Below are 144,179 nucleotides of genomic sequence, written 5' to 3'. Positions count from 1 at the left end.
GTGATACTAATCTTCCTAAGGAGAATTAGATGACAAAGAAGGAAGCTAGAAAATTTTGTAAGCCTGGATGGAAAAATATTTTACATGGCTAAAATATGGCTCTTTTGACTTCAAGATCTTAAAAGATTTGAAGTTAGCCATTAAACATAAAGATTCCAAAGATTATAAATACTGGCTTTTGTAGGCATATCATGTTGATAAATCAACCATTCCCTCCAGTAAGGAAACCATTTTTTTTTCATTAGAACCAGATCATTCTGGCTTAATTCCTTCAGTTCCTCCTCCTGAACCCTTGATTAGATCTAGCAAGAAACACACTCTATCATCCCACCTGGCCTATGAGTTTTCTCAAACTGACCCAAACCAGGACTTGAAACCTTTAGCTCCTCTTCCTGTCATACTTCGCTCAACCCCCACTCCTCCCAACCCCCTTCCTCCCAATATATCTCTCTATCCTCCCTTAACCATCTCACTACTCATACCCTCAAGAGTTTTCTCCTCACTACCTGGTACCCACCCATTTCCCCTATAGCTACCTGAACCATTTCTATCCTTATTCTCTTGGCCATCCTTTTCCCTACCATCCTCCCCTTGACCAATCCCACCCACCTTACTATGACTCCTCCTCTAGACCTCACCCATCCTACTCTTCTCCCCATCCCTACCCCCATTCCTCTACACCAGACCCCCATCCTTACCCCTGTTCCTCTCCACCAGCCCTACTGCTGAATCATTTTGTCCTGCCTCCCCATCCCCTGACCAGTCCCTCCCACTCCATTCACCCACTCCCCCCTTCCCTACTAGCCTCACTACAACCCCCTCCATTGAAATCCAGAAAACAGACAAAGCAGCAGTTACCACAGATGATTTGAATAAAAGTCTATTTCTTTTAAGAGATGTCCATACTTATAATAGACAGGGAGATTTAGTAAACATTAGACATCATACACCTTTCTCACCACAGGACATTGAAAGATTCAAAGAAAAATTACCTTCCTTTGAATCTGAGCCTATACTGATCATAAATAAGATTGAAAGCACTTTCCACACATATAATCCCACATGGATTGATGTGGAATATTTGCTCCAGACATTGCTAACAGAAAGGGAAAGAAAAAGATTCTTTCTCTTGATAATCAGGCCCAGACAGAGGGAACACCTAGTTGGCCAACTAAAGATCCTTAATGGAACCCAAATTCAGAGCAAGATTACTTACAACTATGCCAGACTATAAATGCATTACTAAAAACTATGAGAGCTTGTTCTGATAGGCCTGGTACATGAACTAAATTCGAGAATCTGAAACAGGAAGACAATGACAACCCCTCTCAGTTTATGGATAGGCTTATTGATCTGGGAGGAAGATACATAGAATTGGATCTTGCTAGGGAAAGAGATTTTAAACAAATCAGAATACAATTTGTGAAAAACAGTCATAAGGTAGTTAAGAATTATTTTATGATGAGCGGTCCAAACTGACCTACTATGGACCTTGAAGACTTAAAAGGAATGGCAGTTTATGCTTTTGAGGGACATAAGGAAAAGGAGGAGAACACTGATTTTAATGAAAACATTAAGGAAGAAAGTAAAGAAACTATCTACTATACAGAGAAGGATAAAGAGAATGCTACTTTAATAGAGACATTGAGGAAGGAAATAAAAGAATTAACCGAAACAGTTGGAAGGGCAAAGCAGGGAGAGGTCATAGCTCCCTTACAAGAATCCACAAAACAACTACTAATGTTATTTTTGTGGAAAGTGGGTCATGTAATTATGAATTATAAGAAGAAAAATCAGGAAAATAGGAAGAGAAGTTTCAGAAATAATGATATTGATAAGAGGAATAGTTATTCGAATGAGGCAAATCAAAACTCACACCCAAACATCTGCACTCAGTGTGGGAACCCCCCTCAATATGGGGGGCCACAAAGGTGTGGAAAAAGGGATTTAGATGAATGATGGTTTTGGGGAGGGGAAGGAACCTCAAAGAGTCTGAAGGTGAATTTTAAGCCTTTTCAGACCTCATTCTCTTATTGATGTTAACTGTTCCAGTTTGTTCCCCTCCCCAGAATGAATGTCTCTGTAACACAATTCTAAATACAAAATATATGCAATTTACTGTTAACCACTTCATAAGTTGTCAAAATTGAAATATTCTGTTACATTGTCTTTATTTGTACTGTTAAATTTAATTGTGGCTGGACCTGAATATATTAAAATTGGTGGTCACCAGGGATTTAATTATGAAATTCCCAAAATGAATTACTAAAGTAAATGGAATTTATGATAGTTTATTTATAATAGAGGGGAGGTATTAAGGAATGAGAGAGAGAGAAAAAAAAACTCTGGCTTCCCCTGAGCCAGATAGAAATTCTAAGGCCCTAATCAGGGAAAAGAGTCTCAAGACAATGGGCCTTTCTTGGAGGTTCATACCTCCAGAAAGGTGTGGTCACTAAGTCAGCCTTTCACTCACCAACTGTGATAGTCTAAAAAGAAAGCAGTCTGAGATCTCCTGCATGAGTTCATCCAGGGTTTGGGTTCCATAGCCAAGTTCAAGTGTCTGTCTTCCAGTCTCTACTCAATTGTCTGTCTTCCTTCCAGCTCAGAGTGACTGATCCTTCTCTCCAAACCTAGGTGACTCACTATCCTCTTCAGTCTTTTGTTTCCTCTATTTAAAGATCTTTTTTCTCTTGTGTCACCTCCCCTAAATTTCACATCTACCAATCACAGCAGACACTCCTCTCCAGGCCTGCCCACTCATTCACATGTGGGTCACAGACCTCCCACTCAGTGCATGAAATGGGTGTTTACACCTTTTTGTGGTTAGTTATACCTTTTGTGGTTAGTTAACACCTTTTTTGGTTAGTTCACCTTTTGTAGTTAGTTAACACCTTTTTATAGTTAAAATGGATAGAGATCTACTTCAAATACTGAGTTAATACTTTTGCAGATTAAAATGGATAGATCTACTTCAAATACTAGCCAACTTTGGGGGGATTAAAATCTAAAAATAGATTGTGGGTTACAATTCAATCTTCCCAATAAAGGAAGAGCTAAGTACCTTCATTGTTACAATCAGTAGATAGATAAATTCAATCTTCACAGTGCCTCCCTAATGAAGAACATTTCATTGTAAAAAGCCCATGAACAGCCTTTTGTTCTTTTTTTGCCTTTGTTAAATTGTCACATATATGATGATGGATGGGCTTCATCAAACTGGTTTCAACCTATATACAAGTTTTGGAGAATTTATTTATCTAATAATCTCAATTGATAATAATGGGTCTTCAAAAGTGATTTTCAGCTGTCTGATCATTTGCCTGTCTCTGAGTTGTTTGTAACAAGAGGTAAGGGTCCATTTATAGTTGAAATGGAGTGCAATGGCACTATTGTATTTTCCCATCTCTGCATTTATTGAAAATGTAATGGATTACACTTCTGAAGTGATTTTCATTTTTTAGCCCTCAGCTCCACATGAAAATGGATGAGACCTATTGGAAACATTTCTGCTACTGTTACAGTCTCATACCAAGAGGGAGGGAGGTGTCCAAGTGGCTTAGTTACCATGTGATGTGTTATAAGCTCATCTGGGAGGTGGGAGTGATTTTTCCTGTGAAGCCTAGTAGCTTTGAAATGGATTTATTATACTTGTAACTCTTCATCTTATTATACCCTTCCACCAGAATAATCTAGATTCTTGATGACATTTTTGGATCCAAGAGGTTTTCATCAACAGTACAGAGGTTTTCTGGTTTTTCTCCTGCCACATTTTGGAATGATGGCAGTAATAGACTCTGTTAGGAATATCTCAGCTGAGGTTGAAAGATTGGCTCAAGACACAGCTCAAGCCATCTCCCAAACCACTAAAGTCATCTCTTATCTACAGGAGGAGATTGACTCTTTAGCAAAAACAGTCTTACAAAATCAACTGGCCCTCAACATGTTCATAGCCTCATCAGGAACTGCTTGTGCATTTATTAGTCAGTCTTGTTTGTGTAAATAGGTCTAGAGAACTTGTGACAAATATCCATAAACTCCAAAAACTTTTTAATGAACACAGCAAGTAGCAATAGTGACTCATGTGAATCCTAATGGTAGCTGGTGGAAACTCTCATGGTTGCAAGGAATGGGTTTGTTTGCAGTTGTCCTAAAATGGGCTCTTATAATTTTGGAAATTTTGGTACTTCTTAGAATCTGTATTAGTTGTTGTACTACTGTTTTTAAAAGGCTTTTACTTGGTGAAAAAATTATGTACACTCACATTGTGGAGCCTCACCAAGTTAAGAGGGATATAAATCTTATTTTTGAGTGAGCACCTTTTGTGTTATGCCTCTGATTGGCTAATACATTGTCACATGGACTGTGAATTATGAAATTATGATTTTTTAATAATTTTTTCTTTATATTTACAATAGGATATTTGATTTTTTCCTTTCTTTGTTCCTATCTTTGTTGATATTTGAAGTACATGAGATCAGTATTAACAGTTTTTTTTTTACTTGAAGGATAAGTTTACAGTATCTATTAGCCCTAATAACTAGGCATACTCAAAAGCTTTAAACTATGGAAACATGCCATTTATTGATAAATGTTATGGAACTTGGTTTAATGATTGTGTTTGATTCCAGGAGAAGGAGCAAAGAGCCACTATACAGTGCTAAGGAGCATAAGGTCAAAAAGGACCAAACCAATTCAAAGAGGATTGTTGAACTTCTATGCCGATATGAAAGAACTTAAACCTAGTATGAGAATCAAGGTTGTGGCACTTGTTAAGATGCATGACTCCTTGTACCACACTCCTTGTGCAGTATTCTGAGTCAAGTACTTCAGTTTGGCTATCATCCTGGCTCCCTGTATCTCTGACAGTGAAAGTACAGTCAGACCAGGGAATGATTTTTCCCATTTGCTGCTAAAACCTAGTCCCTTCTCTCTTATAGTTTGGCAATTTTCTGTAGTCCTGGTTGCAAATGGGTAAAGTGCTGTGTTGCTGCTATTGTCCTACAGGCTTAGAGGACATAAGTCACTTTAATTGGGCCTTGCTACTGATTCAAGAACCTGTTACAGGTTTATTTTTTACTCTGAATTTTATATATGTAATATTTTTATTTTTATCATTTCTGTACTTATTATTTTTATACAGAACTTAATTTTTGCTCTTTTATTTGGGATTTGTGAAGAGTTTTTTTTTCTTTTGAATATTGTTTCATACACCTCATAACTCAGCAATGTATCCCAGGGTGATTCTGGTGTTGGTCAACATTCTCCCCCTGGGGGATTGTGTAAATATTCTAAAATCCAAGATTTTAAATTTTTTTGGAGAAATTTCAGGAAAAGAAATTTGCCAACATCTTGAATCAAAAAAATGGATCCTTTTGGAGAAGTCACACACTGCATCAAAAAAATCCAGAATGAACTTTGGGATATAAAGAACTGAACTGAAGGGGGTTGAACATATTTATTTTAAATGTAAACTCTTATGCCAAAGGGGACTGCCCCCTAATTGGCATTTTGTCAATGCATCTATTGATCAGTTTTTATATTTTTCTTCTCATATCTCTTGTCTCTAACTATTGTAATTTCCTCTTAGAAAGTGCAATATTGTATGTGTCTTTAGCTAGAAGATATATAGAGATATAAAATTGTTATGTTTAAATGATCCATTGGGGAGACTGGTATCCCAAAGGATCAGAGGGGATGGGGGGGGTCTTATCCCCTCCCCCTCCTAGAGGGACAACTTCTACATTAACATTTTTCAAATACCAAGTTACACCAGGGTTTATATCTGTGGACATCCTGAACGTCAATAAAAGAAAGGGGCAGAGATCACCTGAGGGTTTTTTGAGTGAACGGCTGGCTGGGAGACAGGTGAGGCTAATAGAGAAATATGCCTATAGAATAGAACATGTGGTCTGAGAACTTAGAGTAAGAATGATATTTAACTCTGTGCTTATCTACCTTTTCTATTAATAAACTTTATGAAAAATAATATCTAGTAGAGATATATTAAATTTTAATTATAACAATATAATCAGAAGGAGGTATAACTCAGTTGTCTGAGACAAAGCCGAATATGATGCTGTGTGCCTAAATGAGGGAATATGCTAGAAAGACACAGGGCCCAGAGAAGAAACAGAAGACTCTCCTTAAGCTGGGGACTTAAAAGTTGGGTGGAGGTAGTTTGAAGAGTGCTAGGGTCCTATCTATCAGTTTCCCTTATTCCCTTTATTAAAATAAAATTTGTTTCCATAAGCCAAGGAATTTTGTGCTTAACTGGCCCTGGGAAGTTCCTAAGTGGGTTGTAACATCTAATATCCCTCTAGGACAGTTCCCCATTACATGGTGTTGGTATGATATATATAAATATAAATATAAATATAAATATAAATAAATACATATATGGAAATGAAGAAGTTAAGGAATGTCTTTAATATCACAATGTTAATCAAAACTAATTTTTTTGTGTGTATGCCAGGAGAATTAATATATTCCTTTCAAATTAAACAATACTAGAACTTCCCTAAATTCTCTCTCCCCACCAGAAAGGATTAGCATCTGAAAACACATGCCAAGATATAATGTGAAATGACAAAAAGTCACCATATAGGTTACAAAAAAAAAAATGAACTTTTCAAGTTTTCGTGTAGCTAAATCACTCCATCTCCCTGAAGATGACCATTGGGCTCTTTCCCTTCTCATGGGAGTTTCCAGCACTTTCTTAAGAAGCCTTCAGTAATCTACATGGTCTTGCCCAATCCCCTACAGAGAAATATGGGAAATAGGAAGGCAGAGGGAAAGAGAGTGGAAAGACCATTCTATCTCACCTAACAGGAAATACAAAGCTCAGGAACAATCAGTTAGTCCATAAGCAGTTGTTAAATACCTACCACATTCCAGGCTCTGTAGTAAGGACACAAAAAGGCAAAGACAGTCCCTGTCATTAAGGAACTTAAAATCAAATGGGAGAGCACACATGCAAATGGATATGTATCATCAAGCTATCTACAGAATAAATAGGAAATAATTAACAGAAGGAAGGCAACAGAATCAAGAGGGGTTAGGGAAGGCTTCCTACAGAAAAGGGGATTTTAGTTGAACTTGAAGGCAGCCAAGGGGCAGCAAAGAGGAGAAAAAGGAGACAAGAAGGATGACCAGAGAAAATGCTCAGATCTGTGAAGCCGAATGTCTTCTTCATTAAACAACAACAAGGAGGCTGGTGTCACTGGATTGAAAAATATAATTAAAGGGTAAGAAGACTAGAAAGATGGGAGGATGGGGTGGCCTAGGTTATAAAGGGTTTTGAACACTAAATAGAGGATTTTGCATTTAATCTTGGGAGTTATTGGAGTTCACTGAGAGTAGAAGTTTCATAGCCATACCTGCCCTTTGGGAAAATCACTTTGGTAGCTGAGTGGAGAATAGACTAGAGTGGGGAGAAACTATTGAGCAGGCTACAGTCCAGGCACAAGATGATGAGGATGTACACCTGGGTAGTGGCAGTGTCAAAGAAAAGAAGGGAGAATTATTGGAGAGAAGAAAAAATGAGATCCATAGGTTTGGGCAAAAAGTAGATAAGGGGATGAGATAGAAGAAGGATGTGAGGATGCCAACTAGGTTGTGTATCATTAATGGAGCCCTTGACAATAACAAAAGAGTATAGAAAGGGGTTGGGGAGAGCTTTAAGGGGAAAAGATAATGAGTTCAGTTTGGGACATTTTTAGTTTAAGATGTCTATTGGACATATTGTTTACAAGAAACACATTTGAAATATAAAGACAAAATTAAAATGAGGAGCTAGAACAAAATATATTTTGCTACAGATAATTTTTTAAAAGCAGGAGTAGCAATCATAATGTCAGACAAGGCAATAGCAGAATAATAACTAAAAATAATCACCAGTATTTATATAGCAATCTAAGGTTAGCAAAATGCTCTATGAACATCAACTCATTTTATCCTGGCAATAACCATGAGAGATAAGTGGTCTTACTATTTCCATTTTAAAGATGAGACAACAGAGGAAGACAGAGGTTAAGTAATTTGCCCAAGATCACTTCTAGTAAGAAGATTTGACACTGGTCAGAGAGAGTACAAGGAAAATTACATTATGATACTAGGAACCATTGATAATGAAACAATATAAATTACTTTGAATATATCCATTGGAAAAAAATAAAAAAAATAACAGAAATAAGCAGATAATTCCTTAGTATGGTAAGTATCTAAAACTATGAGTTAATATTATTTCTAATAGAAGACAGTAAAGGATAGTGTTTTTAAACCCTTAGCTGAATTGAAATTATCATATATATTTTTAATCCAAGCTATAAGGGGGCAGCTCAGTGGCTTAGAGGATTGAGAGCCAGACCTAGGAACTAGATATCCTAAATTCAAATTTGGCCTCAGATACTTCTTAGCTGTGTGCCCCTGGGCAAGTCACTTAACCCCCATTGCCTAGCCCTTACCTCTCTTTGGCCTTGGAACCAATACACAGTATTGATTCTAAAACTCAGGGTAAGAGTTTTTTAAAAAATTAAAATAAATACAAGCTACAATAAAGACTCATGGTTTCACATGTAATTCTAATCTTCCTCTTCTTTTTATGTGAAAATGTTCATGTTTAATGGTATTTGTCAAGTTCAGAATTTAAAAATTAAAATAAGCAGACAAAAGTGACTAAAAATATATATCCAAAAAGTAACCTATTACGGTAATGTTATAACTGGAAGTGAAGGATGTGAGAGGAAAAAGACTTATTAAAAGCAAAAAAAATTATTAGTACTTGTTACCAGGGAACACATGGAGTTCAAATGCTTCAAGAAACATTACAATAGAGATAACTGTCATTCTTCCCATTTACTGATCCCTTTTCTTTTGCCTTTTCTTTCCATTTTTTTTCATCTCAATAAAGATGTCAGAAACTGTCAAATATCTCAAATGAAGAGATAATTCTTGCAAATTATACAGAAATTTTGATTGATAAGCGGAACATTTGTTACAAATTCAGTTTCTACCCTTGAACTTGGTCTTGAATAACTCAATATAGAATATATAAATATAATCTTGCCAATGTAATTCCTTTGTTAGCATAAGTTGCCATCAAAATATTTTAAGTACATATAGCAGAAGGTTGACAAGGGAATCTCTTGATCAATTTAATCCCCTAATATATTTGATGAAATTACTGGTCATAGATATTTGTCAGAAAGGGGTATTTCTTGAGGTACTGGGCATACATCCTGGTTTGGTTCTTTAGGAAGACAAAGCTACTAATTAGGTTTGCATGGAAATGGCTGCTGCCTGAGGCAAAAAGGGCTACCCTTAGCCTGTTGTCTTTTTTTTTTTTAAGTAGAAATTATTCCACATTTTCTCACTCTTTTTGAATTCTTTGCTTTTAAGAACATATCCAGGAGCAGTGAGGCAGCTCATGGATACTGTTGGATAGAGTAAGGCCTAGAGATGAAAGGTCACAGGTTCAAATTTGACTTTAGACACTTCCTAGCTGTGTGACCCTGGGCAAGTCACTTAACCCCAATTACCTAGCCCTTTCCACTTGTAACTCATACTTGGTATCAATTTTAAACAGAAGGTAAGAATTAGGAAAAACAATAAAAGAACATATCCAAACTCTGCTCTTCCTCAGAATTCTCTCCTCTTCTCTACCTTGTGACAGTACAAGCACCTATCAGGAAAAACATTGCTTCCTAAGGGTAACCTGAGTCACAGTTTGTGATTGTATTCTGTATTCCTCCCCAGGCATTGGACAATAAGTGGTGAAACTAACAAGTAGAGTAATTCTAGTGAACTGAAGAATTCAGAATTCTGGGGGAAAAAACTCCATTCCTGAAGGGAAAAAATACCATCACCAGTAAGATTTTATGGTGGAAGGACTAAAGAAATCCCAAGCACATAAAATGGATTAGAATGCTGAGCTTGGAGTCAGGTGGAGCTGTAGTCAAATCTTCCACAGATACTTTCTACCTTTGTGACCCTGGGCAAATCAAAGGCTAGTTGACTGACAGACACTCTTGCCCCCAGTTTCCTCATCTCTAAAATGAGAGGATTGAATTCTATGGCCTCTTGGGTTCTTTCCAAATCTAAATCTATGCCCTATGATCTTCTGAACAACAAGCAGAACCTCAGTGGGAAAATGGCTTTGACACAATGACTACAAAAGCAATTAGAAGAAATGACAAATGAGTTTTAAAAAAAAACCACTATAAATGAAATTAGAGTTCAGGAGGAAATTTTCAGGGGGAAAAAGTATAAATAGATTAAAGAAGAAAGTGGCAAATCTTATCCAAGTAACAGATTCCCTAGAAATTATTCAAACCCTCCAAAGGAAAAAGAAAAAATTCTTTTTGATAGAATAAAGAACTTTCAAACATTCTTTCTGAAGGCCAGAGATGAGTAAATGCAAATACAGGAGGCAAGAGAAACCTAGAAAAGTAAATGCACTTGAGCAATAGGCAAAGGTCTAAACAATGATGAAGCATATGTATTCTAATAAAGGGAGAAATTTAAGGGTCCCTTCAAGATTCCAATGTTTTCAAGAGTCACAAAAGGACTTAAACAAACATAGGGAACAAGTGTGATTTTGCTCTTTTTGCTGCTTTTAAGATGGAGGGGGGGAGCAAGGGGAAAAGAAACACTTTAGAGAAGAATTGAGTAAGAAACAAGAGGAATTTACTTTTTTTCATAACTGGAATTCAGGGAAAGATAATAAAAATATGTAGGACAAGCTGAAGAGAGTGGCATTCTGATAACCTTGTTCTTGTCTGAACTAGATAAACTGGGGACACACAAAAATATACAATTTGATGTAGAAATACATAAATCCAACAGGAAAACAAGGAAAAAGTAGAAAAGAGACAGTATATTAAAAGCAGGGTCACTTCAAAATCAAACTCCAACTTCAGAGGGTTGATTGTAAAGGGGAACTAAAAAAGGAGAAAGAATGTGTAAGAACCAGAGATTGAGGTATGGATAAAGAAAAGAAGACAACAAAACAATAGATATAGAATTCTTGAATTAAAGATTACTAGTCTTGGTCAGATTTTTTCTCTTTCTCAACTTCCTACTTTGTAAAGATGAGGTAAGAAGGGGATAAAAAAGGAAATCTTAACTATAAAGTGAATCTAGATAAACTCATCCATAAAAAAAGAAAGAAAAGTGTGGCAGAATGCACAATAATTTTCCAAAAGGTCTTCCTTGAGCCTTGAATTGAGTAACAACCATCCCTTAAGGACCTTCACAGAAGAACAACCCTGATTGGTCTCTTTATGGTCTGATCTATGTAAATAAATACATAAATTTATGTAAATATAAATCTCAATAAATAGAGATTCTTGGTTTCTAGGTAAATTGCATATTAAAATCAGATCTGAGTTAGTGTTTTATCCCCAACTGAAGCACAAGCATCTTAAAGAGCAAGATTCAATGACTGTTTCACCTTCATCTATGCCCAATAGTTAGCTGGGGGCTCTGCTCACAGTGGACTCTTGAAATATGTTTCTTGTGTGTATGAATGCATAGAGGCAAAGGGAATTCATCATAAGCTTTTAACTTAGAAGGGTGCATAAATGTAATAATATTTCCAAACCTCTGAGTTAACAATCAATGGCTAAAGTGACAATGGTGTCTTTGGGGCACAGTGTCCTCGTCCTCCATTTAATAGTTCATCGCTGTTTCTACTCACTACACTATTAATCATTTCCATGCTGCAACAAGATCCTAGCTTTGGGGAAAATATTTTAGCATTTGGGTCAGGCAAGGCTCAAAGTTGTTACCCTTTTAATTGTTTTTTAGTTAATTAAAAAAATAAAAGATAGAGAATGAACCCAGGCAGGAACTCTCTGTGGCCAAGACAAATCTCAAACCAAAAACATAAGATAGGAGGGCCTCCGGGGATCCGCCACTCAGAGAGACTGTAGCTTCTCCACCTGACCAACCAGAATATGTGTCCAACGCCAGCAAGCCACTTCTACTTCACCAGGGAAAGCATCAGACAATTTCGAAGCACCATTCCTACACACACACACACACACACACACACACACACACACACACACACACACCAAAGAACTGAGCACCATCCCACACTCCAAAGCAACTGGGCCAGAACAGCCTCAGTGATACAGAGATGCAGTGCCAAACACTGGTTGCCAGGGAGGCGGCACATCTCTCGCTCGCTTCCCAGCTCCTAGAGGCAGAAAGACAGATGGGGAGCTGGAGGCAAATGGGGGAAGGGACCAATGGAGAGATTTGTCTTTAAGACTAAACTGGGGAGACCGGCCCCAAGGCATCTCAACCAATTTACTCCGATCACTCCCCAACCCCGACTCTGCGTTATCAGGGGACTTACTGTCAGTAGCCATGGCTTGCCCCGCAAGGGGCTTTATCGCAGCGCTGGCTTCTCACAGAGCTCCAGGGCCGGTCGAGTCCGTGCGCCACGCGCTCTCCTTCCCAGGTCTTTGGGCCACTGCCGAGCGCCAGGCAGCGCTCGGGTTTAGTCCCGCTCTGTCAAGAGGCGGCCGCTGCAGCCGTGGTTTCCCCCTGGTGTGGCAGGTGCTGGAGGAAGCGGCAGTGGTCAGAAGCGGAGCTGACCCCGAAGATGCCGCCAGACACCTCACCCGGTTAGCCCAGTGAGGGATCTGTCTCTCCAGTTTCGCAGCATCTCTCCTCCTTTCATCCTCTTCGTCCCCTCCCCCCGCCCCCAAACAATGCAACAACTGGGAGATTCTTCAGGGCTTTTTTGGCCCTAGAATTTCTGAGGATGCTTCCTCGGCTTTGTGCTTATTTCTAGCGTTCTAAATCCTTCGAAATCCTGCTCAGAAGAAGTTGCACGGCTTTTGCCTGAGTCGACCCAAAATACAAGAGCATGCATGTAGAATTGTGACTGGTCATTCCATGGATCAGAGCTCTTTAGTCATTCCAGGTTGTTTGTCTTTACAATGTTGTAGCTGTGTAATTGTTCCCCAGGTTCTGCTCATTGGACACTGCATCAGTTCATACAAATCTCCCCAGATCTCTCCTTCCCTTTCCTCATTTCTTATAGTACAATATTCTCTCATGACACTGAGATGGCATTTGTTCATCCATTTCCTTGATGGATGTCTGCCACCTGAATTTCCAAGGCTTTGCCGCTACAAAAACCCTACTGTGCCTATTTTGGGGGGTCAAGTGGATCTTTCTCTTCCTTATTTGATATTTTTGAGGTGGAAGCCTAGTAGAAGTATCACTGGGTCAACAGGTGGGCACAGTTTAGTGAGATTCTTTTTTTGTAGATCTATTTTATGAACCTTTAAACAGCTTTTGGGCTCTTAAGTTTCCTGGATGAGTTATCTACTTTCCTCTAAGTTGTGAAGCTCAGAAACCAAATTTAGTAATCTAATAAAGACTGGATCAGAGGTCATCTTGATGGTGTATTTTAATTTAAAATCTAAGAATTTTTTATTTTTTTGTTTGAGATTGTATTTTTATAAAAATCCAAGAATTTTGATTTTTTGTTTAAGATTGTACTTTTATAAAAATTCAAGATTTTGAATTTTGTTCGAGAAAAGATCTTCAAGAAAGAGGCTTGCTAACTCCTAAATCGAGAGAATGAACTGTTGCAGAAAGATGCCAGAAAACCTACACTTCATCAGGAAGATCAAGAACGAACTTTGGATATGATTGATTGAACTGAACTTTGATTGAACATTTATTGTAAATGTACACATTTATGCCAAAAGGGACTGCCCCTAATTTGGCTTTCTGTCAATGCACCTAGCAAAACATTGGTTTTGCTTTCTTTTCTTTTCTATTTCCTCCCTCACTATTCTAATTCCTCTTAGAAATTTGAATATCGTGTATATCTATAGTTAGAAGTGCATTTAGGATTACAAATTGATTATGTTAAATGATCAATGAGGAGACTAGTCTCCCAATGATCATCAGGGGGATTGTAAATCTTGAAATTTCTCAGACTTGTGAATGTTAAAAAATTTCCACATTGAGGAATCCTCCATTGGAACAAATTCCCTACTGGAAACATTCCCCATTTTGATGTGAGAACTCACCAGGATCAGAAATGGGAGGCCCTCTACTCCACCTGTACTTAAGACTGCTTTAGGGGAGAAAACTCCTTGCTAAACAATGAAAGTACTTGGACCCATGCTTATAATAAGGCAAGGAGTTCTTTGAGCCATGCCTGTTTTTTAGAATTGATACAATGGGATGCTAGGTACCTAAAAAGGTCAGGCAGGTTTTCTCTTAATGAGATTAGTCGCCTCAGCTGTGTTTTCTCTGGTTCAGACTTACTGAGGGGATTAGTCGACTTAGCTGGAATTCAGATGGGCTATCTTTTAGAAAACATCTATGGTGATTAGTAGATGGAAGAACTTAGGGGAGGTGACATAGGAAAAAAAAAACCCTATATAAGAAAAGGAATTTCTGGAGCAAGGGAGGCTTGGAGATCCTTAGATCCTTGGAGAGAGATTCCTTGGAGGTAGAGGCTTGGAGATCCTTGGAGATAGATCCTAGGAGATGGATCCTTTTGAAGGAGGCCCTTTGAAGAGCTCTTGAGAAGAAGTCCCTTGGGAGGCTGACTCTGGCTGGAAATCCCTCTGGGGAGACTCTGTTCCCCAGACATCCTTGCTTAAGACAAACCTTGTGGTGAGTGATAAAAGAAAAACTGACTGATCTTTCTCTCTTAAGACTCAGGTCTAGGCCATGTTGGCTTAAGGCCCTTCATACTTATTCCTTTCTTACTCTTTCTGTCTTTCTTTGATTACTCATTGTATTATTAATTAAAATCTCTATAAAACCCAGTTGACTTGGGTATTTGAATAATTGGGAATATTTCCCTGGTGACCACCTTATATTTGATTTAAAAACCAAGACACTGTAGTGAAACATATTTTCTGTGGTCAAATTTACTCACCCTCTCTTATATCTATCATAATTTATATCTTCCGCCATTTTAACTCACTACAGTTTACAACATCAACCATTTTAATTATAACAATTTATGGCTCAACCATTTTAACTATAACAGTTTAATTTATATCTACAAATATTTTAATCACTAAAGTTTATCCCTCACCAATTTTAATTATTACAGTTTAAGCCATATACTATTTTAATTATAACAATAGGAAACATATCTCATTACACTATATATAATATATGTATGTATATGTATATATTATGTGTATGTGTGTATATATATACACATTATTCTCCTAGTGATGTAGCCTAGCATCGTTCTTGCTGTTTTAACCAAATTAATAATGTTAACAATCAAGAAATTCTAGGCTAATGATATAATGATATATAAAAGCAAATAATCTAGGCATTGTGAATATCAGATAAGCAAGAGTCTCTACAAAGATCTGAATTTTTATTGTTCATATAAATGCTAAATATATCATAGCAATGAAAGTATTGATGAAAACATAAATATTAAAAATACACTTTTTATTGAATTGAACATTTATTAAAGCGCCAACAGGATCTGTTCTTCAGATCAGACTATAGTCTCAGTAAGAAATTATAGGGAATTGGGAAATTCATGGATAACTCATAAATAACTTGCACCTTTAAATCATCAAAGATAAAATATTGTTTTAGTGTATTTCTAGTGAAACCACATTTCAAAGTTCCATTTTCCAGAACACTCCACTCTCCCAGTACAGGCAAATAAAATGTCAAGTTGGAAAGAGATACTTAGAACACACATGGAAAGATTCTGAGGGATAAATTAATTCTTTAGCAGTGAGCTAAAGGTATAAGCCTTGAATTTTTAAAAATAGAGTTATAGTGATATACACATTGTGGATTCACATTAATAAAAAGAATTCCTTTAAACACTGCTATATGAATCAATAATCTTAGTTTCCTTGTCTTATAGATATTATAGGGTTTGTGCTTAACATAATAACAAAAGTTATTTTGAAATTCAATATTTTTGTCTTTGCATTTTTAAAGGACTTAATATATGGTCATAGAGACTGAGTTTGCTATCCAAGGCCAAACTAGCTCAGTTCAGAGAAGTCATTCAAAAGTAAGTTGGCCTCTGGATGCCTTGGCCCCAGCAACACATGAAACAAAGAAAGATGAACAATGGCCCTTGAGTGGCCTGCTTTCTAATTCCACAATGATAATGATTGAACAGTGGAAGAGGCCATTTTTAGACAATCTATAGGTATTATCTTCTTATGGATACTCTTAATATTTATTATGGATATTCTAAATATAGAGCATGGATAGAGTGCTAGACCTGGTGTCGGAAAGATCCATCTTCCTGATTTCAAATCTGGCCTCAGACTCTTACTAACTGTATGACTTTGGGTAAGTCATTTAACCCTGTTTGCCTCAGTTCCCTCACCTGCAAAATGAGCCGAAGAAGGAAATGGTAAACCATTCTAGCATCTTTTGCCAAGAAAAACCCCAAATGGGGTTACTGAGAGTAACTGAACAAGAACATGAATATTATTTCATTATGTATACTTTTAAGTATGAGATTTTTGTCCAATAAGAAACAAATAGCATATTATTGGATGAAGTGAATCATGTCAATATTGATATTTTATTATTTTGATGGTTCTATAAGCCATCGGTATAAGTACCTTCTTCAACAAAACAATTAATAAATACTCCATTCTCCCATCCTGGACATCTCTTATTAATGACCTTCCAGTAATCCTCCACATGGACTATCCCAAACATGATGGGGTCTTCTTCTAGAACTCTTGACAATGAATGGTTATCAGGAGGAGATTGTAGGCTATTCCTCATTCTTGCCACAGTTATTTATCTCTTAGACAACAATGTTTACAATGCTTTCTTTGTGTGTGCAATTTTCACTAGTAACAATTTGTAGCCTTTTCCCACTCACTATGTGCCTCTCGTCCTTTGGATAACATTCAATTTTAAGTCTTGGGAAATTATTGAAGTTCATGGCACACAAATAGCTAGCACCACTAGAAGAATATTATTGTTAAGAAGATGGGCTTTCAATGCAAATGTGTTTTGCTTAACTACACATTTCTAAGCAAGGTTTTCTTTTTCTTTTATTTTTATTCATATGGTGAGAAGGGAAATTGGGAGGGCAGAATTTTACTGACTGAGATAGATATATTATTTTTAAAAGATGGGCCTTTATTTCAAGGGAGAAACTTAAGATCATCAAAAAAAAAAGCAATGTGCAATTTCCCAAAAACTATCCTAGTCTATTCTTCTCCAACTATGGATCCATATGCATTGTATTGCAAGAAATTTGTCCAATTTGCAATAAAAGATGAGGCAGAGATCTCAGCCAATAACTAATCACATTTTTCTTTGAAGTGTAATGATGGGTGCATAAAGGATTTTTGGAACCCTGACATCAGGCTGAGGCAGAGTCAGCACTGATTGGAGAACAAAGGATTCTGGGAAAGGAAACTGACCTGGGGAAGTTCTAAGGAGCTTCTGGGGACTTCCGAGCTGAGTCTGTGACCTGCGAAGACCTATTTCTGAGGCTGGGGATTTCATTGAAATCCACCTGAGAGAATCCTGTTCCTATATTCAAGCTTCCTGGAGATCTTTCTTCAATCAGACATCTCCAACCACCTCTAAACTGAGAAGATCCCTCAAACCCCTAAGTAGGGCTGTGGATTCACAGTAAGGAGATCCCAGCTCCCTTGCCCTTTCCTGACTTCTTGCACCTATTCTTTTTGTAGTCTCTTAGGTCAAATAGATATATTAATTAATAGAGGGATTATTTAGCTAGAACAGGTCAGTGAAACTTGAATGGGCGAGGCTCACGCTATTTAGGCCAGAGAACACATATAGCACAACAGGGTAACCAATCCCCTCCTTTCTTTACCCAGTTTACCTAAGATCCTTCATGAAAACCTTTATAAAGCAGTCAGATTTTGGCTAAGCCTCTTGATATAGTTTTAAAGGGTATATGATACAAGAACAATAGAAAGTCATTTGAGCCAAGACCCTCTGAGGCAAAGCCCCTGCTGGGGTCTGCCTCTAGATCCTCTCTGTGGGAGAACTGAGGACATCCTTAGGTTTAGTTAGTAGGGGAAGCCTGTCTTCAATTCCCCTCCAGCAATTTCCTCAGGGAACCGAGTGCTGCAACTGACAGCTGCCTCCCTCAGGGAGGAGAGAGGATAACAGAAGTTAGCTCCAGTCAAGCTTTGGTTATCACTCTCATATACTGATCCTGCTCCAGTAACTCTCCCTGTACTCCATTGATACACCGTCACAATCAGTGGAGGGAATCTTTATTTTTACATCAAGGAACTATTATTTTTACAGAAGTTTTGCTTTTAGCTGTTTCAGCTTTGTTGTCTTGTGAGTTTTCATCTTGATCTTCTATGTCACCCTAGAAATTAAAATGGTCAAATTAACATTTTTGTAATTTATTAATTTTTCCAGCTTGTTTCTTGATTTTTAACTTAATGTTAAAGTTAGACTCTGCATCTGGTGCATAAACTGTCCCAGACTTCAAGTTTTTCATGCTGCTATTTTCAGAGATAGTTCTGTGGGTTTGTAAATTTTTAGTTCTTTCAAAGCAATATGATCTAGGGAAAGGTGTGATCATTGTTCTGACCTGAGTTACCACAAGCATTCTTCTCTACCCTGGAATTGTGACCAGGGCCTCTCCTTCTCTGAGACCCCAAATGCTCTTACTTCTTCTGCCTCTGGAAATATAACTCAGCTCTTTGCTCTCTTGCAGCTGTAAGCATTAGTGCTCCTTTCTTCCCTGAACCTGAGACCAAGGCTTCTGCTCCCTTATGAATGAATGCAAGCTTTCTTCCTTGTCATGAAACTGTGACCCAGAACTGTATATGGGCAATGCAATAAGGTCTTGCATCTACAGCCAGCAGAAGGTCCCCTGCAATCTCCTCTGACCAGTTGTTGGAGACCCACTATTGTCTATGGGGTGAGAGTTCCTGCAGCTGGAAATTTATTTCCCCCTGACCTTTTCTTGATTCTACTGCTTCAGAATTTGATTTGAGGTTGTTTTTTTTTTTTAAGTTGTTTGGAGGAAATTTGGGAGAGTTCAGTTGAGTCCCTCACTTTATTCCACCATCTTCTATTCTATCTCCCTTTGAGTTACACAATGACACCCTCATATAACATGTAGGAGCCTGCCCTAGCTATATGGCAACAAACAACTGTCTTAGTGACCACCTGGTTTTTAACATGAAACAAAGTACAAATATGAGGGATGATTTTTTTTTTTGCCAATGGTGTTCCCCAGTATCATGTAGTCAATCTAGCATGTCTAATAGGTCCTGAGGTCATATAGATGGTATGTGGATGATATTGTGTTGACTAGGATAGGCAGAGTATGGCAAAGTCTCCTAAGCGAGATCCCTAACTAATGAAAAAATTTGATTTAACTATTTTTTCACGAAAACCCAAGCAAATGAAGAAATTCTATTGTCCAGAAGACAATACAGAATTGGATAAGACAGCTTCTAGATTTGGTTTATCAGTATCCTATGAGAAATAATTTGACCCCCTACTCTATTTTAAGTAGACTCTTGCCCATCTTAAATGAATAATTTTATCCCTGTGATTAGTTCTAAACAGTACTCTCTAGTTTACTGTGATTCCAAAGGGATGATGATTAGTTACTTATTAATAACAAACAATAATCAGAAGCAGCTAATTATAGTTCATAGTTGAATAGTTTCTAAAAAATAAGTCTTTCCTCTCAGAAAACTCTATGTTAAACTCTTTGACAGCATAGCTTTGCAGAGGTCTTCACCCGGAAGCCACATGCCTCGGTGGAAAGCCCCATGATGCATCAAGAGCCCTCTCAGCCTGTATTGCTTCGCTCATGACCCACGTTAGGCAGACATGGATGCCTAGACGAGAGAATTGGTCTAATACCAAATATTATATATTGGACTAAGCATGGCTGTCCTGGACATGTCGTTAGAGAGGATTTCTTAAAGGTGGGATGTATGGGCTGGTTGCTATATGCCTACCTTATCGTTTAGTAGCAATGTGACCAAGGGATGTACCAAGAATTTGGAGTCCACCAATGAGACAAAGCACTGATGTCTGACACATAAGGATGCAGCTGGGCACTGAAGGGAATAAAAGCAGTGCTCTCAAGAAGGTAGGGGTCTCAGACTGTGAGGAAGTTCTGGGATTCTAGTTCTGGAGGAAGCTAGGTCCCTCTAATAAATAGTTATTGGCTGAGATAGAGAAAGAGAGAGAGAGAGAGAGACCCAAGATAAAGTTTCCTTAAGTCTCTAAAGTAGCAAGCTACAGAGATGAACAAGGAGACTGCCAGTTCTTCTTGTGACCATTTCTCCCCAGAGTCTTATCTTCTATCTTCTTTCTGGAAGATGGAAATCAAAGTACCTGAAGCAACTTGAAGATACTTGAAGACAAAAGAAATGAAAACCTCTGTTTTCTCCTATTCTTATCAATTCTATCTCATTCCATCTCACTCAGGGCAGAGCATTCCTCTCTAGTAAGAAGAGTCCCCTACTCATAGTTTTGGGGACTAGGATTATATCTTTCAATGAATCTTGTATAATAAAAAACTGCCATACCCATTTATCTCTTAGTAAAGAAAATCATTCTGGAATGCAGTCATAGGGTAAGCCTGAAACTACCTTATCATCAGTGGAAATATTCAAATATCTTCCTAACTACAGTTCTCATTTTCTTCTCATTGCTCTGGTATCATAGGGATTCAGTGCAACCTCTGGGTCAAGGCCCCACATTTCCAAGCTATAAACCACTGGTCTCCAATCCCTTTCACATATGCAGACCCCAATTCAATTAACTGACTGTTGGCCTTCCCTGCAGTTTGTTCACTGCACACATAATACACATAGCTGAACATTCTTGTTCTAGATACCTAATATATTGATCCAATTTACTTCCAGACTTCTTACACTAGTTCAGCTTCTACAGGATGACCAATAACCTGGGAATGCTGAACCTGATGCTCTCAATATTTCCTCTATTATCCACTGAGTTATTCATTGAAAGGACTCTCCAAAAGAAGCAAAAGAACCCTAGCAATCACAAATTATTGGGAGGCATTTAGCCATCCAATCATCCCACCCTTCAGATTTGCAATGCCCTTCCCTCGCCTTAGCCATAATGGGAGGCCCTAGGCAATCTTGTCCCACATATGAGCATAATGCTAACACACATTCAATTGGTTCAATTTGGGGATGAAATAAGTCATTGAACACTTAAAAGGAGACTTACTTTGCCCCAACACAGTAAAGATAGTCAATAAAGATACAGTGGTGCTTAGCTTCAGCTTTGATAGATGTGGCCTCCCTTGCCCCCTAATGGAAAATGACCTGGTCAGCAAGACAAAATGTAGTAACTTAAGTGGTCTCGGGTACCCATTAAGTCTTAAGAGGTCCAGATTCTACATGAATGGGACTTTTTAAGTTCTTCGGTGATCAGAAAGCTGTATCAAAGGAAATAAGGGCCAATCAGATCTCTGAGACAGCTTTGTCTTCCCTTAATTCACTGGGGGTGGGGGAAAGGTGGTAGTGGGGAAATGGACCTGACCAATGCTGTGGGAGAAATACTGGCAGATATTAGCCCCATTACATATAGTTTGGATTTCTTTCCTTGGAAACTGCTCATATCCTTCAATCATCTATCAATCAGGAACGGCTAATATATTCTCATAAATTTGAATCAATTCTTTGGAAATCTTAGAAATTAAATCTTTCTCAAATAAACCTGCTGCTAATATATATTTTCCAGTTTTCTATTTTCCTTCTATTTTTGGCTACATTGACCATGTTTGGGCAAAAATGTTCTAATTTTATATAATTAGAATTGCATAGGGTAATTAAACTTTTGTGATAACTATTTCGTGTCTGGCCATAAATTGTTCCCCTATCTATAGATCTGAAAAGTTAATTTCTTCCATGTTCTTCTGATTTGTTTGTGACTTTTTGTATTGTAGGTCATGTATCCATCTCAAAAATCGTGTTATGTGCTATCACTATCTTTAATGAAATTGTAATTTCATTTTTTTGTTCTTAGTATTATTTTATATTTAATGTCCTTCAAATTTTTGCCCAGGGAAATACAATCACTGCTTCCTATAACTAACTGAATAATCACATTCAGATGTATCTTTTTCTCTGTAGCCTCACTGAAAACATCTTTAGAACAATTCCAGGAGGAGACAGGACAATAATAGGTACTTTATCTTGTCCCCACATGACTCTTCATTTCTTCAGGTAGGTGTCTATATTTTGAAATTTAAAAAATTATTCAAAGATATTTTATTGTTTTCCAAATGACACATAAAAACAATTTTCAACATACATTTTCTGAAATTATATGATCCAAACTGTCCCCTTCCCTCCTTCCCTTCCCTGGAGCCCTCTCAGAAATTGGAAGCAGAAATTATCATTTCTATGATCCTTGACTTGATAATTCTATGATTAATTTATTTAGCCTCTAGTTTATTTTTAATCCTTTAATGACCCGATGTCAAACTTTTATTGCATTGTAGTGAGTAAATGGCATGTTAACTATCACAAATTTTCTGCATTCATGTAATCTTTTATCCACTATTTTTTTAAACTCTTACCTTCTGTCGTATTGGTTCCAAGGCAGAAGAGTGGTAAGGGCTAGGCAATGGGGGTTAAGTGACTTGCCCAAGGTCACACAGCTGGGAAGTGTCTGAGGCCAGATTTGAACCCAGGACCTCCCTTCTCTAGGCCTGGCTCTCAATCCACTGAGCTACCACCCAGCTGCCCCCTCTTTTATCCACTATTATGTGGATAATTTTTGTAAAAGTTATGTGCAACTGAGAAATAGGTTTACATCTCTCTGTTCTGAAGCAGCTAGGAAGCATAGTGATTAAGAACACTAAACTTGGAGTAAGAAAAAGTTCAAATTCCACCTCAGTTATTTAGTTTTGTGATCATGGGTAAGTCACTTAACCTCTCAGCCTCAGTTGCTTGATCTGTAAAACGGTGATAGCATCCAACTCACATGATTGGGTGTGAGGATTAAATAACACACAACAGCTTTGTAAATCTGTAATTTTGTTGCTCATGACACTCCAACCAACTCTGTGCATTTTCAGTTATTTTCAGTGCCTAGAAGTCTCTCTTACAGACTTCCTTCAACCCAAGTCCCTCCTTTCCAATCCTATCTTGATGCCATCCCTGGGAGATCATCCAATTTGTTTCTACATATATTTACATAATCATTTGCAAGTTGCATTCCTCAAGAGTTCCTCTGGATCAGGAACATTTTGTTTTGTTTTGCCTTACATTATATTCCTAGTGCCTGACACATAGTAGGCATTTAATGCTTATTGATTTGACTAATTCCCATTTGAGAACTAGAAGAGATCATATCTAACTTTCAAAAATTCCATTGTTTTACTTTCTTCCTCATTTCTATATTTTTCTAGGTGTGAAAGGGGTAGGCCGAGGTCCCGCAAGATTAGTTCTAATTCTCCCAGTAACTTATCATTTCCTGTACAGATTTAGGACATGGGCACTGTACTCCCAGAAACTCAGGCAAACTATTATCAGGGAAATTCCTTTGCTCCCTTACAGCCTTGTGACTCCTAACCCAAAACATCCAATAACCCCTATAAAACCTTGAGGATTGTCCTCCTTTGATCCTCCTTTAGATTTAGGATGGACAGAGATGCACCTCCAGGCTACACCTTGATACTATGGGGTTGTATCTCAGACATCTGTCTGTTCCCTAAAACTAAAGAATCTTTTATGAGGGTCATTCCCTCTGTCTCCAGGCAGACCCCGTCAGATGACCAAAACCCTGACCGAATGCCTGAGGGTTTACCACTCGAGTCACATCCTCACCATGATACAGCATCTGTTGTAAAGAGTATAAAATACCCATTATTGATATCGCCTCAGGGACAGCTTTTCCATCCACGCTGTCCTCTCAGGGAGACCTTTCCATCCATGCTGTCTTCCCAAGGAGCAGCCTTCCATCTTGCTGTTCCACCTGTACCATCCTCCTGGCCATTCTCAACATTATTTTCTGAATTAATAAATTTCTTTTTATTTTTAAGCTGTTTCAGTCTTGCATTCTTGCAGAAAGGTATCCTTCCCAAACCCAAGGGGTGCACCTCTTCATCCCCACATTTAGATGCCATGCCATTCACTGCATATGTATTGTGTTAAAATTAATTCACCAATGATACCTTCCAGCAAAATGTAGTTTCTCTATCTCGTTATTTTTGTTGTTCTCTTTTCTGAGATCATGTTTGTTTTTTTTTTGTTTCATGTGTGCTTCTTATAAAATGTTGCTGCCTTGTGCTCTGTTACTTGATGGGTGTTCTACCTTTTCATATTCAGTTATGATCATTATTTTCTTCTATTTTCTCCATCCCCTTTATTACAAGCTCTTACCCTTTTTTCCCTTTTAAATCACTCTTCATGGTCCTCTCCATCTCTACACTGTTTATGATCTCTTCCTGAATCTACCTTTCTTCTAATTCCCTTTTCTGTTTCCATCAAGTTGAATATATTTCAACACCAAACTCCAGTGATTGGTTTGAATAAAAGTGATGTTCAAGTGACACCTACTCTAACTCCTTCCACATTTGTGTAGACTTTTTTTTTGAAGCTTTACCTTCTTTCTTAAAATTGATAACGAGAAGGTAAGGATTAGGAAACTGAGGTTCAGTGACTTGGCCAGGGGTCACACAGCTAGGAAGTGTCTGAGGCCAGATTTGACCCTAAGACCTCCCGACTCCAGGCCTGGCTCTCTATCCACTGTGCTAGCCTCTCCACATCTGTATAATCTTCTACTCACTCCAATTCCTTCTACATGTGTATAGATATTCCAACTCTATACAGACTTCTACATGTAACTTTGCAAGAGATAAATCCCTTATCAGAACTCCCCCTACTGTATTATTGTTTTCTTCTTTTCTTCCTTTTTCTTCCTTCAAGATCATCAGACCCTCTCATTTAATTCTATGACTCCCCACCACAATAGAGTTGGTTCTAACAGAATCTTAGTCATCCCTCCCCATTGGTATGTAAACTTATCATTATCTTTACAGAATGCTTGTTTACATTTACCTTTTTATATTTCTCTCAATGCCAAGATTTGCATTGTAGTCCTGATCCATTCATCAAGAATGCTTAGGGATTCTCTATTTCTCTGAAGGTCTCTATTTTTCCATGATAAAATTATAGTTTTATTAAATATCATCCTTGGTTGTAGTCCTGTATCTTTCACCTTTTTGAGTTATCTCATTCAATGCTCAGCTCCTTCAGAGTAGTATTGTGAGTTCCTTAGTATTTTAATCCTTTCTTTCTGGCTACTTGTATTTTTCCTTTGACTTAGGAAACTGGATTTCAGCTAAGACATTCACAGGAGTTTTATTTGGGAGATTCTTTCAATAGGTGACTAATTTAGTAAATTGTTTTATTTCTTCTAAGAATCCTAAATGATCCTTTGGCCAATATTCTTTTAAAATTTTGCTTATAGGTGTTTGAAGTCTTTTTCCTATTCTGGGTTTGATACTTTGAACACTATTGTAATAACTGTAGCTTTTTTGTTTACCCATCCTTTCATCCTTCCCAGACTGGGATTTTGTATTAGGGCTAGACTCTGAGCATTTCTGGTGGGACCATCATGACCCTGCATGATCCTGGCTTATATTGTTCGAGTGTCCTGACATTCACCCACTGTCTAGGTCCCAGTCCCTATTTCCTAGGTTAGAGACGATCAGCTCTCTTCTGCTCAAAGAGTCTGGATATAAGATCCTCCATAACAACATCAGCAGCACCGTAGCCCCAGTGTCTGTGAGATAAGTCTTAGAATCTCATACTACCAGGTCTCTTCTCCCAGGTTAGACAAAACTCTCTGCCCAGAGACCAAGTCTTAAATCTCAAATCCAGTCTCTGTTGACCAGACCTAGTTACAGCAGTACTGAGGTCCTGTTCTTTGCCCAGGAGCAAGGACAAAATACCTATTAACCTGGTCCTGTATCCAGGTCTGGTTTCATGATCCTGGCCTGCCCTTGTTTTATAAAATTTCCTGCCCACTTGCGTGTGGGTTGAACTTTTGACCTTGTGCTGATGACCTATTGTTGTTTTTCCTTTGATGTCAGGTTACTACTTCATCTTAGCAAGTCAATAAGCATTTACTAAGCTTACTATGTGCCAGCCACTGTGCTAAGTAAGCACCGGGAATACAAATACAAGCAAGGGGTTTACATTTTAATGGGGAAGACAATATATGAAAACAAGCTGAAAGGGAGAAAGTGGGGCAAGATAGAGCTGTCCATGGTGCAGTCTGGTGGGAGAAAATGAAGAGGATGTGCCATCTGGCCCTGTTATGAGAGTTGTGGGGAACCTAGGTTGCACTGCTTCCTCTTACCTTGCCCTCTTGGCTAGTTTCTCTACGAAGTACTTTTTTTGATATAGCACTTGACTTAAATTTGTTCAACTTTTTTAGAAAATGTCTTTTTTTAAAAGAATCTATTTCTCATTTTTAGGCATCAACAACTTAAACAGAATAGGCTGGCCCTGCCTCAATTTCATACCATTGCTTTTCATGTTTCTTTCTTCCTTTAAGTTTGGCATGGCCTTTTACCTTGCTCTAATAGGTCAGTAGTCTGAGTCTACAAAGACAGTTGATTCAAAAATAACTTCCCTTATTGGCAAGCAGTAACTTTCTATCTGTTTAAATACATTTAAATACAATACATTATATAAGGCTGCTGATTAATCTCAAATCATACTTTCCATTATAATTTTTGCCACTCTCCTTATGCTCACCACCTTTCACTGAAGTCACCAAGTATATATTGATTTCATTTTATGGATATCAGGAATTTTTAAATGAAATTTTTCTAATTTCTGAACCTATGACAATTATTTTCAGGGTCTTATTAATGCTTATCTGTGCACAGCAAGATAACCGAATATTCCAAATAACAATTCTCTTGTTGGGTTAGGCCATGATAAAAAAAAAACAATTATGGCAATTCCTTTACTTGCTTAAAGAAGATCTTGAGTAAACTTTCATTTTACTGCAACTTCCTTTTGTCTTCTTGACTTTATTTATAGTAAGGATGTTAATACTGATTGCTACAATTCAGTTCTTCTAGTAGTCCGTTTAATAATTAATCTCATATCTAAGAAACCAATAGCTAAATTAACCTTCATTACAGATTATCTAAAAAATGTTGGGGTTCTTAGCACCTTCAGTCCCTTTGTCCAACATTATCATCATTAATGTAAATTTGGGAAAGGGCCCCAAAGTACTAAGAGCTATTTTTAATTTTTTATTCATTTCACAGATTGTCATGGCCAAGGAATCCATCACATCAAGTGAATGGACAATTGGTGAGAAGCCTCTCCATACTATTTCTTTGAAAACAGATACACTATTGTCAAGAACAGAAAATAAATCTTTTAGCATGATCATGTTTTGTTCAATAAAGAGCAGTACTTAAGCTATTATTTTAAAAGTTTTATTTGGAAGCTTTCAATAACTCCCTAAAAAGAAAAAATATCTATTAAAATCTAGATGTAATCTGTTTAAGATTAATCAACATATCAGCATATTTTTTCATTGGTCTAGATATTTAAAGTTCATTAAAACAAAGTTGGCTTTAAAGTAACTAATATGATATACAAAGAAAGACTGATTACAAAATAACAAGTGAGTTATGATTTTTACAACAGGAAGTATCAATAGAAGTTTGATATAAAAATAAAACAAAGCATTTTGATTCAACATTAAGAATCTGCTACACTCATATTTTCAACATTTTTTAAGTGCCGGCAATATGCAAAGCATTGTGATAACCACTGGCATTATTTCACTGAATTTATAGTCTAGTAGTAATGAAGAAAAATTTATTTATTGCACTTACCCATAAAGTACATGAGAATTTCATTCAAGTTATAAATTAATCCATGACTAAATATAATGTAATATACATCTCATTTAAACTAAAGGCTAATTTAAAATAAGAATATGTAATAATTAATATGGCCAAAACTATGTTAAGGCAATTTTGAGTGCATGTACAGCAGTGTAAACCAATTTCCACAAAAGATTGCTGTGGTAATCCAGAAAAAAACATGGAACAGCCTTCTTTCACATTTGCTGTCTTCATGCTCAGCACATAAAGGTTTTACCTGTCCAAAATTCAAATTTCACAAAACTCTGTAGTCCAGGCTCTTGTTCAACATGTTCTTTTCCTCTTAGGTGCTGAAAACAGGCATAAGAAAATTTAGAAGTTCATTAGGCCTAAATAGATGACATCAGAAATTAAACAATGCTTCCTAAATTATAGCAGTGGTGTATCATCTATAAATAGTTTCATTTATTTTTCAAGGAGCAAAAATGTAAAGATAAATATATTTATTCTGAGAGTTGACAGCTAACAACCTGGCGAGCTTTACTCTGTTATACTCTACATAAACTACATAGCTTAAATGAAAGTTTTTTTTTAATTTAATACTGAAAATATTAAACAATAGGACAGAAATAGATTTTCTAACCATAGCCAATTGGTTCAAAAATCCAAGAAAATGCAAGTCTAATCTGCACATGAGATTTTCCTTCAGAAAGACTTTATAGAAATTTAATACTTTCATTTAATATATGAAATGTAGTCATCCAAGAACATATTTAAGTGAAAGGGTACTTGACAGTACTTAGAGCAAAGTTTTTCCATTAAAATGGAAAATTCTGAAACATACGAAAAAAGAAATATATAAGCATTAGAGATCTTATATTATATGTCCTGCCTATCCAAATAGACAAGGAGCTATTGAAAAAGGAGGGTGGGGGAGAAAACATTAAGTACCAGCTAGCCTCTGAATCCAAATACCTCAAACACTTAGTAGCTATGTGACACAGTCCTATTGGCCTCTATTTTCTCTATAAAATAAGAAGGGGTTAGACTAAAGGTTCTAAAGGCCTCTATAAGCTCTAATCCATGATCCTATATTGATTCAATATTATAAAAACCATAAATAGAACAGACCATATTAATAACAAAAACAGTAAACAATAACACTACATCAATCAACTGATATAGAAAAAGCTTTTGGCAAAATACAATAAAAAATATTTTTAAAAATAAAGGAATGGAGTATTTCTTAATTATCTAAACCAAGCAAGTAGCATTATCTGTAACAGAGAAACACTAATGATCTTTCCAATAAATTTGTCCATTGTCATCACTACTATTTGTCATAGCTCAAGAAATACAAGCATTAGCAAAAAGACAAGAAAAACAAATTAATGGAGTAAGCATAGGAAAAAAAGAAACAAGATCAATATTCTTTTCAGACATGATGGTCTTACCCAGAAGAACCTAAAATTCAACTAAAAGGTACTTGAAAATTTTATAACTTTAGCAAAGCAAGAAAATAAATAAATAAAATAAAATAAACCTACAAAAATCAACAGTTTTTCTAAATTATCAACAAAATCCAGCAGGAGAATGGAGAGTACTAAAATACACAAAGAATTATAGCTCTAAAACTATAAAACACTGAAAGACTAATAAGAAAAAGACTAAATAATTAGAAAAATATTAGTCAAAAAAAAAAAAAAGAAAAATATTAGTCACTCATTGCTGGACCACACCAATAAAATAAGAATGGCAACAATACTAGGTCTAATTTACAAATTCAATGCTATCCCAATCAAATTACACAAAGGTTAGAAAAAAAATAATAGCAAAATATCATCTGGGAACACAAATATATCCCTAAAGAGGAAAAAAAAATCCCATAAAAATTTAAGAAAAAAGAAAAAAGAAAACGACCCATAGGCATAAAATATGTATAACAGCACTTTTTATTGTATTTATTTATTTTTATTGTCCTAGAAACCAAGTACCCATAACCTGGGAAATGCAAGTATGTGAAAGTAATGTAAAATTGCATCAAAAGAATAAAAGGAATAGCTTCAAAGAAACCCAAGCTTTGTACAAATTGATAGGGAGGTAAGAGAGCAGAATCAGGAACACCATTTATGCAATGACTACAATATGACAAAGGAAAACTACTATGAAAGACTTAAGAATGTTGATCAATGTAATGACCAATGATAACTGCAGTAACCTGATGATGAATTATATTTCCCATCTTTTGGCAGAGGTAACAGGCTAGAGGTTAGGCTGAAATATATATTCTCAGATCCAGTCAAAATGTGAATTTGTTTTGTATAGCAAAATTAAGGTATTAACAATGATACCAATAAAGAGAAACAAATATTTTAAAATTAAAGAGAGCAAAAGAGAATTCAGAAGGGGATATATCCAAGTAGGGTACTTTTGGTACTACATATTAAAATTAATAAATGCTTTAAAATTATCTTTGTATAATTGTGATTTAGTTTCACATATAATTTTTTTTTCTATACTTCTTGGTATATGGAAACGTTCATGTTTGTTGGTGTTTGTCAAGTTCATAATGCTAAGAAGTTTCTTTTGAACCCCTGGCATCTGTGTACTCTTACCCCACCACCACTGCCACAAAATTTCCAACCCCTTCTACGGCCCCTTCAGTCAGAAGTTGATTACCACCACCAGAACTGCTGCTGCCATTCTGAAATCTCCTGTCATCAAAGGCATCACTTCCTACTCCCAGGACAATAGGGAAAAAGTTCCAACCCCTATCTAAATCCCAAACTGCTGCTATCACTGCCACTGTAGGAGTCCCTACACTCCCTGTCATCAGGTTAGGTTAAGAAATTCTTATACTTGAAACCAGTCTCAATGATATCCCATCCCATGAATTTTTAAAGCTTTAGTCCCTTATAATGACATGTATCATGAACATGAGAGGCAAAAAAGTATTGCTAGATCAGGGAAAGAACATGGTAAAAAAGTTCTTCCTTCCACTCTCAGAGAAGAAAGCAATCTGTTCCTAGTATCATAGTTGTAACCCACAACCTGTCCAAAGAAACAATATTATAGAACATAAATGGATTTAAAGTTAAGCTATATCACAAATTACATTTTCATGAGTACTACAGAAATCTAACCAATAATAATAACACTTTCTACAAGGAAATAATACATAATTTCATGTGATCTCATAACAACCCTATGAAAAGGGTAGTGCAAATATTATCATCCATATTTTATAATGGAGAAAGTGAGGTATGAGAGGCTCAGTGACTTGCCCAAGGTCACCAGGCTCTCACTCATGTTTTCAAATGTCAGGTCTAGCTTTCTGCTTTTCTTTCCCTTTTATCTTTTCTATCTGCTGTCTCTGCAAAATAGCATTCCAAGTGACAAATAATGGGCTAAAAAACAGATCTCTGGGATACATGCAACATCTGGAAACTGCTGATACACATGACAGAAAAATAAGATTAATCATTACATTAGAAGCCATCCTTTAAATAAGCCATTTGAGTATCTCGAAATCAGAGAAACAGAACAAAGCAAAGGACAAATCTGGGCAAAGAAGGAGAAAGATTCTAGATTGGGGAGCAAATCCTAAAAGTTAAAAAAGAGAATAATTTCCTAGTCTAGAGGCTTGTGACCTGAAATTCTACAGGCAGCAGGGGACAATAGAAAGAATACCAACTTTGGAAACAGAGAATCTGGTCAAATGTCAATTTACTTATTTTCTGTGTGAGAAAATGAACAAGTTACAATCTCTCAGGGCCCTCAGTTTCCTCATCTGTAAAATAAATAAACCTGGATAGATGATTTCTCAGGTCCCTTCTAATTCTAACTCTACAAACCATGTGCTATGAGAGAATTGAAGAAGATGGTTCCTGAGACCCCTTTTAGCTTTAAATCTATATGACTCTATAACTTCCTTTATCAATGTAATATTTAAAAGTACACTTTCTTCTCAAATCCAAGAAATTGTGTAATACATCTTAGAGGGGGTAGGGGAAAGAAGAAGCAAATAAGTATAAGAAATAATTAAGCTAAAGATATATGTGTAAAGAGGTAATTTCAATTACCTGGAAACATCTGTGGTCCAAAATAACTTATTTCTCAACCGTGCTGGATAAAGGAGGTTTAATTATATGTGCAGTAATCACTAAAGACAATAATAAGTGTGAAGAGAAAAAGGCTTATAAAAATTGGGTGAATTTTTTTTCCTTTAATCCCACAGGCCAGATTTTGGCTATAATGGCACAAGCCTACGTATGTTTTCAACCAAAAGTCTTTGATGGATGGCTCGTTAATATATATTTTTTAAATCTCATTTCACATTGTGCTACAAAAATATTTGAAAAAGTAATCCCTTTTCTTTCCTTATAATTTTAGCATTCTCAAATAATGAAATGTCCCTTTAAATATGCTATCTTTTAATTCTTTGCTTCAAAAAAATTGTTTAAACAGTACAAATGAGAAGATGAAGAGACATTCAGGAACCACTTTATAATTCACCAAGTTATGAGTGCCTAGAGGAATACAAAAGTACACACACACATATATTGAGCACTCTATTGCCAACATAATAGCAATCAAGAAAAATAGCCGAGCTCTAAATCATTAGTATTCTGCTATGTCATCTTTTGTATAAGTGACATTTTAATGAAATGAAGTTATAAAAAAATCAATTTAACCTCACCTAGTTGAATTTTACACTGATATTTAGTTTTTTTTAAATGTTTAATGTGGCCATTACTTTTTCTATTCAAAGAACTTGAAAAAAATTATACCTAAAAATTCAATAAAATAATCCTTGATATCTGCAAAAGATGCCCCAAGAATTAGGGAAATCTATTAGTATTTTATTAGATCACATTAAAGACTTTGAGCATATTGACTTTATTATTATTCTTTATTCTTTTAAGTGGCATGATATTTGGAATGGATTAATACTGAAGTAGTACAAAATACTAAATGTAAAAGTATTACAGAAGGGAGATAAAATATCTGAATAGTGCTCAGGGAAAGAAGTACTTGAATCTCTAAAATTAAAATTTCTAGAATTCTTTGACACTTCAACTTTACCCATTTCACTAAAAACCTCACTTTCTTCTTCTTCTTTAGTAATAACTGGCATACTGAGACATGAAGCTTCTTTCTTTATACTCTGCTTGCTACCTAGAAGGAAATATTTGGAAAACAGTATTTACATATCTGTGTGCCCCTACATATCAATGATCTGACCAGGGAAGAATACAGACTCTACATCTATAGTTATAGACTCTAACCTCTCAAGTTCTGGATACAATGACTATCTTAAGGAAGTACGAGACTGTTGTAGCTTTTTAAAAGATATTAATGCTAATACACATTAAGCTTGAAATTCGCAAAAACTCTCCTGTCATTTTCAAACCAACTATCTCATCATATTTTTCCTGCCTTGTACTTATTTTAATTGTTTTAAAACTCAAGGGTAAAATTTTATATTTATCACCACTAAATTTAATCCTATTAGATTTAGTCTAATAATGTAGCCTGTGATCTTTTTGGATGCTTAGCATGTCATCCAACACAGTAGCTCTCTCTCCTAGATGTGTGTCACCTTCAAGTGTGGTAAGCATACCACACATGCCTTTATCCAAATCCCTCACAAAAATGTGAAATAGCACAATGATGGCATTTTCCTGAGGCTCCACTTTAGAGACTCCCTGCCAGGTGTCAAACCATTAGTGCAAACTCTGGCTGCTGACATTCAATCAGTTCTAAACTATGCCTCCTCATTCACCTGTTTAGTAACATTGTCAAAAACAGAAAATAAGCTGAAATCATTCTGGTTGTTTTGATTACCATTTCAGCATCTAAATTTTGCCAGGAACCAGTCAGATCCACTTGCTTACATTTTTCAAGTTCCACTTTTCCCTTATGTAAAAAGACATCTGTCATTCTCTAGCTCTGTAGAACCTCTCCCAATTTTCATAATCTTACAAAGACCATGCTAAACAATCGTGTCCACTAGTGTCTTCCAGGACCTTGGGCTATAGCTCTTCTGAAGTCCTACCCACAGAAGCTATTCCAAATCTTTCCTTCTTTATACCTCACCCTTCCCCTCTTTCTTTTAGCTAAGAACCCTGCCTCTTACTATATTGGAAAAATTGAGTTCACTGAGAGTGAAATTCCTTTTCTTTATTTCTCTTCATCTCAAAACCCCCTGAATCATGCTTCACTATTTCCTCCTCTCACACAGGACAAAAAGATGACTATTCTTAATGCCAAGGCCAGCCCCTCAACACATACACTTCATCCCACTTCCTCCTATCTTCTCCACTGGAATGAAATTTCTATCATCCTTTCCCTCTCTAAAATTTTCAGCATCTCCCTATCTACTCATTCTTTCTCTGTTACCTTCCAACATGCCTAAGTCTTTCATATTCTTTTTTTTTTTAACAAATTCATTTTTAATTATAGTGCTATTACCACTAAAAACTTATTTTAATACACAACATTTGGGTCATTCAAAATTTGAGAGACAAGAGTGTTTTTCATAGGCAATACAACAAATATCCTGCAATAAAAGAATAAGAACAAATCAGTAGTAATGATTGTAATGGGCAAGATGTACTTTGTACTCATAATGCTATTATTCTAAAATACACAAGCCATTTAGAGGTCCTTAGTGCTGGATGGAAAGAAGATGGGGAAAAACTAATAGCAGAAAAGGTAGGTGCTTGCTTTCATCATATAAATTTAGTGCTTCCTTAATTTTTCATTTACTAACTAATGGTGACTTTATTCAGTCCTAGGTGCTCTTCTACTCTTTCAAAAAAAGACATTTTCCTTTGAGGTTCCTATCCTTTTTCTGTAATTGCAAAGTCCAGATAGGGAGCTCCTAAGTCTTTCATATTCTTAAAAAAACTTTCACTAAATCATAGCATCCTCTGAAGCTATCATTCTATATCTTTCTTCCCTTTCACAGCCAGAATACTTGAAAAAGCTATCTATATTCACTGTCTCCATGTCTGTCTTCTTACTTCTTAACCATTTTTAAATGCAAATTTTCATGACACTATCCTGTCACCTGTGTGACATTCCTCTCTCTGTATGACCATCCCTCCAATTCCTTTGCACTGTAGTTCATTCCCTTAAATTGTGGGAAATACCCCCAAAGTTCTGTACTAAATCATCTTTCCATAACTCTCTTGGTAACATTCAGCCGGTCATTTCCCTTGGCTTCAGTCTATATCACTAATTGCCCACTAGATATTTCAAATGCAATGACTCTATATATCTCCAACTTACTGTATCTAAAATTTAACTCATAACTCTTTTCTCCAAACCCTTTTTTCTATAGAGAAGGCACCACTAGACTTCCAGTTTAAGAAGTTTATGGTCTAAGGATTCTCCTTCACTCCTCATATATATTCAACCAGTTATCAAATCTTGACATTTTTTTTCCTACATAAGATCATCTGACTGCTCTCTATCAATTGATTTCAGGCTCTCATTACCTCTCCTGTATATAACAGCAACCAACTCTGACTGATTTCCTGACTCAAGTTTCTTCCTACTCTACTCTACCCCACACATATACCTGCTGAAATGATTTTCCTTAAGTATACAATTGACCATAGCACTCTCCCACACTATCAGCTCTGGTGGTTTCTTTATTTAGCTTTTAAAGCCCTTCACAACCCGGCCCCAATCCATCATTCCAGTTTCATAGAAAATCACTCTCCCTAACCTCTAAACACACTCTCTCCTCCTCTCTCCCCTATTTCTCTTTCGCTTTCTCACCCCATCTCACCTCTGCCTCATAGATTCCAGTCCCTCTTTTACTTCAAGACACAGTTCAAACATTGCTTTCTACACAAAACCTTTCTTGTTCTTCCCAAATGCTAGCTTTCCTCTTTCCCAATCTATACTGTATATAAATATTTTGTACTTATTCTCTCCATATTTATTCTATATGTAATTTTAGTGTCTATCCAATTAGAACACAAACTCCTTGCCAAGTATGAATTATTTCATCATATTTCTATCCACAACACCGAACTCAGTGCTTAAATAGGTGCTTAAAAGCTTGTTGGTTGATTTGGCTTTCCTTTTCTTCACTAACAAAAACGCTAAGATGAAGCAGTCATTCATAGGATCACAAAGGATGGATGGCTCCCCATCTCTTTGATCAAAGGAAGTAATTAGGCCTTTTCAATAAAATATTTACTTTTGGGGCATCTAGGTGGCTCAGTGGATTGAGAGCCAGGCTTGGAGACAGGAGAGCTACTGGGTTCAAATTTGGCCTCAGTCACCATTTAACTGTGTGACCCTGGACAAGTCACTTAATCCCCATTGCCTAGTCTTTACCACTCTTCTGCCTTGGAACTAAATAGTATCAGTTCTAAAACAGAATATAAGGGTTTAAAAAAGAAAAGAAAAAATTTACTTTTGTTTTTGTCAGAGTGGGCTTGAAGCTAGTTATATTCAGTTCAGATAAATGCGGTTTCCCATGAATACTATATCATACCTCTATGCCAGGTAATAATCTATGTCCTTGAATTGAGCTCTCTATTGAGATGGTTTGTAATATACTCTGATGCCAGTATTTTTTCTCAATATCAAATGATGTTGACCCAAATATTTTTCATAACTTCCCTCTGGTTCCTAGATTTTCTTCATATTCCTTCTTAGTATAGTGTTATTCTGCTTCCATCTCATCTTCCCCAGCTCCTATTTAACTATTTTCTTCCTTTTAAAACAGATATACTTCCAGAATCATAATCCAATCACAGATTACATCAAAACAAGTCCCAAGGGGAAAAAAATCCTTTGCAAAAATAGTGTGTATGGTGGAAAGTGTCCTGGATACAAGATCAGAGAACCTGTTTCCATCCTAGCTCTTTATACTTACTGCCTGTCTGTTGTAAACCTTAAAATATCTTAGACTTATAAATGTTGGAAATTTCACCATTGGGAAATGTCATACTTGGAAAATTTCTTACTGATAGTCTATTGGAATGTGAACCCCATTCCTGGGAGGTTCATGGGAGGTTCCTCCTCCTCCCTTCTTAAGATTACTTTAGGACAGAAACCTTTTGCTGAACAATGAATAGGGCTTTGACCTATGCTTAAGCATAGAACAGGAATTTCTTTGAGTCATGATTGATTTTAGAATTGATACAATAGAGATATTTGGAATGACAGAACCAGGTCTTGGAAAATACAATTTCCACCCCACTCAGTCCTAACAGGATTTAGGAAGGGCTGCAGCATAGATCAAAATTTAATTATTCCAATCTCTACCCTACTCAGGGTAACAGGATTTGGGAAGGGCTGTAGCAAAGGATCAGGATTTAATTATTTGAGAATATGACCTTCAACAGACATGTGCAAAACCACAGACCTCTGGGCGTTCCTGGGTTAAGCTAGAGCCACCATTGGCACAGGGAAAATGATGGACAGTGATTGGTAGATGTGAGAACTGAGAGGAGGGAACTTGGATGGTTTGCTTAAAGGGAGAGGGGTCTGAGGACTGGAGGTGGTTGGTTGGAGAGTTTTGGCTCTGAGTGGTTGGAGTGTGCTCTGAGAAGCTTGCTCTGAAGGAAGCTGAAGGTGGGGGCCTCTGAGACTGTTTCTCCATTTTGGTCACGTGAGTAATAGGGACTGATCTCCTTTCTTTGCCCCAGCTATCTAAGGGCTTGGGCCTTTTGGCCCAGCCTAAACAGAAGGGGTATTTAAGCCCTATTCCCTTCTCTCCCCTTTCTCTCTCCCTCTCTCTCTCTATCTCTAATACCTTTCTTCATCCTGTTTGTAATTAAACTTTATAAAAGGTTGACTGCTGATGACTTGAGTTTTCATTTAGGAATTACATAGCTCAATTCCTTGGCGACCTTAAATTAATATATATCAGTCTTTTAAAGTGATTTCCATGTCACACTGTGGCACTGAGAAAATCACTTCTTATTTCTGGGGCTCAGTTTGCTTAACTGTAAAATGAAGGGGTTGTACTCAATGATCTCTAAGGACCCTGCCAGCTTTAGCTCTATGATCCTATAATATAACATACTATGTCAATATATGAAAGCTAAATGTTTAGAATAAAAAATGTAATTATAGTAATAGTAACTTCTCTGAATCCAATACATGTATTTTGAAGTACACATGTAAATAAGCCATGGGATTATCTTTGCACATGTTTCAAGAATCTCTAGTCCCAATTCAGCTTCTTTTAATTCTTACATCAAGGGAAAGAATTGTTTTGATAAAGATAATTGTCCTAAAGATATACTAATGAAACTGGAAAAAAAAACTTGGCAGTCATCAAGAAACAATTAAGTATTTATCAAATTCTATGAAAAGAACTAAGTATATGAAAATATGTAAATCACGATGACCTCATTTTCTTATATTTAACACATGAACTCTTCTTAATCATCACTTTCAAAAGTTATACAGCATAAATCCATACTGTAATTCCCACCAGAATGTTATACCAAATAATTTAGGCACAACACTTTTTTCAAGGTTCTAGATCAATAATTATTCAAGATTTGGCACTAAACTGTTATAATGTAACAATACATCTGAATGAAAATTTTTTTTTTTTAAAGAAAAAAGTGATATTAACATAGCATGACTATCAATTTCAGGTGACCAATTTCTAACAAAGTTTGGTTAAATTATGTTGAAAAGTAAGTGGACATTTCAGAACATTTTATTTTACAAATATGAAATAAGCAAATAAAAACAAGAAATAGTTTTATTTAATTATATTTAGGTTAACTAAATTATTAATATTAATTTAATTATTTCAAAAGGAAAAAAAAGAGAAACAAATTTTAAGAGGCTCTAAAATACAACACTTCAGCTAAACCAAGCATACCCAGAGTTAGGACATTAAACAGCAAAGTCCTTTGAAGAGCCAAAATAGAAGTCACAAAATCTAGGCACTAAAGGTAATTTTCTCCACTCACAAGAAAGTCACTCTGGCACATCCTGGGAATATCTTTCACATAATTCTCATGGGCTTGGTTATGAGGTTTAGAGTCATGACATAGTAAAATCACTTGGCTATTAGGGAAGGAAAATCACAGAATGAGAGCTAGAAGGGACCACCTCAGAGTATATCTATAACTGAGGAAGAATCATCTATACCACTCCTCCATAAAAAAAAAATCATTCAGCCTCCGCTTAAAGATGTTCAGGGATAGGAAACTCATCACTTCATGAGTCAGAGAACTGTACTTTTGGATCTCTGTTTTTAAGGAAATTACTTTTAAGGAAAGGTTTTACTTATATTGAACTAGTAATGTGCCTCTCTGAAACTTCCACACTTATTTGTAGTTCTAATTTCTAGGGTCAAGGTTACTCATCCCTCTTCAACCTAACAGTCCTCCAAATACTTGAGGATACTTTCTTCAGCTGATCATCATGGTTTCAAGTTCCCTTAACACCTTAGAAATACGAATGTAATAATAAAAATAAGAAGTTGGGGGGGTAAGGGGGAGGATCTGAAAAAAAAAAAGACACAAATTCAAAATAGCATTATAAAGCTATTTAATGTAAATGCAAATATACACACATAAGTCCCAAGAGAACACTGAATTATGTACGGTAAAATTTATATGTGATTATTATATACATATATAATTATCATTCATACAAAAACAAATGAAACTCAAAGCATGTAGTTTGCACATATGACTTCAATACTTTCATTTTATTTTCAGAGCCTGCTCCTTAAGAGTTTGCTTGTTTAAAATATTCTTTCCATAGGAGCCAAACACTCAATGCAGTAAAAGCATCATGCTGAATAGAAAATCAGGTAAAGAGAGAGTTATAGTTTGCATAGGTAAGCTTTGTTCTGGTACTTACTGGTAGCAGCTTAGGGGACAAAAAAACCAAAAGGCTAAAAAAATTCCAAGGGCATAGTTCTTGTCCTGATTCTGTCTGTAACTATATAGACATGAGCAAAGTAATTGCTTCATCTCAGTTTCTTTGTCTATAAAATGGACTAAATTATTTCATTCTAAAATTCTGTGGTTCAAAAAACTAATTTCCTAATGTTAAAATTCACAAGGTTCCAAAATAGACCAAAAGAGAGTCTTTTCTACAACAAAGATATAAATCACTGTCTCATTTCTGTGAGGAACTTATTATGTTACCTTTAATCTGAGATGATGTTTCCTCTCCTGATTCCAATTTTTCTGTGTTTCTTTTATTATAAGATGTCTTGACTAGTTTTTTAACAAATTCTGATTCAAGTGGCTCAAGTTTAACTTGACGATGTCTTCTTGACTTGGATGCCTAAAGAATTAAAGTTACAAGGTCACAATGAATCCTGGTTCTAACAAGTATACAGAATGGAAGCATATTCAATAGAGAGACCAAATCAAAAAATATGACCAAAGCACAAAGATATTTTATCAGGAAAATGTATATATTTTTTAAATTCCAGAATTTCATACTTCATGTCCTCTGTATGCTATTGCACATCTAGCAGACATCACACTATAACATCATCCTTATCTAAGAAGTTGTTTTTGTTTTTTTAACCAACACAACCCACTCCTACCCGCTACTCTAGTCAAGCTAATTTCTACTTTCTCCCACAAAGACTATACTCATTTCAGTTTCAATGCCTTTTACTCATGCTATTACTGTCAGTCAGAATGTCCTCCCCCTCCACTAATCCAAATCCTACCTAACTCCTCTATAAAACTTGCCCTGATTACTTCAAGCCACAAACATTTTTCCTTTCTCTGAATCCTGGAAGCATGAGCTTATACTAAACATGACAGACAGAGATCAATATTATCATAAATATAAAATCAATAGAATAGATATTAAGAGTAATCTCAGTTTCTTAAGAGGAAAGACTTTTTCTACTAGTTGCTCATACCCACAAACAATGTCTGACAGCATAAATATTTAATAAACTTTATCAGGCATAGTTAGAAAATTAGGTGTTAAAATTAAGAAAACATAGCATTTGAGAGTAACTCTTTTAAAGTCACATAGAGCCAGATGGACTTTGAAGCTAATCTAGTCCAAAACTGACCCAACATGTATATGAGGAAACAGGGCTACAGGGGATAATTAATTTGCCTAAAGTCATACAAGTAGTAAGTACTTTGTCCTCAATGTAATGAATAATAAAAATATCAGAAGATAGATGACATTTACTGAGTGGTTCTGGTTAAGATATATTTTTTAGAAAATTAACCAGTTTTTGTATTTGGGAGACAGCATTGTAGAGTAGTTGACTACTAACTATGAGGTGAGAAGGCCTGTAATCAAATTCCAGGTCTGCTTTCATTTGTTCCTGGGCAATCTTGGTTAAGTTCCTTAACCTCTCTGGGTCTCAATTTCATCATCTCTAAAGTGAAAGAGTTGAAGATGATTCCAAGGTCCAGTTTAGGTCTAAGTCTATGATTCTTTTATGATGAAAATGACAATATTGGTAAGACTTTGGCCACCAGGTTATGAAAATGAAAAATACTTGATTAATAATAAACAGATCCCTTTTCAAGCTCTAAAATTCAAATTCCATTACAATAAATTCCATGAGATTCTCAAACTGGATCAAGTAATACCACAATGAAAATGGTAACATATTCAAAGAATTGCAACATCAGCTGAGGCTAAAAAGTCTTTATCAAAGAAAGTTTTATTTTTGTGGTATTTATAATCAGTAGATATGACCCATAGAGGAATCTGAGAAATTTTATAATTGTGCATTTATAGAATTTTAAATGATCTACCTGCCAAGAAACCTACATTCAGCCTATAGACCAAACCTAGAGAAACTTTTTTTTTTACCAAAAGAGCTATTAGCACATATCAGAATTAAATCAACTGACAACTGTTTTGAAATTGAAAGTAAGAACTTATTTAACTACATTTATTTCATCTCCCCACATAAAATTCTCATTATATGAATGTAGTAATCTACTGCATACAGTAAACTAAAACTAGAATTTGGAGAAAAAGAAACCCTAGATTTCAGAGAGCATTAAGTAATAAAATGACTTTAAAATGTAGAAATGTAGCCTTCTAGTAATTAAATTTATAGCTAAAATGATGAAAAACCCTAAATTAAAAATATGACCAGTTATTCCTAAAAATGTGTTACCTTGTAAAAATAATAATTTACCTGAGTCACAATTGAATAGGCCTTTGATTTTATTTTAGCTAAAGCTCCTGCTCTTTCAGAACCCTGTAAACAAACCAAAAAAGAAAAAAATTAAGAATTGGACAGAAATTAAATATGAATAGTAACATAACCATTAGAAATTATTATAAGCAAGATCAATTAGTGAAGTAATTAAATTTCACAAAGACTTTAGGTCTAATATCTTTAATTTGTACAAATTACTGTCATTCTTCACATGTGACCTACTTTAAAAGTTACCTTCAAAATGTAAAAACACATACAGCACTCCTGGGATAGAGTGCCTATAAAAATCACTCAGATCACTTCCTTTCTCATTACCACAAGCAGGTAACAGGCACCACCCTAATCTCACTGAAGTTCATCAGCATTTCCAGGCCACACAGCCAGTAAGCTGCACTCCATCCACCATCCTCATTCATGTCCCACTAGAACCCTGGACTCTGCCCTTAGTCAATAGGCTTTGATAGGTAAGCCGTCACATTAGTTTGCCTGATATGAGGCCTCCATGTCACTTCTCCATACAATGGCACCTTGTATGCTCTCTTTTTCTTATTTTCCCTTTATGTGTTATCCTCCCCTATTAGAACATAAAAGTTCTTTGAAGGCAGACATTATCTTATATTATTATATATTATGCTTTTATTTGCATTTCCAGGGTTTAGCACACTGCCTATGAGAACTTAATAAATGCTTGCTGATTTAATTTAATTCATTGATAACTAAGCTCCTTCCAGATGACACAACTTCCTCCTCAACACATTTTCAGGCCTGGTTGTACTGTGTAGGAGTCAGAATACTTCTTGCTCCCCATTACAATGTAAGGATATTGCCCCTGCTCTGATTACATTTTTGTCCCTTCCCCACCTTGGTGAACCAACTCAATTCTACTCTATAATCCACTCTTGAATTCCTTACCCTACCACAGACCAAGCCTAGTTTAATTCCAAACATGGATTACTTCCTCCATCTGCCTTCTTAGCTCCTATTCAAGTACTGCTGAACAGATCAAAAGAAAATCAGGAAACTTTGCCACTTGGGTCCACAATAACTTTATTATCTGATCTCAAATGGGTCCTCACAGCAGGAAACCAGTAAGTTTTCCTAATCAATTCACTTTCACATACTCCAAAATCAGTGTTCCAAACCGTCTCTTTTTTTCCTTTAATTCTCCTCTGGCATGGCCTTCCCCTCAGCTGAGGACTATGCCTCATACTTCATCAAAAAAACTGAAGCCATTTATCACGAGCTCCCCACTTCTCATCTCACATCATTCAGACATATATCTCCTCCTTCCTTTCTGTATCAGATGAATGAATAGGTGGCCCTTCTCTTTGCAAAGGCCAATCCTTGTACATGCACCTTTAATCTCATTCTCTCTCATCCATTCCAGAAGACTGCCCCTGCTATCATTCCCACTCTCTCTTATTTTTCTGTCTCTCCCCATCTACTGGTTCCTTTCCTGCTTCCTAAAAATATGCTTATGCCTCTTCCATCCTTAAAGATTCTCACTTTGTCCAAGTATCTCCAACTAGCTCTTTTCCTCTCCTCCCATTCTAAAGGCTTCAGCCCTTAAGAAAGCCATGGGCACTTAGTGCCTCCACTTCCTCCCTTCTCACTCTATTCTGAACTCTGCCTCAATCTCTTTCTGCAATCTGGTTTCTGACCTTATCATTCAAATTAGACGACCCTATCCAAAAGTTATTTAAAACATTTTAATTGCCAATTCTTAAGGTCTCTTCTCAATTGTCCTGCAGCATTCAATAATTTCTCCTCCTGGATGATCTCCTCTTTCACAACACAGCTCTCTCCTTGTTCTCCTGTCTGATCTCTCAGGTTCCTTTAATGGCTGTTCATCCAAATCATGTCCACTATCCCCAGGTGTTCCCCAAGGGGCTGTCTTAGGCCCTCTTCTACCTCTATACTCTCTTACAAAGTGAAGTGATCAACTACCAAGGGTTCAATTATTATTATTCTATACATGATTCCCCAATCGGTATAAACCGCACACTACAGTTCTGGATCACCAACTTGCCTTTTGGATATCTCAAAATAGATGTCCCATAGGGATCTCAAATTCAACATGTCCAAAACTGAACTCATTATCTTTTCCCACAAACTCCCAGGGCTTCCCATCTTCCCTTTTGCTTTTAAGACAGCCGCACCACCCCCCAAATCCCACCAATCATCCAGATTCACCACCTCCCTTCCTCATGCTCACTCACCCTCCATATATCTAAACTGTCATCTCTATCTTAATATTTCTTGACTACATCTCCTTCACACTCACACAGCCACTACTCTACAGAGGCCTCGATCTCTCACCTGGCTATTACAATGGCTTTCTAATTGGTCTCCCTACCTTAATTTTCTCCCCAATCCAATCCAGCCTCTACATTTTCCAAGGTAATTTTTCTAAAGTATAGGTCTGACCATGTCACCCTTCTATTTAATCAATTCCAGTGGTTTCCTCTTATTTTCATGATTAAATTTTAAATCCTCTCAAGTATTTAAAATTCTTCATAACTTAGCTCCTCCTGACCTTCCTAGTCTTACACTTTGCTCTGCTCTACCACCCTATGATATGCATATTCTCAAACCTGACACTCCATTTCTTATCTCTGTGCCTTTGCACTGGCTGTCCCCTATAATTGGAATGCCTTCTCTCCTCATCTCTACTTCCTAGTTTCCAAGGATTCCTTGAAGATTGAGTTCAAATCCCACTTTCTACAGGAAGCCTTTCCCAGACCACTCAGCTGTGAGCACCTTCCCCTCCCTCATTACCAATCTACTGTGTTTATCTTATAGTTATATATAGTTAATGCTTTGACCCCCTTGAGGATGGGGACTGCTTCTGTCTTAAGTATCCCTAGCCTGGTACATAGTAAGTGCTTAATAAATGCTTTGTAGCTGATTGTAGTTGGCTCTAACATCCAGACTATAAATGGAACATTCCCCACATTAAAGAAAAAAAAAGTTGTGAAAAAAGGAGCAAAAAGGGTATATACAGGTCCTGTCCTATCATCAATCCCCTCCCCCAATCCAAGGAGCTGTCAGCATTCCCACTTCCCATTTTAAATCATAAGGCATCAGGAGAAGAGCAAAGAAGTCAGATGTCTCCTCACAAAGCATCTGGGAACCCTGCTCAGAATTACTGAAGTAATTATTTTGACTGATAAAAAAAAAAATCTAATGACTTGAAAGTTAATCTATTTATTCCATAATAAAATTTTTTAAAGAATATTTTCCTTACTTCCAATTCTTGTGAACTTCCTTCCTTTTCTCTTTGGTCATCTTCATTTTTAACTTTTATTAATAGCTTCTGTGACAGGAAAGAATAGTATTTCAGAATTTAAAGCAACTCAGAACAATGGCAATTAACTTTAGAATTAAAAACAATTATTTCTAATGATTAAAAATCTAAAAAATGTCATCACATTTTTCTAACACTCTCCACACTTAAAATTCATTCAGTTAAGCTACACTCAGTAATAATATTTAATTATTTCTAACTTATAGCCACATGAAATGTTATTGAAAGCAACTGAAATGTAATCCTATTAAAAGGCTTATATATTTATTAAATATGTACTGTATGCAATGCATTTTGCTAGGGGACACAAAGTAAAAAACTAAATAGTCCTTGCCTTCAAAAAACTTACATTGTTCATTGGAGTGGAGTGGGGGCCCCAAAAAATACATATAAGGTAATTTTAGAAGAAAAAGATAACAAATGGAAGGGAGGAGAAGAGATTCAGGGAAGACTTCAAGGAATTAAATAGAGAAAGTAACATCTTAACTATTGTTTTTAACTAACTTAACTAACTTAACTATTGTTTTTAAGGAGAGTCAAGGCTTTCCTGAGGTAAATTATGAAAGCATGTACTCTAGGCACAGAGGGCAATAAGACTGTATAGGGGCAGAAGATGAGTGTCAAGTTCATATAACAATCTAATAATGCAATGTGTTTGGGAAAAAAGAGTTAAGAAAAGCAATATAATATAGAATAGGCCTGGAAAGGTAGATGTGAGGTCAAGCTGTATCTTATTCTAAAAAAATTAGTAACCAGTAACAGTTTAGGATTGGAGGGAGAGGAGGGTGAAGAGGAATCATGACCTAGAAATATTATTTCATTCCTATGGGGTTTTTTTTTATATCCCTTTATATCCCATTATATCCCTAAGATATAATGAAGAACAGAGTTTGGATGTGTGGAGACTAATGAGAAGAACATTATAGTAGCTTACATCAGAGTGATGTGGGCCAGAAAGTAGTGTTTCAGAGAAGAATATTTCAGAAATGTTACAAAAAAAGAATCAATAAACTTCAGTATCTGATTAGAAAGGATAATTTAGGTTAAGAAAAGGGAAGTTCAGTTAGTATGTTAAATTGTATTAAAAACTAAGGTGAATTTAAACATGGCTTCAAAAAGTTTTAAAAACACAAACAAAAACATTGCCAATTTTCTATTGTAGAAACCGTGAGTACTACATATAGTAATTAGTAGATTTATATCGTGTGCATTATTGGGAAGTAATATTTATGAAAAATTAAGACACACTGGTTACTACTTTCTTTCATATTTATAGTTGAGAGGCAACCACATACCTTTTTGTCTTCATGCCACTGTTTATGTTCTAAAACCAAGTTCTTAACGTTAACTAAAAACTCATCTTTTATCAAGCTGAGGGCTTTATCAGGTTGGGATTTATCAGCTGAAATTATCTGCTTCATTTCCTGGTAATGATCATGGATATTCATAATTTCCTGGAAACAAAAGAAAAATGCCAATATTTTTTAAAATATGGGAGTGATATTTCAGTTTTCTACAAAATACAAAAGATTTCAAGTAGTACGATGTTATTCCTTTAATCTTTCTGGGTAGATCAAGGACATTGGATACATCAGGATAGGAAAAATAAAATGTAAACACAGGGTTTTGAGAATGACAAAGTTGCAAAAATACAAAAGAAGATGAAGAAAACACATATGAAACCAAGTACGGACCAAAGAAAGCCACACAATGAAGTTAACATAATTTTGTTTTATAAGGTCAGGAAGGGAAAGATATTTTTTAAATGGTGAAAGGAATAAAATACAATATTATACACAAAAAAAGTGATTAAGAAGACATTTAGGAAAGATGAGCCTTAAGAAATAGCAATAAAAGGCTTCCACTAGAAGAGACATCAGAAAAAATTCACTTGTGATTTAGAGCAGGAGAGCACCTAAGGTACTCAAGGATCCATATGCTCCACAGATAATCTTTTTGAACTGCTTCATCCCCTAGCATTCTAGAATAATTTTAGTTGGCAGGGGTTAAGCTTGAGCTCTAACTTGGACCAGTGATTAGGTGTTTACTGCTCTATACTCCTGACCAGAACTCTGCTACCTCCACATGTCACTTACCCATCTCCATATCTCCATATTTTGAGTGACAAGCCAAAGACACTGATTCACTAACCCCTCAGAGGAAATGCTAAGTCACTGAAAAAAGTTCTGGAGATCTAGGCCCCCCCATTAACCTTTCATATGCCATGCTCCCATATCCTATGGCATAATCTGGCCAGCTACTAATATGAAAATACTCTCCTCCTCCTACTTCTCCCCATACTCTTGGTCAGGATTAGGATCTTAAATGGAATTAGTTCAAAACAGAAATGGAATTAGAGTAAGCCACAGAAGCATGGAATTGGACACAGAGACATGAAGATTCCAATTCATCATAGGTCTACCTCTCTACATATCATATCTTTACTCCTTTTTTATTATTAATAATCTTCCCTTCATCCTAAATCTCCTTCCAACTTCTGTTTTTGTATAGAAACCCAATCTCCAAAAGATGTGCATCTTCACCCTCTCTTTGAATATATTTCCCTAGCCAACCTCTCTAGGATGGTCTGACTCCACTCTAATACAAATGAGCTTGGAGTAAAAGGAGAACCAGGAAAACATTGTACACAGAGACTGACACTATGGCACAATCAAATGTAAAGGACTTCTCTATTAGTAGCAATGCAATGACCCAGGACATTTCTGAGGGACTTATGAAAAAGAATGCTATCCACATTCAGAGGAAGAACTGTGGGAGCAGAAACACAGAAGAAAAACATTTGCTTGATCACATGGTTCCATGGGGAGAGGATTGGGGATGTATACTCTAAATGATCACTCTATTACAAATATTAATAATATGGAAATGGATTTTGATCAGTGATACATGTAAAACCCAGTGGAATTTCTCGTTGCTATGGGAGGGGGGGAGGGAGGAGGCAAGAATCATGTAACTAAGGAAAAATATTCTAAATCAAATAAACAAACAAACAAATAAATAAAAACAAATGAGCTTGGATCAACCTTATCCTTGCTAATTGCCTCTTCATTCAGACCCTCTCCCTTTACCCCCATAATTGTGTAAGCTTTCTTTGGAAGTTCATTCCATTTCTCTATACTGCCTTATCCAGAGAACGCATACCAAAACCCAAAACTGATAAAAAGCTGTAAAATAAGACTGTTTCATACAATCTATCTCAGTAAGGAGTTTCTGAGATCCTACTAGTTTTGCTTTGGGAAGAAACTGTTCAATAAAAAACAAGGTGATGGTAACACCAAAAAATTACCATAGAAGCCCTCTCTCTTAGCTCATCACACTGGATGGAGGGTTGGGGATGTTGAAGATTGAGGAAGCAACTCTAGAAGGTTCAAATACTAGTTCCCTTGACTGTTCCCCAATCTAATAATTCTGTTGGAGCCATCAATCACATCCTTCTGTTTTCCAGAGATCATGGGAAGAAACAACAGTGTTCTTGAGATAGTTCCAGATAGAATTTAGGATGTAGCCCTTCACCTTGTGATGGAGCATGCTTGGACAGTGTATGTGATTAGCAAGTTAAAAGTGGTTATAACTAATTAGGCAGCTCTTTTGGAAAACAATCTGTTGTTGGGGATTCACCAGCATTTTTAGATTTTTTTAGATACTGCATACTTTCACAGTGTGTAGGGCACCCCAACTTTAACATTAAGCATTAGGCAGAGTGCAAGGTCCCTGAAGGAGATTACATAAAAAATATCCATATTTTAGAGACATTTGGGTCTAGAGGCCCAATGCAGATAATGGAGATGATAAAGAAAAAATTGAGTAAGGAGTTTCAAGACTATCTAGTTCCTTGCTCCCTAACAACATGACATGTCTGCATGATAAAACTGTCCATCTGGATGACAGTCAAAAATATCAAAGAAAGAAGGCAAATATGTGAAGTAAAGGATTAGAAGTAGGGGTGAGAGGGACCAAGAATCAAGCAATGGTCAACAAGCTCTTGAGCCCATGTACCTGGGGGACAACTAGAACAAATAAGTGCCACCTATAAAGGGACTCTCATGGCTGATATATTATTCATCCTGGAGTCTTGAGTCATTTAGTCCATTAATGTTTCTAGGCTAAGGATAAGAAAGAAGGGCCTGTGAAGAGGCAACAGAAAGTGAGAAAACAACTACTAGGAGTCACTGTGAGAAATCAAATCCCCATAGGAAAGACATACTGAGCTAGCTGAGGTCCACATTTTATTTATTTATTTATTCTTTTGAAGAACTACTAAAAGAGGCAGAATCCCAAATCCAAGGTCATCAGAAAGATATAATTAGAATGAGGTATAAAAATAAAGGGAAGAGGAACTATGTGAACACAACTACAAAACACTCTCCACACAACTAAAACTAGACTTGAACAATTGGAAAAACATTAACTGCTCATGGGTAGTACAAGCTAATATAATAAAAATGACCATCCTACCCAAACTTATCTATTTATTTAATGCCATACCCATTGAACTTCTAAAAAACTTTTTTCCTGAATTTGAAAAAAACACAACAAAGTTCATTTGGAAGAACAAAAGATCAAGGATATGCAGCCTTGCAGTCCCAGATCTCAAACCATATTATAAAGCAGTGGTCATCAAAATAATTTGGTACTGGCTAAGAGACAGAAAGGAGGATCAGTGGAATAAACTTGGGATAAGTGACCTCAGCAAGACAGTCTATGACAAACCCAAAGATTCCAGCTTTGGGGACAAAAATCCACTATTTGCTAAAAAATGCTGGGAAAATTGGAAGACAATGTGGGAGAGATTAGGTTTGGATCAACATCTCACACCCTACACCAAGATAAACTCAGAATGGGTGAACGACTTGAATGTAAAGAAGGAAACAATAAGTAAATTATGTGAACACAGAATAGCATACATGTCAGACCTTTGGGAAGGGAAAGATTTTAAAACCAAGCAAGACTTAGAAAGTCACAAAATGTAAAATAAATAATTTTGACTACACCAAATTAAAAAGGTTTTGTACAAACAAAACCAATGTAACTAAAACCAGAAGGGAAGCAACAAATTGGGAAACAATCTTCATAACAAAAACCTCTGACAAAGGTTTAATTACTCAAATTTACAAAGAGCTAAATCAATTGTACAACAAATCAAGCCATTCTCCAATTGATAAATGGGCAAGGGACATGAATAGGCAGTTTTCAGTTAAAGAAATCAAAACTATTAATAAGCACATGAAAAAGTATGCAAATCAAAACAACTTCATTGCTGGTGGAGTTGTGAATTGATCCAACCATTCTGGAGGGCAATCTGGAACTATGTCTAAAGGGCGATAAAAGACTGCCTACCTTTTGATCCAGCCATAGCACTGTGGGGTTTGTACCCCAAAGAGATAATAAGGAAAAAAACTTGTACAAGAATATTCACAGCTGCACTCTTTGTGGTGGCAAAAAATTGGAAAATGAGGGGATGCCCTTCAATTGGGGAATGGCTGAACAAATTATGGTATATGTTGGTGATGGAATACTATTGTGCTCAAAGGAATAATAAAGTGGAAGAATTCCATGGGAACTGGAACAACCTCCAGGAAGTGATGCAGAGCGAAAGGAGCAGAACCAGGAGAACATTGTACACAGAGACTGATACATTGTGGTACAATCGAATGTAATAGACTTCTCCATTTGTGTCAATGCAATGTCCCTGAACAATCTGCAGGGATTTATGAGAAAAAACACTATCCACAAGCAGAGGACAAACTGTGGGAGTAAAAACACGGAGGAAAGGTAACTGCTTGACTACAGGGGCCGAGGGGATATGATTGGGGATGTAGACTCTAAATCAGTGGTTCTCAACTTTTCTAATGCCGTGACCCCACAATACAGTTCCTCATGTTGCAGTGACCCCAAACCAAAAAATCATTTTGGTGGCTACTTCAAAACTGTAATTTTGCTACAGTTATGATTCGGAATGTAAATACCTGATATGCATTAGGTATTCTCATTGCTACAAATTGAGAGGTTGAGAACCGCTGCTCTAAATGAACATCCTAGTGCAAATACCAACAATATGGAAATGGGTTCGGATCAAGGACACATGTGATACCCAGTGAAAGCACGGGGAGGGGTGCTGCGAGGGGAGGGAGGAAAAGAAAATTATTTTTGTATCCAATGAATAATGTTCGAAATTGACCAAATAAAAATAATGTTTAAAAAAAAGAAAGAAAGGGAAGAACTATCAAAGACTTTGTATCTAAAAATGAGACAGCCACAGTGGGTAGGATTTTTAAACCCTTAAATTTAGACCTTTACCTGCAAGGACAGATCTGAGCAAGAATAGACCATGAATAGGACTGGACTGCCCCTCAACAGTAGTTAGCCCTCTGTGAAAAGGGTAGTATGGGGAAACAACAGGAAGAATCTAGTGACTTTCTATGTGAGAAGCAGATGCAATGGACCTATCTTTTATTAATAGATCACATGTTCCCATCAATAGATGAAGTTATTCTCAGGCAAGGGGGAAGGGAGGAATCTAGGGAAAATTGTTACATTAAGACTGCATTTGACTGTCAAACTGTCAGATTTAATACAAGTACCAATCTTAAATTTTTTTGGTATGGACCTAGGATTTCATTAATGTTAAAAAATTTTCTGATGAGGAAATTCCTTTTAACAATGAAGATAAGCAACTGTTCTGCAACTCAGGTCTTGGAGGAAAATGGAAGAAGATATCTCTAAAAATGGGATAAAAGTAACATACAATGTAACCCTTTGATAATATAAATTTAAAAGGTTCTGTACAAACAAAAAAAATCAATACAACTAGAAGAAGCAATTTAATGGGAATATTTGTAGCAAATCTTTCTAATAAAAACCCAATATTCGAAATATATAATTGATATAAATATATAAAAGCAATAGCCTGATGGATATACAATAAAAAAAAATTAAACAATCTTTGGCTCTTCAAATTTTAACTAAGAGTCTGTCATTAAACTGCATCAAATTTCAAGATTTATAGTAAAACTCAAGAGTATAGAGTAATATTTATAGTACTTTACTGAGATGAGTTAAATTCATCTGAGAAGTCAGCAGAACCTAGTAAAAAATCTCTGATAATCATTCAGAGCACAAAAATAAAATTACCTCTAAAGTATCAGCAGTGATGAGCTTCATTACCCGGTCATTTGGTTCCTTAAATTCTTCTGTAACTTCAGTTCGTGGAATGTTTTTCTTCATTCTATAAGACAGCTACATAAAATGGCAATAATTTAATACAGTTAGCTGTTTAGAAAAACAAGTGCTTATTTATAAGGGTAGCAATAAAAATACTATACGAGAAGATAATAATAAAGAAAAAACTGCCCTACATTTTGAAATACTATAAGATACTATATTAATGCCTTACGAGAAATCTAACATACTACCAAAAAAGTAATTATTTTGATTAACAAACCTAATTCGAAGTGAGACAAAATGGTCATACAATTTAATTTTTCTTTTTAACCCTTACCTTCTGTCTTAGAATCAATATTGTTATTGGTTCCAAGGCAACAGAGCAGTAAGGGCTGGGGGGGGGGGGGGGGGGGCGGGGGGTGTTAAATGATTTGCCCAGGGTCACACAGCTTGGAAGTGTCTAAGGCCAGATTTGAACCTAGAACCTCTCCTCTCTAGGCCTTGCTCTCAATCCACTTAGCCACCCAGCTGCCCCCTAATTATTTTCAAATACTATTTACTATTCTGCTTAATTAATATTACCTTAAAGAGATCTTTTTAGTCTGCCATTCACAAACTTATTCATTGATTTCTACTATGCAACTATGCTCAAAGATTCAGGGTAAAAGCATACACATCATCATTATGTTTGCCTATAGGCTCTAGAAACATGTTACAATTAGAAACTGTACATCTTCATTTTAAAGACAAAAATTAGTTTTTAATGAGAAAGCTTTTCAAATCATACTTTTAATGTTATCCAATGATAAATGGGATTTATTTTTTTAATATTCTAAGAATCTGATTATAATAACACAACCAAGATGTTTTCTTATTTTGAAAACTTATTCCATTCACCATAATTTTATGATAATTTTATGGAACATAATACCAGCTAGAACCTTCCTGCTCTTCAACACTCCCATTATCCCTCTTAATTCCCTCTCTTATTCTCTATGGCAACTGTTCCAAACTCTTTCTTTTCCCACCACCACCATTCTTACAAAAGATATGCTAGTCCTACATTACTAAGAAAATTGAAGTTACCCAAGGTGAACTTCCTGAGTTCCCTTCTTTCATTCCTCAAACTTCCCCAGTATCATCACCTTCTCTCTCCCACTTCCCTCAGGTTACAGAAGAGTTATCTCTATATCTCAGTAAAATTAATAGTTCTATATATGCCCCTTTGGTACCACTTGTATTAGCAGTCAGTTCTTCTAATGCATCCTCAATCACTCCACTAAAACTGCCACCTTTCCATCTGCTAACATGATCACCCCAAGTTTAGAAGATTTACCTTGACCATTCTAACCTATCCAACTACCATCCCATCTGTCTCATCTTTTTCAAACATTACATTTTTTTAAAAGCTGTAGAAACCTGTTGCCTTGACTTCTTCAGTAGAAACTGTCTTAATTACTTATGATACTTTTGTCCTCACCATTTTACTACTAAACTGCTTTATCATGCATAAATGACCTCCTCTTTGTCACATCTAAAAGTCATCAACTTGATCCTGTGGCTTCAGAAATACCACTTTTCCTGGTATTTCTTCTTTCTCTTTAACCACTATCTTCCAATCTATTAACATGGGAATTCCCCAAAAGTTGTTCCTTGAACCTCTTTCCTCTTATATTCTGTTGGAAATCTTATTCACTCCCATAGCGACAACCTCTTCTACACAGATGATTCCCACACAAATATCTGTGGTTCTGACTTTCTTCTAAGCACTAGATCTAATATAGCTCCATCTGCCTATAGTATGTCTCCACCTTTATCAGAGATTCTTACCCTTCTTTGTTCATAGTCTGATAAAGCCAGTATGCTTTAGAATAATGCTTTTATAATGCATAGAGTTAAACACAGGATTACAAAAGAAATGAGTTCAGTTGATATAGTTACCAAACTTAAAAAAAAAAAAAGGTTTGCAGATTAAGGCCCTCTGGAACTTAGATATATATAGTCCATCAGCACCTCAAACTTAACAAGTCTAAAACTGAATTTATCTTCCTCCTCTAAACCTAATCTTCCTTCTGACTTAACTATTTCTGCTCATCAGAAAACAAGCCAGAAATCTTCCATAATTATAAATTGAGTTATTTTTTACTCTTCCCATCTCTTGTTATCCAATTAGTTACCTTGCAAGTCCTATAAATTCTATCAATAAAACATATCTCAATTTTGTCCCCTTTTCCCTAATCTCAAAATAATCAACCTGGTAGAGGCCCTCCTTACTATTTATCTGGAGGTTTCCCCACCTCTAAACTCTCCTCCTTTTAGTTCATCTTTCCTACTTTTTATCAAAATAATCTCTCTTAATCATAGACATGGTTAGATCATTCTTCTGAGCAACCATCTTCAGCAACTCATTTCCTAACATTGACAGCTTTTCACAACTCAGCAACAATATTACCTTTTTAGACTTACCTTTTTGGTTACTCCTCTTATAGTTCTCTATACTCTCACTGTATTTGACAATTTTAGTCCTCAATAATTACTGCACTCTCATTCCTCTTTTCATTTTTCCCAGGCAATTTCCTATTCCTGTAATGTCTCTCCCCACCCTCTTTTCACCCTACTGTATTCCTACCCATTCTTCAAATGCCATGTCCTCCAAAAAGCCTTCCCTGACATCTCCTCCCATTATCCACTTCAGACCTGACACTTCAAATAAAACTTTGCTTTGTGGCTCTCTAATAGATTTATGTGTTCCACAAGGATGGCTAAGTATTCATTGCCAGGTCCAGTTTTCATAGGTAACTTCAAAACAAGATATTCACTAAAATAAAAGATCAGCAATAAGAGTAAAAGAAACTCTCAAATTAAAACTCTACCAAGAAATAGTAAAGTAACTGAACAAATGAACATATAAACAAAAACAATCATGATAAAATGAAGAAACATTATAAGGTAAAAAAAGTTTTAAAAATCACCAGAAAAAAAACTCTTTTCAGCAATTCTGAATTGTAAGAAACTGTAAGAAACCTTTAAGATTGTTGTGAAGTTCAAATAAGATATTTCCAAAGCACTTAGCACAGCACATGGCATGAAACAGACACTATATAAATGCTCATTCCCTTACAAATTTTCCAAACTTTGTATTTCCCCTAGTAGGTAGGACAATGCTATTCACATAGCAGAGGGTTAATAAGTGTTTTTGAGTTGAATTATATAATGTTAACATACAGGTTTGGGCATTGCTGTGAAATGAAAGGCTTTGTCCAGTCGCAGCTTCCTAAGAATATAAGAAGCATCATAATGTTGTGCATTTGTCAGATCTTGCTGGAATTTCATAACTTCATCCCAATCTTTAAGGCATACTCTAATCTAAAAATGAGGAAAAAAAAGAAAAATGTAATTAAACATATATTAATATACATCATATGCATATAATTAAACATTAGCCTTTCTACTAGAAACATTTTGATATTAATATATTTTATAAACTGTACCTGTTTCAGAATAGTCTGAAATATTACCTTTTGCTTTGGCTGACAGAGCTGTGTATTATACAGTCCATACATAAGATACAGAGCACCAACTCTGATTTGAAAGGTGTATGGAGGTAGAAAATATTTCCATGCCAGAGCTAAAGCTTCCTTTGTGAATTTGTTCTTTTCCATATGTCTTGTTCTGCCACTAGAACATAATAAGGAATATAATGGTTAAAAAGAATCGGGCAGCTATTTTTATAACAGAGGAAGAAAAATAATATGCCTCTCTTGATTTATATAAGGACGAATGATATGCCAGAAAGACATTAAGAAAACATAGCTAAGGATTATGAAGTCTTAGCAAAAGACTAAAAATGTTAAGGGGGAATATGGTATTTTCATCACTGCTATTGATCAAAGATGAAACCTTCAGAAGAGAAAGGAAGATTTAGGAAGTATCAGAATGGAATTTGGATTCCTGCAACAGAGGTTAAAATACAGAAATGAGGGTTCTTGGCTACAAATGCTGTGCACATAACAAGGATTGGTAGAAAATGTATTTGTGTAGAGTCTTATAAGTTTAATGAAAAGGAGTTTAAAAATGGGGTGGGGCAGAGGAGCAAACTTCCAGACCAGAAATCATAATGTAGCTATAATCTACAGTGAATAACTATAAAGAAGTCTATTAATTCACAAGAAACAAAATCCAATTAAAGTCATTGCCTCAAATTTATCCACAAGAAACAAAAAGGTGATTCTTTTTTTAAAATATTTAATAAGATTTATTAGTAATCACTTGAATTAGAAGAAATTAAAAAATAGAAGTACAAAGTTTAAGTATGACCTCGTGAGTAAACTTTCCTGCCAAGCTCTCCCCCTAGCTTCCACAGCTGCATTCTGGGAAGAAGAGAGGGAAAGGTGGGTTTATACCCAAATTATATCCTTCCTACTTTAGCACATAATGTAAACACACAAATGGGATGCTGGGTAAGAGATTCACAACTGCAATGGTTCTCTTGAGACTGGGAAATCAGGAAGCAAGGTTGCAGGATTAAGAACTACAGGGTTTTAAGGTAATATAAAAAAAAAGGCGATTCTAATGCAAGATAAATTTCACTTCATATTTATTGTTGAGATTTAACAAAATGAAACTTTTGCTCTTTCTCCACAGAGCCTAATGGAGTCTGGATCTGACCCAGAGTGATCATTTAACCTTTGCCCAAAGACCACAAAGATGGGAGGGCTCATCATTTCAAGAATACAGCAACTCACTCTTCCAAAAAACAGCCCTTCTTGGGGACTTACGGATAAACATGGCTGCAATCTAGACGCGAATCGCTTCCTCTCCTCCAGCACCAAACGAAATAGACTACCTCAAAAGAGCATAAAAATCATCCTTGGAAGAACGGAGGGACTCTCCAGTACACCACAGCAATGAAGGTATGTGGGGTTTAAACATTTCCATACTATAAAAAGGAGGAAAAACTTGCACACAAGCTTTTTTGAGTTATCCCTCCCCCACCCCACCTATGGAAGCAGAGTAGGGGCCAGCGCATTCACCAGAGACAGAAAGTGAGTGAGGAGCGTCTCTCTCTGGGGAGGGGCACACCAGGGTCCTTGAGATCTAACAAGGACTGCCAGGGAACTATCCCTCTGAGAGATTTCACTGGAGACCCCTGCGCACTGGAGAGCACACAGACCGCGGGGACTCTTGCAAACTGCAAACACTGTGGAGACTCTAGAAACTGTAGAAACTGCCTGAGGCAAAAGCTCCGCTCCTTGCTGTAGTGAAGGGGGAAACGCCAGGGTCCTTGAGAACTGACAAGGTCTACCAGGCAACTACCCCTCAGAGTGCTATTATAGGAGACTCCTTCCCACAGGAGAGAAGAGACCACAGACCACAGGGGCGGGTGCTCTAACGAACTGCGGAGGCTGGGAAGAACCAGTCTCAGGCAAAAGCACCGCCACTTAAATCCACAGAAAACCTGCCCATCTCTCCCAGACCTCTGACTAAAAAGGAAAGGGAAAACCACCAAAGCGATGGCTCACACTGCCCAAGATCAACCCTCCAAGAAGAAAGGGGGGGAAAGTGACTATTGAAAACTTTTACAGAGGGAAAACCCAGGCTTCAGAGGAAAAAGAGGATGAAATTCAAACAAAATCAAAACATGACCCCCAAAATGGAAATTATCCACAAGCTCTGAAAGAACTCAAAATGGAGCTTATCCAAAAGATGGAAACCTTGGGGCAAGAAAAATGGGGGAAAATTCAGAAAGAGGTCAGCAACCTGACAGACAAGAACTCCCAATTGGAGAAACAACTGGAAGCCTCAAACACAAGGGCAGACCAAACTGAAAAGAAAAATCAGTACTGGTCAATCTAATTTAAAAAAGGAGAGAAGAAAAGCAAATTAACAGTATCATAGATGAAAATTACCTCCAATGAAGAGGAAATTAAGGCAATTAATAAAAACTTCTTTGCCCAATTATATGGCAATAAATATGCCACTCTAGGTGATATAGATGAATACTTACAAAAATATAAATTGCCTAGACTAACAGAAGAAGAAATAGAATTCTTAAATAATCCCATATCAGAAAATGAAATCCAACAGGCCATCAAAGAACTCCCTATGAAAAAAATCCCAGGGCCTGATGGATTCACAAGTGAATTCTATCAAACATTCAAAGAACAGCTAATCCCAATACTATACAAACTATTTGACATAATAAGCAAAGAGGGAGTCCTACCAAATTCCTTTTATGACACAAACATGGTACTGATTCCAAAGCCAGGCATGTCAAAAACAGAGAAAGAAAACTATAGACCCATGTCCCTAATGAACATAGATGCAAAAATCTTAAACAGGATACTAGCAAAAAGACTTCAGCAAGTGATCAGGAGGGTCATTCACTATGATCAAGTAGGATTTATACCAGGAATGCAGGGCTGATTCAATAATGGGAAAACCATCCACATAATTGACGATATCAACAAGCAAACCAACAAAAATCACATGATTATCTCAATAGACGCAGAAAAAGCCTTTGATAAAATACAACACCCATTCCTATTAAAAACACTAGAAAGCATAGGAATAGAAGAGTCTTTCCTAAAAATAATAAACAGTATATATCTAAAACCATCAGCTAACATCATCTGCAATGGGGATAAACTAGATGGATTCGCAATAAGATCAGGAGTGAAACAAGGATGCCCATTATCACCTCTATTATTTAACATTGTACCAGAAACACTAGCAGTAGCAATTAGAGAATAAAAAGAAATTGAAGGCATTAAAATAGGCAATGAGGAGACCAAGTTATCACTCTTTGCGGATGATATGATGGTCTACTTAAAGAGTCCTAGAGAATCAACCAAAAAGCTAGTCAAAATAATCAACAACTTTAGCAAAGTTGCAGGATACAAAATAAACCCACATAAGTCATCAACATTTCTATATATTTTCAACACAGCTCAGCAGCAAGAATTAGAAAGAGAAATCCCATTCAAAATCACCTTAGACAAAGTAAAATACTTAGGAATCCATCTCCCGAGACAAACACAGGAACTATATTAACACAACTACAAAACACTCTCCACACAACTAAAACTAGACTTGAGCAATTGGAAAAACATTAACTGCTCATGGGTAGGACTAGCCAATATAATAAAAATGGCCATCCTACCCAAACTTATCTATCTATTTAGTCCCACACCCATTGAACTTCCAAAAAACTATTTTACTGAATAAGAAAAAATCATAACAAAGTTCATTTGGAAGAACAAAGGATCAAGGATATCCAGGGAAATAATGAAAAAAAAATACAAAGGAAGGTGGCCTTGCAGTCCTAGATCTCAAACCATATTATAAAGCAGTGGTCATCAAAACAATTTGGTACTGGCTAAGAGACAGAAAGGAGGATCAGTGGAATAGACTTGGGGTAAGTGACATCAGCAAGACAGTCTATAACAAACCCAAAGGCCCCAGATTTTGGGACAAAAATACACTATTTGACAAAAACTGCTGGGAAAACTGGAAGACAGTGTGGGAGAGATTAGGTTTGGATCAACGCCTCACACCCTACACCAAGATAAATTCAGAATGGGTGAATGACTTGAACATAAAGAAGGAAACTATAAGTAAATTAGGCAAACACAGAATAGTATACATGTCAGACCTTTGGGAAGGGAAAGATTTTAAAACCAAGCAAGACTTAGAAAGTCACAAAATGTAAAATGAACAATTTTGATTACATCAAATTAAAAAGGTTTTGCACAAACAAAACCAATGTAACCAAAATTTGAAGGGAAGCAACAAATTGGGAAACAATCTTCATAACAAAAACTTCTGACAAAGGTCTAATTACTCAAATGTATAAAGAGCTAAATCAATTGTACAAAAAATCAAGCCATTCTCCAATTGATAAATGGGCAAGGGACATGAACAGGCAGTTTTCAGTCAAAGAAATCAAAACTATTAATAAACACATGAAAAAGTATTCTAAATCTCTGATAATCAGAGAGATGCAAATCAAAGCAACTCCGAGATATCACCTCACACCTAGCAGATTGGCTAACATGACAGCAAAGGAGAAGTTTGATGATTGTTGGAGGAGATGTGGCAAAGTTGGGACATTCATTGCTGGTGGAGTTGTGAATTGATCCAACCATTCTGGAGGGCAATTTGGAAGTATGTACAAAGGGCGATAAAAGACTGCTTGCCCTTTATCCAGCCATAGCACTACTGGGTTTATACCCCAAAAAGATAATAAGAAGAAAGACTTGTACTAGAATATTCACAGCTGCACTCTTTGTTGTGGTAAAAAATTGGAAAATGAGGGGATGCCCTTCAATTGAGGAATGGCTGAACAAATTGTAGTATATGCTGGTGATGGAATACTATTGTACTCAAAGGAATAATAAAGTGGAGGAATTCCATGGATACTGGAATAACCTCCAGGAAGTGATGCAGAGTGAAAGGAGCAGAGCCAGGAGAACATTGTACACAGAGACTGATACACTGTGGTACAATCAAACATAATGGACTTCTCCATTAGTGACAATGCAATATCCCTGAACATTCTGCAGGGATCAAGGAGAAAAAAACACTATAGTCAAGCAGAGGACAAACAGTGGGAGTAAAAACACTGAGGAAAGGCAACAGCTTGACTACAGGGTGGAGGGGATATGATTTAGGAGAGACTCTAAATGAACACCTTAATGCAAATACCAAGAACATGGAATATGTGGAAAGGAAACAAGTCTGACAGTTGGTGGGGGAAGGGGCATCTGGGAGTGGCAGTTGGGTCTTGTGACTAGCATTTCCTTCCTGGGGGGGGGGGGGGCGAGAAGGAACTGGCTTCCTGATGTTAGAGGAGAGATGGCTTCCTGATGTTAGAGGAGAGAGGAGCTTGTTCAGCCCAGTCTGGTGTGGTGTCCCTCTTTTGTTTCAGCCCGAAGATTCAGGCCCAATTGCTTCTGAATGTCAGAACTGTTCTTGTTTGCTTTATGTCTACTGCTAAGATTCTGAATTAGACTAAGCAGGACTGATATAGAGTAGACGGGAGTGGAAGAACCCTCCGCCAGCCTCTGGGGCCTGGCCCTCAACTCTGAAGCTAAGGAAAAAACTCCAATCCCAACTGGTTATTAAACTTTATATTATTTGAATTCGCAGTCAGATAAGTGGACTATCTTTTCTGATCATAGAGGGAGCTGAACTTCAATTCAGTCATTCAGGATAAATGGTCCTTTTCGGATCCCTGCTGCTTCCTCTCAGCAGGGGGCATCTCTCCTTTGCTTCACCAAGCGATATTCCCTCTCTCCTCTATACCCTACTACAAATCTCACTTTATCCCCAGTTTCCTATCCTCCCCATCCTTTCCCAATAAATATTACAAAAAGAGTTTGGACCGAGGACACATGTGATACCCAGAGGAACCACGCATCACCATTGGGAGGAGTGGTGGGAGGGGGGAGGAAAAGAAAATTATCTTTGTTTCTAATGAATAATGTTTGAAAATGACCAAATAAAATGTTAAAAAATAACAAAATAAAAAATAAAACAAAACAAAACTTTTTAGAAACTATATTGATTCTGTGATCTCAATGGTTTTGAGAGCTCCCTCCTTCCAATGCAGATCAAACCCCATCCACACGTCCTTTTTGTGTGATTCTTATCTACCTTCTCTCATAAGTTCACCATCCAAACATGCTGGAGTATTTCCTCGATTTCTTCTGACACTGAAAATACCAGCACAGCATTCTGGCTGTCTATGGGTCATCTACTGCCCTTGCCATATTAATCCTTCCTCTTCCTCTAATGCATTTCCTTTATAACATCTTTTACTCTTGTTCTTTAAATTGCTCACTGGCTATATACTGCAGCCTGCTCACAACCTCTATATGCTCCAGTGCACTCTGTTCTATATTTATTTTTTAATTCTTCTGAAATTGTTGAATTCCATGTCTTGTTACCATACAGCACAACCAGGAGAATGTTAACATTAAAAACATGAATCTGTTTTTATGGGAAACTTTGGGTTCTTAAAGAAGTTTTTCAATTTTTGAAAGGCAATCCATCAGTTTGTTATCCTATGTTCAACTTCAAGTCCAAATTTCTATCAATTTGTCTTTGCCAGATATACAAACTGATTGATACATGTACTTTACACACTATCTATCCAAATGCATGTCACAATCTATGCTATAGGACTTAAAGTCTACTAAAAATTTTGATCCATTCTAAGAATAAGAAATGCTCTCCTTGCCCTGAAAGAATTTATAATTTACTGCTTATCATTCCTTTTGCAGCTTCTAATTGACACAGGGACTATAATCCTACATTCTTCTCTCCATTTTTCTTTTTCCTTTTGCGTCTCCTACTGCTTCTATATTTCTCAGCTTGAACACTTTCACTTCAGGCTTTTCATTATTACTTCCAAAATTACTTACAGGCTTAAACTCTGTTTAGCTACTCCATAATCCAGCCAACTTGCCCTTCTGATGTTCCTCACATAAAACATTACATCTTCCATCTCCATATATTTAGAGCCTGTCCCCTCCTCAATTTTGCTTTCTAGAATCTCTTCTTTTTATCAAAGCACTGCTCAAATGCTATTTCCTAAATGAGGATTTTTCTGATACCCTCAGCTGCCAGTGCCTCTTCCAAAATGCTACCTTTTCTTATTCTGCATATATTTATATATGTCATTTATCCTGATAAGTAATTTCTCGGGGGAAGGGGGGGGGGACAGCTGGTTGGCTCAGTGGATTGAGCCAGGCCTAGAGACAGGAAGTCCTGGGTTCAAATCTGGCCTCAGACACTTCCCAGCTGTGTGACCCTGGGCAAGTCACTTAACCCCTATTGCCTAGCTCTTACCACTCTTCTGCCTTGGAGCCAATACACAGTATTGACTCCAAGACGGAAGGTAAGGGTTTAAAAAAAAAAGGAAGAAAGTAATCTCTCGGAAAGAAGCAATCATTTAATTTTTGTGTATTCTTTGTGGCTGGCATACACTTGGCATTTAAATTGTTTTTTTTTTAATATCTACCCACTCCACCAAGTTATTAAACTAAATACCCTGTAATCCAGTGAGATTACTATTAGACCTGTAACTCTAGAGTTAAGAGAAAGGGATCCAGCTGTTAAACATATTTAAAGTTATTCTTTTGTAGTAGCAATGAACTGGAAACTAGAAGCAGAGGGTGCCCATCCAATTGGAGAATGGTATATGAATGTTGTAAACCTTAAAATTTCTTAGACTTATAAATGTTGGAAATTTCACCATTGGGAAATTTCATACTTGAAAAATTTCCTATTGATAGTGGGTCTTGGCTATTGGAATGTGAACCCCATTGGCATGGGAGGTTCCTCCTCCTCCCTTCTTAAGATTACTTTAGGACAGAAACCTTTTGCTGAACAATGAATAGGGCTTTGACCTATGCTTAAGCATAGAACAGGAATTTCTTTGAGTCATGATTGATTTTAGAATTGATACAATGGAGATACTTGGAATCAATCTCCACCCTACTCAGTCCTAACAGGATTGAGGAAGGGCTGCAGCATAGATCAAAATGTAATTATTCCAATCTCTACCCTACTCAGGGTAACAGGATTTAGGAAGGGCTGTAGCAAAAGATCAAGATTTAATTATTTGAGAATATGACCTTCAACAGACATGTGCAAAGCCACAGACCTCTGGGTGGTCCTGGGTTAAGCTAGAGCCACCATTGGCACTGGGAAAATGATGGACAGTGATTGGTAGATGTGAGAACTGAGGGGAGGGAACTTGGATGGTTTCCTTAAAGATAGAGGGGTCTGAGGACTGGGGGGTTGGTTGGAGAGTTTTGGCTCTGAGTGGTTGGAGAGGTGCTCTGAGAAGCTTGCTCTGAAGGAAGCTGGAGGTGGAGGACCCTGAGACTGTTTCTCCATTGTGGTCACGTGAGTAATAGGGACTGATCTCCTTTCTTTGCCCCAGCTATCTAAGGGCTTGGGCCTTTTGGCCCAGCCTAAACAGAGGGGTAATTTAAGCCCTATTCCCTTCTCTCCCCTTTCTCTCTCCCTCTCTCTCTATATCTCTAATTCCTTTCTTCCTCCTGTTTGTAATTAAACTCTATAAAAGGTTGACTGCTGACTTGAGTTTTCATTTAGGAATTACATAGCTGAATGCCTTGGCGACCTTAAATTAATATATATCAGTCTTTTAAAGTGATTTCCTTGTCACAATGTAAAGGAATAATATTTTGTCATAAAAAATGTGAAGGGGAAGGTTTCAGAGAAACTTTGGAAGACACATATGCATTTATCAATTGGGTTATGGTTCTCATTCTTGGAAAGGAGACCTTTATCATAGAAACTTGCTACAAGGATCATCCCGCCCCTCCCCCCAAGCCCAGGTACCTTTTTCTTTCTTAAGTCATTTTTTCAGTGTAAAACTTTCATTTTATGCAAAAAATAAAAAATTATCATCAGTGGTTCTCTCTATTCCTTGTCTAGCCATGAACTTTACCTCTATCCATAATCCTATTTTTTTTAATGTATTTAAAAATATTCTAAAATATCTGCAGGTTTTTCTAGACTGCCAAAGTGGTCCAAAACACACAAGAAAGATTAAGAACCACTCTAATAAATGAATACTTCTTAAACGACTGCCATCTCCAACCAATTAAAGCAGTATAGGATTCTGCAAATCTGGACTTAATCACAAATGAAAAAAGATGCTTATTAAAAAAAATCTTAATTAAAACATTCTTAGATGAAAATAATTTTATTTGCTTCCCAAACACTCCCAAACAACAGAAATTCTGCAAGAGGGGTGAATGAATTCAGCAGGCAAGAAAAGCAACAGAAACATGAAAACAGCAAAGAATTTGGTTAAGAGCCATCTTTCTAAAGGTACATAAGGAGATAAGAGTGAAGGCAAATGTCTGGTGGAGGCAAAAGTAGGGAGAAAGGCCACAGAACTTCACAAACTACATTACAAAATGGGAGGAGACAAGCAATGGCATAAAACAGGAGTGTGTGATGGTTCAGGTCTAATCTAGGAATAGCATGGAAGGAAAGTTGACCCCTGGTATCTCTGAGAAAGAGAAGGGCTGCTGGGGACTGAGTACAGAGAGGAATGATTGAAAAGGAGGAGGGAAAAGAAGGAAGCCTAGTTTTCATAATGAGAAGAGGTTCTGAATATTCCAATGGATGAAAAGAGATGTTCTGTGAAAGAAGATAGGGTGCTACTGGGAAATTTGGTGCTTGAAAAGAACTCCTTTGGGCAAGAACCCAGGGAGGACATTTTGAACTAAATAGGAAAAAAAGTTAACCAAAGAGAGGGTACAGACCAGGGGTGGGTTGTATAATCAGGGACATGGGGGAGGAGGAGCCTAAAAGCAGGCCATGTTTCCTCTGTCACCTGCAGGAATATGCACTGTTCTGGGAGTGAGGTACAACAGAAAAGATGATTCCTCAGGCTCAACAGGCAATGGCAGAAACTACAGAATAGATACCTTAGAAATTTCTATTTCATAAGGTATACAGAGAATAGAGAGGGACTAGACAATTATAGAAGTAAAAAACCAGAAAATGAGAGACTAAAATAGATGGACAAAAAAAGAGAGTAGAAGAAATTCTTTCAGTAAAGGAACACAAAAAATGAAATTTTAAAAACTAATAAGACTAGTTGAAGGGAAAAAGTAGGGAGGATTTACTTGACTTAGAGGAATTAAATAACCAGATAAAAGCAGGAAGAAAAAGAAATTAATAAATAAAACTACAAAGAAAAAGGGGGTAGGAGAGGAATCAGATTTAAGGGGCAGGCTATTGGGATTAGGGGGCCATCTTGAGAAAGATAAAGGCAAAGTATCTAAAGAGACATGGTACAATATTTACCTGGGGTTTGGCGCAGTAATAATATCTTTGAAGTACTAACTATTCCACCTGTATCAAAATCTGAACCTACTAATCTGCCAGAAGATGACCTGCTGTGACACTGACAAGCTTTCAGTCTTGAACAAAAAGCAAAATCCTCTTAAATTGGAGGTTAGAGGGAGGAAGGAGATCATGTATTGATTGTTAATAATAACTTCCATTTTTGTAAGGACTTAAAAATTACAAAGCATTTTCCTCCCAAAAACCCAGTGTGGGGGAATAATGAGATTCAAGCCTTGCTATTCCATTTTACAGAAGTCTCGGAGGTCCAGAAGCAACTTGCCTAGAATCACAATGCAAATTGTACCACATTGAAGTTTCTTCACTTTCTTTGCATGGCCTTATAGTTCCTAAGGGGAAAGCAGCACCACATGGAAGGAAGATGAAGGAAAGCCGGCGAGGAGCAAGAGAAGAGGGAGGAAGCTGAAGAGCTTGGATCCAGGGGGATGGGAAGGAGAAGGGAAGAAATGTGGAGAGGGAGAAGTGGGGCAGGGGGAGATGGGGAAACTAAAGGTGCAGGGAGGGAGAGACTGAGGAAAGTTGGGAAAACTAGAGAAGAGAAGCAAACTAGGGAAGGGGGGGGGGGGGGGGGGGATAAACACGGGAGGCAAGAGGTTGATACTAAGGGGAATCCGGGGAGAGAGGAGAGCGAAACTGAGGGGAGGGGAAAAGGCGACGCTGTGGGTATGGGAAAAGAGAGAATGCGGAGGGAAGGTTTAATTAAGAAAGATATGGGACGCTGAGGAGATGGAGCGAGGAATGGTGACGGAAGGTAATTCTGTACTCTGGTTGCAAGAGTTGGTGAGTGAAATAAATACTCACTAAAAGATAGTATGAAACTTCATCTCCCTCCATAGGGCAGTGAAATCCTCGAATCGGACGCTGTCGGTCTCCTGGAAACGCGTGAGAAGCGCCTCAAAATCCGAGTGCAGGCCCCCAGGAGTTCCCATGCCGCTGCCACCACTCTACTTCAACCGCTACAGCTAAAGTCCAGCTCTCGAGGCTAACAGGTCGTAATCTCCGGGGAAACGAAATCCAGCCCACCATACGTCGCTCTAGGATCTACGCCATGACGCAATCACGCTTGTCGCACGTATCTTCCTGTACAACTCAAGAGTACTCCTCCCTCCATCCCAGAATGAGTTCCGGTTAAGGTAGAGGTTATAGCGGAGGTGTGGACTTCCGCTTCCTTTTGCCTCCTCTCTCCCCTGTCTCCCTTAAAGAGTCCCTTAAGAAGAAATGTAAAAGAAAGGGGGAGAAGAGGAAGAAGAGAGACGGGGAGGAGGAGGGGGAGGGGAAAGGGGAAGCGGTGGAAGGAGTGCAATTGAGTGATGTGCTCCTTTTTAATTTTTTTTTACATAAATTTCTCTGATAAAGGCCTCATTTCCCAATATGTAAGGAACTGAGCCAAATTTATCAAAATAAGAGCCATTCCCTAATTGATAAATCATCAAAGGATAAAAACAGGCAATTTTCAAAATAAGAAATCAAAGCTAACAATAATCACATGAAAAAATGCTCTAAGTCCTTGTTAAATTAAAACAACTCTGAGGTACTACCTCACATCGGATTGCCTAACTTGACAGAAAAGTAAATAGACAAATGCTGGAGAGGATCTGGAAAAATAGAGACACAAACACACTGTTGGGGGAGTTGTAAACTGGAAAACAATTCGGAACAATGCCTAAAGGGTTATAAAATTGTGGATATAAAAATGCAGCAATACAGTTATCAAGTCTGTAGCCCAAGATTTTTTTTTAAAGGGGGAGGGGTAAAGGACCTATATTACCAAGATATTTTTAACTGTTCTTTCTGTGGTGGCAAAGAATTGGAAATTGAGAGAATGTCCATCAATTGGGGAATGGCTGAATAAGTTGTGGTATATGGTTGTGTTGGAATACTATTGTCCTTTGAGAGATGATGAGGGTGATGGTTTCAGAAAAACCTGGGAAAATTAAGTGATTCAAAGTGAAGTGAGCAGAATCAGATTATCATACACAATAATATCATGATCAACAGTGAAAAGGCTTAGCTATTTTGATCAATACAATGATATAACAAAGGACCCATGATGGAAACAATGCTATTCACCTCCAGAAAAAAGAAATTATGAACTCTGAGTGTACTTTCAAAGTGTACTTTTTTCTTTTTCTTTTTTGCAACATAGCTAATATGGAAATAGGTATGTATGACTTCACAAGTATAATTAACATCATATTGTTTGCCTTCTCAATGGGTGGGATGGGAGAGAATTTGGAATTGTTCCACCCCTGAAACCCAACAGTTATGATATACACAAAATGTTTTTATTAAAATAATAATAATTTTTTAAAAGAATACCAGATTCTCCAAGTTAAAGCTGTAAACCTTAAAATTTCTTAGAATTATGAATGTTGGAAATTTCCCCATTGGGAAATCTCATACTGGAAAAAATTTCCTACTGATAGTAAGAACCCCCTTGGCATGGGAGGATCCTTCTCCTCCCTACTTGGGACTGCTTTAGGACAGAAACCTTTTGCTGAACAATGGAAAGGGCTTTGACCTATGCTTAAGCATAGAACAGGAAGTTCTTTGAGTCATGATTGATTTTAGAATTGATACAATATAGATACTTGGAATGACAGAACCAGGTCTTGGAACTTCCAATCTCCACCCTACTCAGGGTAACAAGATTTAGGAAAGGCTGCAGCAAAAGGATCAAGATTTAATTATTTGAGAATATGACCTTCAACAGACATGTGCAAAGCATCAGACCTCTGGGAGGTCCTGGGTTAAGCTAGAGCCACCATTGGCACAGGAAAGACATGGACAGTGATTGGTAGATGTGAGAACTGAGGGGAGGGAACTGAGATGGTTTCCTTAAAGATAGAGGGGTCTGAGGACTGGGGGAGTTCGAGAGGTTTTGCTCTGAGAGGTTGTTCTCTGAGAAGCTTGCTCTGAAGGAGGCCGGAGGTGGAGGCCCCTGAGACTGTTTCTCCATTTTGGTCACGTGAGTGATAGGGACTGATCTCTTTTCTTTGCCTCAGCTATCTAAGGGCTTGGGCCTTTTGGCCCAGCCTAAACAGAGGGGTAATTTAAGCCCTATTCCCTTCTCTCCTCTTTCTCTCTCTCTCTCTCTCTTTCTCTCTCTCTCTCTCTTTTTCTCTCTCTCTCTCTCTAATACCTTTCTTCCTCCTGTTTGTAATTAAAACTCCATTAAAGGTTGACTGCTGACTTGAGTTTTCATTTAGGAATTACATAGCTGAATTCCTTGGTGACCTTAAATTAATATATATCAGTCTTTTAAAGTGATTTCCTTGTCACAAAGCTACCTTGGATGATATTTAGTCAATTAATCAAAAAGCATTTATTATATGTCTACTGTGTGCCAGAAACTATACCAAGCCCTGCGGATACAAATACCAACAACAAAAATTCTTGTACTCAAAGAGCTTACAATCTAATAGGGGAAAACATCACCACCAAAGGAAACTAAAAAAAAAAAAAAAGAAAAGGGAGAAAAAGGTACCATTGGCCAGAGAATGGAAAGATCAGTCAAAGAAGTAGTGCAACCAAATGAGAAATAAGGAGTTGTGTGAGCTAAGTTCTCTTCTTAAATGGAAGTTTAAAGTTCAAGGCCCTACCCTCCAGAGAGGCAAAGAGTAGTGATGAGGTGGAGTACCAGGCTGAGATCTTAAAGGATGATGAAGTTATCTTTATCTCAAATTTATCCCAATGATACCTAAACAAAAAAGCCCTCAATAACTATAAAGTATTATACATGTTATTTATGGCTCTGGATGTCTGGTTCTGAGTCTATATAAACCAGGTTCCATCTTTCAAGCAACTATTTCATATGGCACCCTTCTAGAGTTTACTCCAGGATATCTCCAGATAAAAGCTCAAATCATGTGAGGGTAAAAGGTCTCCTGCATCCATATAGATAAACATGAGGGTAGTCTTTGAAAGCTTAGGGCCTAACATTAAGGGGGAAGAGCCCAACAATGAATTAAACTGTTAATTAAAATGAATTACTGTGCTAAATTATCTATTTTGTGAGACGCGAATAAGTCCCTGAAATGAACCAAAAAGGAAGCAATCAATAAACATTTATTAAGCATCAACCACTTAAGAGAGGAAAGCATTCCCTGCCGTCAAAGAGTTTAACAATCTAATGGGGGAGATAACAAGCAAACAAGTTTATACAAACAAGCTGTATGCAGGACAAAAAGGAAATAAATTAACAGTGGGAAGGCACTGAATTAAGAGGGGTTGAATTGTAGAAGGTAGAAATTTAGTTGGGATTTAAAAGAAGCCAAAGAGGTATGTAGCCCAGCGCAGAGGAGGCACCACAATAAAGTAATAAAGCCATGCTTTACAAGTTAGTTCACTGAGTCCAGGTATTAGAGCTGGAAAGGAGTAAAAACCGGGTAGCTAAAGAAGGGGAAGCTTAGATATTAATAGCCTAGTGCCAGGAGGAGGAGCCTGTGCGGCTGCTTCCGTCCTCTCCCGGGCTAGGCCGAGAGGAGTCCCACTCTAGGGAAGCGGAGGCAGAGAAAGGTTCTCTTAGATCCCTCGTGCGGAGCCTAGCGGAGGTGAGATTAAACTTTCCAAACTCGTTTTCTTTTCGTGGTGGAGGCTTCTGGTTGAAACTGCATCTTCCTTCATCCCGACGCCTTTAAGGGCCTGAAGCCGGACTTGACCAGTTCAGAACGATGGCAACGGAAAAGAAACCAGAATCTGAAGCCCGGAAAACACCACCTACACCTTCCTCCTCAACCAATCAGAGCAAACCTGCACCTGTAAAACCAAACTACACCTTAACATTTACATTAGTAGGACATACTAAAGCTGTTTCTTCGGTAAAATTTAGCCCTAATGGAGAATGGTTAGCAAGTTCTTCTGCAGATAAGCTCATTAAAATTTGGGGAGCGTATGATGGAAAATGTGAGAAAACAATATCTGGGCATAAACTGGAAATCTCGGATGTTGCCTGGTCTTCAGATTCCAATCTTCTTGTGTCTGCTTCCGACGATAAAACTCTTAAAATCTGGGAAGTGAGCTCGGGGAAATGTCTAAAAACCTTGAAGGGACACAGCAATTACGTCTTTTGTTGTAACTTCAATCCTCTCTCCAACCTAATCGTTTCCGGCTCTTTTGACGAAAGCGTAAGGATATGGGAAGTGAAAACGGGACAGTGCCTCAAGACATTACCTGCTCACTCTGATCCAGTTACAGCTGTACATTTTAATAGTGACGGATCTTTGATAGTGTCAAGTAGTTATGATGGTCTCTGCCGCATCTGGGATACGGCATCGGGTCAATGTTTAAAAACACTTATCGGTCATGATAATCCTCTTGTGTCTTTTGTGAAATTCTCTCCAAATGGTAAATATATTCTTGCTGCAACTTTGAATAATATTCTTAAACTTTGGGACTACAGCAAAGGGAAGTGCCTAAAGACATATACTGGACACAAGAATGAAAAATACTGTATTTTTGCCAACTTTTTAGTCACCGGTGGAAAGTGGATTGTGTCTGGGTCAGAAGATAACCTTATTTACATTTGGAACCTTCAGACCAAAGAGATTGTGCAGAAGTTACAAGGTCACACAGACGTTGTGATCTCCACAGCTTGTCACCCAACAGAAAACATTATTGCATCAGCTGCATTAGAAAATGATAAAACTGTTAAACTCTGGAAGAGTGACTGTTAAACATTTTGAATATCATGTTAGAGAACTGTATCACCAAGTAGATCCTGCTGGGCAAAAAGCTTAACTATATGAGAATGTGGTTTCTGGACCTTAAGGAAAATCTCCTTTATCATTCCCCAGAATGGGTAGCCTGGTAAGAAAAGGAAGCATATGCTTGATTTGACAGGAATTTTTTCCCAATTTTTTTAAAGAAAGGAAACAAACAGTTACTAAGTACTTAATAAATGTGCTAGGTGCTTTTACAAATATTATCTCATTTGATCCTCACAACAAGCCTCGGAGGTGCTATTATTATTCTTCAACAGTTGATGAAACTCTGACAGACAAGCTAAGTGATTTGCCCAGGGTCTCACAGGTAGCAAATGCCTGAGAAAAGATTTTGAACTTAGATCTTCCTGACTCCAGGTCCAGTGCTCTATTTACTATGAAACTTTGCCAAGGAAAAATTTTGCTTATATTACTAGAAGATCTCAAAAAGCTTTGATGATACTTCTTGCCAACTCTCCTAGTGATGTCAAAGGAAGAGCTTTCATCTAAATTATGTATATATTGAGTCAATAAAATCTTGAATTTTTCATTTTTTAAAACAGATTTTATCATGTTTTCCTTTAAAATTTCTGTATTTTTTTTAAAGATGTCATTTGCACACCCAACTCCTAACTCTGTGACCATGTAAGTTTTTGGCTTTCTATCTCCAAATTTCACTGACTTTGTAGTGAAATATCTTTTTTCTTTCTGTATAGTTGATTACTTCTTGTTTTACATATACATATATATAGAATATATGCAATAAGATATGTTTATTTCATAAATATTGTAAGTTGTCCACTTTCCCCCTCCCTAACTACTAATTAATTCATTATTATAGAATGAATGGAAACACATTTTGATGTCTTTCAGGAGGAAAGAAAGCAGAACATTGTAGTTTTTGAATGCAAACACAATTTTATAATGGGCAAATTCATAGTATAGCATGATATCACATCATAATCTTAATATTTTCACACAATGATTCACACAGTAAACCATAAAAATTTTAAACAGTAATTTTAAAATGTGGGATTTATATTTTAAAAAAACAATTATGTGTAGTCATAACATGTAAACCCAAACACACAACTGCCACAAAGAAAGAGACCTGGATTCTAGGTATGAGACTCCTTGGACTAATCCATCCTCCTGATGTCAGGGTCTCCTAGCATCAGGACCAATGTTATATGACTGAAACTTCCAACTCCAAACCCAAAGGTAGTAATCTTATATCTCTTTCTTTCCTTGGGTTCTTTCTAAGCTTTAAACCTCTGAGCTTGAGAAAATCTGTTTACCTTTCTTTTATTTTAAACAGTTACCTTGTCTTTATAGTCAGTGTAGTTGCTTGTAAACACAGTTAGGAGGAGGCAACCTAGGAGGAAAGTGACCCAAAGAAGAGCTAAAGTTGGATGTTTTTGTTAGAAGCACTGTCCCTATTAAGGGATCCAGAGTTAACAAAAGGATAAAATAAATTAGACATCTTTTGATACTATTTTACAAAATAGAAAGGAAATACTTTTTATTGGGAAACCCATCTATACAAGAACATAGGGTGAACATAGGATGAGGGGCAAAAAAAAAAAAGAGTAGCTTAACAACTTTGACCATGCTGCTATTGCAATGCAAGCACCTATGGTTAAAAAAAATAATAATATGTTCATGATGTGCAAGATAGGTTTTAGAAGGAAATGGTAAACCACTCCAGGATCTTTGCCAAGAAAACTTCAAATAGGGTCACAAAGAATGGGATATAACTGAAACAACTGAACAACCAGACATTAATCTTTGACAAAGAAGGCCATCCATCTCCAGAGAAAGAATGGTTGGAGGTGGAATGCAGATCAAAGAATATAATTTTCCACTTTAGTTTATTTGGGTTTTTATCTTGTGGTTTTGGTTTTATATGATTATTTTCTTACAAAAATGAACAATATGGAAATATGGTTTGCATGATAATACATGAATAACCCAGCTCAAATTGCTTACCAGCTCCAGGAGGGGGAAGGGAAGTAGGGAGACAATTTGGATTGTCAATTTCAGAAAAATTCATGTGGAAACTTTTTATCACATGTAAGTGGTAAAATAAAATATCTTTATAATAAAATTAATTAATTAATAATAAAGGGGGGAACATTAGACATTAACCATAGATAAGTTTTGTTTAGGAGATTTTTCCCCAGATTTTTACTCTAAGATGGGGGCATAATGAAGCAGAGTACAAAAGAAACAGATACATCTGGGGTCAGAGAAACCCAGAATAATACAGGCAGGGTTCTGTAAGTTCAGAGAGAAGCTATGGTTATAGTTAGAGTTATAAACAGTTGTCTGGGACTCTAAGAGTTAAAAGACTTGTTCAGTGTTACACAGTCAATATATGTCAGAAACAATACTTAAACCTAATCTTTCTTGATTGTGAAACTAGCCCTCTTATGCTATGGCTATGTGGTAGAACTGTTTTCTATCTTTTGTAGGCACTCTATCCACCTTGCCAACTAGATCCCTTCTAGAAATAGTACTTAAGTTATGGAATGGACATAAGGTATAGAATGGCAATTTATTTAATTTATTCACAAAGAAATTCTTAAAACACAAAGGACTAATAAGCATGTTTTAACAAATATATAAAACACAAACAACTCATCACTATCATAATTCTTTTTTTAAGCACTTAATAAATATTTATTAACTGAACAACCATTCTCAAAACCTGTGATAAAATTTCAGCACAGGCCAAGTAAAAATTGCCCCTCAGCCTCATCCTTCTTTTTTTATTCAAAGATATTTTATTTTCCCAATTATATATAATAACAATTTCAACATTTTCCAAAATTATAAGATCCAAATTGTCTCCTTCCCTCCCTGCACCCAGAGATGGCAAGCAATTTTATCTGAGCCATACACATATTATTATGCAAAACACACTTCCACATTGGTCATTGTTGTAAGAGCAAACTCATACAAAACTAAAATCCCAAAATAAAACCATAAATACACTGACGTAAAAAATAGTATGCTTTGCTCTCCATCCGTCCAACTCCAACAGTTCTTTCTCTGGAGTGGATATAATTCCTCATCATATATCTTTCAGAACTGTCCCAGATCATTGCATTGCTGAGAGTAGCCAAGTTTTCACAGCTTATCACCATACAATATTGCCATTACCGTGTACTGTGTTCTCCTGGTTCTGCTTATTTTGCTCTGTATCACTTCATGCAGATCTTTCCAGCTTTTTCTGAAATCATCTTGATTATCATTTCTTATAGCACAATAATATCCCATCACCAACATATATCACAATTTGTTCAACCATCCACTAACTAATGGACATTCCCTCAATTTCTAAATCTTTGACACAACAAAAAGAGCTACTATCAATATTTCTGTACAAGTAGGTCCTTTCCTCTTTTTCATTATGTCTTTGGGATACAGACCCAATAGTGGTGTTACAGGATCAAAGGGTATGCACAGTTTTATAGCCCTTTGGGCCTAGTTCCAAATTGCCCTCCAGAATGATTAGATCAGCTCACAAGCTACCAACAATGCATTAGTTTCCCAACTTTGCCACAACCCCTCTAGCACATATCACTTTTCTTGACTGTCATATTGGTCAATCTGATAGGTATGAGGTAGTACCTTAGAGTTATTTTAATTTGCATTTCTCTAATCAAGATAGATTTAAAACATTTTTTCATTTGCTTATTGATGGTTTTGATTTCCTCAATGAAAATTAATTGTTTATATCCTTTGACCAGTTGTAAATTGGGGAATAATTTGTATTTTTACAAATTTGACTTATTTCTTTATAGATTTGAGAAATGAGATCTTTATCAGAGAAACTTGTTATGAAATTTTTTCCAGTTTGCCTTCTAATCCTGGTTACATTCGTTTTGTTGGTACAAAAGCTTTTAAATTTAATATATTCAAAATTATCCATTTTACATCTTATAATGCTCTCTATCTCTTTCTTGTTCATAAATTCTTCCCTTTGTAGATCTTGCCAGTTAAACTATTCTATGTTCCCCTAATTTACTTATGGTGTCACTCTTTATATTTAAACCGTATACCCATTTTGACCTTATCTTGGTGTAGGATGTGAGATATTGGTCTATACCTCGTTTCTGCTATCCTATTTTTCAATTTTCCCAGCAGTTTTTGTTAAATAGTTCATTATAAATCTTCAAGAGGCAAAGGCACTTTGAACAACATTTCACTTTTACCTCAGATCTTTACTGTCTAAGTAAATCACAAGGTCCAGCCAAGATCAGGCAAGCATGCCTGATGAATCCTTTAAGGTTCAAGTTGATCCTTACCATGGTCATTTGCTCCTCCAAGAAGCCATGGAATATAGTTAGAAAGTATATCCCACTGATCATCTCAAGGGATCCTCAAACTCATTAGGTTACTAACCAGTATAAAAACAGTCATTTCCAAGAGTTACTATATTTTCATTGGTTCAATTTCCTCTTTTGCTTTAGAGTTTATTTTTAAAACAGAAAAACATCAGACAAATCCACAAAGTTTTTTATTCGGATCTGACAAGAATATTTTCTTTAAAATTAACGTAGAAATAGCTATTTTGTATGTGAAATATTTACATGAGTATTTCTGAAAATAAGCTTCATTGCAATCACTTATCTACCATCTTCTGACAAAAGAGAAATTAGATACCATTTTTCTAGAAGTTTACCGGAATAAATACTAAAATAATTTACTTAGCTTTTTATATTATACCAAGAATAAAATAATCAAATTCTTAAGAAAATGTAAGAAAAAGCACAGGGACCAATAACATTGAAATATAACTAACATGACCCTCACTTACTTAGCACCCCTTCTGTGCATTTATTATTTATTTGTATGTAAATGCAAATGGTAGCTAAGTTATAACTATATAAATTATAGGTTAATATCTGAAAACAGAAAACAATTAGGATAATTGATATGCTTCAGTCATTAGGTTAGCATTATTTGTTTACATTTTGTCTCATAAGACTGGGCATAGTCAGGGTGGTATGGCTATTTCCATTTAAATCTCCATTTAAGTTACCAAGCTCTGGCTAGAACCATGTTGGCAAATCTATGGCACATGTACCAGAGGGGGCTGCTCTCCTCCCCCTCTCCACACACTTCTCATATCACCTGGCCCTCTGCCCAGCAGCCCAGTGGGAGCACTTCCTCCCTCCCCTGTCTGGGGTGAGGGGGTGGCTCACATGTATGTGAGGAGTGCAGTTTGAGCACTGGGTCTCTAAAAGGTTCACTATCACTGGTCTAGGAGATAATTTGCTTGACTTTTATCTATATGTATAAATTGTATAATTCTGCATGTTAGTCATAGAGTATCGTTCTTAAAAGAATCCACAATTAGTTGACATTTTCATCCTATAATAGCAAGACAGCAGGGTTTAACCATTTACCATTTCTTATAAATGAATGTGAAGGACAAATAGGCACAATATAGGCCAGTAAGCTTAAATTTAATTGCTGGGAAAATTCTAGAACAGATAATTACCCAAGTGATTGAGAAATCACTAAAAAAAAGAGAAGAGGCCATGGTAGGTTCAAGAACAGTTCATGTTTTAGTGTTCTATAAGAAAAAATATGTCATTTCAAACTATCTCTTTTTGACAGAATTATTAAATTAGGAGATAAGAGTAGGAATAGTGGCATAATTTATATCTTAGCAAAGTTTTTTTTTTAAATATAACTTGTGGAGAAGATAGAGAAAGTGGGCTAGAAGTACCTAGATGATTTTCAAAGAGTAGTATTTGATTATTCAATTTAATGTAATGTAAAGTAATACTAGGAAAACCTATATTTGGTCCCGTGCCTTTGAACATCTTCATAATTGACTTTGAGAAAGAGCTAGATGCCATGTTCATCAAATTTGGAGTTAACAGAAGCTAGATGGGATAGCTAATATGATGTTTTATAAAACAGATATAAAAAGATCTTCAACAGGTTAAATCATTGGGCTAAATCTAAGAAGATTACATTCAATAAATGTAAATGTAAAATCTTATACTTGCTTAACAAAAATATAAACTTACAATTACAAGATAGGGAAAGCATGGTTAGATAGCAGTTGTTTAGAAAAACATCTAAAGATTTTAGTGGACTGAAAGGTCATTAAAAATCTGCAGAGTGAAGTGGCAGCTAGAAAAGACAATGTGATATTGCACTGCATTGAAAAATAGCTCAACAGAGTGGAATGTAATAGTTTCTCTGTAATCTGCCCTCGCTAATCCTCAACTGGAATACTGCATTGCTTTGAGTGCCACAGTTTAAGAAAGGCATTAATAAATTGAAAAGTATACTCAGGAAGGCAACCAGGATACAAACATGCTCAACTAAAGGAGAAACTCAATTTCTTTAGCTGGAAAAGAGAAGATTCAGAGGTGAGGAGGGGCTAAAAAAGTGGCCCTCAAGTATTTGAAGGGCTGATATATGGAGGGGGAATAATACTTGTTGTATTTGGCCTGGAGAAATAAACTACACGTTGTTGCGAAGAAAATTTAGACTAGATATTGGAGGGAAAATATTTTTAAACAATTTAAGCTACCCAAAAGTAGAACAACTTTCCTTGAATGGTGGATTCCCCTTCCTCTGAGGACTTCAATCAGAAGCTGGATGCCATATGTTGGATATATCATGGTGAGAATTCTTTTCATGAATTTGTGGGACTACATTGCCACTGAGATGTCTATTAATTCTCAAATTATGTGATTTTGTGAAATTAAATTAAAATTTTCTATTTTAAATTAAATGTAACCAGGCTTATAAATAAGCTTGGATTATTTTGTACATTTTTGAGTTTATAGAGAGATATGTGATGCTTAATTTGTGAGACAATGCTGGAAATGGGCAGAGTTAGGGCCAGAGTTTCTTGGGAAAGAGACATATGTGGTTTCAGAGAACCTTAGGGAGAGAAATGGGGAGAGAGAGAGAAAGAGTTCAAAAGTTTCAAACATGTAAGAGAAGCCAAGTCTTGAACATGTCTGCTTTCCAATTTGCCTCCCTAGAGATGAGAGAGAGAGAGAGAGGGAGGGAAAATTGAATAAAATCAGGCCCCCTCTCTTGGTTTGGAATGGGAATTTATCATTCTTATCCAAATAACTCATTCATACTTGTGTATTTTTTGTATATTCTAATCTGAATAACTTCTCTGATTTGTTTGCTCTTTGCTTACATAAGTGGTTTTACAGGATAAAAAATATGGCTGTGTAACGACATTTGGTGGTTAACTTAAGCTGTTAAGTATAAACTTAGAACCTCCCCCTTAAGAGAACCAGGAAAATGGCTTTTACTCTGAAATTACAGTTTACCTTGATAGACAATATTGGGGGTGGTAAAGAGCAATATGGATCTAACCTGATACCTCTCTTGGAAGTAGGCCAGAGAAAGGAAGAGCACATCAAACAATCCTTTTACTGCTCCCTTTGTGGCAGAAATAGGAAATTGCAGAAATACTTGGAGAGGAGATGAGTCAAATTCCATAGATGTTTATGCTTATCTGCTACCTAAGAACCTCATCAAAATGTTTAGACAACTTATAAAGACAAATGTATCTTAACATAGCAATATGTCTTAAGTCTTCTAATTTAAACATGTAACTGATAATATAATATGTGTGTATTTGTATTCCTCATATCAACAAAATAAGGATGATAGTGAAGATTTCTTTTTCCTTCTTCATTTTTACAAATTAAGAAATCAAGGCCAAGAGAAGTAAATTGCTTGAAATCATGCATCCTGTCCTTCCCTGTCAGAGCCAAGCTTCCTACTCAGGTCTCCTGACCCTGGATTTAGTACTTTTCCCCAACTCGATTGTCACCACAAGAACACAAAAGCCCAACCCTGCTTAAATAAATGGATTTATTTGTCAATTAAACTTCTAAAGAAAACAGACTAGAAAAAGTAATTATTTCCAGAAGAGAGAGAGAGATGGGGAATCCATGAGTTTTGATGTGGAAAAGTAAGACATGAAGTTTCATATTTCCCCCCAGGGACAAAAAAAGCCTGTAACTTGAGTTTCAGCATACTGAAACAAAACTAGAGACAAGAAAAATAAAAGGCATATTTCTCCCTCTTGACTAATTTAGACACTTTAGAAACCAATTTAGTTCCTAAGACAAGAAGCTGCTCCAGTTAGTATGCATGGTGGGAAGGGAAGAGGAGAGAGAAGGAAGAAGGGAGAATGATCTTCATCATTGATAGCAGTGTCCCTGGAATCACAGTGGCTGATGGCAGCTTCTGAAATGCATGTTTACCTAGGTAAACCTAAAGTTTGACTCCAAATCCCTCCCTACTTTTGCTTTGTGTTTCTTTTTCTGGGCCCAGGTTGATAAACTGCAGTCCTGAGAAATAGGCATTCCAAGTACCATAACAGATAACTCATGAGTTCAAGGGGTTGAGAGTGCTTAAATTGGGACCAGAAGATCAGTAGTAGATATTACTTTCTGAAACACCAATTCTTAGATGAAAATATGCAAACCAACAGAATGCTATTTCATGCACCAGACACTCCAACTCTCATTCTTTCTGGCTCTTTCTCCCCTGGTTTCCTTTAAGTCCCAACTAAAATCCTGTCTTCTATGGGAAGCCTTACCTAACCCTTATCCTGGTGTTTTGCTTCTGATAATTATTTTCTATTTATCCTGTATATAGCCTGCATATACTTGTTTGCATTTTGTCTCCTCCATCAGGGATTAAGGGAAGGGATTGCTTTTTGCCTCTTTTTGTATCTCTAGCACTTAGCACATGGTTGGTGTCTAATAATTGTTTATTGGTTGATTAAGGGCCTATTAAATGTAAAGCTATTTATAAATACCTGTAGTTTTACAACAACATAAATTATGCAATTATACCATTAATTACAGGAATATGCAAGACCAGAGTGTATGAATATTGCCCTCTCTACAATTGTAACATTTCTCTTACTTTCCCATCAGCAGGAACATTTTACTTGGGACTTTCCAGTGAATTTGTTGTAACTCTGTGACAGTCACTTAATCATGAGTTTGTCAAGGGCAGGGACTCTGTCTTACCTTTCTTTGTATCCCCAAAGCTCATTAGCATACCGTCTGGTATATAACAGGCATTTAATCTTTATTGACCGAGGCTTATCCTCACCTGTAAAATGAAATATTATCTTTTATGATTGCTGAGAGCAAGGTGGTAAAGAAATGAGCTACTGTTATTGTTTAGATACTTTAAATATAACAGGGAAAGCAGGAAAAACTGAACCATTCAAGATCCAACTCATGTGTCCTTTTCCAATACCTTTATTATCTATGTTCGAATTGTCCTGTATATATTGAACTGAAGGCATAGACTGTTTTTCCTTTAATCTCTATCTCCAGAATGTGCCTTCATTCAGTGTCTTAATGCTTAGTATAAAGGAAGGTCCTTTATGATATGCCAAAAATATTACCTCACTAATTCTACTGGACTTATTATAACCAAGTGAAATAGCAACATTTTCCACCTGCTTTTGCCATAAAACCCAACTGGGCAATTACCTCTGGGTAATCTCCATTTCCTTCAGTGACAGAACTTGCCCACCTTTCTGCTTTCTCCGGAGGGAATTGATTTTTAAGACAATGCTAATAGCAAACTAAGATCCAAATCATTAGGAATCTTCCAATATTCTTACTTTCTGACCACGACCAGCTTGCACAACAATCACTGATTAGGAAGTAGAAGTAGCTCCGGTGTGTCCCATCCTTGAAGTCTGTGGCTCCGGCACCATCTGTTGTATGAATGGAATTTGTGCATGGGAGAGGCTGCAACAGTCAGGTTCCTAAGGTTAACTCAAGATAAAAGGCGGTTCTGACCCTCTCGCTGCCCTCTTCCCATCCACAGGGTTGGATAAGTGAACAGCCCACTCCCAACATGCACAATCACAGGTAGACGGCCAGGGAGCTTGGGGCGACACGGTGAGAAACAGCAAGCAGATGAGCAGCAGCTCCACAACTGCCCTGGGCCTGAGGGGCAAGCGACAGGGGCAGGGGCTGCTGTGCTGCGGTGAAGCACGTACGGGGGAGTGGCCAATAGCTGGACTGGGCGGAGCCACGAGCGAGTCACTTAGAGTGGCTAGTGTTTGGCATCTTTATCTTATATTCCCTGCAGCCGATGGAATCAGGAAAGAGGCTTATCCACTTTCGCCTTTGTCTTGGGTATTGCCCTGATGAAGGCCAGGTCCGCTCTACCAAGTCACAGTGGAAGGGTGGGCACTGAAAGTATTGAGAGGCGAGAGGAGGATGTCGGTCAAGATGTGGCTCGGCTGCTATCTTCGTCATTTACAGGTAAGAATAAAACTACGTCCGCCCCTTCGAAAGGGAGTCCGGCTGAATCCAACAACTCCCTCCCTCCCCTCAAGTTAAATTCTATCTTTTACGTAGTTAATAAAGGGGAATGTGTAGCAGCAGAGGGGGAAAGACCTCTAGGTTTGGAATCAGAATTGCTGAGGTCGTCTTGGCCGTGACACCGAGCAGTGTGCCCATGGCAAGCCGCCTAATCTCTCTGGCTCCCTTCCTGTTTTGTAAAATAGGGATAAAACTTCCTACCTGTAGTATATGATTGTTGTGAAGCTCAAATGAGAAAATGGATGGAAAAGTGCTTTTCAAACTTTAATATTAGTATTAAGTAATCGCCGTTAACTTCAGCTGTAATATAGATTCACTTGACTAAATATCAGCATTTTTTTTTGCAGGGGTGAAAATGGCATGCATAGGTTATGGTACTATTTAAAGAAAATGGGAAGAGATGAGAATATTTTTCTATATTAATTGCATTTGTCAAATCTAAGCAAACTGTTTGCCAATATATCACTTAAAATCAACAAAGTAGGAAGATTTTTCAAATGAAAAGTTTTGTCCCTGGGCTTTGAAGCTCTTATGTCCACTCTAAATATTTTTATTTGTAGTTTGGGAAGATAGTGGTAGTTATGATAGTTAAAGTAAAATCAAAGGGTCATTTTAATATCACTGAAGAAGATTGTACAAGTAAAACAAGATGGCCAAATGAAACCTAGATGGGGGGGGGGGAGAGGGGAAATCACCAAAATATATAGATCTTAATACAATTTCTACATAAAATTAGCATCTATTCTTATGCTATCCCATCGATAAGAAAATCTAGACACCAAGGAGAAAAATAGGTAATCAGCAAGCACTCATCAGAACAACTGTTATGTACTTAAAGAACAAAAAGGGCTGAGTTTGAATTCTGGTTCCTCTAAATTGTGTCATTTCTGGCAAATCATCTCACATGTGCTTGTTTTCTAATTTGTAAAATAGACACCTGTACTACCATCCTTACAAAAAGGAAAATGATATAATAACTAACAAAAAGAAATTAAAAACCTGATATTATAATCACCACTTTAAAAAATTAGTTAGAATTAACCACATTTCTTTTCAATTTTATTTGTTATCTGAAAAATGAATATATTAGTGTGGCCTTTTGTTACTACAATAAGGCATTTTGTAGGAATATTTTTCTGTAGAAGCAAAACATACTTAAAGTAAAATATAAAGTTCATGTCAGGTGATGTGGTGTACCTTGGGACCAACCTATTTTTAACTGATCAAATTTTAATTAGCTCAAGGAACGAAATATTTCCTATTTGAATGGTAGTGGACTTTGTATGACCCTTCTAACCCTCTTTTATGTTTTAATCTTTCTAGTCTGACCATAATCCTTTGCTTTTCCCTTCTCATGGTCATTTCCAAATATGTCAACATTTGAATATTTACAGTCAAATGCCTTTAGTGTAAAAATGAAAACGTATTTATGAAGTGCTATGATGGGCAAAGTACTCTACTAGGCACTTGGGGTACGAGTGGAAAATTGAGATGGTTTCCTAGATCAAGATCTAGTAAGGGGAGATCATACATAGGAGAGTTAAGGTGCAGAACATATGAAAGGGCCTGGAGATCCTAAGGGTTCTTTTAGTAAGTGACCCAATAACATTTTATAAGACACAATCTTAAACTTTCTTTGTGAAAGAAGATAGTATATTTAAGGAATAAGCAAAACTTCAAAACCTAGAGGCTTCTTTCTACCATTTCTCAGAGGCCTACATATTTTAACATATTGGCACTTTTAAGGTTTGGAAAGCACTTTATCTCATTAATGTACCATTTTGTGTAATTCTCATGACTATGAGATAAGCTTTATTTCCATTTGATAGATAGGGAAAAGTAGGCTAAAAAAGGTTTTATGACTGGTCCAGGATCTGTTGTTCATGAAAACAGATCCTCAAATCTGAAATATCTTAGAAAAGCATTTATCAAGTTATTTGGCAGAGGAGAGCAAGCTGGAAAATCTCTACTCAGATTCAGGAATATTTGTTATGTAAGGTTTTGAAAAAGGTTACCCACACTGGAACCCCACATACCCCATTTACAGCAATATTGCCAAGAGGGCAGCCTAAAAACCAGATATACTGAGATATTGTCACCCAAAAGGGAAGTCTGGAGTGGATTCCTCTCTGGAGTAACTGGGTGTGGTAACCCAAAACTAGAATGCTTTGGATGGATCTGGGGCCTAGGGGAATCAGAAATGCCTTGTAGTAATCTCCAGCATTCCTAGAGAGATACTGGGGTCAAGTGGCATTTTGGGTGTGGACTATCATTCTGGGTGTGGACAACCATTAGTTATATAAGGTTGAATGCAAACATTATAATATTTTTCCCATACAGCATAATAAATCCTTTCCCTCACAGATCACATAGCTACTATCTAGGGTCAAATTTGAACATGGGTCTTCCTGGCTCCAGATCCTACACTAGATCTATTATACTACATTGCCTTTGTTACATTTCTAATTATAGTCATTACCAACTCTTATTTTTCAAATGATTCAATTCCTACACCAACAGAAAATGTTAAATATAATCCCTTTCAGTCAAATGATTAGATCCAGTAAATCTTACTCCTGAATTGCGTGAATTTTATTTCTGAATATCTTTTAGATGCCAGATCTTGTTTATTCTTTCATTAAGAGTCTCACTTTAGGGGGCAGCTGGATTGAAAGCCAGGTCTAGAGACTGGAGGTCCTAGGTTCAAATCTGACCTCAGACACCTCCCAGCTGTGTGACCCTGGGCAAGTCACTTGACCCCCATTGCCTAGCCCTTACCACTCTTCTGCCTTGGAACCAATACACAGTATTGATTCCAAGATGGAAGGTAAAGGTTTTTTCTTTTTTTAAAGTCTTACTTTGTTACTTCCTTTTAAAGGAGGTAACCTTTGATTCTCTGAGGCACAAGTTCTTCAGGTGCTATACCAGGATGGAAAGGCTTTAGAACAGGATTGGTAAAACACAATGGCTCTTTCATTCAAAAACAAGTCTGGAAAAAAAGGCTAATAATCACCCAAAGCTTAGCTTTAAGGTGATTGAAAAAAATGGGGGGTGGGGGGGATGATGATGACTATAGAAACTTATTAAAACTGCATGGAAGAATTATACCCACACCAAGATAGCTTGATCTAGTTTGCTTATCACATCAAAAGCAAGTTAAAGTTTATAAAAATTAATGTTCTTCAAAATAGGCTGTATCAAAAAACTATTTCAATATGTTTTATTCTAAAACATTAATTTATATTAATTATATTTTCTTTTTGGAGTCAATTATTTAAACACCCACTTGATCTAACTCAATTCATTAGATATAATGATTGAGATCTTTGGCACTTAATACCTTATTTTTCAATAAGGTACATTATCAATAGACATTAGATTTCATGTCAGAAGATCTGGTTTCTAGTCCAGGCCACGCTACATCAAACAGATATAGTCAAGAAAATACAAGATCTGGAGTCAGAGACTTGGTTTTTTTTACCATCACAAACAGCATGAGTTCAAGCAAGTAGTAATCCCTCTAGGGCTTAGTTTCCTTATTTGTTAGACTAGAATAGCAGTTCTTAACCTTTTCTTGGTGTCATTGAAGGCCCTCCCCTAACCCACAGCAGTCAGGTGAAGCCTATGAACCCCTTTTCAGAGTAGTTTTAAATACATGAAAAAGAAATACAAAAGAAACCAATTATAATACAATAGTTATTAAAATGTGAAAAAGAAAAAAGGTTCATAAAAATTAAAATCTCTTGGATTAATCACAAATGTCCCTTTTAGTTCTGAGTTTATTAATATATACAATATCATTATTTCTTATTGACTCACCCCAGCCAAAGTACTGACATTGCATTATTTTAATATTTATAATTTTTAGAATATCTAAACAAATATTCCCTAAAAACACACCTTTTATGGTAAGATAATAGGGCTTAATATTACTCAACGTGACACTTGAGGATTTCATAGAATATTACTTAAGATGATAATACAATAAGGGATATTTAGTTTCAACAGTAGAAATAGTCAAGACAAATTTGATTTTTGCAAAATACTTAAAGGCAAGTGAAGAATTTTTAAAGTTGTGGCTACATTAGGATTTCAAATACTGTTTGTTGATGAAACAGTTCTTAGAGGGCCTGGTCCACATAAAATGTTTATTGATGTAACAAAACAATACAGTTAGTGTTAGATCCAACCACAAAACAACAAAAAGAATGAGGAAATGAAAAATTTGTACAATACCCATAGAAAAACAAGATGTTTAATGTGACAACTATATATTCCTAAAATAAGGTTTCTAAAAATATATTCAGTTATTGAAATCTATATAAAAACATGAAGATGTTAATAGCGACAAAGTGCATGAAACCAAAACATCAAATATTGAGCAACTTTGCTAACAATGCATGATTTATTATTTATTTATACAATCTGCTCAAAATATCACCTATACCACAAAGGGTAAGCAGAACATTTAGATTTAATATCTGTTACACAATATTAGCATAAACTTGCACAACTACAGGTAGGGTTTTGTTGTCTTTTGAACTGGCAGTGACTACAGAAATGTTAAATCTCTCTAAAGAGAATTTATCCAAATAAATGCTGCTAGATCTCCCAGATAAAACCCCCGTTTTTTTCTATACCATGTAAATAGCTTCACTCATTTTAATCATAAACCATACAGCGTTTGAGAACCATTATTATGAGACCAACAATGACATACTCCAGATTTAACAACTTCATAGGCAAACAAAAATTTTTCTTAAAAACTAGTCTTATAAATGCAGAATATATTGCATGAGGAACTGCTGGTTTTCTTTTTTTTTTTTTTTAAGAAAATATATTGTGCGATTGTGGCTATGACGTACTGCTGGTAAAAGCATTATTGTTTATGAAAAAATTGAGTAAAACTGTAAAAATTTTTCAACTGCCTATGATCATGATGAAAGCTACTACCAGTTTAACTACACTGGCATTTCATTAATAAGAATTCAACAAGGGACAAATTCCCTAGCCAAAAATAAATAAATAAAAAGGTGCATATTTTAACATTGCTACTATAGTGTACTATATGGTTTAAATACCGAAGAATTATAAAAAACGCACTGTTTCTGATCCATTAAAGAACATACTAAAAAGACCATTAAAGTAAATAAAGTAGAAAGGACCAAACTGAACTAACTGAATTTGTGCAGTATTATAGCCAGGCTTCTAAAATCAGATATAGAAAATATAAATAGACTGCTTTAGGTGATGATTCACCAGTGTCCAAAAGGAATGAGTATTGTGAAAAGCTCAGTTAACTTGATCCAAAGCTCTCTGTAATTCTTCACCTTGCAGCAGGTTTCTATTTCCTTGTATAGGAACATTAACTTCGCAATCATAACTGGTGAGCTGTGGCAGTCCACTTTCATCCATGGAGGGGCCCAGGAGTCTACTTACTAAATCTAAAGAAAAAGAAACATTAGACAAAGCAGAAATGTTACAAAGGTGTATAACAAGTTGACAGAACCTTCTCTGATGACTAATTTTGTAGATAAACACACACACACACACATTCTCTTTGATGTGTAGAATTGTTGAATAATACCCAAAGAGCAAGTAACGCTAGATACTCTTAAATTGGATGATTTGTAAAAATCTGAGGCAGCTGTTGATTCCCAATATATCGCAATATTTAAGCGCCTGGGTGTTGTTGTTCTATTTGTTTAGGCAGGGAGGAATAAAGCAAAGGGGGTGGATGGCAATACAGAACACTGGGAAAAAAATACTATGGTTCTAGTTAGACAATATGGATTCTATTTTAGGTTCTGCCAGACCACACAAATTTAGGACTGTCACTTATTTTGTGGGCCTCAATGTTCTCATTCTAAATTCTCCTTTTCAAGAATGACAGGACGCGAGTGTTGCAAAGGGACCTTAAGAACCAGTTAGTCTAACCCAAAGACTAAAGAAATTCCTATTATATCTAACAGGTGGTCATTTAGTCTAGAAACCTTCAAGGAAGGCACCCCCACCACCACCCCTGCACTTTTGGAAAGCTCTAAATTGTTAGGAAGTTTTTCCTTACATTAAACTTAAATTTGCCTCCTTAAAACTTCTGCCCACTATTTCTGATTCAGCCTATTGGGTCCAAAAAGAACAATCTAACATCTCTAAATGACAGTCCTTCCAATACTTAAAAAAGCTATCAAATCTTTTGAGTGTCCTTTTTGGTTAAAAATGGCCAATTTCTGCAATTTTTGAACATTTTACAAATGGACTATATAATCTTTAAGATTACTTTGGGCTTAAATTCTATGAATATAAGGGGAAAACTAGAAGAGTTCAGACAATGAAGATAAATATAAAAATCAAAAACTATTTAGCAAATGATTAATCATTTTTTCCCCTGAAAATTGTTTTAGCTACTTGTTTCAATGGATGCTAAGAAGACAGAGATACAACTAACCAGAGGGTATTAAGATGACTGTCTTTTGCTCTACTCCATTCTGTTCGTTAGACTTGCATCCTTTTACACGTTTCCAAGAAAGTGATATAGTTGTTCCAGGATCATCTGGCTGCTGATGTAACGATCCCTAAAAACAGAAAGATAACTGAAATTCCATTCAATGAAATCTTTACACAGAAAACTCTGAAATCACTTTCAAACCAACAATACACCAGGATTCCAGCTGCTAGACTATGCTAAATCCTTACCCATTCTTTTTAACAATATAGCATTGTGTTGAAGAGGTAAAGTTACTTCTATAAGGAAAGAACTAACTATGCAAAAATCAATCTGTGGAAATTATTTCAAACAAAAATTACTAAGGAAACATTTAAATGTGTCATATTCATTGATTTATTCAACTAGTACTTCTGTTCCTTTTATCAACAAGGGAAAGAACTTGGAAAACAAAAGATTAAAATAAGTATCTTTTTTTACATTTGGCTAGGACTTCAATATTTGGAAAAAGAAACAAGAAAAACACCTAAGCGCAAAGCTCTGAAAATCTGTCAGGTAGAGAAGTATATATACACAAACCAGCACTTACAATTCCTACTGCTTGAAAAAGTGAACCTTCATGTTCCATTTTCCTTTTTCTCTGAGAATTCTGCAAAGCTAATATCTTTGGATTAAGCTCCTCATCTAGAGCAGTAGTTCTGAAGAGAAAATAAAATCATTCTAATTTGAATAGGCTGTAAAAAACTTTAAATTAGCAAGCCTCATTTATCTGGCATGTCAAATTTTCTATATTAATGAAGTACTGAAACTTTTTATAGCAACTATTTCCAATGGAGAATTTTCAAAGGGGTGTGGGTGCCTTCAGTGTTCTTTTGATGCATAGCATTTATTTCTTGGTTCTGAGCTACATTCAAGAGAATTCAGATTTCAGGACAAATAACCTGTAGATAGACACGGTTTTACTATCTCATCACAGCTGTAGCCTCAAAAAAAAATTTTTTTTAATCATTATTTTTCTTGGTCTTATATAATTATCTTTAAATAAAGTCATAACTTAAAACCTGTCAAACTGAATTTTTAAAAACCCAACTAAAAAAAGACCCCAAATTACATTCTTGTGTTTATAAATATAAACACCTATTAATAATTAAGACAAATTTTTGATGAATGAACAAGCTCCTAGAACATAATCTGGTCCCCCCTCCCCACCTCCATGTCCCTTTAACCACGCCCAATTCAATGTTTTATACATGCAGCAGACATTCCATATGAGAATTGACTTTTAGTGCATACTTAATATATAGAAAGTAAATACAGGAAATATTCTAGACTATCATATAGCTACAGACAAAATTAAGTACTGTACATTACTTTGAAAAAACTAAAATAAATTGGAGAGAGACGATAGTTGACAAAATACAACATAACAATTTCAAGATTTTTCAACAGCTTGGACCCCAATTCTTCTTTTCTGTATTCTAGGGACATGTAGGAGTAAAAATCAAGGAGTTGGTTCTTGAAAGAAGGGAATCTTTCCATTTTAATTGGGAAGTTGAATTCTTGCTTATCTCTATGGGTATAAAACAGGCATAGCAGTGGAAGAAAGAAGAATGCAATGGTGAGGATCTAGGAAAACATCACAATTTTAAAAAGTAAATTATAGCTAGATCATTATGGACCCTAAATTTTACCCGCAAGAGAGTTTGTACTTTATTCAGCTGACAAAGGGGAGAGATTGATTTTTTTTTTTAATGAGCAAAGGAAGTGATGTGATCAGAGCTATGCATTAGGAAGATAATAGTATTTAGTCTGGAACAGAAATTCTGGAGGCAGGGAGAATGGTAGTAGTCTGAGAGGTGATAAGTGCCTCAATTAGTGTGGTAGAAGGGGGTACAGAAAAAGAAAAAACAAATCCAAGAGATTACAAAGATCAGATCTATTGTGAACTTGTAGATAACATAAGAGAAGAGTTTAAAAGATGAAACTAAGGGTTCAAGACTGTTCCAGTAATTACTGAATTGCTGAGCCCTAGGTGACTGGAAGGTTAGTGATGCCATTACTAAAGATATAGAATTTAAGAAGATGGTATGTTTTTGAGGAAAGACAATGAATTCTGATGGATCCAAATTGCATAATGAGATACATTTTTGGACATAAACATGGGGATTTGTTTTGCCCAATTATGCGTATTTGTAACAAGATTTTTTCTTTTTAAAAATTGGAATGGGGTATTTGGGGAGGAGAGGTTTCTCTCCCTATGTCAGTTCATCTTTTATATTTCTTCTGCATAACCATAAAACTAACCATATCAACTCCCTTTACTCCATTACCTCCAATGGCTCCCTATTTCCCCTAGGAGTCAATATAAACTTCACTATTTAGCTTTTTAAAAGCCCTTCAAAACTTTGCCCCACCTCATCTTCCTAACCTCAGTGTATATTTATTAATTGCCCTCTAGTACTTGAAAATTTAGCCAAAACTGGCTCACTTTCCATTTCTTAGATGTGACACACTATTTTTGAACCTCCACACCTAGAATGAACTCTCTTACTTCAAGACACAGCTCCTACATAACTCCTTTCCTTAAACTGTTACTGGCCTCAATTTATATTTATTCTTTTTATCTGTATACAGATAAAACCCACTTTGAACTCTTTGCAAATAAAAATGGCTTCATTTCATCCCTACCTCCAAGAATAGTACCTGGGCATACAGGCACACTTAAAGGAAGGGGTGATAATGTTAAATAAGATAATATTTCCACTATGTATCTCTGTCTGTCTCTCACAGATGGATGAAAATATAGTCACTTTGCATATTAACACAGTCTGTAAGTATAGCTTTGATCTCATTATAATGAAAAGTAAAGAGTAAATTTCTAACTTATCTATGTTATGCTCCAGATGTTTTAAGTCAGTTTAGAAGATGGAAAAAGATTCCTCCATAAAAACGTGCTATGAATAAAAGTAAGATACTTAGCTTATCCCCCCCAAAAGTCTCTTTAAGGCCCAATGTTGCTAAAATACTAAATGTTTCCACTGAAAAGGAAAAGTACTGTTCTAAGGCATAAGTAAGCAAAACAAGAAGAAAACTGAGGCATCTGCAAGACACAAAATATACAATATACATACACATTCTATTTAATGGTCTACTTGTTTAAAAGTTAAATTATATAAATTTTAAAGAGACACATATAGTACTTAGGTCTCATTTCTTCTTGTACCAAATTCAAAAGAAAAATAAAGAAAAGGATAATTAGAGAGATTAATATTAAGAATTTCAATAAGGATTGAGCAGATCAGGAACCTCAAAGAACAGTTGAATACATAATTTAGTAGAATAGAAGCCAAGAGAAAGACAGTGATGGCAGTGTAGCAATGGTAAAGTGGGAGTTGTTGGAAGTGGACTGGGAATAAGAGTGAAGCACTTTTTTAGTAAAATAAGGAAGAATTCTAGCATCTAACAGATCCAGAGGTTTGAACTCGTAGGTAGGAAGATTATGTAATAGTAGAAGTGTAGATTATGAAGAAATTCTTGGCATAGTTATACAGATGAGCTCTGAAAATAATACCGAGACCCTAACATCCTAAAACAAGGGGTCAGATAATAGGAGTCCTAACTGCCCAATATTTATTTTAAAAACAATGACAATCAACTTTAAAAAAAAGTTTAAAAACCCGTAAGAAAGTAGTTTTACACCTAGTTGCCTTACATTTCAACAAAATTATTTTGAAATAAAATGTAATGCTATTAGAAAGGTCTAATTTCTTCTCAATAACAAAATTAAAGCTTTTTTAATATAAATAATATTAATACCTTTGACTCAAAGTGACAGACAAAAGATTAGGACTTCTTGGATGAGATTTCTCCATTTGTTCTATTACTCCTTTTTCTGCTCTGTCAGGAGAGGCTGTCCGACTTCGATTCCCATCATATGGTGATGCTGGGGCACTGGCAGTTTCATTAATTACGTAAACAGAATATGGAGAGGCAATCAATATTTTATTGTCATCTGTACCTTCTGTTTTCACTGTTTTAACTTCATTGCTGGTTGTAGGTTCTTGTGTTTGAGACTGCTGAAAAATGTTAAGCGTGCTCACACTTTGAGAACTTGTAGAAGTATTTTCTAATGGTGAAAGTTGATCAAAGGAACGCAACTGAAAGTCATCATCCATTGGGATATAAGGAGCTAACATCTCCAAGTCTAAATCAGTGTCCTTTTAAAAATACACAAAATATTTTGCAATGAGAACAAAGTTTTCAATTGGTAACAATAATACAATAATTGTCTGCACTTTCAAAGAATTACCATAAATATATCACATTTAGTCAGGAAAGTAAAGGTAAAGGAAAAAAAATGTCTCAAAACTCCTCTTAGCTCTGCCACAGGTTTTATGTAAATAATTATCACAAAACTAAAACCAAAACAAATTACATACCTGAGTAGAAAAAGGGTTCTTTGCTTCTGTGTCTTCTGCAAAAAGTTTCTCCACTAATTCCAGTTTGAATTCGTTAGCCATATCATTATCCACATCAAAACAATACTCACTAGAGCTGCTAGGCTGTAGAAGTAAATTAAATGAACTATATTTATTATTCTCTTCAATGTCTCCACATTTTGCTAGGTTTTAAATGTATGCAAAATAATTCTTGAAGAACATACAGTTTTATATCCATTTCTTTAGTGAGACCTTCACTGATAGACAAGAGAAGTTATTAGATTTATATGGTAAACTACTTTATCATTCCAGTTCTGGAGATAGCACAACAGTGCTCAGCTATCTCCTTTTGAACCTGGTCAACCCCAGAAGAATTTTTTCATGTGTTGAGGGCAACTAAATAATGATAAATTTCTAACACAGGTCAGTAAGCTGATGGCCAATAAAGTGCTGAGTTGGACATATACATGTACCATAGTTTTTTCTCTACATCTAAATTCAAGATTTGTGTGATGATATCTTAATTTTAACTTCTGGCATTACCCCCACCCAATTCTGTTGCCTATTCCTGACTGGCTAACTGTCCTGAAACATAAAATAGTCATGAGGAGATGCTTTCACCTTAATTTCTTAGTTACAAGTTACTTTGGTGTAAGAAGTGTATTCATCTTTGCAGTGCCTAGCATAGTGCACTGCAAACTATATATGTAATATTCAGCTTTCCCTTCTTGCTTAAAAAAATTTTCACTACACAGTGATTACTGTCCCCTCAGCTACCAGTCTTCTCCTTCCTTTCTCCTTTTCATATCCAAATTTCTTGTGGAAAAAAAAATGTCTATACTTGCTTACCTCTACTCCTTTCTTCTCAAACCCCTTGTCCTTTTCCTTTTTATATTCAAAATCCTAATGAAAAAAAAGATCACCTCCTGTTTTTTGCTTTTCAACCCTTTCTGATCTTGATTTTAGTCTACTCTAAAGTTACCAAAGACCTTAATTGCTAAATTCAATATGGATGTTCCATCAGCATTTTAAATTCAATATACCTAAAGCAAAACTCATTTTTTCCCCTGAACGTGACTTTCTCTAAACTTGATTTCTCTGAAGCTACTGAAATTATTGACCACCTTCCTCCTGGATACACTCTTTTCTGCTGATATCCATTACACTAACTCACAGTTATCTTACCTTTTTCTGCCTTCAGGATCATTTTTGATGAATCATTGTTCATCTTCTACTTTCTAAACATAGATTTTGACTTAGAAGGGCTTTAGTCTGTGGCCTTTTCTCCCTGCTGAACTACAGTTTTATATCATTATCTGCCTGCTGAACAGCTTATCCTGGGCCTATAAATATGTCAAATTCAACATGTCTAAAATAAAACATTTATCTTTCCTACTAAACCACACCCACCTCCAAACTTCCCTTTCTGATGGTTGAGGGCACCATTAGAAATATTCTTCTAATCACCTAGATTCACAACCTAGGAGTCCACCCTTGATTTCTCCCTTTCATTCATCTCCCGATTTGTTTCAAATCTTTATTATCAACTCTCCAATTTACTATCAAGTCTTGTTCTTTCAATCTCTATGTGTTTGGACATCTATTCCTTCCTTTACACTGCCAATATCTAGCTCAGGCCTTTATCACCTTTTGGGGGGGCACAATTTTTAATAGTCTCCTAATTGTTTTCTGTTTTCACTTTTCTACAATTCTCTCCACATACCTGCCAAATTAATATCCCTAAAACACAGTTCTGCCTATGAATTCTACCCATATTACTTCCCTACTCAAAAGCCTTCCTATTGCCTTAATGATAAAATATAGGCTTCTCAACCTGGTCATTAAAGCTCTGTTAAGTCTGGTTTACACCTATGTTCCAAACTTATACCATCATAATGCATTTCAACCAATGCACAAGGTGTTTCTTTAATTTCAGCTCTGTTCTCCCAAACAATAATCCAGCGTGTACTTACTCTCACTTCTATACCTTTCAGAATACTTAGCTTCCTGCTCAGGACATTTGATGACTCTCTTCTTATTACTTTTGACTATTTCTATTTGCAGTTTATCTCCCTTTTGGAACAAAAGCATTCCATATCTAGACACTTAAGTCCTCAAATTGAAAATAAAATTCAAATTAAATTTCTAAATTAATTCTTATACAGAAAAACTACTAGATTTGAAAGAAAACCAAAATATTCCATTATAGTTCAGGATACTGACCTCAGGTGAACTTTGTCTAGTGCTTGCATCAGAAGGACTAGCTGGATGATCCTGTATTTGAGGCATGGTGAAAGAAAGTTCCAATGGCTCTGGATTTGGCTCTAATTTCAGTGCAACTTCTTGATTGAGTGCAGGGTCAGCATTGCTACGAAGCGGTTTTGTAGTCTCAGTAGCGGGGAGTGGAGACATTGCCAAATTTATATTCTGTAATTTTTCACTAGATGAGGGGAGCATGACATCATTGTATAATGGAACTTCAAGTTGTTGCTCATCTGTTTCTGGAATGGTGGTGAGGAAAAGTGAATCTGTAGACTATTTTTAGAACCTCATTAAATTAAGAAAAATACCCTTGTACAGAATACCTGGTTAAGTTTGCACAAACAATAAAAACCATACTATTAATCTTGTTTAAAGAGAAAAGTTTATAAAAGTTAGGGGCATAGATATATAACAAAAAAGTATATGATTCTTCATATTTTAATATGAAATTTTGGGGGAATTTTTTATTTTTTTGAATATAATTACTAATTGTAATAACTGAAACAAAGGCTTTGGTCCATTGTTTTTACATATAAACTACGCCATTTGGGAATGAAGCTTTTATTTGAAGAGCCCAAGGGTATGTGTAACAGTGTTTCTTTTAGTTCTTTGTGATGCAACTCTACTAAACTTCCTAAGTTTAGAAACAGAAGGAGAGCACAATAACAAATTAAACAAATACATAAAACATAGGATGAATAAGAGCACATTGAAACATAAATGCATAATATAAAACCAATAAAATGAAAAAACTGGTTGGTAATTGCTATATGAAATTCTGCTGAGCTAGCACTTTGCCCTAATGGTCCCATGAAAGAAATGACATTTCATATATATATAATATTTCCACACATATTTTTATATAAAATTAGCCTGAAGCAACTGTCTTAAAGGAATTTGTTCAAAATGATATATAAAATTAGGTATAGCTTGCTGTTTACTAAATATATACCTACCATTATTGTCAAAGTCCAAAGATATAATAGTATCTCCAGCAGCTGGGGCTAATAAAGTTAAAGCATCTGGTTCCTTCTTGAGTTTTTCAAAAAGGCTGCTGGTATCTTCTGTTTCAACATTAGTCAATAACTCAGTTATTTTCCTATCAACTGCTTCCACTGGTTTTAGCATACATTCTGTTTGTCCAAGGGAGAAAATCAAGTCGTGCTGAACAATACCACTATGACAAAGGTAAAGAGTATATTAGTAAGCTCTAAATGAGCATTCGAAACTATATGGAAAACCCTCATATGACATTCTTTTTTAAAATAAAATTTGCTAATAACACATTTCATGAAAAGGGAAGGTTATTCAGTTTTATTTTCACTGCTTAATCTGCATAGCAAATATCACCTAGGCTTAGTTTTAACATCTACTCTCAAATATCTGAATGAACTTTGCAAAAAAAAAAAATTGAGACTATCAGATAATCACATTTGTGTACTATAAGCCAAAAACTGTTATGTGTGTGTGTGTGTGTGTGTGTGTGTGTGTATGGGGGGGGGGGGGGGGGTCAGGGGGAGAAAAGAGACAAAAACAGTGTCTTTTCTCAAGGAACTCAGTCTAATGATGAGACAACATGAAAACAATTGGGTACAAACAAGGATATGTAGGATAAATTGGAGATAATCAATAAAGTAAAGGCAAAAGGTATGGGGGGGATGGGGGGGGAGATCAGGAAGGCTCTTGTAGAAAATGGAATCTATAGTTGTGAACTGAAAAGAAGCCAGGGAAGCCAAGAGATGAAAATGGGGAGGAAAAGAACTCTAGATTTGGAAGACAGTCATTGAAAGTGCTTGGTGCTGGGTTTGAGGAGAGATAGGGAGAAATTAAAGACAACACTTAGATTGTGAGCCTGGGAGGTTGGGTGGTAGTGCCCTTGACATGTGAAAGAGGGAAGAATTTTTTTTTGGAGAAAGATAATGGGTTCAATTTTAGACAGTTTAAGATGTCTACAGGACATTCCGTTATAGATATCTAATATGAAGCTGGAAATGAGAGACTGGAAGTCAGCAGAAAATTTGAGTTTGGATAAAATGATTTAAAAAACAGGAGCATAGAGATAGTATAGTAGTTAGATCTGATGAGATCACCAAATGAAATAGAACAGAGGAATAATAAGGAAGAGTCTAGGACAAGATAATAAGAGTAAGGTCATAGAGCAGAAGGCATAATCCATATTTGGTTTGATCTGGGCAAGATATCTAATTGAAGATGTCACCTAGGTAATAGTATTATTTAAAATTTGACTGGGGGGGGAAGGGGGGCTGGCTGGGTAGTTCAGTGGATTGAGTGTCAGGCCTAGGTTCAAATTTGGCCTCAGACACTTCCCAGTTGTGTGACCCTGGGCAAGTCACCTGGCCCCACTGATTCCAAGATGGAAAGTAAGGGTTTAAAAAAATAAATAAATAAAATGAATTAGTAGGGAATCAGAAGAGGCCTATGAAATTTATATAATGCTTATAACTACAAATTATATTTGTTGCTTTTCTACAAGAAAAAACAATTTCATAATAGAAATAGCATCATAGAAAATAATACATTTAGTTCCCCCAAAATGAAAGAGTTTATGCCCCAAACTTACCTTACAACATAATTTACACACACTATACACTGTGGTTGGGAATTTTTAGTATTGTAAATCACAGTTGCTTGAGTTTCAACCCAGACATATCCACCCCGTTTGGCAAGCATTCTATATTGTCCTGTAGTGACTTGTCCTTTAGTAAACACTAGGAATAAAAAAATAACTTTAAGCAAAGTTTGTTTCCCAAAAGTAAAAATGTGGATAAAGAGGAAAAGGGGAGAATTTCCCCCCTTCTTTCTTCCATTTCCAAGTCATCCTTTAAAAGGTTATGGTACTTTAAATTAAAATTCCATTGGGAAAGAAAAATAAGATTTGCTCACTCAAAAATTATATACCTCTCCTTTCCCCTCCCACAATTAAATCATTTCCTTTATGCTATCACACCTCAACTTTCAATTCAAAATTATAAGAAGCCATAACAACTGTATCCCCCACCAATGACTGATGTAGAAGATGTGGTAAGGGAGAGACTGAAGGCCTAGGAGGAATAGCTCTGATACTGTCATTACCACTATAAATACCAACACATTTAATTCTAGAGGGCCTCAGCCTAAGTTGAGACTTAAAATTTTTAACATTCAGATAACTGCATGATACCTTAAAGCCACCAAATTTCTGGGAATATTTCTAAGACTACTGAAGATGCCTGATCATAGCTATCTAAACCATTTGGAGGATTCTTGAGTTGTTCAATCATACTTACTATCATGATGAGTTTTGGTCAGATGATCTGAGTCTAAAGCATGGTAGTATTCATAAATTGAGCGACCTAAAAGTTCCTCTGGTTCATATCCCATTAGCTCTGTAATTCTTTTAGATAAAACACAAGAAAGAAAAAGATATAAAATTTTAAGTATAAAATAGCATTTCTAAATACATTTATTATATAGGAACCCCAAATTCAAGACAATCAAAATATCAACTGTAATTCTTTCAAAGTATGTTCAGATTTAGAAATATCTTGAAATAAATAATAAATTAAGCTTTTCCCATTTCTTTTAGTATATGCAAAAATATATACAAATATACTGCAAATATAATGTCTACTCAGTGAGCAAGCTAACTAATCCAATTTGTAAGCTGTCACTTATGGTATGAGTTTGAATACTGGCCATACTTTATCTCTCCCCAAATCTGACTTATATAGCTTAATCTTCAAGTCTATCTAGAAATAGTACCAGTAGCTTCCCCCACTAGCCTATATGTGCATGAGATGCCTGTGCAAAGTAAGAGGGGAAAAAAAGTCTTCTTTGGAGTTTTCTTTCTTTTTTTTTAACCCTAACCCTAACCTTTTTGGTTCTAAGATAGAAGAGTGGTGAGGGCTTGGCAATCAATATTAAATGACTTGTCCAGGGTCACACAACTAGGAAGCATGTGAGGCCAGATTTAAACTTAGGTCTTCTTGACTCCAGGTGTGATGTTCTATCCTCTAGGCTACCTATATGCCCTAAATTATTTATAATGTCCTTTAATTATTTATGCACTTCTTTCCACTACTGAAACAGGATTTAGGTCAGTAAGATCATAGTCTATGTTAATTATTTTGAATTTTTGGAATGTTTAGCAAAATGTTTCATTCTGAAATATATGAACTTGAATTAAATTACAATTTAACATAAATTTACATAAAAGGATGAGACTTTTCCTGCAAACAGTTCATATTACAAAATGACAATAGTTACTGACATTTTAAGTGCAAACTAAACTCTCATGAGCAATATGCAGTGTATCACCAGGTTCTTTGAAGGACAGAATTTCTAAGTTGTGAGCCAACACTATCAGGAATAACATTTGATCCAAAATTCCAATAATCACCTCCATTTTGGCAGGAAAACAAAGACATCAAAGTAAAGAATAATACATGCAATGCTGAAATTTGACTTAGAAAAAATACTTTGTACTTATATTTGAATGCTAATTCCTAACATTTAGTTCTATAGCTATTTAAAAATTGCAAAGCACTTTCCAAATATCACACTTAATCTATTCAATCCTGAAGAAGGTTCATATAATGATTTTAAAATCTACTTGAGGGGCAGGTAGGTGGCTTAGTGGATAGATAGCCAGGCTCAGAAATGGGAGATTCTGGGTTCAAATCTACCTTAGACATTTCCTAGGTGTGTGACCCTGAGCAAGTTCACATATCCATGGAACCAATACACAGTACTGATTCTAATATGGAAGATAAAGAGTTAAATAAGCTTCCATATTCTACATCAGACATTAATTAGAATGCTATTTAATTTTCCTCATCTTATTATTATGAGATATGCTTCATGCTAAGAATGAACAATTAATATTCTGCTGCCTATATGCATCAGGCTAAATGTTTTTAGCTTTAGGGTTTCAATGGAATTTCCAACTGAGGAGGATATAAAGAAAGTAAAAAGAAAGTGTGAGATAACCACCAAGCAAATAACTAAATAGAATATGCTCACAGGAAAGAAGTCTTTATCCTGAAAGCAAATAATTAAGAACACTGTTGATATTTTCAGACTAGAAATTGAAAGCTATGATAGCTTATCTTAATAAGTAGTTGAAGCTTTTAAAAATATGACCACCAGATGGCAGTATTACATAAGAAATGAATATAGGAAAAAAGGGCTGTTCACATTTCCAAGTTTCAATAACATTTTTTTAAAATAGCACTTGAATTAGTTAACGAGACACCACAAATCAAATCTAAAAATGCTACTGATATACTTATTTTTAGCACCTTCCTAACTTTGCTGCTTCTTGCTAAATATTTAATTAAAAATTTTCTACAAAAAATTTCACCAAGGTCTTACTTAGTCAAAACATAAAATTAGGTTCTCTGCTATGAAGTTTCTTCTATGCAATGCCAACTCAAGTCATGTAACAGTACATTCAAATATTAATGGAATTTCTTTTCAATAGTTTTAAAAATATTTTTGTGTTTTCAGGGAATTCTGTGATTATAAAATATCATGTTAGTACAATGAAGCTCTTTATCTTATAATATGTGTGCTTTTGAAAAGTAAATTGAATATAAATTAAATATTTTATAAGAACAAAGGGGTAGAAATTTCTAGGAACTGATTTTTTCAAAAAAAAACACCTCTTTATAAACTATTTCATAATTAAAATTTCCATGTGTTAGGTTTTAAAAAAGGTAATTCTTACAGCATTCATGGGTCCTCAAGGGCTGCTGGCCTATAGTTATTGTAAAATTCTTTGTAAATTTATTTTTTTATTTATAAGAGAAAGAATAGGGAACTTTTCCCTGAGAATTTTTAGTACTTTCTTTGGCAATTTCCTTAATAGAAACCTGAAGCAACTTTACATAAGATAAAGGGGACAGTGTAAAATGGTCTTATCCCAGCATCAACTACACTCTGACATAGCTCAAAATGAAATATTTATTAGTATAATACCAATGTGATAAAGCCTTTTCCTTTCTTTCCACAACACCCTAAGCTTTTCAAGACTGTAACAGTCTTTAAAATGGGGAGGGCAGAAGGGGCTGGCGGGAAGTGGAAGAAGACTGAGTGCAAAATAATATAATGGAAACAGAAAACACAGCTATAAAATTTCAATTTTAGAGCTGAAAAGAACTAGATTACTTCTTAGGTCAACTTTTCCAGTTGAGAAAACTATACAAACTGAATATTTCTAAACTAGAAAAACAGAATTGAGATTTCAAGAGCCAAAGCTACCCTTTCTTCTTTTTTGGCTGACTATTCATCTACTTCCTTATTCCTCAACTTTAGAAACAAGTAGGTACTAGTAGTAAGCCAGAATGTGTTGTTTTTTGATACTACCCATTCAAGAATATACAAAAACATAAACAAACAGCTTAGGGCCTATGTGGTGGATTTTTCTGTAAGTGTAGAAAAGTAGTTAAATAATTTTCAAAGTTGCTAAAGTACCATATAGAACTTAACTGACCGAATGGTTCAGAGTAAAGAAGGCGTGGGATTTTGCCTCAGAGACCCTTTATTTGACTTTGTTGTTACTTAGATAAAACCATTTCTCTTTCTTGTCCAGTTTCTTTAACTATAAAATGTGGAGGTTGGCCTAGATAATTTATATCTCTTCCATTTATTAATTTATGAAATATTTTAAAATAATTTTCAGGTTTTCAGTACTTAACTTACCTTTCATCACAATATGAAAATTTCATATCCAGGCTATGGCGACTGAGAAAAGTTTTGCTGTCCAAAGGAACTTCAATATTTGATGGATGAGGAATGGGTTCACAAATCAGTACCAAGCAGGTCATAGGTGGTTTTTTATATCCACACTGAGATTGGTTATTGCAGGTATCATACACACGAATGTGACCTGTACAATGAAGTACCTAGGTGGAGATATGGAAACATGTCTGTTATAATCCATTCTATATAAGAGCCAGGAAATGATAAACAATGAAGAAAAATAACATATATATATATATATGGTTTAGACATAATTGTGTGTGAACCTTTTAATCTATTTACCTTAACAAATAAAATGGCTCATAATTTTTACCTGCTGTGGCATCCCTACCTATTCCACTAATTCTCTGTGGCCTACTCCTTAGATAAACAGATTAAGAGAAAAACGTGCACTGTTTAAGGATATTTCTTTTTCTAATTACATATTTCTGGTATTTTTACCTATAAGCAGAAGAAGGAAGTATTTTTTTTCCTAAATTAAATCTTTTCCTCCAAATAGCAATCAAGTACTAAATGCCAGGCATTTTACATGGTGATACAGATAGAAAGACAAAAATAAAATAAGTCGTCACTCTCAAGAAGCTTAGACTTCCTATCAGTGTTAACCATATATACTCACAGAATAAAATTTTATCAAATGGGGGACGGAGAAGACACTAATAATGAGTGCAATCAGGAAAGGTCTCCTTTAGGAAGTGACACTTGAGCTAAGCTTTAAAGCAATGAAAGAGTTTATTTCTTGTATAAAGGACAGCCCAGATAAGGGCATAGTGCCAGGAGTGGGAATCTTGTATACATGTAACAATAAGTGGAATTAATCTGTGAAAGGGAGTAATGTGGACAAAGCCTAGAGAGGTAGGTTGTGATTGGCTTTTTTGTAGTTTATCTTACAGGAAAATGGGAGCCCTCTGGAACCGCCTGAGTAGGGGTGTAACAGATCAGAAGTGCTTTAGAAAAGAGATTTGAGGAAGGGAGATGAGCAATGATGATAGTTAATTCTACTGACCTAAGTAAATGCATTTTTTTCAGTCAAGTTTTTTTCAAGCAGTGTCAATTCTATCTTCACAATATCTCTCTAGTAACTGTTCTCTACATTTTATTCTCACCATAATCATCTTGTTTCAGTAGTCATTATTTCTCATCTCAATTATAAGCTTCTTAATTGGTATGGCTGCTTAATAATCATCTGAATGTACTGATCTGATCATATCACTCATTGGTAGGTTCAAAAACTACTAAGCAGCTTCCTAGCAAGTACCATGTAAAATATTCAGTTTAAAAACATTTTTTAAACTTTTATCTTCTGTCTTACAATCAATACTAAGTATTGATTCCAAGGCAGAAGAGCAGTAAAGTCTAGGGAATTGGGGTTAAGTGACTTGCCCAAGGTCACACAGCTCTCTGGGCCTGGCTTTCTATCTACTGAGCCACCAAGTTATCCCATATCCAGTCTATTCTAATCTAATCTGGCTCCAAAGTAATCCTTCCTGTCCTGTTTCAAACTTAATAGAATTTAATTTAGCTAAATTATTACTCAATTACATGCCTTTCCCCATCTTGCCTTTTCTCTTTTATTCCCCTTTGCCTGGAACTGATTCTTTTTCTTTGTTCTCCATCTCTGCTTGATGAAATCCTTTCCTTCCTTCCAGGTCCAACTCAAGTACCTAACACAAAGGCTTCCCTGACAACCTAGCTGGAAGTGGTTCCTTAAAATCCTCATAATATTTTGTCTAGAACTTTCCTGTGTACTCATCACATTCTGTCTTAAAGAATAATAATAGTTATTTTTATACATATCCCCCTGCTATTTACCTACAATTTTATTAAAGGCTGGGATGATACCTTCTTTGTCTTATTTCAAAGGCAAGGCATTATCTTTGGTGCCAATAAAATATGTGATTGATAAATATGTTTTAAATTAATTGGTACATATTACCAGAGGAGATATTGATCCTTGAAGATTTTTAACACATGATTAGGATAGCTTAAACTACTGATGTTCAAAATGGGCCACAAGAACAGAAATGGGTAAAGTTAAAATATTCCATAAACTACAGTGGTTTTTACTTTAAAAAAAGGAGGGGAGCCTCCTAAGTCCAACAAACCTTAATCTTTCCCCACCATTACTACTGCCCTTCCAGAGTTAAACTGAAGTTAAAATTTTCTCTATTATACAAAGTATAGAAAGTGAACCAAAGGAAGCACATTTCTAAGGGGGAAAAATATAAACACATTTGTTCAGATTAAGGTTCTATAAAATCTAAATTAAAAATCAATCTAAGACATAGTCAATAGTTGTTTTTTATACCAGTTCAGTAATGGTACCTAATAGAACACATTACCAAGCTGCTTTCAGAACCTATTATTAGATCAAATGCCAATCACAGGCAAAAACCATCCTCACTACCTTCCATGTAGCAGACTTTATGTTCATAGTTCGTCCCCGACTAGTTAGGGTACACTTCATTCTTAGGAAAAAGCTGCGTTCTGTGTTTTGTTCTTTGCCTTTTTTCACAGGACCTAATGTGAAACAAAGAGAATGAATTTTATTTAAAAAAAAATAGGCCTCTTTTGATACCATTTTTGGGTTCTGTCATGGTATTTTATTAATATAATATTACCTCACATTGCCATATAATAATATTCATCTAAAGTCATAATTTTAACTTGTTACGCTCAAAGGACACAATCAGTTAGGGAGGAATCCAAATTGTGGCACAAGCTTACTTTATTACTCCAGCCAGTTACATTTTACTGTGTTTCTTTTAATGTATACCTAATAGAAGAAGGTATAAAATTTAAGTGCATACATTAAAAGAAACACAGAAAAATTTCTTTTCTCTCATGAAACTTATAATAAGTTTGAGGAAAGCTTTCAGTTTATTTGTAACTGGAGATGAAATCTTTAGAACTTTCTTTTTAATAACTAAAAGCACATATGATTTTTCCTTATTTCTCTGTTAAGGAAGTAGCAAGCATCAACATTTTACTCATCAAAAGACAGATGCCAACAGATCTTTCCAAAGTTAGATTCTGAACCAAAGCACGAATTACATCATCATAGCAAAGCATGAACTAAAAGTCCATCTACTTCCAATCCAATATTCCAGGACTCCAATAGAAAACAATAATATCCAGATGATTTTCTACACACACACACACACACACACACACACACACACACACACACACACACACACACACACACATCAACCTTGTTTCCTTATTATTAGATCAATCTAGTTCTACTTTTACTCTTAAGTCATATGACAATGGGGAGGTGGGGAACTTCTGCCTAAATACCCCAAAGTGGGTCCAGAATTACATCTAAACCATTTGTGAATATTTTTTCCATTTTCACAATTGAAAATTACTTTATTGATGACAAAATGGAACCAGAGAATTTTTGGATATTGGAGAGATAAGCAGCATAAATGAATGATGTAGTTTTCATTGGATGCATTTTTCAGCATGTTAGGTTTCTCTACTCAATACTGTAGGAAGATTTCAATTTAAACAAACCTATGGCTCAAGGGAAAAAAATCAATCAATTTTTGGTAAGCAGATAATTATATTAGTACTGATTGAAAAAAGAAAAAAATTTCCATGTACTTGAATTGAGAGAAGAATTCTTCAGGTACTTACTCGTAAGTACTCTTGGTTACACTGAAATACAATTTTATCAAGTTTGGTTAAATAATCTCTATGCCCACAACAGGTGAGAAGAATATTTTAGGACAGCATACTAATAGCAGCAAGAAGTAACAATTTGATAGAAAACATATAAAAAGGCAGGTATAAGAATTCAAGAAGCACTGTCCTCTAGACTCATTATGGAAGTCAACAGCACTCCAAATCTTAATAGGCTTTCTAGGCATCACTGTTACGGTATAATTGATGTTCAATTGATGACCCTGGACTCTTTTTGCAATGTCAGGTTACAATGGCAGGTTACGAAGTTGAGAAAGCTTTAAGTAGAAGCCCATTTGGACTTGTGCTTATTGTTCAGCCTATTTAAGTTTGAGGGTTGGGGTGTGTGTGTGTGTGTCATCAATCAGGTTGGCCACAAGATATGTACTTAATATATTAGAACTGATGATAATCTGATAACATAGGGCTCATAAAAACCATCCCTCACATTAAATCAAACAACAATTTTTTTTTCTTACCATTCCTGTGTATGAGCATTTCTCTCAGTTCCTCATGGTCACATGGATGAGTAAAATCAAATACACTGTGTCCAGTTAGTTCAAACTGTAAATATAAGGGGAAAAAATAAGTTCTACTTCTTGAAATAAGGACATGAGAACAGAACATCTCAATATCATAATATTTTTACCTGAGTCAATCCCATACATTTGTTCACATTTTCAGACATATAAATCATGTCACCATCCTCTGTAAGAACCATAACAAAACCATCTAGGGCTTTCAAATAAAAGCAGTTTAGCTGTGCTTCCATTTCAGCTTCAGCTTCCAAATCACCTATAAAAAAGATTGTTAAATAAAATTATCTGAGTTTTAACTTAACTACAACGTATTCCTTAAATTCTAAATTGTTTCTTGGTAATAATGGCTATATTTGTGGAGAGGGAATTTCATCCCCTCCCCCCATGCAGATTGCCAATCCCAGTCATCCCATTTTGCATGCCAGCACTGCATCCATGAACATGAATAAAAAGGTATAGGTGTGACTGGACTGGGCTCTACTTCCCTGAAGGCAGCAGGAGAGGCTGAGGGAGAATTGTGAACGATGATTTACACGTGGTCAGATTTAGAGTAGAAAAGAGACTTTAAATCTATGCCTATCTGCTTTCTTTACTACAAGTGATTATTAATAAACTTTATGGAAAATAAAGAACTCAAAGATATTAATTTAAATCTAACATATTAAAGGTTAAAAGTTGTATTTTTTGACGTCCAAAGTAAAAATCTGTAGGAAATATTTAGCAAAAGAAATAAAGATACACAACATAGTTAATTTGTTTTTCTGAGTCAATAAAATGCCACAGGAATTTGTTTCTATTTGAGTTTGACATTAAGTGTTATATGATAAAATATTTACCATGTCCTTCATACACACAACTAGGGTCCCTATTAAGGCAAATAATGAATCCTTTAAAGTGGTCACATGTATTTGAATTTGCACTATTTGCATATATGTAAAAATGGCAATAGGTTCCAGCCAAATAGAATTATACAGTATGAATTCATGTGACGACCTCATGGGAATTCATTATTTGCACTAATTGGGACCTAGAGATTCACAAATTTTCTTCTAGTCTACAACCCTCTCTCATTTCATAGGTTTTAAAATGCCTTAGAAAAACTTTCAAATCTAAGGACAACAACAACAAACATCTAGATATATATAGCCTATATGGTGAAGGCACATGGTACATTTCTTCAAGAATATCTGAAATCAACCTATACAACATTTAAATATAAAAGCAAGAAGTCCCTGGTTGGTACTCAGTAGTGAAGAAGTCCCTGGTTGGTACTCAGTAATGAAGAAATGGCGCTTACACCTGTATAAGTGTCCTAAAAGCCTTACTGAAGTTTTAAGCTTAAGCAAGAACTCCTTTTAAGCTTTAACAGCTTCAACTTGCACTAAGACTTTTGGCACACTGTGTATTTTTGACCAGGTTACTGGTAGAGTAAACTGAATTCCTCTTATGTATAATAGCTATCTAAGTAAGAGCTTCATTTAAAAATTTTTCATTAGCTTTAATAAGAACTAAATGGTATGGATACAAATATGTTTATACATCATGTAAAAGTGACTGAAATGTTCAGGTTGCATAGACAAGACAGCTATTTCTAAGCAATAATAGGAAACTGTTCATTCCAAATGTGCCTATACCATAGAGAAGGAAGAGGGGGCATACCAAATGCATAAATACAATGAAGAATTTTACAAATAAATTTCAACTCAACAATATAAATGCACTTAGCCTTTCTTTAGTGTTTAGTATTTCTAAGATTTTCCCATGCAATTTAATAAACACTGCCCCCCCCCCTAAAATCCATTTGAAGATAGAACACAAGACTGTAAAGAACACAAGACTGTAAGTCAAGAAATCTAAAATAAAACCTGCCAACTGCTCTTTGAAAATGCTGACAGGAAAGCAAGGGGTCAGGCTAATAAAAAGAATAAAGGATCATGTTATCATTTTAAAAACTTATCTCAAAGTCCTTGATTTAGAATGTGAAAAGCAGTTCAAAATAAATTAAAGAAATAAAAAGAAAAGAAAAAGGGATGAATTTTAAGTGGGAAAGTTTGCTAGAAAAAACAAACCCTTAATAAAATAAAACAACTTAAAAATTTTGACCAGGCCATAAAAGGTAGTACTTTTTCTTAGCTTTCACTCACATTAAACCACAGTAGGATTACTTACCAGCATCTAGAAGTTTTCTCATTCGCAAATAACTGATGGTGAGTCTCATGACAGAAGCCTTATCAAGATGTGAGCTCACATTATGAGGAAGAGGCAACTGGTGAGCAAGTTCATAGAAAACTTCAGATTCCTTACTTCTACGACATCTGGCTGCATCTCTAGATTTTTCCTTTCGCCGTTCAGAGCTAATCCTACAAAACATTTGCTTTTTTAGGTTCTTTAAAATGCACACATTTAAAAATAAACCGCATTCCCTTATCATTTAAGTAACATCAATCTCATATTCTTCTACTTATCTATAAATGAGGCAGTTTGACACAGTAGACCTGAAAAACTGGACTTGCAATCTAATGATAGTGTGTGAGGGCAGGGGTTCAAGTCTTACTTCTGACACATACTAGCCATTTGGCTATAGACAAGTCACAACCTCTCAGTACCCATTCCTAGGTAATTAAGACTATAAACTGAAAAAGTGTTGCTCATCTACATTGATAGAGGGAGTTTCCTCTTGGAGAGTTCCATGAAATGACAGGTGTAGACAGAAAAAATACATAGATTACAAGGGTGTGAAAATGTTATCAATTCTAGAGTTGGAAAGAGACATTCAATTCTTAGCCAAGACACCTAATAACGGCTAATAATGTGCAGAACCTCCCATATGAAGTCTGAGGTTAAACTATATACCAGCCCTGTAGAATGAAGCAATTTGGCACCTGAAATGTAAAACTGGCATGTCTTGACAAGGACACCATGCTTTTATTAAATATTTCCCTACCTAGGGAATGCCTGCCCTTCTTTCAATTCTGCTCATCCAATTTCAATCTATTTTTCAAAATGCCTTGTTCTCCATGAAGTTTTTCCCTGACGCCCAGGCTAGAATTTATCTCTTCTTTGAAACTCCATCGCATGTTTTAATCTTTCTGTTGCTCTCACTATTTTATTTTGTTTTAGCTATCTGTGAATTTGTATTGTTCTCTCCATAAGATTTTATGGTCCATGAAACCAAGAGACAATATCATCCATTAGCAATATCCCCCAGCTCTCCATCCTAGACATATATGTTAATTACACCACTTTGTATGTTTTCATCAGTTGATAATACAAATGTGGAACAGAATCAACTAAGGATGAAGCCCTGTAGCACCTACCCCTTCATTCACCATATTCCAGATTTTGAACTAGAAGGGATCTAGTCATCAACTCCAACCCTTCATTTTATAGATGAGAAAACCAAGGTCTAAAGAAGTAAAATGACTTGCTCAGTACTGCCAGGACTTCTGTTTCAAAATCCTTTCCACTATAACAAACTGCCTCCCAGTGAAGACCGATTCCTTTTGAGTTCCTAATCACCACTCTTTGGGCCCAGCTAGTACAATAGGTCAGTTGGAATTATTTGACATTCAGTCTTTATCTTTTCATTTAATCACAAGGATAGTATAGAGGCATTATCGATGTCTTGCTAAAAATACAGACAAGCAACGTTCATGGTACTGTTGTTTCCTACTAGTCTAGCAATCCTATCAAAAAAGTTAATAGTATGAATATTATCCAATGAATGAATTATTATATATTTTGTACCCTGGGCCACTGCTGAAGTAAATTCTTATACCATGTCTCTTTCAGAGATTTTTAATTTGGGGTTTCTAACAAAATCTTTCAGGGAAGAGTAACCTTAATAAGTGTTCTCCATTAGAAAAAGGGAGAAAAAAATTGTATGTATGTGTATATATATGTATATACATATATATTTATAGGCAAAACAAACACATTTCTATCAAAGCTATAAAAAATTTTATCTGAAATTTGTTTTCAGAGACAAAAAACGTGGTGCACTGTTGGTGATTTGCTTCATTTCTAACTGGTTAGGCATTGTCTTTCAATTTGGGTTTCATAGAAGTTCTATTTTTTCTCCCAATCGCCCTCTCAGCAAATGTAAATTATTTTGTATTTCATTTGGGGCTTCTGAAGGGTCTTGACCCAATGGAATGTTTAATGTAGTGAATTTCAGGCATTGTGGCAAGCTAACAGAGTTGAGAGGTAGAAAATATTTTTTCATCTCTCAAGTTACTGCATCTAAGAGATCATGGATTCCAAATCCTCAATTTGCAGAGATAATGGCTAAAATGCTTTGCTCAAAGATCACATATCATAGCAAAGTTGGAATTTGAACCCAGATTATCTAATGCTAGATCCAATGTTCCTTCCATTATGACATCAAATAATGAAGTTAAATTAGAAGTATAAATTCTAGGATCTTCCCGAATTCATTGTAATATATATGCCACACATATAGGAAAACTGCCTCCAAGAAGTTATCACAACCTACCTCCGAATAAAACATTGTGCATACTAAATTACCATTCAGAAATCAATCATTCCTTAAGGAGATACCCCAAAACAACACCTGGCCCACCATATGCTTAGCACTATCCTCAATGCTAGGGGATACATAGATGAAAATTACTGCATTCAAGAAGCTTTACAATTTGTTATGGGCTAGAGGTGGGGCATATATATCAGATAAAAGAAAATGATGAGGTGTATTAGAATAGGTAAGTACAATCTGAAAGATTCAAGGAGGCAACAGCATTTTCTTGGAGAGAAGATTGAAGAATTAAAAGAAACCTTACGGAAAAAACACCTGAGTTAGGCCTCGAAAGAAAATAGTTTAAGGATATTTGGTAAGGTAAGAGAGCAGAGAGGAGGGTCATTTCAGGTAAAAAAAATACGTTGGAAAGAAGTGGTCTAACAGCAAGGATCTGTCTCGTTTAGCTGTCCCCCTTCCCCCATTTGCCAATGTCTTCCCTTTCTCCCTATGATGTGGCTTTCCCCATCTTTTGTTCTTTTATGAGTTCTCTCCCTCAAAACAATGCCCCTTCTTTTCCCAACCCAAACTGGTTTGATGATGAAGTGACTCAGTTCACCTATGTATATACATTTTGGTCAGGTTGTCTAGTTAAAGGATATACTGTATGTATTTGGATTCATTTAAAGATACTATGCCTAGAAACAAGCTGCTTAAGCATACTCACACTATGTCAGTCCAATCTGCCTTTAGATCTTGTGCAATCTTTGCATAACTTCCTGGGTTAGTTGGAGGGGAAAAATTCAAATTGAACTCCTTCAAAGGGGAAAGGTAGAGTTTTCAAAGTATAGGACAATAAGCTTGACTTTAATTCCTGGCAAAATTCCAGAATGTCCTATTAAAATACGAGTTCAAAGAATTTGTAAAACATTAGAAAGAAAAGCAAAGATCATAGACATTTTGCTGGTGTCAAAATTCTGTCTATGCAGAGCACAAGACCATCATGCCTCAGTCTTGCAAATTGCTGAGGCCAATAAAATTCCTCACCAGTTGCTGATGAGTCTCTTCAAATTTTGCTAGGTTGTTCTAAGGACAAATCTGTTGCTGGGTTTGTACTCAAACATATTCTAACTTGGTAAGAATTTCTCAGACTCTGCACTCTGTTGTCTTTGCCTTTCAAAACCCAGTGTGCTATCTTCGTATCACAAAAGGACACCAACATAGGACCTTTCTTACATATATGCATTTTACAACTGTCCCTCCCTCAAAACCCAACCCCTACAAACATTAAAAATTTGAGTTGGCTTAAGATATTGAGAGTTCTTATTTTGTTACTCTGCCATTATCTCTGCAAATTGAGGATTTGGAATCCATGATCTCTTAGATGCAGTAACTTGAGATATGAAAAAATATTTTCTACCTCTCAACTCTGTTAGCTTGCCACAATGCCTGTTATAAAATAATTATACTGAATACAGTGGTAAATAAACAAACTTGTATATGCAGAACACTATTCTAGAAACCTTAAGGAAGGAGTACAAAAGAATTAGAAAGTTCTTATTCTTGAAGAGTTGGCAATTTTAATATGAAAAACAGCACAAAACAGAACTAAGGATACAACAGCAAGCAAACTACACAACCAAGTACATTTGTAAAGTAATTTGCTTACATGTAGTTCAGTGAAAGTTTCTGCCCTCCCCACCCCCCCAAGGAACTGACAGGAAAATATTAACAACTATAAGCATACTTAATTTTGTCCCATTGCATGAAAAGTTGTTTGCCAAATAAATTCTTTAAAATGCAACAGATGAACTATTTAAGGAAAACCTTTTAGCAAACTCTTTTAATAAAGCAAAGGACATTCTGTTACGTGAACAACTACTCTATAATTTAAGTTTGCATGTTACCATTGCAAGATTTGAGCAAATTCACAGGTGGTTGGGAATTAGAATTTGTATTTATGTTCTCAAGGAATCAAATGGAATTGATGACATACTTCCCTCACGTAATTATAGCTAAGAAAGAACCTGGCAGCTTGAATGAAAACTTCTTAAGAGGCTTGGAGGAAAAGTTACTAGGATAAAGTACAGCAAGAAGAGGTTCAGAGAGAGTTAGCTATGTAGAATGAGATTTTGAACAATATGTCTTAACCCTGGGTCTGTCAATTTGTTTTTAAAAAATATTTTGGCAAATATCTTAAGATCATTGGTTTCCTTAGTAATCACATTATTCTGAAAAGGGATCTAAGAAAAAAAGTTTGAGAACTCCAGGTTTAGAGTAATGGAAGTAAAATTTTGAAATAGTGTATATGTTAGCTTACTTTATTAGCTCAACTTCCTCTTCTTTCAACCCTTTCCAGTTTGCCTTTTAGCTTCACTCAACTGAAACTGTTCTCTCCCAAAGTTACTAACAATCTTTTAATCATGAAATACGATGGTCTTTTCTTAGTCATCAGCCATTTTGACTACTCTGTTGCATGTGACATTGTTGACTACCCTCTCTCCCTCTCCCTCTCCCTCTCCCTCTCTCTCTGTCTGTCTCTCTCTCTCTCTCTCTCTGTCTCTCTCTGTCTCTCTGTCTCTCTCTCTGTCTCTCTGTCTCTCTGTCTCTCTCTCTCTCTCTCTCTCTCTCCTCTCTCCCCTGAATTATCCTGACACCACTCTCTCCTGGCTTGCTTCCTACCTATATGCACATTTTACCTACATCTCCCTTGCCTTTTCCATATATAAATGAACACCATATGTATGTGTACCTCAAGCCTCCATCTTAGGTTCTCTTTCCTGCTTTCTACTCTCTTGGTAACCTCTGCTCCAAGGGTTAGACTATTCTTTATGCCAGTTATTCCCAGATCAGAAGAGATTAGCAGAGGGATGTTACATTATTATGTAAATAAAATACTGTATTATAATATTTTGGTTCATTAGACCTAAGCTCAGAGATAGGAATGGGACTATCCGGTTGGTACCTTTTCTGCTATGGACTAAATATTGACTTGGAAAACCACACATCAATATCATCTATGTTGTACAGTACTTTCATTATTTTGTTAAACACTTTCCAGTTACACGTTTTAATCTTGCTTGGTCCCAAGCATGACACCTCAGGTCTAGAACACTAAGTAGCTAAGGACCTTGCCCTAGGGTCCCATGGTCAGTGCTAGAATTTGGACTTCAACTAGGCCATCTTCTTGGCTCTATGGTCAGCTCTCTATCCATACTTAATAAGCTAACCTCAACATTAAGGATAATGATTTCATCAAATTTCTAGGATGTGAGTGATTTGCTAGAAAAGATTTCCTATCTCAGGTTCTTCACAATCTTTATAAACATTTGTTTATATCTTAATAAATTTACACTAACATCTACTCTCTGAAATTAAATGTAATAGATTAATTTACCCTTAGGTTTGTTAAATTCTTTGAGTCCATTAATGCACAATAATCTTGAAAAGAAGACTTCATGAAGCAGTCCTAAGTATGAGTGATCATTGATGTGATATGCTAAATCTTGAAGACTAGTTATACATGTAAAAAAAATTCCTGAATATTTCTGGGATAAACCTAGCTCATCAAGACTACTCAAGACTGATAGCAACTGATTATTATCCTATCATCACTCCTAGAGTTGTCAAAAGAACTAGAGCTGAAGAGGGTAGAGTCTTTTTCACTGTTAAAATTCATGTTCTCTCAGGATCAGCTTTTTTTTTTAATGTTGCATAGTATTTTTAATAAAGGAAATATAAATTCAAACATTACTAATTTTCACACCCTAGAAGTCATAACATTAAACACTCCAAACTGAAAATAAGATGCTGAATGGTAGAATTTGGTGGCAAAATATATCTAAATCCATGTGTAATAATAACATGTCTTTCTCTTTTATCCCCTCTTCCCTGAACTATTGCAAAAGTTTCCTAACTGGTATGCCTACATTAAATCTCTTCCCTTGCAAAACCATTCCCCATAGAACAGAGCCAACTTATTCCTAAAGCTCAAGTTCTACGTCACACACCCCCAGTTTAGTAAACTCCAGTGACTCTTTATTACTTCTAAGATTGAACACAGATTCCTTTGTTCGGCATTTAATGCCCTTTATGACCTACCTCTTTCAGCCTTAATTTCTCTTCAAACACACCACTGTCTAATTAAATTAACCTTTTTCACTAGTCCTCAAATACAACATTTCAAGTCTCTTCTTCATGCCTTTTACACAGGCCGTCCCCCTCTATATCTAAAAGGCACTTTACTCATGCTGGCCTTTTAGAATCTCTGTTGTATGTCAAAGATTAGTTCAAGTGCTACTATCCCCATTATCTTGCATATATTTTTGTACACTTATTTGTGTGCATCTCCTCCTTAAGTTCCTTTAGGGGAAGGGCTGTTTAATTTTTGTCTATGCCCCCCAGTGCCTAGCAGAATGCCTGGTACATAGTACAATGGTTAATAAATGCTTGTTGATTAAGCCAAGTTTATGCATAATTCTTAGCCCAGTTTAAAAAATGATACATAATTTGAATAAAAATTTAGAAACAATCATCTTAACCTCTGATTGTTCTTCAATTAGCAAGAGTTTCATGACAGTTTAAAATTAATTATCCATGGAATCAAAGAAGTTCAAGCATTTTTAGAGATTCCCTAGTCCAAATGATTCATTAAAATGGTGAAACTTGAGGCAGAAAGTGAGCAAGTAACATGCCCAAGACCACATGGGTAGTAAAACATCAGTCACAATTCAAACACATTAATTAATTAAAAAAAAAAACAACTGCAAATCTATTGCTCTTCTCACTATACCATAGTAACACTTTATTTACAATGAACATAATCTTGTCAACAGAAGAAAATAATCTTAGAGGAAAAAATAACCCCTACCCCCAAATACCTAATCTTTCAATTTATTACAAGGCTAAAGATAAATTTTACAAACAGAAAAAGGTAGCTTTTTCAAGGACATCTGCATATGACACAAAACTGGTAGTGAGAGCTAACATATTATTAGACAAGATTCAAAATGCCCTCTCCCTGTCATTCTGCCTATGCCACGCTGTCTGAAATTCTTGAGACAATGTAAAGATGTACAAGTGGCAGCTCTCTATTATCAAACAACATTGGGATGACTGTTCCTTCAGCTTAATTGATCTGGAAAAGGTCAGTGGGGTTATATAACTGGTAGAAAAAAATCTAACTGTAGTCTTGTTCTGTGATAGCACATCTCTCTCTCTATATATACATGTATATGTATATATATATATACATACACACACACATACACAGATTTAAAACTCAGTTTGCAGATCCCCTAATATGAGAAAACTGTGTTGTCTTTAAGAAGGAAGATAAATTTCAACTGTTCACCGAGTCTTAAAAATTTATGAAAGGCATGATAGATGGATATGTTCAACAAGGGCAATTTTGGCCTAAGAAAGATCATAGTGGAATAAGCAAGAGGATTTGAATTTTACATTGGAACTGTGATAAACCTTATTAATGACTATTCTAAATTTAAGTCTGTAGTCCATTTCCCCCCTTAGTTTATTTATGATGGCACATTGAGAGTTGGATGTCTACTTGGGGAAGATGTTATATTTTTTTGTTACAAGATATTTAGAATAGATCCTATTCTGAGAAAAATAGAAGATAATACATTTCAAAACTTGGGCAAATAGGTTTGGATTAATTTATAAATTTCCACTGTAGAGTATGAAATGATTTTGGGTAGGGACATGTATGCCTTTGTGCATACACACATGGAATTTCAGTCATGGGTTTTCATATATTCTTTATCAAGTTTTATCATCTTTTGTAACACTGAATTTTTTTAATTTAAAGGTTGAACCAGCCTTCAGTGTTTGTGTTTTGAAACTAAGCCTTACTTTAAAAATGCCTTTGTATGGCTATAAAGAATGTGATAGCCCTGGATGAGTTTGAAACTATTTCTGTTGATAATAGGGAAAACATATAATAAGGCTTTATTTAACTTTGAATAAAAGACTTTTTACATTGAACCCATACAAATACTAATGACAGGTTAGACTCATATTGGCAAACCTATGGCACATGTGCCAGGGGGAGTTGCTCCCCTCTCCCTCTCCATGAGTTCCTGAGGACATTTCTCTCATCACCTGTCCCTGCCCAGCAGCCCAATGGGAATGCTTCCTCTCTCCCCTGTCTGGGTTAAGGAGGTGGGGGGGGGGGGGAAACGGGGGCTCACATGCAGCATGAGGGTTGCAGTTTGGGCACTTGGTCTCTATAAGGTTCTCCATCACTGGGCTAGACCATTAGGCTGAATCTAATATGTTAGGCTCAAAAAATCATTTTCACAATAGCAATTTGAAAAAGACTTCCTGTTTTAGTGGGCTAAAATCAGCAGTGTGATCAATAGTCTAGAAAGCAAATAAGACTGAGGCTTTACTAAGATGTGAAATGCAAAAGGACTATACAGAAGTGAAAGCCCCAACATATTGTTATGTATCCAGTCTACATCTGGGATATGTTTGGTTCTATGCAACAACTTTTTAAGAACAATATTGAACTGCTGGACAATATGAAGAAGTGGCCAGGATGGTAAAAAGACTTTGAGATTATGCCATGTTAAAAATTTGGTTGGTTCCCTCCTTACTATCACTCTTAAAGCAAAGCAAAACAAAACAAAAAGATGGATTGCCATTTACCAGGTATGCAGGAGAGAAATTTTTTTTAACAACATGGGTTGGTCCTCTAGAAAAAGAACTGTTGGAATCATAATGAGATGAAAGCACAAGATTTTTTGCTTACTTGGATTTTTGTTTTGGCGGTTTTGTTTTATATAATTATTCACTTACAAAAATGAACAATATGGAAACATGCTTTGCATCATTATATATATATATATAACCCAGAATGAATTGCATGTAGCTCCAAGTAGGGAGAGGGAAGGAGACAATTTAATTTGCCTCATATAACTTCAGAAAACTTGTGTGTAAATTACCTGTAATTTGTAAAAATAATATTAATAATAAAAGAGGATGGTTTGATGGGTGACAGGTAGGCAGCTCAGTGGATCTAGAGACAGGAAGTCCTAGGTTAAAATCTGGCCTCAGATACACTTCCTTACTGTGTAACCTTAGGCTAAAATTACTTAACCCCTATTGCCTAGTCCTTACAACTCTTCAGCCTCAGAGTATTGCTTCTAAGACTTCTGTAAGGTTAAAAAAAAATAAAAAGAATATGAGTTGGACTAGAGGTCCATTTCAACTCACATTCAGAAAGGAAATTTATCAGGGGCAGCTGGGTGACTCAGTGGCTTGAGAGTCATGTCCAGAGACAGGAGGTCCTGGCTTCAAATATGGTCTCAGACATTTCCTTGCTGTATGACCATGGGCAAGTCACTTAACCCCCATTGCCTAGCTCTTACCATTCTTCTGCCTTAGAATGAATACTCAGTATTGGTTAAGAAAGCAAATTTATCAGTAACAATTGCTTAGGACCAAATAAATCTCAAGGTTAAGTTGAAAGCTATTTTCTTTCAGAATTTTATAAAATTCTAACATTCCCCAAGTACATTCACTAGACTCTAAAATTTTTCATCTGGAAGAGAACTTAAGGACCTAGTCTAACCATCTCCTTTTATAGATAAGACCCAATGATGGGAGATAGATTGTTCAAGGTCACACAAATAGTTAATAATAGAGCAAAGACCAGTCCACTTCAGGGTCTCCTGATCTTCAGTTCAGTATTAATAACAACAACAACAAAAAATAGTTTTCTTGAATCTTTAAATAGTAGATATATCTCAAAGCAAAAAATAGCACCAGAGATTTAAACAAACATAAATGCACCAACCCTTCAGAAGTCCCAGCTATTAGGAAAAAATATAGTTGTCTTTTTAAAAAATAAAATACTTTTGTATTTCAAAAATTACCTCCATCAATTTTGCAAATTAGAATTTTGTATAAGTATTCATAAGAGGGGGCAGCTGGGTAGCTCGGTGGATTGAGAGACAGGCCTAGAGACGGGAGATCCTAGGTTCAAATCTGAACTCAGACACTTCCCAGCTGTGTGACCCTGGGCAAGTCACTTGACTCCCATTGCCTAGCCCTTACCACTCTTCTGTCTTGGAGCCAATACACAGTATTGACTCCAAGATGGAAGGTAAGGTTTTAAAAAAAAAAAAGTATTCATAAGAGAGTGAGAGGGAACTATGCACTAGTCTATGGTATTTGAAAATTTGTAAACCTATTTCTTTAATGGACAACTTAAATTATTTATTTATTTATTCACAGAGAAGACCAGGATTGCTCAGATAAACCTTGATATATGATGAGGTTTTCTAGATGCCATCTGCAAATGACACTTCTCATTGCATCAAGCCCTAGAAGACAGTGGGGCCTCCTAAATAAGATGAATATTCAGGAGTTTGGCCTACTTACCTACATTAAAAAAACAGTGGATGAAAAATACCTATTGTCCAAAAAATGACATGCAAAAGTTGGAAGTTAAGCCACTATTGATGAACAGATGAGATGTGCCCACAATTGAATAGGAGAGAGGTGTATACTTGGGAAATTTCTCAATGTTTTAACCTCAAGCTTCTCCTTAAAGTAAATGTTCATTTTTTAACACTCATTTGTTTGGTGATGCCAAATGGCCATAAACCATGGGAAATCAAAGTCTGCAGAGAATTAAGAAGCTGCAGTACATCTAAGGCATAATGGACAGAAGGCACTATGGACATCAGTAGGATACTATGTATTTGTTTAAATTCAATTTTATTTTATTTCCTATTACAAATTCTTTCCCTCTCCCATACATTAAGAAAGGATATAAAAAACTATTACAAAATGTATAGTCAAGCAAATCAAATTCTTGCATTAGCCATATCCAAAAAAGAAAAAAAATGCTGCAATATGAACTCAAGTCCATTACCTCTTTATCTGGAGAACAAAAGCATGTTTCACCATGAATTTTCTGGAACTATGGCTGATTTCCATTGTGCTAATCAAAGTTCCTAACACTTTCAAAGATGTTTTGTCTTTATAGTATTGTTGTTACTGTATACATTTTTGCATGTGGTTTTGCTCTTTTCACTTGTTTTTTCAAGAATAACCATTTTTCTCTGAAACTATGCCCTTTCTCCACTTCTTACAGCACAAAAGTTTTCCAATACATACTCCATAATTTGTTTGGTCATTCCCTAACTGATGTACATTCTCTTATTTTCCAGTTTCTTGTCATCATGAAAAGGTTGCTATACATGTTTTTGTCTATGAGTCCTTTTCCTCTTTCTTTGGTCTCTTTGGGGTTAAAGAAATGCTGTTGCTGAGTCAAAGGGTATGCACAAATAAATAGCTTTTGAGGCAGTTCCAAATAGTTTTCCAGAATGTTTGTGTGAGTTCACAGCTCCACCAACAGTGCATGATGTCCCTGTTTTTCCACAGTTCTAGCATATAATTTTCTTTCTTTGACAACTTTGCCAATCTGGTACATGCGAGGTTGTATCTCAAAGGTGTTTTAATGTACATTTCTTCAATTATTGAGGACTAACATTTTCATTTGGCTGAGGATAGTTTGGATGTCCTCTGAAAATTGCCTATTTGTATTCTTTAATAACAGTCAACTGGGAAATGACTGTTATTCTTATAATTTTAACTATATTATCTCTTAGAAATGACAATTTTACCAGAGAAACTTGCTGCAAAAAAAATTTTTTTTAAAAATGTTTCATATTGCCAATGAAAAACTGCAGGAGTGTCAAAAGGCTATCACACAAAAAAAGTCTTCCAAGAGAACTGAATTACAAAACTATATACCTACTTCCTAACTCTTACACTTAATCATATCTTCATAAGAATGATCAACATGGGCTGAGGGTATATTTGATTTTTAAAAGTAGGAGAGGAACAAAGCATTATATAAGATTCTCTAGAGCAGTCACCAATTGATACATTTTCATTATTTATGGTTTATAAAAAAACTACATAAACCCTGGACATTTTTGACCCAAAGGAAACCTTAAAAGACTCTTCAAACAAGGATTTAAAGCTTTATATCCTTAAATCTTAATCTAGTAAGAGGATAAGACATAAAAACAAGCATATAGCATTATCATAAATGAATTTGGAAATGCATTAAACAAATGATTATTGACTGGGTACATGGGGAAACTTTCATGAAGGAGATATCTTGATTTTGGCTTTAGAATTTAGGGAGCAATTCAACAGGGAGAAAGGAAAACACTGCAGACACAGAAATATAGAGAGAAGAGGGTAGGGTGTGTTCTGGAGACAAGGATTAGTTCAGTTTGAAAACATCTATGGTTATCAGTAAAAAGAGATAAGTCTAGGATAGGCTCACACTAGACTGTGGAAAGCTCTAAATGCCAAGAATTTTACTTGGTAGGCAAGGAAGAATCAGTGATTTTTAAAACTTTTAACATTATTTTGTCAGCTATATATAAGGCTGGATGAAAGGAAGTGAAACATTAAGAATTATGAATCTATTCAAATAATTTGGTGGTGGTCCAGGTAAGTTGTTAGTTGGTTCAACGTTCTCTGATTAATGATAAGCAAGGTCATCTGCTAAAGGCTTTATCCAGGTATAAAGGATATTTTAGGCCGAAATATAATTTAGAGGTCATTTAGCCAGAGAAATAATTTTTAACAAGTGAAGAAAATAAGGTTAAACATCAATAAATAAGTATTTATTATTAATCATCTTCATTCTACTTAAATCTTCACTTCTTCTAACTTTCCTATGACTCCAGAGGATACCACAATCTTCCTACTCACTCCAACTTGCAACCTATCCTTGACTCTTCACACTCCCCATCCCACCGAAAGCCAATAGTTGACAAGTCCTGCCTTTCCTCATATACTATCCTTTCTGTCCTCTAAAGTTGTAACCACTCTGGTGAAGGAACTCATCATGTCATAGCCTGATAGTTGGTCTCTTTGCCTCAATTCTCTCTTCCCATGTCAATTCATGCTCTCAATTAAGTCTGACCACCACTTCCCCCAATCAGTCAACTTCAGTGATTCCCCATTCCCTATTGCCTCCAGAATCAAATATAAAATCTTCTGTTACTTTTAAAGCTCTCCAAAACCTGGCCCATTCTTATCTTTCCCATCTCTGCCTCCTCTTATCCCCCTTATTGTACTCTTTAATCCAGTGACATTAGCTTCCTTGTTTTCTGAATCAGATACACCATCTCCTGATTCTGGGCATTTTCACATGCTTTACCTCTCTCCCTCCTTATTTCTGCCTCCTCTGTTTCCTGGCTTCATATCAAGTCTCAACTCATATCCTAGAAGCATCTCCTAATTTCCCAAGTACTAGTGCTTCTCCTGCTATTGATTTTCTTCAAATTATTCTGTCTGTATCTTGTTTATGGGTTGCAGTGGATAGAGCACTAGGAATGAAGTCAGAAAGGGCTAAGTTCAAGTCAAGTCTCAAATGCTTACTAGCTATGATGCTGGGCAAGTCACTTAAACCTACTTTCCTCATCTGTAAAATGTTTTGGAGAAGGAATGGCAAACCCCTCCACTATCAAGAAAATCCCAAATGTGGTCATGAACAGTTGAACAGAATGGAATACTCAACAAAATATCTTGTTTGTATACAATTGTTTACATGTTGTGCCTCTCACTAGATTGTAAACTCCTTAAAAGCAAAATTGTCTTTCTAAGTATTTAGCATAGCAACTAGCACAGAGTAGGCACTTAATAAATGCTTCTTTACTGATTACCATACATCAAGAATTGCAGGGGATATAAGAAAAAAAAATTTAATTCCTACTCTCAAAGAACATACATTCTATGACTCATACAGTATTTCCTCAGTTTTTCAGTTTTATCATTATATCATACTTAGTTAAGCACAAGATAATAAGGACTTCCATGGTGTAGTTCTCATAAGGCCTTTAAAGTCAACTCTTGTGCCTAACAGATGACCTTCATTTGAAATGACTGTTGTCTTTAAAATAAACTGATTGAGAATTAACATGCTCAGGGTATTAAGAAAAAGCATTAAGGACAGTCTTAATCTGTCGGAAGCAATATAATATTGTAAACAAAAGAGAAAGAGCTATGGCTGAGTTATTTCTGAAGCAGTATTTTTTCACAAATTAACTCATAAAATGTAACTAATAATGAAGACTTAAAAGTCAAACCTCACAGATAGTACCAATGAGTTATCTATCAATCACTCTAAAATTCTCTTGTCATCATCTCCTCCTCCAACCCTGGCAGACATCTACAATTCAACTTTCAAGTTGTGAGGTGAGAATCATGGAAAAGATTCACCAGATACCATCTGGTGGTATCTGAACTGAGCACTAAAGAAAAGTAATTCTGAAAAATGAAGATGAATAGACACTTCAGACATCAGGTAAGGAGCCTATGAAAAAGCAAAAAGGTATGAAAATCTCAAGTTTGAGAATTCCAGTTTACATGGCTGTAATATAAAAATATCTGGAACAGAAATTAATAACTGGGCCTAGATTTTGGAAGGTTTTAAATGCCAGAGAAAAGACTGGTTTAATATGAATTATGGTATTCTGTTTTTACAGCAATGGTTATTCCTATTTCTTTCTACTTAGAGTAATCTGACTCATTAAGTCTAACTTGAACCAGATTGAGCTGGTTTTCCCACTTCTAGTTAGTTCTCAGTGAGTTGAGTGGTGAATTTTATGCCAAATATATGTTTCATTATTCTCTTTTCTTATGTTTTAGATTCCGTGATCTTTAAGAATGGATATATCTCCAAGGAAATGTGAGAAGGTATAGGTATTAAAGAGCACACTTCAATGACTGTTAGATATTATTAGTGTAAATTTCACTAATCCTCAAAACCAGTCAAGATGTTCAGAAGGAACTGGTAGCTGAAAGGGTTCTTGATTTCTTTTAAGTACTGTTTATTTAGACTTCTTAAAGTTAGAAAAATAAAAGACTAGTTTAAAAAAAAAACCCAGCTGCTTTGTCATGTGCAAGAAAATATAAAGACAAAAATATAAAGATAAGAAAAAGGTAATTTTTACCTATGAAACTTATTTTTTCATTCAAGTCTATACCAAAACTTTTCAGAAGAAATGCAATAAAGGTTTAGGATATGAGTATCTTCATCAGACTGTAAAATAGCTACTTATGAAAGTGTTTTAGGTGGTTAGTAGGAGGTTCAGTCAATGGAGTAGGGATAGGTCCTGGGTTCAAAATCTGATCTTAGCCACTGGATAAATTACTTAACCCTCCTGGTCTTACCATTCTTCTTCCTTGAAACTACCCACAATATGGGTTCAAAGATGGTCAGGTGAGGGTTTAAAAAAAGTGTTTGAGGGTTTTTAAATTCTCCAATGGACCTGGAAGCTTTGTCTTTATTGAGGTGGTGATGAACTCTTGAAAAATGCTGTTACACTGAATTATTCTGGAATTCTCAAACGGAGATGAACACTAAAACATATTCTTTTGCCACAACACAAAAGATTAAGAAATCTGTCCAAGAGATGGAAAAAAGTATTTTTCAGTGGTCTTGAAACTTGCCTAATTTAAATTCCAATGAAAACTTATAGGCTACAATCTGACTTTATTATGCTTACTATCTAATGTGTTAAAGTATGGTTTCATGTTAAAGAATTAAAGATTGTGTCAAAATCTTGTGAAATCAATGCCAAATCCTGTAGAACAAGTGAATGACTCAAGAAAAACAGTGCATTTACTAAACTTTTAAAAAGATATACAAAGTTGTGAAGTTTATTGTCATTAGGTCAATCAATTTAATTTGACTCAGTTATTATTATTATTATTATTATTTAGCAGATTGCTTTTTATTTCCTCCATTCATAAGTCATGAAATTAAAATATTTTAAAAGTAAAGTGATTTGCCCAATGCTGGGATTTTAAAAGTTGTACAATATTTTTAGTTATTCTAAAGCAAATGTCACGATATTCTGCTACTTAACAGTAAATTCCCATCTCATACAAATGACTATGTATGCATTTTGCATATGTTACATAAATACTTTATGTATGTTGTTTCCTTCATTAAAATGTAAGCTCTTCAAGGGCAGGGGTTATTTCACTTTTGTATCTGTATCTCCAGGGTATTTAGCACAATACCAGGAAAATGGTAAGGCTGAAAAAATTGCATTGTAGATGGAACAAAAAACCCAACTATTTGAAGAAAAGGGCAGTCTCAAAGAAGATGAGCTAAATACTGGTATATGTCATATTACTATTCAAAAACAAGTTAAGAATGTATTAGAAGTAAAAAAATCAAAAATATCAATTTTACATTACATCAGTTCTTTGAGGGATTCTGGGTTTAGTTTTGAATTTCACATTTTTGAGGTGATAATGCTGAATCAAATTCAGATAATTAAAGCATTCATTGAAAGACCCTAAACTGAGATATATTAAAAGTTCCTTTTTCCAGTGAAGGACAAGAAAATATAGGCTTAAAACTGTAGTAATAAAGTATTTTTTTTCTGAGGCATTAAGAATCTTGACTTATGAGAAGCAACAAGGGAGTGTCATGGATACCTTTTGGCAGTTGGAAGTTTATGAACCTCTTCTCAAAATGTTTTTAAAGTCATAAAATAAAACACATGCTTTACGAAGGAAACTATGTAATCTCTACTGCTGCCCCCTATAGTTTACAGACCCACTGAAATCTAAAATACAGACCCAAGGGGGTCCAGATTAAGAAACCCTGATCTAAAATAACATATGGATTTTCCATCCACAAAGATATTTATGACTCTGGACATCTACTTTAGAAAATCTGGATGTGGTAATCTGCCTAAGTCAGAGGACTAAATAAATTGACTTCTTAGGTAAGATCCCCTTTATATTTAACATATAAGAGTATGTTAAAAAAGTAGCACAAAACCTGGAATGAAGGAAGTTTAATAATGTCCTGTGTTATATTTTATATACCTACTCTTCATTGTACTCCTAATACATATATACATAATGGTTTTTGCTCAAACATCTCAACATGCAAAATTTACTAGCTTTGAAAAAAGGAAATTCTACATTCAACAAATATTTGTTTAGTGCCAGCTTTGTAAAAACTTTTTACTAGGCCCTGGGGACACAAAGACAAAAAAGGTTATTAACAGTCATAACAGCCCCAGCTGAATTGAATGGGCCCAAACAAAATTCATTCACATAAGTGTTCTAATTTTACTGGCCATTGGAACAAAAGTGAAATGGAATGTAATATTAATTTGCAAAGGGGAAACTAAGTGTTTAACTTTGTTTAATACATCTTCACTTATAAAATACAAATTGCAATTAAAATGGAGTTATTCTCTAACTTGAGTTGTACAATCCATTTTAGGCAAAAGCTTTATAATCATTTCTAAGAAACAGCAATTCAATTCTGCCAACTTCTATTAACTGCCTCTATGTTGATTTCTCATAAATTCATAGATGTAATGCTGGAAAGAACATTAGAAACTATCTAGTTCAACCCCCTCCTTGTGCAAAGGAGGAAACTCACTTTAAAATTTTAGTTGTCTTTTACGCTGCAAAAATGCTAAATAACTTTATCTAAAACTTATTTACCTTCCTTAAAAGTCTCTGCTTCAAAGGGACCAAGATAACATCGCCAAAAAAGCAACAATATAAAACATACCGTTTTCAAATTAGACTCAAGAGTTTAGGATTAAAGACCAGTTTATCAAAACAGAGAGCAAGCATAACTTCAATGTTTTACAAAGTTTCCATCTAGAATCAACACTCCATTTCTTTACCTAGGAAATAACATTTTTGAGCTTAGGTGATTGAATTAAATATTAATTATAAATTCTTAAATATTTCTATGTTAAAACTCTGGTTCTTATTAAAGCTCATAATGTTTTCTACACTTTCGAAAAGCTCCACGAAAATGGCTATTTCCTTCTGACATTTTAAAGAAGATTTTAATACAACTAGTAACACAATGACAGCCCGACTGGAGAATGAACACAGCCAAATATTCTCCGAGCTTAACAGGACTTTTGCTGTATTTCACACTTTAGTCACTTCGGACATTTAACTATCCATTACACTTCCAAGAATCAAATCTATTTACAACTAGCTTCACCTTTTGCACTAAAAACGGATACAAGTGACCAATTTGGGGTGTATCTGTAGTGCTGCAAACATCTCACCCTTAACTAGGCACACTGCGCTTTAAAAAAAAACAAACAAACAACAAACAAACAAACAAAAAAACTGAACACCACCAATCTAACAGAAAATAAAGCTGAGGAAGAGAACGAAGAAGTTGGGGTCCTAAAAAACGACAACAAAACACTGCAATTCGCTCATACACTCACGGTCCGGCAGAATACAATCACTATCACTTTTAGACCAACACTTGACACTACCACTGGATGCAAAATCTAAGGGTAAGGCCCGAGAGAAAAATTACGGGGTTCGGCCAGAAGGTCAAACTCCCCCCCCCCACCTCCCCAAAGAGAATTTTCAATAGAACTGAGCAAGGGTAGGAATGGAACGAGGGAGGGAGTGGGGAGCTTCGTCCCGAGGGCAGAGCGTGGTGACTCTGAGTGCGCTGAAGCAGCTTTATTTTCCAAGGCTGGATTCTCAGGCTGGGGTCGCCAGGAAGGGGGGAGGCGAGTTCTGGAGGAGGAAAGTGTGCGCGCGCGCCCGCGCGGTGGCAGCCGGGGGAAGGGACCCGGGGCTAAGTCGTCCCGGACTCCCACTTTCAATGGCTCTCCAACCCCCCACACCAAGATGGCGACGTGGACAGTAGGGGGGGGTGAGCTCGAAAGAGGGGGGGCAGAAGAAAGAAATGACTAGAGGTAGCCCCCTCCCCCCTACACCCACACATCCTCATCCCTCCTCTACCTTCTCCCGGCCGCGCGTGGTGGGCTTTAGGGACGACAGGAGGCGAGATCTCCCTTTACTTACTTTTTTTTGTCGTTCGTACCCTCGGCGCCCTCCATGGCTAAGCGCCCCCGCCACCAGGCGCTTCCTCGGCCGGGTCCGCTCCGGTTTAAGCTCCGGCTCCCCGCACACAAGGCGAAAGGGAGAGAGAACGCGGGGGGATGGAGAGAGAGAGGCGATCCCGAGGCGGCGGTTAAAAAGGGGAAGGATACACGCGGTCCCCGACTCCACCACCACTACCACCTCCCCGCTCCAAAAAAAAAAAAAAAGAACCCAGAACGTTCCGAAGCGAGGGAGCCTCCAGAATAATTCTAGGGATTCGAGTCTAATTCTCTTTGCCTCCAGTTTCTGTCAGCGCGGCCTGGACAGGCGCGCAGCAGCGCGAATTCTCTGCTTCCCTCCTCTTTCCACAGACGCTGCTCTGAGGGTTCAGGAGGCGGAGGCTGAGGGAGGACCGGAGGCTGAGGGGGCGGGGGAAGTGGGCAGGGAGCAAGGCCGCGAGAGCGCGCCGGTAAGGAGGAGGGGGTGGTGTGAAGAGTAAAAAGGAGGAAGGGGAAAAAAGGAAGGGGGGGAGGGGAGAAAGCCCGAAAAGCGCATAAGCGCATGCCCGAGGAGCGCGCAAGCGCATACCCGCCTCACCTGAGGGGGAGGCCGGTTCTCCAAGCACCAATGGAAAGCTCCAGAGTCGGCCTATCCCCACCCCAGCCCTCCCGGTCCTAGGCCAATCGGCTGGCTGTCAGCTGGGGGCACAGCTGAGATGTGCTGAGATCGTTCCCATGCTTGGCTCTTAGCTGCAACTGAGTGGACTGGTGGGAAGAGGAAGGAGAAAGAGAGACCGGGTGGCTGCGGTACCCGGCCTCACCGGTTGTTGTTTTTCTTTTTCTTTTTTCTTCTTTTTTTTCCTGGATAGGGGCGGGATTTCGCTTGCCCAGGCTACTGAAAATGATCTGAGCCGTCGGGTGCTAGACCGTCATTGCATTTAATGTACAACATTCTTCCATCCTATGTCATATGATTCTTGTCCCTTTCCCAACCACCCTTCCTTAAAAGCAGCGTGGTAATGTACTGCGGTCAAGATCCTACTGTTTACCTAGGCTGTGTGTGTTTGTGTGTGTGTGTGTGTGTGTGTGTGTGTGTGTGTGTGTGTTAATGCATTATGGTGGTGTTGGGGTTTTTTTGTAGTTGGGTTTTTTTCAGTTGTAGGCTTAGACCTCAAGCCACATACATTACAAAGGGTTCATTGCTAATACTCGAGATAACTAGCACTATCACCCTACACTTGGCATAGAAGACAATGAAAATGTCTCCTTAATCCTAAATGTTATGAGCTAGCGATTTATTACCATGCAAAAAAAGCTTAAAGGAAAACAAGGTTGCTCTAAGAATGGAAACCTGGTATTCTTACTTTTATACATATTAAAATTGCTTTATGTAAGTTTTCATTCAATTTAAATGCTAAGGGGCTTGAATGTTGCAGGAAAAAAAGAATGAACTATGATTGGTGGGAACCCAAATTAATTTTTGTTTGTTTCTTGTCTCCATTAAGGGAGAATCTTAGTTGAGTTATGAGATCAGACAGAGATCACCAGTTTTCAGGCTTAATTGCTTACAATTAGATTCACATAGAAGTTAAAAATAAGGAAAGTTTACTCTGATCGTTAAACCAAAAAGCATTTATTAAGCATATTTTATGTGTCCTCCCTTAGGGCAGAGCTCTATTAAACCAAAAATCACCACATTGCCTTGGTCACTAATTTTCATTTGATAAGGTATCTTGAATGCTATTTATTATGTTAATCATGGTGCTTTAATGGTTAAAAAAAATAGAAAACTTAAATAATAAATGGTATAATGGAAAGAAACTTAGATTGGGAAGACCTGTGTTCTAGTCCTAGATTAACTAACCCACCACTACATGTGCATCTTTAATGTATGCAATGTTTTTGCCACCTTCAACATATGCATATTATAACAATGGGGATAATATTTACACATATGAAAGTTACAGTGTATGTATCCCTCAGGGATACATAAAAATAAAGATCTAAATGAGAAAACATACAACTGTGATCAGGCAACTAACATATATGCATGGGATATCTCTGACTCTATAAATTAATTAGAGTAAGGAGAAGTTGAAGATTATTCTTAAAGGTTGGATTTTTTTTTTCCTGCAAAGTAAACCAACTTACTTACCAAGCTACTAACTCTTATTTTCAACAATCACACAGACATAAGGATATGTCTAAAAATTATATAGTGTACATCTTGCAAAATGGTAACAAGGCAATATTGGTGATTGTACATGCTGATATACGTGCCTCTTAATTTACTTAAAGCAAAATTATTTGGTCCCTAATTTACAATAACGAGGCTCTGGGAAAATTAGCCAATTAAGTGCCCAATACAGTGATTATCTTGTAGTTGCTTTTGGATATTTATTGTTCTTAAGCTGATAGTGTTGTCATTCAGGTAGAAGGATCCCTTGTCACTATTGTATTTACCACAGATACTGCTACACATATCATTCATCCTCTGTAGCCAGTGACTGACTATACATATATGGTCTGTCATTTACATGTGATTTCAGAATCAACATATATATTTGTAATAGCAACTCTACATGTCATTCTTTTTTTTTAATTTGGAAAATTTTATTTAATTGATTAATTTAAGATATTTTTCCATGGTTACATGATTCATTCCCTATCCTCCTCCAATTCATTCCCTATCCCCCTCCCATAGTTGACATGCAATTCCACTGGGTTTTACATGTGTCATTGATCAAGGCCTATTTCCATTTTATTGATATTTGCACTAGGGTAATGGTTTAGAGTCTATATCCCCAATCATATCCCCATCAACCTGTGGGATCAAGCAGTTGTTTTTCTTCTGTTTTTCTACTCCCACAGTTCTTTCTCTGAATGTGGATAGTGTTCTTTCTCACAAGTCCCTCAGAATTGTCCTGGATCATTGTCTTGCTGCTAGTAGAGAAGTCCATTACATTCAGTTGTGCCATAGTGTATCGGTCTCTGTGTATAATATTCACCTTGTTCTGCTCCTTTCACTCTGCATCAATTCCTGGAGGTCTTTCCAGTTCACATGAAATTCCTCCAGTTCATTATTCCTTTGAGCACAATAGTATTCCATCACCAACAGATACAACAATTTGTTCAGCAATTCCCCAATTGAAGGATATGCCCTCATTTTTCCAATTTTTTTCTACCACAAAGAGCACAGCTATAAATATTTTTGTGCAAGTCTTTTCCCCTATGATCTCTTTGGAGTATAAACCCAGCAGTGCTATGGCTGGATCAAAGGGCAGGCAATCGTTTAAGCACACTTTGGGCATAGTTCCAAATTGCCATCCAGAATGGTTGGATCAATTCACAACTCCACCAGCAATGCATTAATCCACATGTCATTCTTAAGAACTATGAAAAGTGTCTTTTTATTTTTATCAAAAACTGAATCACAACCTAGTAGCACTTTAATCAAGGAGATAAAGTCCTAAAATTTTCATTGGAAAAGATCTAAAAAGTATTTAAAAAGTGACCAAGAAGAAGGATTCTCTGGGATGAAGTGTACAATTATTTTTCCTCAATCCCATGTAATTCAATACAGTTAGATCACTTTCAGAAGGATGTCTCATCTAATCACTTTTCTTAACTTTTGCAAGTATCTAAGGTTCACTCTAATTCATATTAGCAATACTTCTTGAGTAAACTTTGAGATTACTTATAAATGACTATTTAGCACATAGATTTTATAGTAATAAAAGTTGGGCAGTGACTCAGAAGAACACAAGGTAAAACATGAAGTCTATGTTGTTAACAGAAAATAAGAAACACCTAACTTAAAAAAAAAAGAAAACTTCATGAAACTTACCTAATTGCATGTGGTTATAGTATTTAAGAAGCTACCATGGCTAATAATAACTACTGTAATATTGCTTCTATGTTTTGTTTTTCCCCCAATAAAAATATGATCACATAATAAAGAAGCATAGAATTATGTATGAAAAATTTAAAGATGTATACTGGAAACAAATACCTACGTTTTCCAGGCTGTGGAATATGAGTTGACTTTATTGAATTTTATTGAATTCTAAATGATGTTCATTAGAAAAATAGCTCATATTCTTTCAACAACACATTACTACCATGTCATACCAAAGCAAAACTTTAATTTTGTACTGTGCTTTTCCTCCTTAGCATAGCTCTGATTTCCATTTAGTTAATGAAATAATTAAATCCAAATTCAACAAAACATTTAATAAGTACCTACTATGTGCAATGCACTGAAGTAATGAACTTCAATGAGCTTTTCACTTGAATACTTTCCAATTGGAAAAACTGAAAGGAAAGGAGATATTTTGAAGCTTTGTCAAAACCGAAATCATTTGGAAAATGTTCAAAACCCCAAACTCCAGGAGTTTTTCCATTTCAAGGAAGGAGACACTAAAGTATGGGAAACAAGAGAAAAACAAAACTCTACAGTATTTAACACCGATGCTTATTTTTTTCATAATCCAGTTAAGTATAATAAAGTATTTTATTTATATTACTAAATATTTATTATATATTAAGTGACCATATTTTCTTCATACATTTAATTTTTAAATGATCAAATCATTAGGATTAGAGCTGACAATGAAAGCAGACTGGCATATCAACATATGATTGTGGTATGTGCCATTAAACTATAAATTTCTTCCCATTGGGAGCTTACACACTAAAATTATAGATAATTGAACATTGATTCAAATAGTATTGGTTAAATGTTTATTTATTTATTTTTTAAAATTAAACCCTTACCTTCCGTCTTGGAGTCAATACCATGTATTGGCTCCAAGGCAGAAGAGTGGTAAGGGTAGGCAATGGGGGTCAAGTGACTTGCCCAGGGTCACACAGCTGGGAAGTGTCTGAGGCCAGATTTGAATCTTGGACCTCCCATCTCTAGGCCTGGCTCTCAATCCACTGAGCTACACAGCTGCCCCCATGGTTAAATGTTTATTATGTACACTGTGTTATAACTCTGGGAATACAAAGACAAAACCAAAAATATTTCCTGTCCTCAAGGGGCTTAACATTTTCTTGAGAGAGAATGCACAAAGAGAAGTAAATTGAAGATAAATTGAAATGAAAGAGCATGTTAGCTAGCATGATCAAGAAAAGCTTCAAGAAGGACAAGGACATATTTGAGCTTAACTTTGAAGGAAATTAAGGATTTTAAGAGGTAGAGATAAAGAAATCACATTGTAGAAAGAAGACAGGGGAAGGGAGAAGCAGATATCAATATGAAAAAAAAATTTAGACATCCCATTTTCTGACTCAGCATTAATTAAAAAAAAAGGTATATTTAGAAAAGAAAGTGGTTCCTTCTCCATGATTTATAGGACAAGGTTGCTATTATTGTTAGATTATTAAACATTAATAGAGTATCCATGTTCTAAGTGTGGGGCAACGATTGCCAATTGTTGAAGAAGTCATATGAGAAAATGTGTGAAGGAAAGTATGAAAATGGGAAAGACTTAGAAAATAGATCTTAGTCCTTAAAGCTATTTTATTTAACTAGCAAACAATAGCTAAAAAAATGTAGATCACTTTTATTGATATAATTTTTTCATATTTCCTTACCATAATTGCCAGAGAAGCTTAGTGACTTGCAGAACATCATCTGACTTGCTAGTGGCAAGCAGGGACTGTATAGACTGGGACTAGGGCATACCTCCCAATTCAGAGCTCTTCCACTACACCTCACAAGCTTCTTGTTACTCTGAGGAGGAACAGTAGGATTTTAGTGGCAATGTGCTTCTCCTCCATGCCAGCTTCTGCTAATATATCTGCCTATGATTCTCTATATCTACTTTGGGGTTTTGAGCATTGAACTTACTAAAAAGTTGAGTTAGATGCAATATAAAATACAGGACTAGTTTTGTAAGACATTAATTCTGTCTCCACTAAAAGAGATGGTGTCCTGTCTTCTTTTAGGTTTCTTGTCAGTAGCTCTAGAAAAAAGCTAGGTTCATAGCATAAAAAAACCAGAATGGACCTAAAAGGATGATCTAGAATGTAGATTCTAATCTAGACTAATCTCTTATAGATAAAGAAACCAAGACCTGGTTTAATGGGAAAGGAGATTCAAACTTTAATAAAATCTTTCTAATTTAGATTTCACTAAATCAAATTTGTCCTGGACCCATCCCTATCCAACAAATTATCCAGCAAAGGACCAGATGTAGGTATTGCTATCAAAAGCAGCTAGATAGTACAACGAATGAAACCCTGTTTGCCTCACTTTCCTCATCTGTGTAAAATGATCTGGAGAAGAAAATGGCAACCACTCCAGTATCTTTGCCAAGAAAAACTTAAATGGGGTAACAAAATATTATATATGACTGAAAAACAACTGAAGAAGGTATTGATATCAGCCTTCTCTAAACCCAGAGCCTGATTTAGGCTGAGATGGTATGAAAATGATAAAAATGTTGGTCTGAGAATGATAGCCACAGTGCCAGGAAAACTTTAAATATTACATTATAAAATTACAAATATTAAAAATTGTAGCTTTATTAAAATCTAACTGAATCAGACCCTTTCCTAAACATAACAAGTAGCAGTATAAACTAAATTTCACCTCCAACTCACCTTTGGGTAACACTAAAGTTCCCATTCAGTGCAAAACACTGTAGTAATAAAAAGATAAATGATCTCATTTCTGCTCACTTCATCATGGGGAAGCTAATAGAAAATGCCTCCAAAATCAACTGAAAATGTCAAAACTAAAAAATACTTCTAAAACTAAAAAAATTAATCTTTGAATAATTAAGAATAGATCTTATGTAGATTTCACTCTTTATGTTCTTTGTGTAAAGTACTTTGTGTGTCTAATAAATTTTATTAGCCAGGACAGAAAACTATTTTTTTCCCATTTGGATCTTTCTTGAGAAAACAATTACTTTTCCCTTTTCTCATCAGTTAAAAGTCATACAGTTTTAACCACCAAAATTTAACTGCCAAAATTGAATTATTTTTCTTATCTGACAATTTGTTATCCAGACATTCCTTACCCTGATTCAATATAATATTAATATTTATAAGAATCAATTATGTAAGATAATTAATTAATAAATATTCACAAGAAAGGACAGAAAGTGTATGATGCAGAATGTAGGCAGTAACTTGTTCTATGATGCAGTGGTGTCAAACTCAAATAGAAATGGGGGTCACTAAATTGTATATAAGAATCCCTATGTATCACATGTTAACTCAGAAAACTTTACATATATGTATATAATGAATACATCACTACATTAAAGTCAGATGATAACTACATTTTAGTCTAGTGGCGTGGCACTGAAAAGTACCTTGGACCCATAAAAGTTTCACTTCTGCTCTGGAGGACAGAAATTCCCCCAACCTTTATCTTAAGGCCCTGGGGAGCTTTGAGAAACAAAAGGCCATGACTGAAAGGCTGGTCTCAGTCCCATTCTAAAGGAAGGAAGAGAAATCTTAAAGAGGAACTCTAGAGAGAAACAAGGATGAGACCTGCAGGTAATAATATCGAATGGGGTTAACTATGTGAGTTGGAGCAAGCAGAAAGGGAAACCTTGAGTCACAAATCCGGCATCATGCCACAGCTGCCCCTGCTGCTGTTGCCATGGAGAAAGGGGGAGAAAAAGCTGGGATATTAAGACAAAGTCAGTGGCAGTTTTCAAAAAGCACATTGAACAGAAACACTAGTGACTGGCCCTATTGATGCTTCAGAGAGTAGAACTAGTGAATTCATACTGCCCTGTTCTTTACTTCACTCCAAGTATGGAAAATTAACTTTTCTGATCCGTGTTTCTTAAGAGATTGTTGTGCTTTCTCTTTCTCTTTCAATGATTCTCTAAGATGAAGTGATTGATGAGACACTGTCATTGAATGTTGTGTATATTTTTGTGCCAGGAGAGAGATTAAAAAAAAAAAAAAACCTTCTGGGCTCTTTCTTGGCATAACAGAGGCTAAGAGCTACTTAGAAGGCTTTATTGATTCGTTTTTTTATAATTTCCCAAAATAGGGAACAAATGTGATGTGAACCTGCATTACTATCATATAGACAAAATGACCCTAGAAACTTTTGTTGGAGAGGTGTATAATTGAGTTGGGAGCTGGCATTTTTGAGGTGGCCTTAGATGGCATTTCTTTCTATTGTCTCTTTTGCCATATGGGGAATGGAGCTTAAATAAAAAAACTAATTCATATCTAGGGGATAGAACTAATAAACATGACTAAAGAAAAACCATCTCTACAGGGAAGGCTTGGGAGTGAGTAGAGGGAATAACTAGTCTAGAATACACTATCCTTAGTACCCCATCTTCTCCCATACACCATTTTAAGACATACAAAATTAGTTTTCTAAGAAGATAAAGAGTAAGAAAGGGCTAATTGGGAATTACTGAGTTTTTCCCCCGGGGTTTAAGCAAATTCAGATATGTTGGTCTCCTTATCTTTTTGTGAAAGTCATGGAGAATTTAAATGTCTACATTATAATGTGCTAACAAATTTTAAATACAATTAAACTAGCTTGTATGCATCTGATTTTTATGAAAATGAACCATTAAAAACATTAACAAATATTAGGCTAGGACCTGTGGTTTCATTTGTAGAGGAAACTTGCAGATAGGGAAACTTTTCTAACAATGTAGAATCTCACCTTTGCTACAATATAGTCTGTTAGTTAGAACCTGGGGTATGCTGGTAAATGTTTAACTACTAGATCTCCTAAAAAAACAAACAAACAACTATATGCACAACACACTTTTAAATTTAATCTGTATTAAAAAACAAAAACCAAATCCTTCCTTCTGCCTTAATATCAGTTTCTAAAACAGAAGAATGTCAAGGCTTAGGCAATTGGGATTAAGTGATTTGCCTAGGTTAGAGATGGCAAGCCTTTTAGAGATTGAGTGCCCAAACTACAACCCTCACATGGCATGGGAGCCACCTCCCACCCTCTTTCTCCAGACAGGGGAGGGAGGAAACGTTCCCATTGGGCTGCTTGGTAGAGGGGTGGGTCCTGAGAAATGTCCTCAAATGTGTGGAGATAGGGAAGGGAACAGCCCCTTAGGCATGCTGTGGCACGCATTCTATAGGTTTGCCAACACAGGCCTAGAATCACATAGTTAGAAATGTCTGAGGTCAGGTATGAACCCAGGTCCTCTTGACTTCAGGCTTAATGCTCTATCCCCCTTGCTACCTAGCTGACCTAATCTGGATAGGTATTTTTTCCCATAGCTTTCTTAAGTCTAAACAATCAACAAAACAATAAATTAAGGGCCGATTTGTAATTTGCGGATTTCGAAGGTGTAAATGTTCATACTGACAATTTAACTATTGGCAAGCAGATTGGAGCTGGTTTCAGCAAACACCCCCTGCTAGAACACTGATAGTTAAATCAGATGCCTAGGGTCAAACAGCTTCTATGTGTCAGAGAGAAATATTGAATTGTTTGAGACCTTCTTGGCTCAAAGACCAGCTCTCTTTCACCTATGCCCACATTACTTATAGCTTTTCTGAATTCAAGAGGGATTCTGTACCAGAGATTTAGGCAATTCTTCTATGACTCAATCCTTTAAAGCTGAAATTGACAAGTAAGATCACAGAACTGGATATGATACACCCCAAAACAGCCCAATCAAAACACCTTTGAGTTCACAGCTCAAGTAGAATCATTTATTTGTCCCTGAAGGTGAAAGACCAACTAAAAACCACAATCTCCATTTTAATCTACTGAAAGTGGTATCCAAAGCATTAGCTTCTGCCATATCATATCCTAATTACAAGGCAGCTCTCAGAAGAATTTGCATCTCTATCCAACTTTTCCTGTAACAGGATAATTGCTTCAAGGACATATTTTTTTTTTGTTTTTTCAATACTTAAATAACTTTAATCTTTGAAAAAGAAATTGAACTAGCCATAAATGAACTCCCTGAGGAAAAAAAAACAAACTACAGATTCAAATGAATTTACAGCAAATTCTACCAAGCAATTAAAGAATAATTCATTCCAATGCTACATAATTTTTTGGGGGAAAAAAAGGTGGGGTCTTTCCAAATTTCTTTTGTGACAAAAATTTTCTTGATCCTTAAAATAGGGATGGTCAAAACAGAAAAAGTAAACCATACACCAATTTCCCCAATGAATATTAAAGCAAAAAATTCAAATAAAATACAAAAATATATTACGCAGATCATACACTATGACCAGGTTAGGGTTTTAACAAGAATATTGGCTAATTCTATACTAGGAAAGCCACAAGCATGATTGACCATATTAATGACAAAAATAATAATATTCATGATTATTTCGATAGATGCAGAAAAAAACTTTTTTTTTAGATATTTGCTAGAGTTTATTCTTTTTTTTTTAAACATTATTTTATTTTGTTATTTCCAAACATTATTCATTGGAGACAAAGATCATTTTCTTTTGGAACTCCCTCCCACCACCTCTCCCATAGCCAACGCGTGATTCCATTGGGTATCACATGTGTTCTTGATTGGATCCCATTTCCATGTTTTTGGTACCATTTAGAGTCTCTCCTCAGTCATATCCCCTCAACCTCTGTAGTCAAGCAGTTGCTTTTCATCAGTGTTTTTACTCCTACAGTTTTGTCCTCTGCTTGTGGATAGTGTTTTTTCTCCTAGATCCCTGCAGGTTGTTCAGGGACACTGCATTGACCCTAATGGAGAAGTCCATTACTTACGTTCGATTGTATCAGTCTCTGTGTACAATGTTTTCCTGGTTCTCCTCCTTTCGCTCTGCATTCAAGGATATATTTTTAAAAATATAATAAAACTAGCAATCAATTGCTGGTAGGTAGGTTAGAGGAAGTGCAAGATAAACCTTAGGACTATGGTGCTTAGATTGCTTTCTTGTTTTCCTGTGCCGAATTGGGGCAAGAAATAACCCTTCTCTCTAAACAAAACAAAAACTACTTTCAGTTAGGAAAAACTGTTATCAAAATTAAAAAAAAATGTCAAGAGAAAAGATTGAAAATAAATTTGCTTTAAAAGATCATTTAGCTTAAAAAGTGTTTTTTTTAGTGTTAAAGAGAAATTTAAAACAATTCTTTTTTTTATTCATTGTGAAACCTGAATTAAAACGATTAAAGCACAAATGAAAGAGAGATAATGGCATTATTAAATAATTAGCCTACTCTATTTTCTTTCCATTGGGTTTAACTTTTGCATTAAAACAGTGAATAATTCATGTTGTCTAAATATTTTTGGTGGAAAATTTTTTCCCTTTGATTTTCTCAGGGTGATGCAGAAACATTAGCTTTTTTGGCTCTTATATTGGAAATATTGTGTAGGTTTTAAAAGCTAAGTTTGTCAGAACTTGCCTTTGGGAATCAGAAGCATTTAGAAGGGGTTGATTAACATTATATCTGAACTTGCAAAGACAGGTTTGAAACAATTGCTTTGCTTCATTTTAAATGAGAAAAAAATTGTTAAAAGAAAGGCTTTTGCCATGAATATATAGTTGCATTTTATAGAAGATTACTATCAGGCTGAAGTTCCTTGAGTTATTTTTTATCATCAAGGACCATCATTTTAGAGCTGTATTTGTTGTCAGGGTTCAAATAGGGGGAACCATAGTGACTTACCACTGTCATTTTTATCATCACTCCTCAAGTCTTAAAAATTCTTTAAAAATTACAGAGGGGCAACCATGTGGCTTAGTGGTTTGAAAGCCAGACCTAGGAGGTCTTGGGTTCAAATGGGATTTCAGACACTTCCTGGCTGTGTGACTCAACCCCAATTGCCTAGCCCTCACCACTCTATTGCTTTGGAACCATACTTAATATTGATTGTAAGAAGGAAGATGAGGTCAAAAAAGGAAAGTTAACCCCCCCCCCCCAATACTAATAACATAGAATATCAATGCAATTAATCTTACTTAGTAGTTATTTCTCTTTAATTCATTTCACTGAATATAGAACCAAAGCAGTTACTTAGTCACCCCCCTTCTAATCTTTATCACCCTTCTGCCCTCTGCTTCTAGTCTACCATTTGGGGCTTTCTAGGTCTAAAAAGAGAGAGCAGTTGACCATAATGGACTCCACACTTCATATAGTCCAAGCAGGTAGAATACTGCCAGGACTTCTACATGACCAACTTTTCAGGTCTCTCACCTTCCAGTTTTGTTAAGATCTAGCCCAAATTGAGAAACATTGTGATATAATGGCACAAGTAGCTAGGACACAGGAAAGATACGAGTTTGAATTCTGGCTGCAACATTTGCTAACACTGATCAGTTAACTTGTTAGAGCTTTAGTTTCCTTATCTGTAAAATGGTGATATTTACACTTGGACTATCCTAATTACAAGGTCTCAAGGAAAATACTTTGTGAACATTCAAAGCACCAAATAAGTGTGAATTTGCCTCAGAATCAAAGTCTCCTTGGTACTAGTGTTTTTTTTTTTTGTTTTTGTTTTTATCTCACTTCTGTTAGGGCAGAGATTAACACTGGGCTGGATCAACTTAGCACCTGCACATAGAGGCCAGAAAGTGTTTGAACCTAGCTAAAGAGAATTGTGGGTGAAAAATAAGGACAGAGCCTGAAAGACTAGCTTCAGTGACTGGCTTCCTGACTGGCAATCTGTTCTCTATCCAGCAATTTATTATGGACATGGTTCTACTGAAGCAGGGTGCTACAATGTCAGTCCAGCAGATGGTTAAATGACTGTCCACACCCAAAGCAATTTCCAGCTATTCCCAAATAGCACAATGGCATTGAATTTGCTTGACAAAATATCTGAAAGCTTATCCCCTTGATTCTCCCTCTATTGCTGGCCCTCCCCTGTCCCTTAACGACAATAACAACATCAAGCATGAGAAGACAGCAAAGTGGGAGTCCTAGGCATTCCGAAGGGGTTGATTAATATACTTGAACTTGCAAAGATAGGTTAGACACAAATGTTTTGATTAACTTAACTTAATAAAATATTTATTTGAGTAGATTTTGTTTTACTCTGAATATATTAGTGTAAAATATATGAGATTTCCAAGCAAGCTAGAGTTATGGTGATATTTAAATACTGATTTTGGAATCAGTGGACTTTGATTTGAATCCCAGCTCTGCAGTTTGGTACTTGGCTCCTTTAAGCAAGTTGCAACATCTCTGGGCTTCAGTTTCCTCATCTATAAATTAAAAGGCTTAGAGAGGACAGCTTATAAGCAAACATGGATAAGTAAGTTAAGAATACATGACTGAGAAACAGACATTGGTTGTATCAGATTTTATTTGAACAGACAAAGGGAAAAGTTCTCAAAAATGTTTTTGGGAAGCTCAAATATATTGAACACCTACCAATTGCGGAAGTAGGTGATATGAGAAACAAAAAGGTTAAGGCATAATCAATATCTTTATGGAGAGTCAAACTTGATAGAACAGATGTAATGACTAGAAGTAAAGAGCTCAGAGGAAAGAATATTTCTGGCTAGGAAGAGTTGGTAAGTTTCTTTAGAGAAAGGTACCATTTGATCTGGGCCCCAAATGATGGCCAAAGATTGAACAGATAGACCTGAGGGAAATTTTGGAAGGCGGTGGTAAAATGGAATTCTAGATATTCTAGTTTGGGGGAAACAATATAAACGAACACATAAATAAAGTGATGAATTTGTCATCTTGAGGTAGGGAAATCTGGATATTTTCCAAGAAACCCAAGCCTCAGACACAAATCTAGTACTCACAATATTAGAAAAATAAGAAGGGCAGAAGTGATAGTGAGGTCTTCTAGGTCTAAGAACAGAGTAGAATATGTTTGCATTTCTATCTAGTTTTCCTTGTAATATGCTTGTTTCAAGGATAAATATTGTAAAATTAATTAATTAATTAAGAATATTTTTCCTTGGTTACATGATTCATGTTCTTTCCCTCCCCTCTTCAAGGATATATATTTTTAAATGTAATAAAACTAGTAATCTGTTGCTGGCAGGCAAGTTAGAGAAAATGCAAAAATTTAGGACTAAGGTGCTTAGATTGCTATCCTGTCTTCCCAATGAGTAATGAGACAAGGCTATTTAAGAGATTAACCTCTCTGCTGACCTCTAGTCTCATATCTCTAATTGCCTATTAGACATCTTCAACTAGGATGTCCCATAAGGCTTCTTAAAACTCAACATTTCCAAAACAGAACTTATTATCTTTCCTCCAAAACGTTCTCTCTTCTATTACTTTCTTTAAAAAAAAAAAAGCCCTTATCTTCTGTATTAGCTGCAAGGTAGAAGAGTGGTAAGGGGTAAGCAATGAGGGTTAAGTGACTTGCCCAGGGTCACATAGCTGGGAAGTGTCTGAGGCCAGATTTGAACCTAAGACCTCTCATCTCTAGGCCTGACTCTCAATCCACAGAGCCACCCAGCTGCCCCCTCTTCTATTACTTTCAAAAGCACCACCATCCTGCCAGTAACTCACCTTCAAATGCTGGGGATCATCCTCTTCTTTTTACTGGTGTTCACCACTAATATCAAATCTGTTTCAAATTCCTATCATTTCTGTCTTTTCGACCTGTTTGATGTTCATCCCTTTCTCTCCTTTGACACTGTCATTGCCCTGGTGAAGGCCCTTATCATCTGATTTATTGTAATAGTTTTCTGGTTGGTCTCTCTGCCATAAATCACTCTTACTCAAACCACCCATTGCTCAGTTGGCAGAGTAATTTTTCTAAAACACAAGTCTAACATCTCTAATCTCTCTACTCAATAAATTCCAGTGTCTCCCTATTACCTCAGGATCAAATACAAAATCTGTTGAACTTTTAAAGCTTTTTATAACTTGGCCCATCTTACCTTTCTTACTGTCCTCTACAGCAACACTGGCCTTCTTGCTGTTCCTCATATAGGACATCAAAATCTGCCAACTTCATTCTTTTTTCAGTAACTATCTCCCATGTCTGGAATGCTTTCAACTTTGTCTCTTGGTTTTCCTAGTTTCCTTCAAGACTCACATGTAGAAAGGTGTGTGTGTGTGTGTGTGTGTGTGTGTGTGTATGCTTGTGATAGTGTGACTCAAATGAAAATAGAATAGGCATCTCTAGCCCTCTTCTCCTGCCTCCATCCTTCAAGAGAGATTTTAATTCCTGGGGGGAATGAGTACACCAAGCTCTATATCCAAAGCTTGACCCCTTTCCCACCAAATATCAGTTCTACACACATAGAGAATAGCAAAGAAACTCATTTGTCTCAATTATAGCAAAACGTAAATCAGAGAAGGTATATATAGGAGAATATATACCAGATAAAACAGTGAGGAAGAGAGCTAACTCAGATCAGGTGGCTAGGTGGTGCAGGGGATAGAGTGCCAGGGCTGAAGTCAGGAAGACTCATCTTCCTGAGTTCAAATTGAGCCTTAGACACTAGCTGTGTGACTCTGGGCAAGCCACTTAACCCTATTTGCCTCAGTTTCATCATCTTTAAAATGAGCTGGGGAAAGAAATGGCAAACTTTTCTAGTCTATTTGCCAAGAAAACCCCAAATGGGGTCACAAAGAGTCAGACACAACTGAACAACCACAACTCAACTCAACTGAGAAAGAGTCCCAGATCTCAGTGAAAGGGAAACTCCCTGATGTTTTTAGAGTAGCAGACTGGATAAATGAATATCATGAATACCAGTGCCTCTCATATTTCACAGTCTTTTTCTTTAGTAACCTGAAGTAGAATTGGCTTCCATCTTCTTTCTTGAAACTTGAAATCAGAAATGCAAGAAATGACTTGATGCTTAATGAGTCCCCAAAGGAGATTTGCCCTGAAGAGTTCCAATGGGATAGAATGAGAACCGAAGCTTACTCACTTCTCAGTAACTCTGCCCAGCCCCCTTTGTGGGGCAGGGCATTCATTTCTCTCAATAAGGAGAGTTCCATACCAATAGACTTTGGGACAGGGGTTGCACTACTTTCTTTAAGGGGTCTTTCTTGATCTCTTACATTTTCTCCCCCACCCAGTACTTTCCCTCTGAAATGATCTCCAATTTACCTATATATGTATGTGTATAAAGGATCTTAGCTATGAAAATGTCTCATCACCAATAGAAGCAGGCCAACTTGTTCCAACAGCAAGGACAGATCAAGTGCCCATGAAATGGAGAAAGCCCTAGAGATGAACATCTGAGCAGTATCTATAGAAGGCTATTCATAAGAAAAGCACAAG

At 36.0% G+C, this 144,179-nt stretch overlaps 4 protein-coding genes and 1 long non-coding RNA gene across 7 annotated transcripts in view; 2 read left to right on the top strand and 3 right to left on the bottom strand.

Moving 5' to 3' along the window:
- Nucleotides 1-12,894, bottom strand: part of SYT16 (synaptotagmin 16) — a 344,492-nt gene extending 331,598 nt beyond the window's left edge. The window contains exon 1 of the mRNA XM_056810862.1: nucleotides 12,362-12,894. Within this exon, the coding sequence (XP_056666840.1) occupies nucleotides 12,362-12,374 (13 nt within the window). The 5' untranslated portion in view covers nucleotides 12,375-12,894. The remainder of the gene's footprint in view (nucleotides 1-12,361) is intronic.
- A 14,556-nt stretch (nucleotides 12,895-27,450) lies between these two features.
- On the bottom strand, nucleotides 27,451-67,518 carry SNAPC1 (small nuclear RNA activating complex polypeptide 1). 3 transcript variants are annotated; one of them, XM_056810861.1, is made up of 10 exons: nucleotides 67,240-67,514; nucleotides 56,040-56,199; nucleotides 55,747-55,887; nucleotides 52,492-52,596; nucleotides 46,635-46,793; nucleotides 45,280-45,348; nucleotides 42,009-42,071; nucleotides 40,018-40,159; nucleotides 32,969-33,040; nucleotides 28,234-32,024 (listed from the first exon to the last, which is right to left on the bottom strand). In XM_056810861.1, the coding sequence occupies exons 1-10, from the start codon at nucleotides 67,365-67,367 to the stop codon at nucleotides 31,972-31,974; spliced, it is 1,092 nt and encodes a 363-aa protein (XP_056666839.1). In that variant the 5' UTR covers nucleotides 67,368-67,514; the 3' UTR covers nucleotides 28,234-31,971. The 3 variants fall into 3 exon arrangements, with proteins under 3 accessions (XP_007473045.2, XP_056666838.1, XP_056666839.1); XM_007472983.3 differs by lacking the exons at nucleotides 28,234-32,024; nucleotides 32,969-33,040 and adding an exon at nucleotides 27,451-28,212 and having other exon boundaries at nucleotides 67,240-67,503; XM_056810860.1 differs by having other exon boundaries at nucleotides 28,232-33,040; nucleotides 67,240-67,518.
- A 2,965-nt stretch (nucleotides 67,519-70,483) lies between these two features.
- LOC100617313 (WD repeat-containing protein 5-like) lies at nucleotides 70,484-72,700 on the top strand. The gene has a single exon (XM_056810859.1). The coding sequence runs from the start codon at nucleotides 71,112-71,114 to the stop codon at nucleotides 72,111-72,113; it is 1,002 nt and encodes a 333-aa protein (XP_056666837.1). The 5' UTR covers nucleotides 70,484-71,111; the 3' UTR covers nucleotides 72,114-72,700.
- Nucleotides 72,701-82,258: 9,558 nt separating this feature from the next.
- Nucleotides 82,259-124,875, top strand: LOC103097220 (uncharacterized). Its single transcript, XR_457417.3, has 3 exons — nucleotides 82,259-82,447; nucleotides 123,341-123,479; nucleotides 123,824-124,875. It is a non-coding gene; the product is annotated as an uncharacterized LOC103097220 (long non-coding RNA).
- On the bottom strand, nucleotides 86,637-128,582 carry HIF1A (hypoxia inducible factor 1 subunit alpha). Its single transcript, XM_007472982.3, has 15 exons — nucleotides 128,006-128,582; nucleotides 108,814-109,004; nucleotides 106,755-106,900; nucleotides 106,585-106,669; nucleotides 104,823-104,935; nucleotides 102,356-102,558; nucleotides 98,941-99,047; nucleotides 98,235-98,382; nucleotides 96,610-96,830; nucleotides 95,615-95,892; nucleotides 93,392-93,514; nucleotides 92,769-93,169; nucleotides 89,542-89,650; nucleotides 88,956-89,082; nucleotides 86,637-87,951 (listed from the first exon to the last, which is right to left on the bottom strand). The coding sequence occupies exons 1-15, from the start codon at nucleotides 128,038-128,040 to the stop codon at nucleotides 87,800-87,802; spliced, it is 2,439 nt and encodes an 812-aa protein (XP_007473044.1). The 5' UTR covers nucleotides 128,041-128,582; the 3' UTR covers nucleotides 86,637-87,799.
- Nucleotides 128,583-144,179: the final 15,597 nt, after the last annotated feature.

This window comes from Monodelphis domestica, chromosome 1 (genome assembly GCF_027887165.1).
Source record: "Monodelphis domestica isolate mMonDom1 chromosome 1, mMonDom1.pri, whole genome shotgun sequence".
NCBI classification, from domain to species: domain Eukaryota; kingdom Metazoa; phylum Chordata; class Mammalia; order Didelphimorphia; family Didelphidae; genus Monodelphis; species Monodelphis domestica.
The sequence above is the reverse complement of the archived record's forward strand: the minus strand, read 5'-3'. Positions and strand labels throughout refer to the sequence as shown.

Excerpts from the sequence above, each read along its gene's own strand:
- SNAPC1 (XM_056810860.1), bottom strand. The coding sequence starts at position 67,367 with ATGGGAACTCCTGGGGGCCTGCACTCGGATTTTGAGGCGCTTCTCACG. Across the intron at positions 56,200-67,239 it reads AAGTTTCATACTATCTTTTA|TGGCAGAACAAGACATATGG; the intron begins GTGAGTATTTAT and ends ATTATGTTCTAG. Across the intron at positions 40,160-42,008 it reads CCTATTCAATTGTGACTCAG|GCATCCAAGTCAAGAAGACA; the intron begins GTAAATTATTAT and ends TTAATTCTTTAG.
- LOC100617313 (XM_056810859.1), top strand. The coding sequence starts at position 71,112 with ATGGCAACGGAAAAGAAACCAGAATCTGAAGCCCGGAAAACACCACCT.
- HIF1A (XM_007472982.3), bottom strand. The coding sequence starts at position 128,040 with ATGGAGGGCGCCGAGGGTACGAACGACAAAAAAAA. Across the intron at positions 106,901-108,813 it reads GAGAAAACTTCTAGATGCTG|GTGATTTGGAAGCTGAAGCT; the intron begins GTAAGTAATCCT and ends TCTTTTTTATAG. Across the intron at positions 89,083-89,541 it reads TTTTTCAAGCAGTAGGAATT|GGATCGTTACATCAGCAGCC; the intron begins GTAAGTGCTGGT and ends TTCTGTTTTTAG.